Source organism: Archocentrus centrarchus, chromosome 7, assembly GCF_007364275.1.
Source record: "Archocentrus centrarchus isolate MPI-CPG fArcCen1 chromosome 7, fArcCen1, whole genome shotgun sequence".
NCBI lineage: Eukaryota > Metazoa > Chordata > Actinopteri > Cichliformes > Cichlidae > Archocentrus > Archocentrus centrarchus.
In genome coordinates, this window is record NC_044352.1 from 33,672,738 (window position 1) to 33,798,812 (window position 126,075).

General features: G+C 41.9%; 1 protein-coding gene across 8 annotated transcripts; it reads left to right on the plus strand.

The window, feature by feature from the left end:
• Positions 1-28,627: 28,627 nt before the first annotated feature.
• rbbp8l (retinoblastoma binding protein 8-like) lies at positions 28,628-121,042 on the plus strand. Of its 8 annotated transcripts, none has more exons than XM_030732706.1 (14): positions 28,631-28,721; positions 76,233-76,308; positions 76,422-76,464; positions 97,925-98,020; positions 98,661-98,773; positions 98,971-99,046; positions 112,112-112,293; positions 112,378-112,421; positions 114,573-114,643; positions 117,135-117,840; positions 117,939-118,035; positions 118,169-118,236; positions 118,458-118,602; positions 119,503-121,042. In XM_030732706.1, exons 1-14 carry the CDS (start codon positions 28,674-28,676, stop codon positions 119,562-119,564), a joined length of 1,827 nt encoding a protein of 608 aa, XP_030588566.1. In that variant the 5' UTR covers positions 28,631-28,673; the 3' UTR covers positions 119,565-121,042. The 8 variants fall into 8 exon arrangements, with proteins under 8 accessions (XP_030588561.1, XP_030588559.1, XP_030588560.1 ...); XM_030732704.1 differs by having other exon boundaries at positions 28,632-28,721; positions 117,936-118,035; XM_030732703.1 differs by lacking the exons at positions 28,631-28,721; positions 119,503-121,042 and adding exons at positions 65,863-66,022; positions 66,414-66,450 and having other exon boundaries at positions 117,936-118,035; positions 118,458-118,802.
• The last annotated feature ends 5,033 nt before the right edge of the window (positions 121,043-126,075 follow it).

Sequence of the window (126,075 nt, forward strand, 5' to 3'; positions counted from 1 at the left end):
ACAGTTGTTTTGAGACACTAGAAAGAAATACGTTTTTAGTATATTTATTGGTTTCAGTTGCAGATAAATAAATTTCTTTAAATATTAGGGTCATCACAGCACCAAAAGCCACTTTAGAACATCCACCATTTTGATTTCACACATGAAGTGAAGAACAGCAGAGAATTTTGTGCAGAAGCCTTCAGACAGCAGTCACCTGAACCAGCTGCTTTATGCACACATTTTCTGCTGTGAGTTGACTACACTTCCAACATCTATTTATCATTTGGAAATTGGCACCATCAAGGTAGTGTGTCCTACTATACCAGTAAGTACACTTTGTAAATCCCAATAAACATGTACTAACAGAAGAATCTGAACATACTGTCAGAACTGCAAACATAGCTGTAAAGTCTTTTCTTGCTTCATCACTTTTTTCTTTGCTCCAAAATACACAAGGTTGAGGTATTACCTTATGTGTATTCTCTGCTCCTCTTGTGCTTTGAAGATACATCAGTGGAGTTAAGCTGAGCACTGTGTGTTGCCAGCAGCTTCGACAGGCATTGTGTTTGATCTTCTGACGAAGCTCCACTTGGTGAAGTCATCCCCTCTACCGCTGCCCCTGCACCTAAGCACTGCACTAAATAATGATTATTATGACTGTCGTAAAGTGCTCCATGTAGAGTTCTCTCTCATCCTTGTCTATTATATTTCCCTTCCTCTCATCTCTCATCTGCCTGCTGCCAGAATCAAATTCTATTCACCTCAGAGTACAAGGTTCCTTGTAGATCAGTCATGTTGATGGTTTCATCTTCTGATTTTTGTGCTGTGTATCTCATTCCACTCACATCTGTCATGCTCCAGTATTTGTTGATTTCCTTTTGTTTTAATCTTCATTTTTTTCCAATTCTCCACTGGACATTTTGTACTAAGTAAGTCCCTCTTGTCATTTTGACTTGATCCCCTAGACACTTTTTCTCCATTCCTTTAACCTTCATCTGTTTCTCTCTCCCCCACTTTTTGACAGCTGCCTTGTTTCCTCTATCCCTCTCCTCTCCCTCTTGCTCTAACTTCTCACTACCTTCATCAGTCTTTCTGACTCATCTGTTTCTGTCTGAGCTTCTGAATGTGCACTCTGGATAACCCACAGAGCAGCCTCCCCTCCGTTTCCTGCACCGAGATGCACCCTATTTATTTCATTGATTTTCAGGAGGGAAAGAATGTGCAGACCAACGACTGACTGTCTGCAGTGGGTTTAGCCACGTGTAGCCACTGGGTTACTGAAGGAGGGAGAGAGAGGGAGATGCCATTAACTAGCTCTTTAGAGTTGTTATACCACCATTTGTATGTGCTTTTGCTTAAATCTGTTTAATATGAAAGAAAATTAACAGGAGAGTTGGATTTGTAGATCTGACCCAGAATCTTTTCTTTTGTGACATACTGTGTTTTTTGTTTGATTAGATGGAGGGATAGTTTATGCTTTTGTTTTCTGCCTCTACTCCTTTCTCAATGTGCTCATCTTTCATTTGGGATCAAGAGTTCATAGAAATGCTTTAATGGGTGTTCAGTCTTTGGAGTTGTTTCAGGTACAGATGAGTAACACATCAGTGAATCTTAAGGCTCGTCAGACACAGATCAGATTTTTACAACTCTGGGTTACAGTTTTTACCTGCGCCAAGAAGGTTATGCTTTTGGTAACATTTGGGTGCATGCGTGCACCATTCTCTCTGAAAACACAAAGTGTGGTGCATCTTAAAAAGGTGTCATCCCAATATTTTTAGTTACTTCGCTATTTAGTAACTATATTTAAATTAACTGTATTTTGTGTAATTGTTCACATTAGACATTATAATATGTCATTGTCAAGTACTTTCCTTAGCTTTAAGGGTACAGAGCTATTAATAACAAAGTAGAACCCTTGTTGTGGGAGTAGTTGCCAGTCAGGTTGCTCTTTCTGGGGGACTTCCTGTTTACCTCAGTTGCAATCTGCTTGTGAATGGCAGCACTCCATTGTGATCATTCTTTCAGGTTAGTACATGGTTAATTTACTAAAAAGTAACTCTGTGAAGTCATACTTCATTGTTGTATGAGCATATGTAACTGTTATATTTGTATGCACCTACCTAAGTTTATATATTATTAGTCAGTCACAGTGGTGACTGGTGGAAAAGTTGCCCGCGTCTCAGAAATAACGCAAGACCTCATCTTCATTAGAGTCACACTATATTGTTTTATTTTGTTTGCACAGTGACTAATCTGCACTTTTAATCATTTATATAGCTTCCACATGACACTTCAAACCTAGAGTGTTCAATAAGTTTTGGTAAACATAACATTAGTAACTTGTCTTGAAACTGTTTTTAGTTTGATGCAGTTATATTCAAATATTTTTCTTGTGTATTTTTCTAAATATTTCAAAGTTGTTCTGAGTAAAATACTGAAGTACCAGCAGTGTATGGTTAAGGGAAAAACCCCATGAATAATACAGCTGAGTACTGCTGTATGTTTCATTGTGACCTGGTGAAGATGCTAATTGGAGAGTTACTGAGATGAAAGGTGACTTGTGCAGTTGTAAATGTAATGCAAATACCTAAGGCAATAATGCATTGTACATTGCTGCATACATTTGTTTCATGACAATTAAAATCGCAATCTGGACATGAATGCACATGATGCACAAATGTACTTGATACTTGAGGGTGAGAAGCCACAACAACATCCCCCAGAAGCCAGAGGCAATTTTAATTCAATTTTATCACACAACAATCACAACAATCAGTAGCCTGAAGGTATTTTATATTGTAAGATAAAGACCCTACAATAATTACAGAGAAAACCCAAAAATCACCCCTATGCGCAGGCACTTGGCAACAGTGGGAAGGGAAAACTCCCTTTTTAACAAGAAGAATCCTCTGACAGACTCAGGATCAGGGAGAGGCAGTCAAATGCCGTGACCAGCTGGGGGAGACAGGACAAAAAACATGCTGTGGAAGAGTCTCTTAAGGATCCTAGAAACCACAAGTAAGTCAGCAGTCTGAGTGCGAAGTGCTCTTTTGGGATGATATAAGGTCTATAAGGTCTTTAAGATAAGATGAGGCCTAATTATTTAAGATCTTGTGTGTGAGGAGAAGGATTTTAAATTCTATTCTAGATTTAACAGAGAGCCAATGAAGAGAAGCCAATATGGGAATAATATACCCTCTCTAGTCCCTGTCAGTACTCTAGCTGCAGCATTTTGGATCAGCTGAAGGCTTTTTGGGGAGCTTTTAGGGCAGCCTGATAGTAATGAATTACAGTAGAATTACTAGAAGTAATAAATGCATGAATTACCTTAACAGCATCACTCTGAGACATGATGCTTTTAGTCTTAGAGAAATGCAAAAAAGTAGTCCTGCGCATTTGTTTAACTGGCTTACAGCCATGCCAACCTGAACACACCCAATCTCGTGTGGTCTTGGAAGCCTGGTTAGTACTTTGATGGGAGTCCCCCTGGGAATACCAGGTGCTGTAGGGTTGGCTGTGGCTCAGGAGGTAGAGCATGTCATCTACTTATTGGAAGGTTGGTGGTTCAATTACTGGCTGCTCCAGAGTCTCCTTGGGCAAAATACTGAACCAATGATGCAACTGTTGGAGTATGAATCTTCAATAGAAAGCACTTAGCTGTAGAAGGAAGTGCTTGTATGAATGTGTGTGAATGAGTAAATGCAAACATGTAGTATAAAGTGCTTTGAGTGCTCAGCTAGAGTAGAAAAGCATTATATAAGAACTAGTCCATTTATCAATATGTGCAGTGAAGGACATATCCTGATCAGAAATGATTTCAAGATTCCTCACAGTGTTACTAGAGGCCACAGTAATGCCATCCAGAGTAAGTACTTAGCCGTAAGCTTGGTAGGGCAGAGTACAATAACTTGAGTTCATCTGAATTTAGAATCAGGAAATTAGAGGTCATCCAGGCCTTTAAGTCTTTAAAACATTCCTGCAGTTTAACTAATTGATGTGTGTCATCTGGCTTCATGGATAGATAAAACTGGATATCATCTGCATAACAGTGAAAATGTCTGCAGTTCCTTCTAATAATACTACCTAAGGGAAACATGTATAGTGCAAATAGATTTGGTCCTAGCACAGAACCTTGTGGAGCTCTATAATTAACCTTATTGTGTGAAGAGGATTCCACATTTACATGAACAAATTCAAGTCTATTAGATAAATATGATTCAAACCACTGCAGCACAGTACCTTTAATGCCTAAGGCATGCTTTCATCTTTGTAAGAAAATATTATGGTCAGCAGTATTGAATGCTGCACTGTGGTCTAATGGGACAAGCACAGATATCAGTACACTGTCAGAGACCATAAGAAGATCACTTGTAACCTTCATTGTTTTTGTACTGTGATGAATTCTGAAACCTGACTGAAACTCTTCAAATAAACCATTCCTCTGGAGATGATCAGTTAGTTGTTTTACAACTAGTCTTTTAAGAATTTTTGAGATAAAAGGATGGTTGGAGATTGACCTATAATTAGTTAAGACAGCTGGGCTAAGTGATGGCTTTTTAAGAGAGAGAGTTTGAGGTTTGACAGTATTCAAGTATTTTAAATGATAAAAATATGTAAGGAACTCAGAGGATGAATTTAAAGATTACATGAATAACAATAATACCTTTAATACCTATGGCATGCTCTAATCTCTGTAAAATATTATGGTTAACAGTGTCGAAAGCTGCACTGAGGTCTAGCAGGACAAGCACAGAGATGAGTCCACTGTCAGATGCCATAACAAAAAAGCCTGCATTGTAGAGGGTGACTCTGCCTCCACATCTAAACACAAATATTTGTATAATCAGGGGTTAAAGTGGGATTCAGCAGGTGTGGGAACCCTAAGATTAGTTATACTGGCTCAGCATGGGGAAAAGAATCACAACTTTTTATTCTGAGCTCCAGTAGATTTTCTTAGTGTGCAGGCTGTGATCAGCTGACCTGTGCTGCTGCTCTGAGGGTTACTGCTCTTGGTGGATAAATTCAACAAAATGTAAGCATAAGTTTCACAAGCTTCTGTCAGACTGCCCCAGAGCAGCTGTGGCTACATTACTAGCTTACCACCACTAAGTATGATTGAGGTGTGAATGAATAGTGCATGAAATTGTAAAGCATCTTTGAGTACCTTGAAAAGCACTATATAAGTCTAATGCATTATTAGTATTATTATTATTATTATTATTACTATCTTGGCTGATTTCCATTTCCTACACTGACTGTATGCTGTTTATACTGTCTTTATACTAAACAATATACAATTGTATAAAGGTTAAATTCATTGAATGAATCTAAGCATCAGTAGTTTAAATTCAAATTCCTCTCTGCTACTGTTGATGTAACCTTACACCACAGCCACTGTGCACCAGTCCAACATAGAGCTTTACTGTCACTTCACCACTGTACGGAAGCTAACTTGTTTATATTGCACTAAACTTATTTTCATGCAACATTTGAATAACAGAGTGTACTTCAGTTTGTTTTGCAGGACTTTTCACAATATGAAAAAATAAAACACAACTTAAGATCATATACAGATCCAAAGTACAGCAGCTGTACAGTTTACCAGCAAACACACTGTGTGACAAACTGCACACTGACAGTTTGTGTGTTTGATTATATTTGTTGTGCTGTTAGAAACATTGCATTTGAAATTACCTGCCACAACACATTACTCCCTTTATGCTCTCTCCTTTTCAGTAGCCCTAGCTAGATGCTGAAGTACCACAACGACAGCAAACAGACATGTACACTCGGTCTGGGTTACTTTAACCTCTGAGTACAGCACTATAAATGATAAACTATATGGTTTTGCCTTGTTCATCTATTGTATGCGATAAGCCCCGGTGATGTACAGCAATAAGACTGGCTTTTCTGTTCTACTGATCACTCCATTTAGGCTCAAACCTGTTTGATATTTGAAGACGTGCAGCGATGTGAAATATTAACTCCTCTCAAATGTCTTAAACCTAAAGTAACGAGCTAGTTTTGTAAGGAGTAAAAAGTACATATATTTGTATTAAAATGTTGGGAGTAAAAGTAAAAAGTTGTTAGAAAAATAAATACTCAAGTAAAGTATAGATAACTGGAAATTCTATTAAAGTACAATAATGAAATATTTGTGCTTCATTACTCCCCACCCCTGCCCCAATGGAGCGGCTCAGCAACCATGCCAAAACACCCGGCCATGTCGGAACCACCAAACTATGATTCTAGAAGTGTGGTGTGAAGTGTGGTGTGTATTGTCAACCTATAGAAAAGTACCATTTAAAGATTTAAAAGATCATGTCACATCCTCAAGTTCAATAGATTGATAATAAAGCTGTATAGAGCTATTTAAAACTATGTTTCTATGTTGACAACATATAGGCATTTAGGTAATGGTATATAGGGATTCTAAATATGTTACTTTGGATTTCTGATCTCTTCTTTGAGGTCAAACTTCAGTAAAATTTTATCTTATGAGTTGCCTTGGTGGAGGTTTGTGATCCTGACAGTTGCAAGATAAATAACTGCATTCATGCTACAAAGTAATCTATAGTGTAAGTATAACTGAATTTATGTGACTGGCCAATCTTTACTTTTATTGATGCTGTCATTGCTGACGCTTGAACTGCAACCAAATAAGAGAGAGCAGTAATTCTTTTTGTATATAAAACCAGAGAATTTACACTTACATATCATGCATTCAACATGTCCCCAGAGCGCTATATCCTTCCTCCAACAGGTTTGCAGAAATCGTGTGAAATTGCATATAAAGCTCAAACAACAAAACATTATAATCCTTGCAGTCATTGTTTTCATTAGCTGCTAACAGCACTTCCTACATTGGACTGTCCGTCATCACGTTGTCACACAAACTATCACATGATTTCATGCAAGCCACTACCTGCAGCAACAGGAAGTGACGTCATTTCCCGCAAATCGCTCATATTCTCGCTGGGAAATGTAGTTTTATTCTCCTGGGCCTGGCACAGCAGAAACCACTGCATGTTTGACTTTATACATTCCTATATACATTCCACAAACACTTAGAACTTTGATTACACTATTGCAAGTAGTTTATTTGATGCACATGTGTTTATAAAATGAGTATCTTACAAATGAAGTTATGAACAGACTCAAAATTTATTTTCTGTGGTTTGAAAGGCCTCTGTGCATCTTTTTCTCATTTACAATTTTGAAGAATACAGCTATGGCTTTTCTGTATCTAGAAAAATATGTAAAAATAAAAAACGATTTTCAATTTTTTTGTGGGTTATTGGACTTTTTAGCTAATTTCTGTAGGTACTATAGATTTCTTTCATACATATTTTGAAAATTTTGGATATAAAGATTCTATTGATTTATAGAAAATTGAAATATTCCAAAAAATGGGACTACAGCATGTAAAAATGTAAAGATATGGCCTGGCGGACCTGTTGTAGGTCATAGAGGGTTTTAAAATGAAAGACTCCTACTCAGTGTCACAATTACTTAAATGCTTAGGTGACAGTAAGGCATGGCTGTCTCTAAATTTACTAAGATTCAATGAAAAAAAACAAAAACCGAGAGGTGATGTTTTTTGGTAACAACTCTGTGACCCCTCTGTTAGATCTGGGCTCTTTGGCACCGTATCACGAGCCAACAATAACAAACGTAGGAGTTAAAATAGATCCTAACATGATGCTTGATAGCAACATAAATGCTGTAGTCAAGTCAAGCTTTTTTCACCTGATGCAACTGGCCAAAATAAAGCCAATTCTCCAAAGACGAGACTTTGAAACAGTATTGTTGTCACTCAGCTGGGTTACTGTAATGCACTTTATATGGGGCTCAGAGGGTCCACTATTGCTCACCTTCAACTGGTGCAGAATGCTGCTGGGCGGCTTTTAAAAAACTCACCTTTTTTTTGGCTTTTAACACTAAGTAAACACTGAATCTGTGAGCTGTGTTATTTTTTTATTTTTGTATTTTTATGTAATTCTCAGGTATTTTAATGCGGTTTATTGAGGTGTTTTATGTATACTATTGTGATATTGTACAGCACTTTGGACCCTGTGGGTGATTTTAAAGCGCTCTATAAATAAAGCTGGATTGGATTGGATTGGACTGGAAAAATTCTGAAAAGGTTGTGAGCCACTTTTTTTTTCCTGATTTGCTACTTTTCTAAATATACATGATTTTTAATAAATACCCCAAAATGCTGATAACTTCTAAACATGAGAAGAAATTTTGTTGAAACACATCTGAGCTGCATGCTGTTGACTCACCATGGATAATATAACTAATGAGAAAAGATGAGAATCATTGTTTCAAAGGAAGTTTATGTTGAATCGTTACCATGTACCTAATACAAATTATAAATTGATGCAGAAAATCAAGTAAATTGGTGCATAAAAAATGAACAGAATGCAGGAGATGAAGTGTGATGTTCAAAATTTCCTCTCAGTCTTTAACCCACAATCACCATGACCATAATTAGTCACATGATTTTTTGTGTTGCTATCAATAGAAGTAACAAAGTTCCAGGATTTATGACAGGATTCAAACTATTTCCTGCTTTTTTATGTTCACTTAGCACTTGTTGCAACAGTTGAGTGTTTTCTCTCAAGTGAACCCATACAATATATAGTGTTGTAGTGAACAAGCAAGTTAATTCATCTTCAGTGTTTTGTTAAACTAAGAGGCGTCAAGGGTGTTCATATTGTATGAACTTATCCTGTAGAAAAGGAACACTGTGAGGAAGGAGTTATACTGAAGGACTCATGGTGCCTGGTAAAAAGGTAGAAATTTGATAAATAGTCAAAGATGTGCTCTGTGCCCTGTCTGTGAAAAGAAAGTGTAATCATGACCCATGGTTTGTATAATTTATATCCAATAAATAGAAATCTATATTGTAAGATTTAGTATGTGGCAGTTGAGTAGAATGAACCTAAATCATGTTATAATATTAACCATTACCTCACATAAAATTAATGAGTATGCGGGTATATAACCACAACAGGCCAGGATGGAGACAACTCTGTATAATCTCTCTCTCTGTGTGTGTGTGTGTGTGTGTGTGTGTGTGTGTGTGTGTGTGTGTGTGTGTGTGTGTGTGTGTGTGTGTGTGTGTTCATGCTGGGATTCCTTGTGCCTGGCTTCTTGTCCTGAGCCCTGTAAGACAAAGGGTTAAGTAAATGTTTGGGGAAGATAAGGCCACTCACCGTGACAGGCAGCAGGCCCCTCAGCCCAGACCTGAATAATCACACAAACACATTCATGCAGACTGACTCTCTGTATGCAGTTTCACACAAAGACACACATTCTGTTACAATTATCCATCCCTTCCTTTTCTCTCTTTGACACCTACACATTTATATTGGATGCCTGAAATTACCATTTTTATTTCATTCACTAACTCACCCAGTAAGTGTTTGACATTTGACGTGCAGCACTGTTACAAGCCAGGAGCTCCACGTTTGAACTTGGTGCTTATCTGGCAAATACAAAATGCTAATTTCTGCTTTACTTGTCACACTGTGAGGGTTTTAATGCATGCAGCCCTTAAATCTGTGCTATAGGCATAGTGTAGTAACCATACAGTACTGTGCCAAATGGACTGGTTCTTATATAGCACTTTTCTACTTTCTAAATGCTTTCTATCTAACTCATGCAGTTGCATCAGATAGCAACTTGGGATTCAGTATCCAAGGATACTTTGGAGTAGTCAGGAATTGAACTACCAACCTTTCCGATTAGTAGGTGACCTGCTCTACCTCCTGGATGGAAAGTTTTTGGGTACTCTTCAGGAATAGTTCTCCAGGTTTCTTGGAAGACATTGCAAAGCTCTTCTTTGGATGTTGGCTGCCGTTTGTTCCATTCCTTGTCAAGATGATCCCACACTGCTTTGATAATATTAAGGTGCAGGCTCTGGGGAGGCAAACTAAAGAAATGGGAACAAATTTTGTTTTGTGACAGGAGACCAGTAACAAAATGCCTGGATCTTTTTTATGTTCTATGTCCTTTTTACACACAACACTGGTCCATCCTTTGATTTTGGAGATTTTTTTCATGCTTGAATGATTCATAGGTCATTAAGTGGCTTAACAAACAAAAAAAGAAAAAAAAAAGAAAAACATTCCCCTGGAAATAGTCAGGTACAGGGACTGGACTAAAAATAAGTGAAAAAACAGCAAAGGTCCAAAGAAAAACTTTGAAAGACCTTCAAAAAGCCTGGAGAACCATTGCTCAAGACCAAGACAATCTGTCTCCTGGGAAGCAAAATATAAAGAAATGAGGGATGGCTCAAGACTCTTCCAGAGTGCTATATACTCTGGTGTCATCTTATATGCAAATTCCAATAAATGTAACCACCAAATGGCAACCTCTGGGGCTGAAAAACAAAGTGCCAAAAACTGCATTTCATCTGCAGTCCGGTTGAGGCTGGCTCCAAAGGTGAGCCAGTCTTTTCACAAGGGCCTTTACATGCACTCCTTCGTGCCACAGTCAAAGTATATCACAGTTGAACTTTGACTACATCACGGCATGCTACTTTCTACATGAAAAGACCAAGAGAATCCAGTGCTAACATGTCCAACTTTTCAGCATTAAAAAGCATGTTTACAAAAACTGGTTTTGCACTCTATAGATACTTCCCACCTTCAGAACAACTGTACAGTGGATAATTACCAATTTGGATTTTTTTTTTTTTTTTTTTTTTTTTTTTTTTGTACATTGTAGTTGTCTGCTAAGCCTCTCCTGCAGTAACTGAACTGGACCTCTTGACTGTGTTTGTTGTGTTGGCACCTTTTAACTCATTTTAAATGCAAAAGAGTTTAAAGAATCCCATTCAGTTCCTATGACTATTCTATGGTTTTTGTTTTTTGTTTGTTTTGGTAAATACTAAAGTAAATACTGGTTTTCCAATAAGCAATCAAGAGCTTTTATTTTGAAAATCTGACCCACACCTGGTGCCTCCTGTTAGTTACTTTCCCTGGCTTAGGACTGTTGCCTGATCAGAACTTCTGCCAGAAAGACAAAAATGTTTTCATGAACACATGACCAGTATCAACCAATCACAGAGAGAGAGAGGACTTAAATCAACCAGTAAGATGGTAGTATTCAAATGAATCAGCTCCTTAGCTGTCACTTGCTTATAGCTATGTCAGTGAAGCAGCAATTAAAGTTACCATGGTTATGGCACTCTTTTATTTGTTTATGTTTTTGGAGTTTCTAGTGTTAAAAGGTGGTCAAAAGAGCAAGACAGAAAAATATGTTGTTTCTACTGATCTCCAAAAATCCTTTATACTGGGTTTCGTCAGGCATTTAGATAGTGCTCCTCTCTCAGTTACTACAGATTAAAGGGTTTGGGTTTATTGGCTTTGAGAAAGACAGCCATTTAAAAGAAAATAAATTTTCAATTTAATTTGCTGGTGAAATGATGCCTGCAGAGTGAAAATTCTGGGCTCAGGAGCAGACTGGAGAGAGATTTTTCAGAACTGTTTTGCTTCTTCCCCTACTGTCAGCTAATTAGTCCACCCCAGCCTTCCCATTCACTTGAATAGAGAGAAATTTGGTGGGAGTTTTTTGCAACAAATTCAAAAACTATAAAGTGTAATCCTGAAAAAATGGACTGGAGCCCATCCCAGCTGTCATAGTCTGAGAAGCCAGTGTCAGGCAGTGATCAAGGGTGGGGGCCCTGGTGATCTGATCGCAAGCTACTCAGACTGATCTCTCTGGTGGGGAAGTACATGGCACTGATAAATATCTGCTAGATAAAGTCAGGCTCAACTCAATGGACAGTTTAGGGTCTGGAATCAGTCTCCTGGGGAGTTGGGTGCCTTCAGGTTTGGAAATGGGTCCCAACTGTTGTTTGCACTTACACACCAAATTTAGAGTTCCGAGTACCCAGCCTTCTTGGAGTCATTGGGTGCAGTACTGGAGGATGCCCCACCTGGCAACTCCACTGTCCAACTGGAAGACTTCAACACTCACATGGCCAACAACAGTGAGACCTGGAGGGCGTGACTGGGAAGAACAGCTTGCCTGAGCTGAACCCGAGTTGTGTTCTTTTACTGGACTTCTGTGCACAGTTTGTCCACAACCTAGACTATATTCATAAATAAAGGGTGTTCATAAGTAGACGTGGCACCAGGACACCATAGGTCACAGGTCAGTGATCAATTTTGTAATCGTATCATCAGATCTGCAGAAAGGACCTGAACTGTAAGCTGGCCACCACCTCTTTGTGATGTAATCCCCAAACCAGATGCTGGACACCAGAGGTAGAGGCAGCCATTAAACTGAAGAAGGAATCCTGTCGGGCTTGGCTAGCCATTGGGACCCCAGAGGAACCTGACAGATACCAGCAGGCCAACCGGAGTACAGCTCTCAGTAGCTGAATCAAAAACTCAGGTGTGGGAGTTCAGTCAGGCCATGGTACAAGAATTTCAGTCAGCCTCAAAATAATTCTGGCAAACTGTCAGGCAATTCAAGGGCAGAGGGGTGCTCACACAGCATATAGTGCAGGTGGGGTGCTGCTGACTTCAACTGAGGATTTTGAGACTGAGACTTTGAGGATTTCCTCAATCCCACTGGCAGAGCTTCCATAGAGACAGCAGAGTCTGGGGACAAGTGGGACCACTTGCCCATCACCAGAGGCAAGGTCACTGAGGTAAACTCTTTGTGGCAGGGCTGTCTTGGTTGATACACCTCTGCAGCATTGTATGGCAATCTAGGGTGGTGCCTCTGGATTGGCAGACTGGAGTGGTTCCTATCTTCAAGAAGGGCGACCAGAGGGTGTGCTCTTACTACAGAGGAATTACACTACTCAGCCTCCTTCGGAAGGTCTATGCCAGGGTACTGGAAAAGTGAGTGCATTCAACCGTGTCCCAAGGTGCTTTGGGAGTATGGAATATCTGGTTCATTGTTACAAGTCATTCAGTCCCTGTATGAGGGTCCGCATTGCCAGTGTTATGATCCATGTGTTGTGTTTTCTGCTTAGGCCCTCCCACTGGAGTGTGAGTGGGTGTGTCTGGTTTCTCTTTTCCTGTGTGTGTGTGTGGGGTGCTATACAGATGGAGCCGGCGGATTGGCCAGGCTGACGACGTGCCAGTCACTTGGATAATTGGATGGAAAGCTACCTTAAATGCCCCAGCTGACAGCCACCTCGTCCCTCTCCTTTGTCTCCTCCAGGCCCAACCAGAGTCAGCAGTTTTGCCTTTTTGCCTGTGATCTGAGTGTGCTAATTGGTGTGATAGTTCATAAAGGTTTGTACATAGTTTTGTAACTAGTAACTTGTGAAAGACAACCACTGTAAATATTGAGCACTGCAGCAGGTATGTAGGAGGCAGAAGCCATTTTTGTTTATACCAGTTTTCTCTTGTTTATGGGTAGGAGCACAGGTAAGATGCTTGTCTTTTGTTTGCTTTTTTTTGTTGGTAGGTTAAATTAGGGCCATTCAGCACTGTTTTGTTTGTTATTTTGGCATTGCTCACCTCTGAAGCAAAGAAATAAACTGCTGCATATTATTCAATTAGTGTTGCTGACTTTTCTTGAGCGTGGTTGGAGTGGGGGAGTAGCACAACATGTTATGCCCCGTTTTCCCCTAGACTTGGGACGTAACACCAGCAATAAGTCGGACTTGCTCTGAGGGCTGCTCTTTATCATTGTTTGCTCATAATTTTTATGGGCAAACTTTCTAGGTGGAGCCAAGTGGCTTAAGCCTTACATATTGGTTGCCTCAGAATCTTATTTCTGCTTTTTGCGGATGAGGTGACTCAGTTGACATTATCACCTACAGCTCACAGCTGAGTGTAAAGTGCAGGAATAGGATTTAGCAACTCCAAGTCTGAGGCCATGGTTCTCACCTAGAAAAGGGTGGAGTGCCACTCTGGGTCAAGGACCAGTTGTTGCCCTAGGTGGTGGAGTTCAACTTTCTCAGGGTCTTGTTCACAAGTGAAGGGAGAGGGAAGCTGGAGATTCACACAAGGATTGGGGCCACGTCCATAGTGATGCAGATACTGTGCCAATCTGTTGTGGTTAAGAGAGCTGAGCAGAAAAGTGAAGCTGTCAGTTTGTTTTTTATTATGTTTTAAAATGTAACATAAAATAGTCATTATCGGTACTTTAATATGTTTAATTATACAGTAAGTGAACAATATTATAAGTATTGTTGCTTGCAATGCCTCTTTTCACAACACCTAAGGTTACCCAGCCTAATTTTAGGAATAAAAATATTAAAACTTGTTGACATCACTATATTTATTTTATCTACTCAGTCAATAAATACATAAATGCTTACATATAGAATTGGGAACTCTTTTTAGCACACCCAAATTGTGCTAACAATGTGCAAATATCTAAATACATTTGTAATAAAGAGTCACACATGTCTGATACACTGTAAACATGCTGGGCACCATTTTTAAGTGGTTACTGGGGACTTTTAAATGGAGTGCAAACGTTACCAAGCAGTCTATTTCTATAGTCATTTTTTGAGGAAAGTGGCTTCCAAAAATTGGAAAACCAAAACTATGACATCACTGCCTGTGAGTTCCAAGGCCTTTGAATGATGACCTTTCCATTTATTATTATCACACTTTGCTTGGCTTTTAGTGGCTGTCTCACTAATGATACAGACCCTCTGCAACCACGGAGGGCATTTTGGTATACAGAGAGACATTCCGTTTTTGTAACAAATTAGCCACTTGAGTAAACAGTTCATTTAAGCCCCACGGCAAAAATATGGAGACGTCAAACAGTTTATGGATGTCCGTTTTTTTTAACTGTGCTCACAAGAGTGAGAGAACAGAAGTCAAGAGGCTAACTCTTAATGGAGAACACTGAAAAAGGAGCTGTTTATCAGTCTGATGAGTGGCTGAATGGAACTGAGTCAAACAAAAATGGCAAATAATTCTTAAGTAATTCTTTGTTTAAACTTACTTCAATTATCAGATAATTTAGCCAGAATTAAACACGCAGTTGATCACCAAATATTGTACAAAGTTGACGTTAAATTTTTGTTCTGAGATTGTATATTCTTTATGACTGGTATTATATCATCTGATGTGAGCTTTGGAGATGGCAAAATAGATACCTGAACAATACCAAGTTGCTTTGACACTGGTGACACAAGAAATCATAGAATCCAAAATTTAGAAAACCTGTCTGCTTTGATCATGGACTTCTACATATGAGAAGAATCATTTGCTGATAGTTCTGAGCAAGACACTGGTGTTTAGAACTCTGGAAACTTGTTACAGTGTCAGTTATTTTACATAGCAAACAGGCAATTTATATTTGGAGTCGAGAACTTGCTCCAAGGAGTGCATGCTGTTGGATTTCACAACCTGGAAACACATCTGCTGCTACCAAAGCAGTCATTAATTTACAGCAACAACTGACTGTAGCTGTCTACATTTGTTCTAATGTAAGCAATTTGATAAACAGGATAGATTTCAAAATAAAATCCACTGATGGCTTTGCTAATGTAACTACACAGACACACTAGAAAGTCACTGCTTAAATAGAAGTGACAAATACTAGTTATAAGAATGTCCAAATTTAGTGATATATAGCAAAAGATGGCCTTTTATTAACAATTAGGTGGTTGCTGTGGGCCGCAACCACGCCAAAAACAACAGCAAAATAACAGGACTCGGCTCTCGCTCTCCCTGTGCACCCCCTTGCATGCATATGCACATTCAGGTAACAACAGAACACTGGGAAATCACAGAACATCTGCACAGAACAGCATCTAACTTTAACCAACAGAATCGCTACACTACCCCCCCCTTACTAAATCCCTCGCCTCAAGGGATCGCATAAAAAGTCACATAGGGGTGTGTCTGCAGTCCTGCAACACCCTGTTGCTGATCCAGGATAGGGTGCAAGGGCAGAGGGGGCTGTGGTGAGATAGAAGGGGCAACAGTCGGTGAGTCTGGGGGTGTGGCTGTTTTGTTTCTCCAGGGAGTTGACTGGAGCCCAACGCGCTGAACTGGGCATATATCATGTAGGAATATTCATGATATATGCCACATATATGCCACTTATGTACGTTTACTTCCCTGAGAAATTTGTCTGGAAAATAACATAACTGATTAAAAATACAGAAGCTTATAATGTTTCATGTCATCATGAACTTTGTATTCTGACTGTACACTGATGGAGACTAAACAATGATAGAAATGGAGACTTCGAGGTCACCCTGTTGTTGAAATTCTCTGCTTTCCACATTCTGTTTTGTAAAAGATGTAATCAAGACTGATATGCTGTGACTATATGAAACTGTAAGTTGAATTAGAAAGTGCCAGTACTTCATGTCATCTCACGGCATGCAGTCTGGTCCAGATATCTGTAAACTGTTTGAAGTGGCAGTCCAACTTAGGGTACCAGCCTTTCTTCCTCCTTGGGCTGTACACCCACACAAGGTCACTGGCCCTGAATCTTTCTCTGTGATCCTCATGTCATAATTCCCTTTCTGTCTCATTCCTGCTTTCTCCAGCTGCGCCCGTGACTGGTCTGGAGGACCTATGTGCACTGTACAGAGGTCAAAGTGGTGGCAAAAGTCCTCAGTATCTCTCCTGAGTTGCCCCCAGTAGAAACCTTGCTGGAGCCAAGGAAGGGTTTTGGAAACTCCAAAATGCCCTGCCCCAGTTTTTCCGTGACAGGCCTTTAGGACTGACTCTCTCAAGGCCCTGGGAACCACCACCTGCCGCCTCTTCTCCCCTGTTGCTGGCTCTTTCCAGGCTCTCTGAAGCACTCCATCCTTCATTCAGAGAACTGTAAACTTTTCAAACAGTCCTTTAGTAGCAGGTGAGTATACAGCAACCTTGCTCCAATGTGGCCTTTGTCCAGACTCCACCCACTGCAGCACTGGCTGGAGGTCGGCATCCTAGTCCTGTTGCACTCTCCATTCGGGTGGGTCAAGAACCTGTGCTGCTCTGCAGGCCGGCCCGCCTCTGCTGCACATGGGATCGTTCTCCTCCTGTTGTGTAGGATCCAAGTTGTGGCAGCTGTGTCTTTCAGCCTATCCCCACCTCCAGCGATAGTTTAGTTTGCCAGCTAAAGGCAGAAGAACTCACAACAGTAGTGGAAGGGGGGGGTGAGGGACTGGGGTGCGGGGTGGAAGATTTGGGGTGGGGGGTAATGGACTAGTTCTTATATAGTGCTACTCAGTCTGAGCACTCAAAGCACTTATACAACATGCAGCCTGGAGTAGCCAGGAATCAAACCGCTGACCTTCCGATCAGTAGGTGACCTGCTCTACCTCCTGAGCTACAGCCACCTACTCATGGCTCATGATGCACCCCCGCTGCTCTTGACTTTGGGGGCCTGTGAGGGCTGCACCAGTTCAACTGTGGGCCCGCCCGGAAAGGCCAGTGTGTTATTTCCCAGGTCTAAAACACTCCGTGTAGTACGCAGAAAGTCCAGGCCTAATATGTAGATATGTAATATCTAGAGGTCCTGCACTGCTGCCACCCACACCTAGTCCCCCCACCTGTATAGGAACTAGTCCTCTTCCCAGCATGGGGGCTAACTCACCAGGCTGTGCATGGAGCCCCCGCCAGGGTGATGGGGATGTGGCAGAAGTCCTGCATGAGTCCAGTCCACCACCCTCACAGACTCTGGGGGAAGTGGAGCCCCGCTCCCCCAGCTATACAGCTGGGCTCCGTCTACTGAAGCCCGGGCCGGTTGGGACACAGAGGAGGGGGCCTGCACCTTCCCATCTATGCAAGCCCTGAGGTGTTTCCCCTTCACACCAGCATGCTTTGAGCATCGCGCACTGATGTGGCCCGGCTGGCCACACGTCCAGCATACAGGAGGGTCTCGGCGAGGACAGGCACTGCAGCGTGGTTTCAGAAACACAGCTCGGATCAGTTCAGTCGATTCAGCAGCCCAGATTGGCATTTCCTGGCACGGGGCCTCCTGAACCGCAGCCCTCACAACCGGCTCACTCCAAGTATGGTCACGCCCCGCAGAAACTACCACAGCCTCTCTCTCCAGGGCCAGCTCCAGTGCCTTTTGAAGACTATGGGGGTGGACAAGCTGTGTCTGTATGCGCAGCTCACCAGGGGTTATGGCTCAGATGAACTGGTCTCTGGCCAGCCCGTTCTGCACATCGTTGAGCAAGTGGGCATATGATTTCTTTGCCAAGGTGTGAATGTCGTTAGCCAGTGTGCAGAGTAGCTCATCCGGTTGTCTCTGTCTATTCATCAGCTCTGAATGCAGAACAGCAGGCTGACCACGCTGACCAAACCACCACTGCAGGGCACCAACCAAAGCCCTGTAGTTATCCCTCTCGGTCAAGCTAAGAAATTTGCCAACATTTTCGGCCATGAGTGTATATACTAGCAGGCAGGGCATACATGGAATGCCATAACCAAGTGGCCTGCATAGTATACAAGAACCTCTGTGCCAACTATGGCTGGGAATTCCAGAGGTCAAAATGGAATACACCCCGAAGGGTAGTTGAGAATGACCGAGCTAAGATTCTGTGGGACTTCCAGACAGACAAACTTGTGATGGCTAACCAACCAGACATAGTAATGGTGGACAAACAGAAGAAGAAAGCTGTAGTGATAGAGGTTGCAATACCAAGTGATGGCAACATCAGGAAGAAGCTCGACAAATACCAAGGGCTCAGAGAAGAGCTAGAAAGGATGTGGAAGGTGAAGGTAACAGTGGTCCCCCTTAATAATTGGAACACTCGAGGCAGTGACCCCCAAACTGGGAGAATGGCTCCAGCAGATTCCAGGAACAACATCTGAGATCTCTGTGCAAAAGAGCATAGTCCTGGGAACAGCTAAGATACTGCGCAGGTCCCTTTTCCAGAGGCCTCTACCAGGCCTCTGTAAGAGGATCCAAGCTTGGATAACAAAGACCACATACATACATACATACATATATATATATATATATATATATATATATATATATATATATATATATATATATATATATACATTTATATATGGATGGACAACTGCCATAACCTTCTTTGGCAAATCTGGCTCAGTTGACTAGTTATTTTCTGATCAATGAAAAACTATTTTATCAAGAGCTGAGTCTGTTCTGAAAGCAGTATTAACCCCCAAACATTTACCAGGACCATAGAGAATCATTAATGGGTAGGGGAAAGGTTAGGTTGCATTTATTATTGTAGAGTCTCTACCTCACAATGTAAAGCACCTTGAGGCAACTGTTGATGTGATTTGACACTATATAAAAAAAAAAAAAACTGAATTGAATTTAGTCATATGCTAAACAAACAGTAGATTTAGAAAGTTGATTTATTACATTTGAAATTAAGTTTCTTCTCCTCTGTGAATCGCCACCTTATCGTGGTGCAGGGGTTTGTGTGTCCCAGTGATCCCAGGAGCTATGTTGCCCAGGGGCTTGTCCCCTGGTAGGGTCTCCCATGGTAAACTGGTCCTGGGTGAGGGTCCAGACAAAGAGTGGTTCAGAAGACCCTTATGTCTGCAACAACAAGGGAACAGTTTACCTTGCCCAGGATAGGGTTACCGGGGCCCCACCCTGGAGCCAGGCCTGGGAAGGGAGCTTGAGGGAGAGCATCTGGTGGCCGGGCATTAGCCTGTGGTGCCCGGCCGGGCGCAGCCTGAAGAGGTTACATGGGCCCGCCCTCCTGTAGGCCCACCACCTGCAGGAGGTGTCGTAGGGGTCGGGTGCAGTGTGTGTCGGGCAGTGGCCAAGGGCAGAGGCCCTGGCGGACCGATCACCTGCTATCAAGACTGGCTATTGGGAGATGGTGGGGAAGGAGCCTGAGCTAGTGCATGAGGTTGAGAGATACCAGCTAGATATAGTTGGGCTCACCTCAATGCATGGCCTGGGCTCTGAAACCAGTCTCCTGGAGAGGGGCTGGACTCTGTTCCTGTCACGGCCAGCGATGTGACGGGCAGGGATGGACCCAAATGCAGGAAGAAACTGACTTAACTAAAAAGGTGTTTATTTGAAGAGACGAGAAGCAAAACACAAAATCCTTCTGGGGTGAGACGAGGGGCAGAACATAAGGAAGACGGTAACATACTGGCACAGCAACATCAACAACGCGACAAAGAACAAATGGAAACTGAGGGCTTAAATACACAATGGGTAATCAGGGTAAGAGGAAACAGCAGGGCACAGCAGGTGAGGCAAATGAAACTAATAACACAGGAGGAAGCAAAACTAAACACAAAGCACAGGGAAAACCAGACTGTCAAAATAAAACAGGAAGTGACTAACCAAAGTACATGCAGACTCAACGTGGGGAACTGGCACACAGACTCAGGACAGAGACACAGACTAGTCACAACACTAGGAATAAAACACCCAAAGAAACACCGGGGGTCAGAGGACAGACAAGCTGACACAGGGGGAGACAGGGACAAAGGGAACAAAAATCAAAACATACTGGGGACAAAAACTCAAAAAATATTAAACTAAACACAAAACGCTGGGCAAACGGCCCAAGACATGACAGTTCCAGTCTGGAGTTGCCCTTGGTGAGAGGCAGAGAGCTGGGGTGGGTATTCTTGTATCCCCCCAGCTTGCTGCCTGCATGTCGGAGTTTTCACCGGTGGACAAGAGGATTGTTTCCCTGTGCCTTTGGGCCGGAGAATGGGTCCGGAGTGTTGTTTGCACTTATGCGCCAAATGAAAACCAAACAGTCAAAACAACCCCCTATGAGCAAGCACTTGGCGACAGTGGAAAGGAAAAACTCCCTTTTAACAGGAAGAAACCTCCAGCAGAACCAGGCTCAGGGAGGGGCAGTCATCTGCCGCGACCAGTTGGGCTGAGGGGAGAGAAAAGACATGCTGTGGAAGAGAGCCAGAGATTAATATCAATTAATTATTAAATGCAGAGTGGAGTATAAGCAAAGTAAATAAGGTGAATGAGAAGAAACTGTGCATTATGTTAACCCCCCAGCAGACTAGGCCTATAGCAGCATAACTAAGGGATGGTTCAGGGTCACCTGATCCAGCCCTAACTATAAGCTTTATCATAAAGGAAAGTTTTAAGCCTAATCTTAAAAATGGAGAGGGTGTCTGTCTCCCGAATCCAAGCTGGGAGATGGTTCCACAGAAGAGGCGTCTGAAAGCTGAAGGCTCTGCCTCCCATTCTACTCTTAAGTATCCGAGGAACCACAAGTAAGCCAGCAGTCTGAGAGCGAAGTGCTCTGTTGGGGTGATATGGTACTATGAGGTCTTTGAGATACGATGGTGCCTGATTACTCAAGACCTTGTATGTGAGGAGAAGAATTTTAAATTCTATTCTAGATTTAACAGGGAGCCAATGAAGAGAAGCCAGTATGGGAGAAATCTGCTCTCTCTTTCTAGTCCCTGTCAGTACTCTAGCTGCAGCATTTTGGATCAGCTGAAGGCTTTTCAGGGAGATTTTAGGACAGCCTGATAATAATGAATTACAATAGTCCACCCTAGAAGTAATAAATGCATGAATTAGCTTTTCAGCATCACTCTGAGAAAGGATGCTTCTAATTTTAGAAATATTGCGCAAATGCAAAAAAGTGGTCCTACATATTTGTTTAATATGTGCATTGAAGGACATATCCTGGTCAAAAATGACTCCAAGATTTCTCACAGTGTTACTGGAGGCCAAAGTAATGCCATCCAGAGTAAGTATCTGGAGTTCCTGAAGGCTCTGGATTTTGTAGGGCTGTCTTGGTTGACATGCCTCTGCAACATCGTGCGGAGATCTGGTGCCTATGCCAGAGTGCTGGAAAGGAGGGTCCGCCCGTTAGTCGAACCTCGGATCCAGGAGGAACAATGCGGTTTTCGTTCTGGTCATAGAACACTGGACCAGCTCATTATCCTCTCAAGGATATTCGAGTGTGCGTGGAAGTTAGCCCAACCAGTCTACATGTGCTTTGTGGACTTGGAGAAGGCATTCGACCATGTCCCTCGGAGTATCCTTTGGGAGGTGCTGTGGGAGTATGGGGTGTCTGCCCTGTTGTTCTGGGCCATTCAGTCTCTGTACAACCGCAGTGAGAGCTTGGTCCGTATAGCCGGTAATAAGACGGATTTGTTTCCTGTGGGTGTTGGACTCCGTCAGGGCTGCCCTTAGTCACCAATTCTGTTCATAATTTTTATGGACAGAATTTCTAGACCTAGCCAGGTGGCAGAAGGCTTCTTCCTTGGTGGCCTCAGAGTCTCATCTCTGCTCTTTGCAGATGATGTGGTCCTGTTGGCTTCATCAGGTGGTGGCCTCCAACTCGCAGTGGATCCGTTCGCAGCCGAGTGTGAAGCGGCTGGCATGAGAATCAGCACCTCTAAAACTGAGGCCATGGTCCTCAGCCAGAAAAGGGTGGAGTGCTCTCTCCGGCTCAGGGACGAGTTCCTGCCCCAAGTGGAGGAGTTCAAGTATCTCAGGGTCTTGTTCACGAGTGACAGGAGAAGGGAACGGGAGATTGACAGATGGATCGGGGCTGTTTCTGCAGTGATGCGGACACTGCACCGGTCTGTCGTGGTGAAGAGGGAGCTTAGTGTAAAAGTGAAGCTGTCGATTTACCGGTTGATGTACGTTCCTACCCTCACCTATGGTCACGAGCTTTGGGTAGTGACCGAAAGAATAAGATCGCGAATACAGTACAAGCAGCAGAAATGAGTTTCCTTCGAAGGGTGGCTGGCCTCTCCCTTAGAGATAAGGTGAAGAGTGCAGCCATCTGGGAGGGGCTCAGGGTAGAGCCGCTGCTCCTCCACATTGAAAAGAAGCCAGTTGAGGTGGCTCGGGCATCTGATTAGGATGCCTCCTAGCCGCCTCTTGGGTGAGGTGTTCCAGGCATGTCCCACCGGGAGGAGGCCCTGTGGCAGACCCAGGACACGCTGGGAAGATTATATCACTTGGCTGGCCTGGGAACGCCTTGGGGTCCCTCTGGATGAGCTAAAGGAGGTGGCCGGGGAGAGGGAAGCCTGGGCTTCTCTGCTTAGGCGCCTGTCCCCGCGACCCGGCCCCGGATAAGCGGAATAGAATGGATGGATGGATGAAATTAAGTTCTTACATGGATTTGGATAAAGTAATGCATTAATGGTAAAGTACGTATTTATTTAGGTTATTTAATAGAAGAAAATAATGTTTTACTTATAAATATACATTAACTAATATGTAATTACATCTTCTAACAAATTGATGCATTGTCATACTAGGGCACAGTTAGAATTAATCCATTAAAAACACACTGGTGTGGGCAGCAGTTTGTGGAGGCCACCATGCTGCTCTTAAACTCGCCACTAGCCAAGAAGGCTTGGTTGTCCATCCCAAATACACAAAGGATCTGGATCAATTGACATCAAACTCAAAAGACTATCAATTCACCTAACAGACAGTATTTTTTGTTGAATTTAAGCTCATGGAATTTTCCAACTCATCACAACAACAAAACCACGCTCCTTGTTACAAGAGAAGACAGTAGCAGCCCACAGCTGTAAACAATGCCACTCACTCACTGTAGAACTTTTACAGACTCACTCTTTAGTGGTCACTGTTTGCTGGAGATTGAGAGTGTGTAGAGGTAATAATAGCCTGAAAGGGCCTCCTCTTCTTCTCCTCCTCTGCTTTTTACTTTGCGCTCTCTGTATGTCTGTCTTTCCCTCTCTCTCCCTCCCTGCTGGGTTTTATCAGTGGTTCTGGTCAATGTCCTACTGTCATGTCTTGATGTGATTTATGTCACAGGCCATGAAGTCAACTTATCTCTCTAGCTCACCCTTGTTCTCCTCCCCTCCCCTCCTCCACCCTACGCATTTCCACCACCCTACGGAGACTTGGCTCCCTCCGTCTCAGCCAGCCTGGCTCCTCCAGCAGAGACTGGGAGAAGACGGTTTTTTTTGTTTTTGGGTGAAGGGGATGCAGTGGAGGTGTGAAAGAAAGTTTCCCTCCCAAGCAACCACTTGTCATCTAAATTAGAATCTATATGGGCATTCAGTGCAAGCACATTGTTTTCTGTGTCAAATAAAGGTCAAGCCTGTAGATGAGGTTCACTAGGAGAGCAGAAGAAAACCATGTTGAAATATTTGCATATAAATTATATGAATGGTTGGGTGGGTGATCCTTAAAGTTTCACACTTGACTATATAAGTTATAGGTGTTGGTAAATGGATTGGTAACACTGTTTTTACTCAATTTGAGCAGTCAAAGCACTTTCTACCACAAGACTTATTCATCCACTCACACACACTCATACAGTGCTCTTATCTACAGTGTATCACAAAAGTGAGTACACCCCTCACATGTCTGCATATATTTAAGTATACCTTTTCATGGGACAACACTGACAAAATGACACTTTGACACAATGAAAAGTAGTCTGTGTGCAGCTTATATAACAGTCTTCATGTAGCGTAACAATTCGTCTTTTAAGATCCTCACAGAGTTCTTTGCCATGTTGGAACTTTTAGTGACCAGTATGAGAAAGTGTGAGAGCTGTACTACAAAACTGAACACACCTGCTCCCTGTGCACACCTGAGACCTAGTAACACTAACGAGTCACATGACATTTTGGAGGGGAAATGACAAGCAGTGCTCAATTTGGACATTTACGGGTGTAGTCTCTTAGGGGTGTACTCACTTTTGTTGCCGCTGGTTTAGACATTAATGGCTGTATATTGAGTTATTTTGAGGGAAGAATAAATTTACATTATTATGTAAGCCCCACACAGACTACTTTTCACTGTGTCAAAGTGTCATTTTGTCAAATATCTGCAGAAATGTGAGGGGAGTACTCACTTTCGTGATACAGTGTATACCAAAGCACTTTTATCTAACATTCACTCACACACACACACACACACACACACACACACACACACTGATGGATGCATCCAGTCCAACTTGGGGTTCACTATCTTGTCCAAAGATACTGCGACACATGGACAGGAGGAGCCGGAGATCAAGTCATGGTCTTCCGACTGGTAGTCAACCCGCTCTACCACCTGAGCCACAGCCACAGCACATGATGCCCCTATGTTCCTGTAGAACGGAACTATGTTCTCAATTACGTTACACAGGAAACATATTTTCTCCATAAAAGGCAGCTGCAGGATGACTTTGTCTCTCACTAAGTATGTTGTATGCATACTGGCACATTGGAAGGCAACCATGTGTTAGAAACTTCTCCATCCATATTCTTGGCTGATGAGTTCTTGCCTGAAAAGAAGCAGCATGGACAAACATGGTTAAAAACCATTACTATCTGGGAAAATATACATTTCCAAAATATTCTTCCAAATGCATCTTTTTTGCATAGTTTATACTTGAAGTGGGAAACTATCCATTGAAACCATAAACATTTTTTTTGCACAAGGCTGTAAAACATAATGTTGACATTTTGATATGGGAGTCTGTGGGGACTGACTCAGTTTTTCACCCAGCCTCAAGTGACCAACTGCAATTTTTGGCATTAAGATGTGGACCTCATTTGCGTGTTGCTGCTTAGTTAGACTGTCTTATTTCAGTGTCATCACAGTGTCTAAATTACTCAGTCCTTCATGTTACTCATTATAAAGCAGAATTCATGGCACTATGTGTCTGTTTGCATAGGTACATGATGCTGTGTGAAGGTCAGATTCTGGCCTGTTGAAAAGTAGGCTTGAACAGCAGGGAGCAACACTTGAAAAGTACAGACAGGCTGCTGTGAACTGCAAAAGGTCTTTGTTTATTATGACTTAAGCCCTCTCCACTGCAGGACCTAAGCTAAAAGACCAACAACAATACAGACAAGAACAAGAGTAGCCCACAAAACGCTTGGTTGTGACACTGCCCCCTGGTGACAATGATCAGCTACACCATGTTAGAAGCTTCTCCATTTTCTTGATTCTGCCTCATGTCTGTAAAGCTATTTGTAGGCTCTGTATTGGCCAAACACACAACCATGCCAGTCCCATAACTCAGTAGACTGTTGAATTGCTTTTCAGTGTTACATAGAATTACACACATTCAATAGTATTCAGTAATTTAGTGTTTGATATTTCAGTAGAATATATCATGTCAGTTACCTCCTCAGTACACAGTGCACATGCCTGCCAGTCCTTCTCTATTTCATGTTTATAAGAAATGAATTTCTTCTTCACTGCTATGATGAGTTTATAGTAACTTGTTACCTCAAAACCTTTTGCACTGTCCTCTTTTTAAAATGTGGTTATCATGCTAACTGCAGGTGCAGTTGAGTACCGTAGCAGAAACTCACTGAGAAGTTCCTTTGTTAGAAACACAGAAGAACAGCCAATGCTCCCACATGGTTTAATAAAATATCAAAAGAACTATTCAGTTTTTCCATTGCTCTCTTTGCAAAGTATCTCAGTGAGCATTGACTTTGGTTACAAATACAGTATATTACTCTTGCTGTTTCACAATAAAAGCCTTCTTGCATTTCATCAGATTAATGATTTTAATGTGAAGCAATGGCAGTAGTAAATATTCCATTAGCAGTAATGAATATAGCTGATATGAGTGTAGAGTGTGAACAATAAACACCAAGGCTGATATCAGTAAGATTAAACTCACTTATGCTTAGAGAGCCAATCTGAATCCAACACTCCTCTACCAATAAAATCAACTCTATAGCGAGATAATGATTAACACAAATACAGTGGAAAAATGCTGACTATCTTTTATGCATTTCATGTGCTTGTGATCTTCGGTCCATATCTGCACATGTATGTGTGTCCTCAACCATCCACCTTTTCCATCCTTATGCCTCTCCTTTCTCTGGCCTTTGATGTGCTTTTAAAGTGCTCGCTCTGCTTTCCCTCTCACTTGACAATTGTTTATTAGAATTAAAATAGTCTTTGAGGGCCATATGTGTCTCTCAATGGCATACTTAAAGAGAAAATAACTGGCTTTGAAACAAAGTGAGTCAAAAGGTAGGGAGTGATGGGGAGGCAAAAAAAAAAATGGAGAAAACTGTTTATGACTTTTATCTTGGTTTGTATGTTGAGGTTTGCTAGCTGGAGAGGCATGCTGTTCAAAGATATAGCGAAATGTGCGGCATGGTGAGTGGGAGAATAGAGAATGAAGAGAAAGCAGTGGAAGAGTCTGAAAGAGAGAAGCAGTGATGAACAGCAGAGGAGGGAAAGAAAGACATACAAGGAGAGAATGAGTGAGAGAGATGCCTGCAGACCACCCAGGTGTTCTGCTCCTCACTGCAGTTAGATGAATGATTTCTGGTTCACTGCCAGCTTCAGTTTTGATCCTGTGAGTCAGCATATGTAGAACCACAATTTTGCATATCTAAACTCTATACTGCATGAAAACAGAGGAGTATGTATTTGTTCCTTCACAAAGCTGCATGTTTTCCATTCATTTTCTTACATTGCAATATGCAGTTTTTACATTTACCTTCAATTAAAAGTTGCAGAAATCAGTATAAGGAGCCCTGCCTCAGTTCCTTCTTTTCAGCTGTCTGAATGAAACTTTGCAGTTTTAACTTTTTTCCTCTCTTCATCAGTAAACATGGAAGAAAATTTAGGAAATGGAAAATTTTATTTTAATTTCATTTTACAAGTGTTGAAATACATGAATGTGAAATACAAATTTGTGTTTTTGTTCTTTTGTGGGTTTTTTTGTGTTTTTTGGGAGGGGGTGGGGTTGCATGGAAAGCAATAATACTGACAGTCAACCCCAATAATGTAACTCAAGTATTTATAGGAACTAAGAATTGTTTACACCTGGGAGTGTGGTAGAAAGCTTGCCATAGAGCCACTTCTCCTTTGTATCAAAAGGAGATTTGACTTGACTTGGCTAGGGAACCTCATCAGGATGCATTCTGTCCCTTGGAGCCCTGTGGCGACTGTTTTGATTTAGTGCTGTATAAATAAAATAAAACTGAACTGAATTGAATTGAACTGTAAGGTGCCTGAGATGAAGGGTTTTGTTTGTTTTTTAATAAGTTTTGTCCACAGAAAGACTTTACATCTGGCCTTAATGTCCTGGGATCCAGCTGGAGGAGCAAGAAAATACTGCTGGGGAGAGAGGAATCTGGATTACCTTGACCACCACAATCCAGCTTACATAAGAAAATAGATGTACAGTAAATATGCATTTACTGCACATATTTACAGTAAATATGTACAGTAAATCTTTATTATCATCTGGCATTATGGATAGGTTGATGTTAGCCAGCTGAGCCAGTTCAAACTATGCAGTTAGGGTTAAAAGGGAAACAGTTCAATTAATGCTCTTGGCATGAAGAAAGCAAATCTCCGTCAGGCCTTGAGTATTTAACCTCTCATTCTTTCTATCCTTCTTTGGTGCCTTTACCCTGTCATTCCTTCTCTGAAATCTATCCTTCACTTTCCTTTCTTCTTAATACTTCTTCCCTCTCTTTTCCCCTTTGTCCTTTTCATTCTCTTATCCCTCTCCATCATGCAGCCTTTTCCCATTCTTCTTCCCTTCTCATTCTTCTTCTCTGTCATCCTCCATGCTGTGGCGGTGGCTGTCCCTTATCGGCCCACAAGAGGCTAAGAAAACAGTGTGATGTGGGATCCTTTTAGGACTAGATGGTGTAATTGCCTAATTACTTTTTTTTCCTCCCTTCAAGGGGTTCTGCTTTCTGTCAGGCAGGCAGGAGCCCATAAACACAGTCCAGCTATCCCCAGCATCTCCTTCAATGTCACCACTTTGTACTGTGTGATTGGCTTAACTCCGATCCAGAGCCTATTGCTCATTGGCTTCTCCCAGGATGAATGGCCCTGCTGACAGCCAATGGGGCCAGAGCAGGGTGAGAAGGGTGAGTAAGAGAGTAAACAGCATATTTCTGGAGTCAGGGACATGCAGAGCCCTCTTTGTTGGGAATTCCACGTAATGTTTCCAGTTTGGGTTCCCAGGAGACCTGAAGGTGTTTGGAATTGTAGCTGAGTGACAAAATAGTTAACCATTAATCCAAACATCTGCAAGATTTGTACTGTTTGTACACAAAAGTTGATCAAAAAGAGACACAAGAGTAATATGTTTTAAGGCACTTTAAGTAAAAATTACTTTTTAAACTTTACAGAAGCCAGGGGGATTAGAAGTTGTGTGGTGGTAGATGAAGGCTGTGGCCTAGAAACAGAACATAAATCTGGGTAAAAGTCTTTGCTTCTCTCCTCTGCTCCGCTCCCTCTTTTCAAACACACTCACTCAATCCAAGTCCAAGCAATCTGTCTGCTGGGCAGAGGGGGCTGAGTGAGAGAGGTGCCTGCTGTATCAAGTGGAAGAAAAATTTGACAAAAGCATGCCTAATATTCTTAAAACCATCCTTTATGCCCCTGCTTCTGTTATATAGATGTTCTATATCTCCCTCAGACCCTCTGTCCTCTGTCCATCTCTATCAGCTTCAATGAAGATAGATGTGGACATTGCATATGTTCTCATAGCCATCAATTTCAAACCATTTTATTGGCATCGGTGTTCTAGTGGTAAGCCCTAAAAATAGCATGACAAGAACATGTAAAGCAAAAATAGACTTAAAGAATGAGAAAAACAGTACCAAAGTGCTTTTATCAGCAGAGCCACACACTAATCCAGGGGAGGAAGCATGTAGGCGTCCTGTCATAGAGGCATACAGGAAGCAGGCTGGTACAGAGAGGAAGTCAGGAGCAACATAACAACAAGGTTCACACAGTTCTGCAACAACTGTAAACTAAACAAGTACAAACTACCGATACACAAACAGCATTATGTGATACTATGATATAGATCATATAGGTAACACTGAACAACAATCTTGCTTCATATTAATGTTTACATATAGTGTGCGAGCATGCAAGTGTGTATGATTGCAGTAGTGTATTATCCAAAAATTGGTCCATGCCAATCAAGAATCTTTTTAATGCTGAAAAATTAAGCCAGCATGGAAGTGCTAAAAACTGCAGGCCCTCCATTCAGAAAATCAGTCCCCAGGTACTCTCATGTTGGGTTAAAATGTCCAACTACACCCAAAAAAACCCCCAGAAAATATCAATAAAATACTTGTGGTCTCTATAGCTCATTGCTATCTTGATAATAACCATTATAAGGCTTAAATGTGGCACCTTTTTAATGGAATTTCCTGCCAAATAATGTGGCTTGCTGTGTGGTATAGATGGTCTGTACCACAGTGCTTCTGTTTTTGAGAGTGTATTAGTATTTTATTTGTGCAGTTATTCACACTAATTATCAGGTATCTGTGTCTGTACTTTCTAGCACAAACACAGCTTACTAGCATTAGCTTAACAGAGTAATCCATTCTCTGGCCTATATTCTGTCACTTATGGCTCCAAAAAAAAAACAAAAAAAAAAAAACTGCATAGCCATGGGCAAAATGCTAAAACTGAGGCTTCAAAATACAAAGTCCAGGAAATAATTGGCAATATAGATCTTTTATATTTTGTCAGTTTATGGGCCTTACCCAAGCAAAATGTATTGTTGATTTGTTAGAAAAGTGCATGCTTCCTCTCTCCAGGTTGTTCATTAATCCTTCACTAGGCGACCACATAGGTGAAGAACACAAAAAGCCATCAACTAGGAATCATAAATCAGCCTTCAAACTGCTAGCAGAATTGTGCATGGGTGTTTGTGTGTGTGTTCAACAGACTTACATGAAAAGAGACCTTGAAACATTTTCAGACTCTTTGGTTCTTTCCTGTATTTCTACTGTATACATAGAACCTGATAGCTAGATATAATAAAAACAAATATCACCCCCAGACACACATAAACAAATATGCGCACCTACATAATAAATGGTATGTAGACACCTGTGGTATTGTGCCATAAACTTCTGGAGACACCCTCTAAAATACACACACACACACACACACACACACACACACACACGCACACACACACACACACAGACAAACCTGTTTATACAATGGTTCACTACACAGAAACTTACACTTTCTCTTCTCTTTCACTTTTTTTATTCTTCGTTCTTGTTATCACACACTGTCCTTCTCACCATAGCCTGTTCGGTCTCTCTTCTTCCTTTTGACTTGGCTTTGGCATATTTATTCTACCTTGCTGCTTGTTTGACATCCTAGGTTTATTCATCGCACTGGGTGGCCTGGACCATGCTGCCAACTCCTGATCCTTACTGGCTCAGTTATAGAGAGAACAACATTATTCACATTCACAGTAATATGTACACCTACACCAGTACTTTTATATCTCAGCAAGCAATACAAGGGTATTGAAACCACTTTTAACATTTATATTTTTCATGTGCTCTGAAATGAGGGCGGCCATCGTGGGGTAGTTGGGGTGGACGGGGCACCGTGTTTCCAACTCAGGCCAGTTTGTCTCTTGTTTGTGTCTATTGTCGAGTGAATGGGTGTCTGGTGTTGAACAGGCTACCCTCTGCAGTGGTGGCGGTGGTGCCGATCTCAGTGCTGTCACCGCGGGTCCTGGGTCCTCCTCTCTCTGCCCTTTGCTAAGGTGTGGGAAATCGGGGTGCCTACTGAGCCAGTGGATAGGTGGCTCTCTTCTTCCAGGTTTTTCCTTCCCAGTCCTACACACACACACACACACACACACACACACGGATGATTCATCCTTCATCCTTCATCCTTTCCTTCTTCAGGCGGTATCCTGGGGTCACTGTTCCACAGACATTAGGAGAAGGGGCTTCCCCCATAGCAACATGACAGCAGTGAAGTACGATATTCAGTTATGACATAATAGAGCTAACAAAATACATTTTGGTTACACCCATAAAAAGTTATTCTAATTGTTGCGTGGTAGAAAGGAGTTAAGGAATGGTTGACAGCAGACCAAACAATTGTGAGGAATATGGAGGGAAGTTCATTTTTGAAAACATTTATTGTTTTGTATCTAGAATTAGTACAAGATCTTTTAGTATACATTATTATACATTATGTGCTCATGGCACAACTGTCCCCTCAATTTTAACAGAATGCCACACACCTAACGCATTCACAAACATAAAGACATACACTGAAGTTTGGGGATAGGCCGCGTCCCCTGGGTCCTTCCCTGTTCGCCTCTGGATCACGGGGGGCGTGTTTTCTTGCCCCCATTGGTGAGTACGTTCCATGACAGAGGCACATACACACATTTTTTCAAGCAACAGCAGGATTGTGTGTGTGTGTGTGTGTGTGTGTGTGTGTGTGTGTGTGTGTGTGTGTGTGTGTGTGCATGTGTGTAGATATGTGGATGTGTGTATGTATGTATGTGTGTATATCATTCTTTGATTATTCTTTTCTCCCCTTTGTTTTGTTTTTTTTTGTTTGTTTTGTCCTCTTTTTTTTTTCTTCGTTTCTCTTTCTCACTCTTTTTTCCTATGCTTTCCTTTCTACCTGTGTAAATAAATAAAATAAAATTAAAATACAAACATTAATAAGAGTAGCCTATTGGAAAACTTACAGAGCTATTCTTGGAAAAGCAAATATGTTTGGTACACCAGAGCATTCGGATCCTATTCCGATTGCGAAAACTGCCAGACATGACAGGCTTTAAAAAAAAAAAAAAAAAAAGCTGCATCTGCTGAGAAGGAAAAACCACACAAACTGGCAATGGTTAGATGCAAGGATGGCTGCACCTTCGTACAGTACAGAGGGGACATGTAGAACCACAAGACACAATAACACAGCTGATCAAGTTGTTTCTACCCAAGGCATTTTGTAGAGAGTATAGCAGCTGTGGCCGTTATTTGACTTGAAATGACGACTTCGACGATTTTGACTTTATTCTCAAAATGCACGAAATGCTCAAAATGATTTTTTTTCCTCACTGTGGCCCTCACATTCCTTCATATACTAGCAAGCTAAATATTTCAGTAGCACAAAAATAATTTAGTAAGTGCCTCCTCTGAAAAAGAAAAGCTTCCAATCAGAAGTGCTTGACCCCATGGTATAATTCACAAACACACAGCTTAAAGCAGATGGCGTCTCATTAAATTAGAAGATGCTCATTTAGCCTGGAAAAAGAGTTTGTTGCTCTATAAAAAAGCCCTCCGTAAAGCTAGGACATCTTACTATTCATCATTAATTGAAGAAAATAAGAACAACCCCAGGTTTGTTTTCAGCACTGTAGCCAGGCTGACAAAGAGTCAGAGCTCTGTAGAGCCGAGTATTCATTTCACTTTAACTAGTAGTGAGTTCATGGATGTCTTTACAAATAAAATTTTAGACATTAAAGAAAAAATTATTCATAACCATCTCAAAGATTTATCTTCATGTTCGGCTGCTTTCAGTACTGCTGGTATTTGTTTAGACTCTTTCGCTCCAGTTGGTCTTTCTGAGTTAACTTAAATAGTTACTTCCTCCAAACCAGCAACAGGTTTATTAGATCCCATTCCTACTAGACTGTTCAAAGAAGTCTTTCCAATTATTGATGCTTCAATCTTAAAAATGATCAATCTGTCTTTATTAGGTGGCTATATACCACAGGCCTTCAAGGTGGCTGTAATTAAACCTCTGCTTAAAAAGCCATCACTTGACCCAGCTGTCTTAGCTAATTATAGACCAATTTCCAACCTTCCTTTTCTCTCAAAGATTCTTGAAAGAGTAGTTGTAAAACAGCTAACTGATCATCTGCAGAGGAACGGTTTATTTGAAGAGTTTCAGTCAGGTTTCAGAATTCCTCACAGTACAGAAACAGCATTAGTGAAGGTTACAAATGATCTTCTTACAGCCTCTGACAGTGAACTGCGCTGCAGTAGTTTGAATCATATTTAATAGACTACAATTTGTTCATGTAAATGGGGAGTCTTCTTTACACACTAGGGTTAATTATGGAGTTCCACCGGGTTCTGTGCTAGCACCGATTTTATTTATATTATACTGTACATGCTTCCCTTAGGCAGTATTATTAGAAAGCATTGCATCAATTTTCATTGTTATGCAGATGATACTCAGCTTTACCTATCAATGAAGCCAGATGACACACATCAATTAGTTAAACTGCAGGAATGTCTTAAAGACATTAAGGCCTGGATGACCTCTAATTTCCTGCTTCTAAATTCAGATAAAACTGAAGTTCTTGTACCCGGCCCCACACATCTTAGATACATGGTGTCTAACCAGATACTTACTCTGGATGGCATTACTTTGGCCTCCAGTAACACTGTGAGAAATCTTGGAGTCATTTTTGACCAGGATATGTCCTTCAATGCACATATTAAACAAATATGTAGGACCACTTTTTTGCATTTGCGCAATATTTCTAAAATTGGAAACATCCTTTCTCAGAGTGATGCTGAAAAGCTAATTCATGCATTTATTACTTCTTGGCTGGACTATTGCAATTCATTATTATCAGGCTGTCCTAAAAGCTCCCTGAAAAGCCTTCAGCTGATCCAAAATGCTGCAGCTAGAGTACTGACAGGGACTAGAAAGAGAGAGCAGATTTCTCCCATATTGGCTTCTCTTCATTGGCTCCCTGTTAAATCTAGAATAAAATTTAAATTCCTTCTCCTCACCATATCACCCCAATAGAGCACTTCGCTGTCAGACTGCTGGCTTGCTTGTGGTTCCTGGGATACTTAAGAGTAGAATGGGAGGCAGAGCCTTCAGCTTTCAGGCCCCTCTTCTGTGGAACCAGCTCCCAGCTTGGATTCAGGAGACAGACACCCTCTCCATTTTTAAGATTAGGCTTAAAACTTTCCTTTTTGATTAAGCCTATAGTTAGGGCTGGATCAGGTGACCCTGAACCACCCCTTAGTTATGCTGCTATAGGCCTAGGCTGCTGGGGGGGTTCCCATAGTGCACAGTTTCTTTTCATTCACCTTATTTACTTTGTTTATACTCCACTCAGCATTTAATCATTAATTGTTATTGATCTCTGGCTCTCTTCCACAGCATGTCTTTCTCTCCCCTCAGCCCAACCGGTCGCAGCAGATGACTGCCCCTCCCTGAGCCTGGTTCTGCTGGAGGTTTCTTCCTGTTAAAAGGGAGTTTTTCCTTCCAACTGTCGCCAAATGCTTGCTCATAGGGGGGGCGTTTTGACTGTTTGGTTTTCACTGTATTATTGTAGTGTCTTTACCCACAATACAAAGTGCCTTGAGGCAACAGTTTGTTGTGATTTGGCGCTATATAAATAAAATTGAACTGAATTGAATTAACGCTCAGAAGTGCAAAGTTTGATATGTTTTATTGGTCGAAAACATTTAATAATTGTCAAAAATGCATTTTTTAAAGGCTGACTGGCAACAGAACTGGTTCTTTAATTAAACTTGCATTTTAAATTTCGTTGTGCAACTTCTGTCTACAATGACAATAAAGATTCTGATTCTGATTCTGATTCTAAACAGCGTTCTGACATGAAAGAATCCTCACAGATAATGTAATGAACAAATTATTCACTTTTTAATATCAGCCTTAAGTTAAAAAAAAAACAGCTATTAAAATATGCTTATTCAGTTTGAAACTCTAATCTAATAAATCAAAATTAGGGATGCGCCGATCCGATATTCAGTATCGGTATCGGTCCGATCCTGGCCTAAATTACTAGATCAGATATCGGAAAGAAATAAAAAATGGAATCCGATTCGACCCACATTAGCTGCATTACAGTTTTCAGTTGTCGTCTTCTTCTTGTGGGTCTGCGGTTGACCAAACCAGCTTAGAGCTGCATTACCACCACCTACTGGAATGGAGTAGGGGATCAGGAGTTAGAAAAAAATCCTCCTCAGATTCTATAAAAGTTCTCCGTCACTGCGACAGATTTCCTTTGACACTGAGTGGATCATCGCTGACATGTTTTTCCACGCCTCCCCCGCTCTCTGTCGTGTTTGTGTGTTGTGCTCGCTGTGCTGAGAATTTCAGCTGTTATTTCTTTCTCTACTTCAGCTCCTGGACATACTGCTATCGTGCGCCGCTATTAGCTCTAGTGACCGTCCGGTACTGGAAGGACCCCTTCCCCGTCATAATATTTTTGATACTTTAATCCCTGATTAGTGACTAAATAAAGACCTGCAGTAGAAACGTATTTAGGGGAATGCTTGTGAATATACCAGATTACGCTCACACAGCCCCCAGTTTTACAACATAAACACTGATAACACAACAGCAGCAGTCAGCTGATTTACGTGCAGTCTGTCTGCACAAGTGCATAGAGGCAGAGCCGGTGAGCTCAGATGGAGTGTACGAAATGTTTTTCTAGCGTCCAGATGAAGCTTTTCCCTCTGTAACCTCCATTAAACCTTTACTGGGAAACAGCTGGAGGTCCTTCATCAATCAACTGATCAGTAAGTGAAGAAAAGAGATTTTTGTAGCTGCTCCATCCACCCTGTTTGTTTCACACAGGGAAAAACTGCAGTACAGAAGTTAAAATATGCAGATGAACTGTTAATACGAAAAAAGTATTTCTTATCCAGTTACTCAGGTAATCGATGGAATAATCGATCGAATACTCAATTGCTAAAATAATCAATAGTTGTAGCCCTAATGAAATTTGCAACATGCCATAAGCCAATGCATCACCTTCTCACATAGGATCAACAGGTGATTGTTGTAAGTAAGTAAAGTTTATTCATATAGTGCTTTACATACACAAAAAGTGCTGTACAATAATTAAAACAAAATATAAAAAAAACCCAAAAAACAGATAAAACATAACATTACCATATTAAAAGAATAAAAATAAAGTCAACAGAAAGCCTGGTTAAACAGAAAGGTTTTCAAGTGTTTTTTAAAAGACGCCACAGAGTCAGCTAAATGGAGTTGGAGTGGTAAACAGTTCCAGAGCTTTGGTGCCACTGCCTAAAAACTAAAAGATTTCAATTTTGTTGTGTGAGAGACTCTTGACTTACGTAAAATTGATCCAGGCATTTAAAAACAATTTTTAAAAATAATAATACAAAAAAGACCTGAATTGTATCGGTATTGGCAATATTCAAATGTAAAATATCGGTATCGGACATAAAAAAGTGGTATCATGCAATCCCTAAAAAATAAATATCAATAAAAATAATAATAACCAAAAGAAATAAATAAAAGTGATACCTCTCACATTTAATAGACAAGCTGTGTGCCTCTTTACAGCCCTGCATAAAAGTTTAAAAACATTGGCCTAAGCAGAGAAGCCAAAATGATTTTTCCGCCTGTCATTTGAAATTCATTGCAAATTGACTTCTTGTCCAGTAAGTAAACTTTATCCTATGTATGAAAGTAAACTGACAAACAAGCCATATTCATGGTAACATTCCTGACAAACCGTTTTACCTCATTCAGAGTTTCTGACTCCTGCGCTGTCAACGGCTTCCAAACACCCGGAGCCGTTCAGAGGGGGGCGGGGGAGCGCAGTGGCATGACGCTATGTTGCGCCTTCAAAATAAATGCACGAGAGTTAAAAGTTTTTCTCCTCCGCAGTGTAATTTTTGGCTGGGACAAATGTGCCTGTCTCCAATATTAGAGGGGCCAGCCCCCCCCCCATCTCCCCCGTTCCTACACCTATAAATTATACTCATTTACATGCTAATACAACATTGGTAGTGGGGTTGATTTGAAGGGGCCAGGTGTCATTGTGAAATCAGATGCTGCTTATTAACACACATTTCCTTCAGAAATGAGCAAAAACAATGGATAATGCGGTCGTTTCTTTTTCTTTTTTTGTTTTTCCAATGTGCACATGTCACATTGGCAGAACAAAAGTCTATATCTAAACACAGACATGGATCCAGCAAACATATTGTTGTAGTGGCCCCTCCCTCTTATCAAAGCTCTGTTTTAGCTTCCTACACCCACTGTCACCCTGGCATGGGCACTGGTGCCTGCTTGACAGAGGAACTCTTGGCATCCGTGTTTGATGAGGTCTTTTATTATAGTTAGGTTGGATATTATTTGGCCATCTATGTTCATTTATATTCTGATATACTGCAATATTGCAGTAATAGGCTCAATGCACATGTTATTACGTTCTTGATTGAGCCAAGATGGCGGCGCGCACAGACGCAGCGGCTCACGGCTCTTCCTTTCAGTGCTCTTTTTTGTACTTTTTGTATTTCATATTTGTTAGTTTTGGTGCATTTGTCTCTGCAAACAACTGCTACACACGCCAGGATCTTGTGGACATTGGCTACCGGCACAAGATATCAGTATCGAATGATTTTCACTACACTCATAACATCCCAGATGACATGGCGAGACTGCCGGGTGCTCCGTGGATTGTTATCGGGTCTGGAAGGCGCCGCCGACGGCGGAGGGAGAGGAAGCAGAAGCGGGGCTGCAGGTCCGGCTTTATGCTGAAGCTGAAATGCCAACCACACAGGCCTCCTCTGCCGAGCCTGTATCTCTCCAACGCCAGGTCCATGGTAAATAAAACGGACAACCTAGAGTTAGAGCTGGCTGTAAATCGCTATGTTCGTGACTGCTGTGTAATGATTATCACCGAGACCTGGCTAAACCCCCACATTCCCGATGCTAGCGTGCAGCTAGCAGGCTGCACTCTGCTACGCGGAGATCAGACCAAGGACTCCGGTAAGAGCAGGGGAGGGGGTCTCTGTATTTACGTGCATGAGGACTGGTGTAACAACGGAACAATCATAGACAAACATTGTTCCCCAGACCTCGAGTACATGCCTGTAAGATGTCGGCCTTTTTTTCTACCCAGAGAGCTAACAGTAGTGATCGTCACAGCTGTGTATAAGCTCCCGATGCTAACGTTAGCATGGCACTCTCTCTCCTGCTGAACGCCATTAACGAACAGCAGCGGGTCCACCCCGACGGTGTTCTTATTATCGCGGGAGACTTTAACAAGGCCAACTTAAAGACTGTACTCCCGAAATTCCACCAACATGTCAAATGTTCTACAAGAGGGGAGAACACTCTTGACCATGTTTACTCCAACATTAAGCACGCTTACAGAGCCAAACCCCTCCCCCACCTCGGCCAGTCCGACCATCTTTCCCTGCTGCTTACCCCAGCATACACCCCCCTCAGACGGAGAGCCAGGCCTACTGTAAAAACCATTACAACCTGGCCTGAAAATGCACTCTCCGACCTACAGGACTGCTTTGCATACACAGACTGGGACTTATTCGAACACGAGGACCTAGAAACATTCACAGGGACGGTACTGGACTACATTAAGTTCTGTATCGGAAATGTGACTGTTAGCAAAAACATCCGGGTTTTCCCTAACCAGAAACCCTGGATGAACAGCCAGGTCCGTTCACTCCTCAAAACCCATGATGCTGCCTTCAGGTCAGGCGACAGAGCTCTGTACAGCGCTGCTCGAGCTGACCTGAAAAGAGGAATTAAAAAAGCCAAGACGGACTACAGGAGGAGAATAGAGTCCCATCTGTCCAGCAATAACACACGGGAGGTGTGGCAGGGCATTCAGAACATCACAAACTTCAGAGGCTGTGATGTGACTGCAGGAGACCTGAGTGTGTCACTAGCAGAGGAACTTAATTGTTTCTTTGCTCGCTTTGAGATGCCTCAGGACCACCCATCTGCTCCAGTCCTGCCCCCCCCCACCAGGCTGCACCCCACTCACTGTCCAGGAGCATGAGGTACGGCGCGTGCTCCTGGCAGTGAACCCCAGGAAGGCTGCCGAACCAGACGGAGTACCTGGCAAGGTGATCAGAGCGTGTGCCCACCAGCTCACCCTGATTCTCACCAGGATTTTCAACCTCTCCCTGGCCCAAGCAGTCATCCACCCCTGCCTAAAAACAGCCACAATCATCCCCATGCCCAAAAGGTCATCTGTCACCAGCCTAAATGATTACCGCCCTGTGGCCCTCACACCGGTAATCATGAAGTGCTTTGAGAGGCTGGTTCTCCAGCACATCAAAGACCATCTGCCCCCCACTTTCGACACCCATCAGTTTGCATATCGTGCAAACAGATCCACAGAGGACGCCATTGCTGTAGCTCTCCACTCTGTGTTGAGCCACTTGGAGCAGCAGCAGAGCTACGCTCGCATGCTCTTTGTGGATTACAGGTCAGCGTTCAACACAATCATCCCGGACATTCTCACCACCAAACTGCACACCCTGGGCCTCCCCCCTCTCACATGTTCCTGGATCAAGGACTTCTTAACCAACCGGCCCCAGACTGTGAGACTTGGCCCCCATCTCTCCTCCACGCGCACAGAGCACTGGCTCCCCACAGGGCTGTGTGCTGAGCCCCCTCCTGTACTGCCTCTACACCCATGACTGCAGTCCGGCCCACAATAACAACCTCATCGTCAAATTTGCTGACGACACCACAGTGGTCGGACTCATCTCAAAGAGAGATGAGGCAGCTTACAGAGAGGAGGTCTTGAAGTTGACAGCCTGGTGTTCAGAGAACAACCTGGTACTGAGCACCATGAAAACCAAAGAGATCATCATCGACTTCAGGAAGCACAGGAGTGACCCAGCTCCCCTCTACATCAACGGCGAGCATGTGGAGAGGGTCCACACCTTCAGGTTTCTTGGTGTCCTCATCTCTGCTGATCTCTCTTGGTCAGATAACATCACAGCTGTTATCAAGAAGGCTCAGCAGCGACTTCACTTCCTGAGGGTCCTCAGGAAGAACAACTTGGACTCAAACCTGCTGCTGACCTTCTACCGCTCATCCATTGAGAGCCTGCTGACGTATCACAGTATGGTACGGCAGCTGCACTGAGGCAGACAGGGTCAGGCTTCAGAGGGTAGTCAAGACAGCACAAAGAATCGTTGGCTGCCCTTTCCCCTCCCTGATGGACATCTACACCTCCCGCTGCATCAGCAGAGCCAGGAACATCATCAAGGACAGCTCACACCCTGGCTTTGACCTGTTTGACCTGCTGCCTCTGGCAGGCGCTACAGGTGCATCAAAGCCAGAACAAACAGACTCAAGAACAGTTTCTTTGCCAGAGCAATCACCACCCTGAACTCACACACTCACCCACCGTAACTGTGCAACACCCACATCTCTGTGCAATATTATATTATTCATACTGAACAATATCTAACATTCCTATATTGTGTAATATCCAGTATTCATTCACTAGTGCAATATTCATTCACCAAGTGCAATATTCATCATCTTCATTATTATATGTATACACATATTTACTTTTCTTACAATGTACAGATGCACCAATGTATGTATATATTTTTATACATTCTATTTTTTGTATATTTTACACATTGTTTATTTCTGTATATCTCTTGATTATATTGATTATACTAGATTATAATATTTTTATTTTAGAGAGTTTGATTTTCTGTTACATGGCACTGAACAGGAGTGGCCCTCCAATCTCATTGTACATCCTGTATAATGACAATAAAGGCATTCTATTCTATTCTGAAAACACCTATAGATAGATAGATAGATATATAGATAGATAGTGTGGGCCTTAGGGATAGCATTTGTAAGTAAAATGGGTATATTCAAGAATAACCTTAAGAGAGTGTGTAAGAGAGTATCCAAGCGTGTAAGCACTGCAGACACACGCACCTAAAGATACATAATATTAGTAAAATCCCGCACAGACATCAAAGTAGTAGCACTTTTATGCCTGTGCATCAAGGGAAAAACAGGACTTGATGTCTAAATGGCAGTCAGGATTATAGGATTACACCATATATTTTAACATCAAATCTATGTAGCATTGACTAAAACAAGGGAACTTAGTGGGAGCAGTACATTTGTGGGCTCACATGTATTCGTTCATTCACTGCCACCTCTGTATTGAACAATTTCCACAGTGCACCTGTCAGCTGGGGCCTCACTAAGGAGGACAGATTTACACCATCAACCATTTAAAGCCATTACAGTTCCTCCCTCAGAAAAAGGCAAACGCTCAATCAGATTCATGGGCAGCTGTTAATTTCCACAGTGTCTGGTCCTGCACTGCTCGGCCATGCTCTCCTCCTGCTAGTGCCTGACATGGAGAGAGCTGCATAAACATTTATGCAGCAGTATTTTTTAAAGGGCCTTTGCAGTGTCTTGTAAATCTATCCACTGCTTTGATGTCTTATCTGCAGGATATGTGTGTGTGTGTGTGTGTGTGTGTGTGTGTGTGTGTGTGTGTGTGTGTGTGTGTGTGTGTGTGTGTGTGTGAGAGAGAGAGAACTATGGTTGAGGTATGCATTACCACTTTCCATTAATATTTCTTGACAATCACATCTGTATCACTTTAGAATTTTACAAAATATATAGATTGATACTTAAAAAAAATCTGAGCATAAAATCTTAATGTAAACAATGGTACTTGTAAAAAGGATGAATAAAATCACATTTGCATACAATACCAATAACATCATCTCTTGAGGTAGCCCCTTAACTGGCAAGGGCCCGGTGACGGGCGTTTGTAGTCCCTTTTATATGGCAGGCTAGACCCTCCCATTTTTATTGACACGTCATTCGGCCAATCATGTAACTGGCTGCACCAAATCACCTGACAAAGCTACGTGACGCCCTCTGAGTATTATTGGCTCTGGGAAACCCATTTCTTAACATTATTGGCCGAATGAGGTGTCAGTCAAAATGGGCGGGTCTAGCCTGCCATATAAATGCACTTCATTCGGCCCGCGGACCAGACGCAGCCGATTAATAGGCTATGAAATGGGTTGTTCAGAGCCAATAATAACCAGAGGGTGTTATGTAGTTGTTTCAGGTGATTTTATTTGCTGCCAGTTAAGGGGTTAAAACACTCATTTATTTATTTTATTATGTAATTTTCAAACAGATTCCTTTATTTTAGTCCTTTAGGGCGATCTGACAGCCAGTTCAAGTACACTGCTCAAAAAAATTAAAAGGGCTTTTTTTAAAAAAATCAGAGTATGGCATCAAGGTGATTAAACTTCTGGGATGTTGATCTGGTCAGTTAGGTAGCTGAGAGGGTTGTTAATCAGCTTCAGCTGCTTTGCTGTTAATGACATTAACAACAGGTGCACTAGAGGGACAACAATGAGATAACCCCCAAAACAGCAATGGCTTTATAGGTGGAGGCCAATGACATGTTTCCCTCCTCAACTTTGTCACTAGTTTTGCATTTGGCTAGGGTCAGTGTCACTACTGGTAACAGGAGGTGATACCTGGACCCTACCGATTATGCACAGGTAGTCCAACTCCACCAGGGTGGCACAGCAGTACTTGCCATTGCCAGAGGGTTTGCTTTGTTTCCAAGCACAGTCTCAAGAGCATGGAGGCAATTCTAGGAGACAGGCAGTTACTCTAGGAGGGCTGGACAAGGCCTTTGGAGATCTTTAACCCATCAGCAGGACCGATATCTGCTCCTTTGTACAAGGAGGAATAGGATGAGCACTGCCAGAGCTACAAAATGACCTCCAGCAGCTACTGGTGTGTACGTCTCTGACCAAACAATGAGAAACAGACTTCATGAGGGTGGCTTGAGGGCCCAACATCCTCTAGTGGGCCCTGCATTCACTGCCCAGCAGTGTAGAGCCCAATTGGCATTTGCCACAGAATACCAGAATTGGGAGGTTCACCAATGGCGCCTTTCACAGATGACAGCAGGTTCACCCTGAGTGCATGTGACAAATGTTCAAGGGTCTGGAGAAACCAGGGAGAATGTTGTGCTGCCTGTAACATCATTCAGCATGACTGGTTTGGTGGTGGGTCAGTGATGGTCTGGCAATTACACCCTGACTGCCATTAGGTATTGGGATGAAATCCCTGGACCCACTGTCAGACCCTACGCTGGTGCAGTGGCTCCTGAGTTCTTCCTGGTGCACGACAATATTCATGCAGTTCCTGGAGGATAAAGAATTTGGTACTATTGACTGGTCCCCATGCTTGCCTGACTGAAATCCAATAGAACACCTCTGGGACATTATGTTTCGGTCTATCCGACACTGCCAAATTGCCCTAGTCCAGGAGATCCACAGGTGGTCTCATTAGGAGCATGCCCCAACATTGTCAGGCATGAATGAAAGCATGTGGGGGGCCATAGAAACTAATGAGTACCATTTTTTGAGTTGGTGCAGTGAAATTTTGGCAAAATGGACTACCTTGCAGAAATTACCAAACCACTTGAAAATTGGTTGAAATCGATTTTAATTTAATCCACAGACATCAGGAGAAGGGCTGCCCCCATAGCAACATGACAGTAGTGAAGTACAATATTCAGTTATGACATAATAGAGCTAACAAAATACATTTTGGTTACACCCATAAAAAGTTTTATTCTAATTGTTGCATGGTAGAAGCAAAGAATATTCATTAAGTTCACCCCAAAGTAAAGGAGTTAAGGAATGGTTGACAGCAGACCAAACAATTGTGAGGAATATGGAGGGAAGTTCATTTTTGAAAACATTTATTGTTTTGCATCTAGAATAGTGTACATTAGTGTATATTATTGTCCATTAAAAAGTTGTACACTCTATTCTTACTTAAATTACGTTTGTGTGCTTTACTTAAGACTCACTATACTGTTGATTTAACTCAAGCAATGTGAGTAATGTACATGTTTAGCCTGAGAGAGGTACAAGACTAAGTTCTAGTGTGTAAACTGGACTTGAATATTTTTGTTACTGGAGTGAATGCTGGAGTGAGTTCAGCAGTGCACATGCGCAGTACAGAAGTGCGGGAAGCTTCCAGAAACCCTGTGGACTTACACATTGGAAGAAGCTGATCTTCTATAAAAGTGAGCTGTTCATCTTCATTATATTTTCATGTGTCATGTATGAATTTATTATTCAATGTATTGTTACAGGCTAGTTTTGCATGATGATGCATAAACGTATTTGTAGACTAATGCTAATGTTAATGTTAGCATGGGCGTATGGGGCCAATATTAGCTAAAACTGCCATGTACTGTATTTTACTTGAGAGCCTTTAATGTTTTCTCCATGATAAGAGCTCTTAACATTAATTACCTGTATTTCAAATGCAGCACGTTAGCATGTTTGTAAGCGTAAACCAGGCCTGCTAACATTCGTGTAGCCTTAATTTCACTCGGTCATGGAGGGTAATATGACGTTCAGGAACAAGCCCCACGTGGAAAAACTGCTGAACGGTTCAAATACTGGCACCAGAACCCCGTCGGTGGAAAAGCGGCCAGTGAGAGCCGTTCTTTATTTTTTTACGACTTTGCCTGCTTATAATGCTCTGCACATGTAGCATGGAAGAAAAAAAATGCAATGCATTCCACTAAATAAGTTCTCTCAACGAGCTGAACAATTATTTTGTATCACTTATTGTGAAAAATGTGATTCATTTTCTTCAGAAGATGCTTTTGCTTACTTTTATTGTTTTTCCCTTCTTGTAGACCAGTGATGTTGTTGCCATTAGGACTGCTGTCCTGCGATGTCTCTCGGTTTTCCTCGGGGATGATCAAAGAGACTTCTACAATGCCTCTTTTGTACGTATTGCAATTTGGTCTGTTAGAGGTTCTGCACTTGGAAATCAAGATTTTCACCCCATTCTTCTTTTCTCTTTTTTTTTTCTTAATAGCCACAGGATTCAGATACCATGGCAGACTTCACCCAGGTTCCTGTGGGATTATTGCCCGTTATTCCTGAAGTCAGTCAGCAACCAGGTCCGAATGCTCTTCACTTTGAAGGTACAATTGTCATGGTTGACACTGAATGCCATGATCAAGCTGTTTTCCTCATATTTGGGCTGATCTATGCCCTTCATCCTGACTGTCCAAAATGCCTAAAAAACACCTTTGACTTAATTCAGAGGCTGATGCTCAGTCTAGTTTCTTTTTTATGCTAATACTTGTATTTCTATGTTTTTTCATATTGTGTATTTATTTAATATGATTTTTTTTAACTTACTGTCATATTTTAATTTGATTTTTTTTTTTTGCACTGTTGCACCGTATTATCAAATAAGTTGGTAAAGTTCTTATTTTTTATTTGCTGGATGCAATGTTTGGCACATGGATTACTTCATCAAGCTGTTTATTTATTTCTGTGTTTATTGCCAAGTATGTCAGAATCTGTCCTCCATATATAACTACTTAAATCACTTTTTTTCAGGTAAATATTACAGTGCTAGAGTGCCTACTTGTTACAGTTCAAAATAAACTGTTTCAGTTGCTGCTCATTCAGCCTGTAAGCTGACTTAAGCATCTTTCTGGTATTACTGTTATTGAGCCCTGTGGAAGGGTAAAAACGTGATTAGATTTGTATTTGTTCATGTGTGGCCACATTGGCCTTTTGTTAACAAGCTAAGGATAGATAGGGCGGGAGTTACCCCTCCCTACCGCTCCACGCTGCTCCCCACTGGTCGTCACTGCCGCCCCTGGGTGTGGGTGCCCGTGGGTCCCGGGGTGTGTGGCCAGATGTCTCGGCGTGGTTTTTGACCTGCTCCCTTGGCGGCTGTGGCCTGGGGGTGGCTTGGGCCTCTTTGGCGTGTGGCGGGGCTCTGCCGGGTGTCGGGCTGCTCTCGGGCGCTTGGGGCCTCAGGGACTCCATGCTCGGCTCGTGCTGGGGGTGCCAGCCTGCCGGGGGGCTCGTCGCCTCTGGCTCTCTGGACTCTAGCCCTTTGACTGTGGGGGCTCCGTCTGTGGTGTCCCTTCCTCCTCTGGGGAGTGCACACGGTTACCATTGGGAGGTGTGGCCCCAGGTCTTCTGAGCTCCTGGGCTGTGGATGGCCTGGGTCCCCTGGGTCATTCCCTATTTGCCTCTGGATCACGGGGGGCATGGTTGCAGTTTCTTGCCCTCATTATTGAGTACATTGCATGACAGAGGCGCATACACACACATTACTATAAACAATAAAATTGTATGTGTGTGTGTGTATATGTATGTGCATGTGGGTGTATGTATGGATGTGTGAGTGTGTGTGAGTATATTTACTTTTCTTCGATTTCTTTTTTTTTTGTTCCTTTCTTCCTTTTGTCCCCCCCCCCCCCCCCCCCCCCCCCTTCTTGTCCCCCCCACCTCTTGTTCTTGCCGCTTCCTTGTTGCCTGTCAGACTTGGCATAAATAACTAAATAAAAAGATAAATAAATAAAAATACAAACATTAACAAGAATAGCCTATAGAAAACATATAGAACTGTTCTTGTTAAAGCAAATATGTTTGGTACATCAGTGCATTCGGATCATCATTCCGATTGTGAAAAATGCCAGACATGACAGGCTAAAAAAAAAAAAAAAAAAAAAGAAAAAGAAGCTAAGGATAGTATTTTGTTAAAAATAAAAAATTGAACCGTGTGAACTCATGTTTTGTTGTAGTTACTTCATTCATTTATTCATTTTCCTAGAGTCTGCTAAGTAAACTGTACTGTTCATGTAAGTTGGACTAACTTGATGTAGCTAAGTTAAGAACAGGTTAATTTACTTGCTATTTCTGAGTTGAAACAACTTCACTAAACTAAGTTAGTTTAACTTAACATGATTAAATTGACACAACAAGGTCTTAAGTACACTGAACAAGTATATGTTAAGTAAACAAACATACTTACTTACATTTTTCAGGGCAATTGGTTTTCTAGATTTTTTTAAGTAAGGTCAACTTGTCAAATTTTAGAGTGTACTTGTCATATATGCATTGAGGAAAAACACAATACTTTTCCCAGAAAAACTCAACAGTTAGTCTAATAATATATTTTTTAAAGAGTTAAACAATTTCTTCTTTATGTTCCATGTTCATCAGCAGTAATGCATCTTGTTGGAGTGCCCTTGAGCAATATACTGACTCTCCTAGCTGCAAACAGCAAATAAGTGTTTGAGTATGATTTATCCATTTCACTGTGGAACAGCTTAACTGTGATTTAAGCTTCAGAGTAAGAACAAGCAAGCAACTGTGCCAAGGCCCTGAGTCAATACATTAACTGAAGATTTTAGTGAGACACACTGTCCCTCTGGGAGTGTTTCCACTGAAACCACAGATAATTCAAGTACTGCTCTTATAGTCTCTTTTCCTCTTGAATAGGAAATAGATAAATTGGTTCAATAAATTCAAACAGTGAAAACAAACTAAAATATCCAAACATTTTGTTATTATTCCCAGAGAGACAATGGCATTGTCTTTCTGATTACTGCCCCTCAAGGACAATCATCTCCTCAACAGAGAGCGAAAGCAAGCAAGCGACTCCAATGATTTACAAGCCTGTGAGTGTTTTAGTGATGGCCTGCGCAGGTCAAGGTAATGATCATAAATATGAGGCACGGGAGAGCAGAGGGGGGAAGAGAAGAAGAAGGAGGGTGGGGGCCACAAGTGAGAGAGGATGGAAGAACATCATAATAAGTCTACGGACAGGTTAAAAGTCCTGCAGCATGTACATGTCGTAACTTGCAGTAACGTGTTGACCCAAAAAGAGAGCTGTGAAAGCTGATGGGCTGGTGGGCTTATTAGCAACAAGTTCTTTACACTATGTTGGAAGCACATGCAAATATATACACTATAGTGCCCTCTCCTAGTGTCTTCTTTGTGGAATAGTTTATAGCAAATGCAAAAATTAAGCAAGAATTTGCAAAAATAAAAAGTAAAAATTAGGCCAAATAATAAAAATCACATATGGTTGAGGTAGAATGGTTGGCCTTATAAACTAAAATATCATATTCCCATTATGATTTTGATATCGTGGTTTGACTAGTTTTACAGTGCCTTCCAAACAGAGATCAGGTGCCACCACTAAGTTCCAACTTTTAATATTTAACCATAACCAAACTAAATGGCAATAATTCATATTTACTATTTCACATTTAGAGATATTGTTATTATTTGTGCTACATTTGGATGGAGATCTAGCTAATTGCTAGTTCAAACTATAAATTCAAATGTAGCCTACTGGTAATGTATCTGTTTACTAAATCACAATTTATCAAGATCAAGAAGACTTTATTGTCATATATATGTAAACATATAATGAAAACATATAATGAAATTTGCGTTCCAGAACACCCATCCAAGAGAAATATAAAAACAGGTGTCTGAGGTCGTGCAGCCGTTGCCGTTTATGCACTAATTCAAAACAAGCTGCAATACACCAACTAGCTGTTAGAATGAGATTGGTTATTTTATTATTTTTATATTCACACCCAGTAAATTCCAGATGTTATAGTACTTGAACTAGCTAGGTGACAGAACTAAAATCACCTTGATAATTTGACCCCTTTACAGTGAAGAATATATGAGGATGGTTAGGTCTGACTTGACTGTAATTTTTAATAATTCAATATATGTTATGGTGGAATTGATTAAATATCATGGCATCTTGGGTACTTTGTGTGTTTGATGTTTACGTATTTTATTACCATTACAATTAGTCCTACAGCGCTGATGCCCATATACCCAAATCTATATATAGTTTATACAGTGCATTTTAAGAAATAAATAAATGAAGTACAGTGAACCCTCGTTTATCGCGGGGGTTACGTTCTAAAAATAACCCGCGATAGGCAAAATCCGCGAAGTAGTCAGCTTTATTTTTTACAATTATTATACAGTACTATAGAACGAAACCAAAGATCAAAACCTGTTTTCAAGCCGAACACATTCTGTGCTGGACAGAGACGAGGGACGGAGGAGATTGATTGACAGCCAATCAGGACGCAGAACACGATGCACGCTCATACACTGTTAAAAAAAAAAAAAAAAAAGCATAAAAAAACTGCACTAAAAAAGTCCGTGAAGCAGCGAGGCTGCGAGAGGTGAAGCGCGTTATGACGAGGGTTCACTGTACATAAATATAGAAGGGCAGTCAGTAGAGAACATCCAAAATTTTACATGTGCCAATACGACGCTGCTAGACAAATCATCCAATGTTACCATACTCCATCCTAAATTACTAGATCATAAAGAATCGAAATTTATTTTACTGGCTTTTAACGATTTTTTTTATCCATATGAACAAATAATGGCACATATAATCTGGATTAATTTTATGCTTATGTACCCTAATAGCAGCCTCTAAAAAAACCAAACATTTGCAGAGATATGAATTATATATGTGTCTGTTATTTTTTTTTAGGGTTTGTAGTTCACTTTGCATTATTATGAGATTTTAATTTAAAAAAGAAAAAGACAATGAATTATCAATAGTAGCTGTTTATACCCAAGTACTATATTTCACTGCAAGAGATGAAAAATTCACTTAGATATTCTTGAAATGGTAGAAAATTGTTGCTGACTTTGACTTTTGTCAATTGACCTTGAAAATGAAATCATATGTTCTTTGGCCCTTATAGAATATTTCCACAAAGTTTACATGTAAGCAACATGTTTATGTGGCATGTATCTCTACATATAAATTCTCTGTCATTCATTGCATGGTGAACTTATCTGTGCTGTACATCAGCTCAGACAGACAAACACAGCCTCACACCCACATCCATGCACTCACTGGGCCTGCTGAGGTATGTGTTATTGTACCAGAAAGCCCTTGAGGCAAACTGACCCTGTTAAATCCACACAGGTTGTGATAGGATTGTGTAGTTGCAACTTTCTATTTGTTCATGTTACTCACTGGATTGGATTGGCTGTGCTGAACCAAGGTGCAGTCATACTGCACTGGACTTCTCCCCTATCAGTTTATGACTGCACAGCCTAAACCTGAACGGAAAATAAATATTGTTTTTTTTTTTATCTACTTGGAAGCTGAAGTGTACACAGTTTTTTTTTTTTTTGGGGGGGGGGGGGGGGGGGGATTCTTGTGGGAATTCTTTCTGAAAATTTTTTTCAGTTAGAATTCTGCTGAAAACTGCTCAAAAAAAAAAGAAAAATTAAGTAACGTGAATAATTTTAATTTTGCTTTTTGATGTGATTTTAAATTTAGTGCTCAAAAGGTTGATGATTTTGATTTCCAGTGACTTGTCATTTTGATTTCAACAAAATACACAATTTATAGTAGTAAAAATTTTCAACTTGAATATTTCATTAAACAAAATTCAAGTGTGATTTAAGTATTCCCTGATTTTTAAACAGTAAGTAGGTTCTGCTTGTCTTTTCAGGGTAACGTAGGCAGAAGAGAGAACAGCGATTAAACAGCTGTCTTAACTGTTCACCCTCTGATTGTCCTACACACACTTCATTAGCAAAGCTCTGTGTGATCAGTAAGACTAGAAAAGTGTTAGTTCAAATACATTACATTACTTCACACTTTCTACTGAACCACCCAAAATGTGTTACCCTTCTGCAAAAAACTTTACTTTAGATTTATTCTTAAGGATCTCTGCTTCTATTGCTGAAAGGTCAGCAGTATGCTGCTCTTGTAAAATCCAGATTGAGCCTCTCCATTTTATGGCTCAACCAGGACCTCTTGTGGAGGAAAATAAACATCACAATGCCCAGGCATTCAAATCAACTTTAACACCAGCACAGTTTCAGAATGCTGCCATGATGATTTTGACCAAAACTAGTCAATGTGACCCTATTACATTAATCAAATTAAAGGGTCCTCAAAATTACATTTATATATACATCTTACATATATATACATCTGGCCTGTAGTGCCATTGAGCTGTCTAGAGCCATCAGCTCAGGCCCAGAGGCTCAGGCTCTGATACAGACAAAGGCTTCTCAGCAAGATCTGCTGTCTTCTCTGACAACTGGGACTGCTCAGCAGGACCCACAGGCAGAGATCTGGGCTGTGCAGGATCCCTCAAAAGTCTTGAGATGGCCAAGGTATGAGCAGTTGTGGGCATAAAAGCAGTCTTTGTCTAGCCCCAACCTGCACAGGACACTCAGGTTGCACAGGTTGGGGCTGTGCAGGGCTCACAGCCAACTCCCCCTGATGACTGGGGCACTTGCAACTTCAGCTCAGACTCAGGATTCTTGGGACACTTAAAATTCTCAGAATGCTCAGGCTGGGGCTGTTCAGCTGGGCAAACAGCCATCTCCTCTGATGACTGGGGCGGTGGCCAGTTTAGATCAGGTGTTTGAGATTTTGTTGCTCAGAAACAAGTGAATAATTTTTATTGTCCAACAAAGTCTTAGAAACTCTGAACAAGAGAGATGGGGCAAGTGCATTTGTGAGTGTGTGCATGCTATTAGAGAGATAAGATAAGAGAAATAAAGCTAGACTATGGACTAATATATAAAAAATAAATCACAAAAAAAATCAGCTTTGAAAGTTGAAGTGAAATTTTCAGCACATTCCTCTTCTGACTCACTCTATATGTGTGCAGAGTTTCATCACAAAGTGCTGTAGGGTTGCACAGAAATTAAAGGCCAAGTATGGTCAAATTCAGTAAGGACCATGGTATATGATATCCTATCCAAAATAAAAAATAAAAAATCATCCTTCACAGTTGACATGAAATTCTCAATGCATTCTTCTTCCTCCTTGTCTGCTTTAAATATGTGCAAGATTTCAATGCAAAGCATTATAGAAATTAAAGGACAATTATGCTCTAATCTAGAAAGGTCTGTGGTATGTGATAATAGTGTGTCTACAAATGATTAATTCTTGATAGTTGACATGAAATTCTCAACACATTCCTGTTTAGGCCCTCCTGCTCTACATGTGACAGTTTCATTTTAAAAGGCTGCAGGATTCCTTAGAAAATTAAATGACAGTTATGCTCAAGTTCAAATAGGTTAATGGACTATGATAATATCATATAATATGATATGTCAGATACCCATTAAATATTGTAATGGGTATCTGACATAAAATTCTGCAAAAAAAAAAAAAACATCTGTGGACCTGCCCACTTTGAGGTACTCACGTCGCTGTACCCCCAAGTGAGTACCTCAAAGTATCGCTTTGTATTATGCCATTTTCTTATTTGAAATTCACTTCAAATAATCATATTACAAGGATGCCATTTTTCATTTGCATTGCTCTCTGCTCATAGTTATAAATGCAATATAAATACTCTAATGTCATATTTTAATTTTTACTTACATACTGTAGGCCAGGAAGCAAAGTCAGTTTAAAAAGACACATTTATTGCTTATGGAAAAATAGTACAGTTGAATCCTATAAAAAGATTTAGTCCAGTGCATTTAGTTCACGTTGCATTTCCAAAAGATTTTGAGAGGTTTCTCTGAAACAGTGCGTTACACAAGTTTAACCCAACAAGCGCAATTAAGGTTCAAAGCAGGGCATGTAATAAAAATAATTTTATCAGTAAGTAACCATTAATTCCAAAATTAAAAGTAATAATAACAAATTATTGAATTCTTGTTAAATTATTTTTCAGTGTGTCATAATAAATTTGAAATTATACACAAATATTCAGTTATATCAGGGCCAGAAAAAAAAAATTCAGCCTGGAAGCTAGTGCTAATTAGTTTGTTAATGCTAATTAGCTTGCTAATTTGGGGACGGATGGTGGGGGGTCGTTGTGAGGCAAGGTGCTGGCGATGCCAAAGCGTACGAAGCAATGCAGTATGAGTGCTGTGTGTACACAAAAAAAACAGCGTCTTTTCTGCCCTCGCTCTGGTTGCTAGACATATAGATAATTCTTCCTGATAATAAAGCATTAATAGTTGTCATTACTGAGCTTTATTCAACACACCACTGGTCGACTGTGCCCCGCCTAAATGAAGCTGCTAATGAAGCACATTACTGAACAGGAAGTGCTGATTCCGTGACTTACAGTTTCACAATTTTCAGAATTAGACTGAATAAACAATATAAAATACACCAAAGCAAACAGTGTCACATTGAACAAACAACAATGGCTCGTAAGGACCCACAAAACTCCCTGCCTGACATTAGCAAAATGTCACACCCTCAGCAACCTAACCCTTGCAACTTATTGCATGACATCAGATAAAAGAAGAACATTTGTAACTGGTCTTAAATACACCCGACTATTGCCATCCTTTATCACCATATGCGTGCACTTTTTTGCTTACGTTTTTAGTGACCTGGGGTTAATCTGTACCCCATGGATTTAATCAAAGAAAGCATAGATATAACCATAAAATGAACTTTATTTCAACCAATAAATGAACACTGCATGCATCTGACCACCAAAGAAACACTGCATCCATTTAACCACCAAGCAAACACTGCATGCATTTAACCACCAAACAAACACTGAATGCACTTAAACTGAATTGAAATATTCTGCAAAACATTTATCATTAGCAACCTCATTCTGGATGAACATACCTAAAATGAAGTTACACAATATCAGGTAGCTGATAAGATTTGGGAGCAAAAATATCCAGATATATGTATAAGAAAGACTAGCTAATTTCATCTAAATTTGTCTGATATGAAACCTTTTCAAAATATTTTTTATTACGACAAATCACTTTTTTCTGTGTTCACTGTACAATAACCTCCTCAAGTCCAAGGTCAATGTCCTGTATTTCTAGCCATGCCAGATGTGCTGACACGTTTTGTATGTCTTACCCCTACTTATTCTCCCAGATCTTTTACAGTTGCAGCTGGATGTATATTGGATTTGATTCAAGTATTCTAGTCCTATCTATATACCTATCTATGTATATATATCTATATATATATCTATATATCTTACCTATATAGAGATACCACAAGGTAGCAGTGCTGCATCAAAAAGAGACACCTTTTGGCAATGATGGAAACCCTGGGGTACAGAATTACCCCAGGTCCATAAAACTGTAACTTTTGCAATTGAAATGAAAAAGTTAATAAGTGGCTATTGATTGATGAGGGCAATGCATAAAAAAAGGACCAGTAAGGACCAAGGAACAAACTCCTAAAAGGATTGCTCGATAACATTTACTCCAATAATATTATTTTTAAAAATTGGGACTTGGGGTACAGAATTACCCCAGGAACGCATAATAGGGTTTTAACTTCGATCTTTCTAACATGTCCATCACTACTGGGGTGAGCTTTCACTATGACCCCCATAGGCCATTGGTTCTTCTTTACCAATGGGTTCTTCAGGAGAAGAACATCCCCCAGCCGAAGGTTGGGTCTAGGCTCCTTACATTTATGTCGGCACTGCAATGTGGAAAGGAATTCCTTCTGCCAACGATGCCAGAAGGAGTTAGTCAGACTCTGAACTTGTCTCCACTACCGTTTGTAAAGATCTTTTTCTCCAAAGTCGCCTTGAAGTACAGGAACAGCTCTGACCTTCTGAGTGAGGAGAGTGGCTGAGTGAGGATGAGAGGGGAGTCTGGGTCGCTTGACACTGAAACCAAAGGTCGTGTATTCATGATTGCAACCACCTCTGCCAAAAAGTTGATCAGAACATCACAAGTGAGATCTTGAGATCCAAGTTGAGCGAGCTGGGAGTCCAAGATCTTACGTGCAATTCCAATCATCCGCTCCCAACTACCCCCATATGTGAAGAGTGCAGAGGATTAAAATCCAGGTGTAGCCACTATCGTTGAGAAATACGTTAAAGTTTGGGTCAGAAGAGATTTTGATGTCAAACTGCAACTCCTTACATGCCCCTGTGAAGTTAGTCCCACAATCTGATCTCAGTTGTTTTGCAGGCTCCTTTATAGAAAAGAACCTGTGAAGAGCACTGATAAAATTGGAAGTGTCCATAGACTCTATGGCCTCCATACGCAGCATGATGTACAGGTTTTTCTCAACACTGTTGAGGTCTGACTGGAGAAGGCGTCCGTCGACCCTGAGGAAGCCAGCCTTGTCTATGCCTTGGACAAGTTCCTTCCTTCTCTGATTGCCTTGAGCTCCTCTGGGAATCTATCTTTTTGAACTGCCCTTATTATTGTCTCTGTAACTTTCTGAGAATCTGAAATGCTGAGTTCGTTGCACATGTCCCATCCATTACATTTCTCACTGTGCCTCTTCACTGAGGAGGTATGTGCTATGTGCACCAACCTGGCAATGGCTCTGCTGAGTGAGCACAAGCTGGAGAATGAGGTCAGGTTTTTAGTATTCAAAACAGTGTGACATCCGTCGCACAAGTGAACAAAGGACGAACGTCTATGTCTTTGTCAGGATTCTGAAGGTCAAATGTTTCTGCATCACGTGAACTACTCTGTTGGTTTGAGGACAAAGTCTGGTCCCACCAACAATGTGCTGGCTGACAGTTTGGTCACTGGGAGGGATCAAGAACCATGGTCTGCTGGGTTACGCTCGGATGATACATAGCTCCATTGAGTTGGTTGTCACACGTCAAATGCGCTGCACATGGTTGTTGACAAAAACATGAAACCTCCAAGACTCATTGTAAACATAGCCAAGGACGACCCTGCTGTCTGAAAAGAAACGCATAGAACTGATATGGATGTCCATTTCATCTCTAATTATTTCTACGACTTCCACTGCTAACACTGCGGCACACAGCTCAAGCCTCGGAATGGTTAGCCTTGGAATGTCACACTGTTTTGGTGCAAGCTTGGCTTTTCCAAATACGAATGCGATCTTGTTGTCACTGTTAATTGCTTTCAAGAAAGCTACAGCTGATATTGCTTGGGTTGAAGTGTCACATGGGGTGGCTGTAGCTCAGGCAGTAGAGCAGGTCACCTACTGATGGGAAGGTCAGCGGTTCGATTCCTGGCTACTCCAGGCTGCATGCCAATGTATCCCTGGGCAAGATACTTAACCCCAAGTTGCTCTCTGTAGCGTTAGAGTGTGAATTTTAGATAATAAAAGCACTTAGCTTAGTTAATCATGGAAGTGCTTGTGTGAATGGGGTAAATGTGTTGTATAAGCACTTTGAATGCTCAAACAGAGTAGAAAAGCACTATATAAGATATAAATTGCTGATAGAAAAGGTGCGGTATGGCCTCGGGATGTGCATTTGTTCGAGTTGGTTAAGAGCATCTTTCTAGTCTAGCTATTCCTGTAACATGGTTTCTGGGAGTGGATCATCCCACCCACTAGTATTTTTGGTAAGCTGTCATAACAGTGCCCTCCCTTTGACACTCACAGGCACTTCAAACCTCAATGGATCAAACAGACTATTAATAATTGTGGATAGGATGCCCCTTTCTGTGTAGGGTTTCTCAGCTTTAGAAACTCTAAAGGTGAATATGTCTTTCTCGATATCCCAACCTACCCTCAAGCTCCTCTGCATAGGTGGAAATTCTGTGCTAAAGTCTAGATCTTTCAGCCCACTTGCAAGATCAACACAGGGAAACGCCCTCATGACCTCAGGGCTGTTGGAGGCTATTTTAATTGGAAATGCGAGCAGGTGCGTCTCTAAGGATTTTGACTGCTTCAGACTCTGTGGGCACAAATGTCTTTCAATGTCCATCATCGACATAGAAATGTCTTTCAATAAACTGTTTTGCCGTGGGGCTGTAACGTGTCTGGCTGGTGTGCCACATTTCTGAGTCCAAATGTGGCAACAGCTGGTGAAGGGATATTACCAAATACGTGCACCTTCATCTTATATTCCACGATTTCATCCTTGGGTTGCTGTTACAGTACCAGAGGAACCATAGAAGTTCCTGTGGCTCTCTTGCCCAAGAAAGCAGTGGGACATTTGTTGTATGTCTGCTGTAAGTGCCACTGCCTCTTCTCTGAAGCAGACTATTACCCCAACAAGACTGTTGTTCATGTTTGAGCTTGTTAACAGCACATCATTCAAAGACACTCCCTGGCACTTAGCACTAGAGTCAAATACCACCCTAATGTTCCCCGGTTTCTGTAGGTGGTAAACCCTGAAAAATGGCAGATACCAGCAATCCTACATCCTTCCCAGGGACAGAGCTGGCTCTGCATGGACTTTATCAAACAACCCCTGCATAAAGTGCATAAAGTGTCTTCTCCAGGCTGCGGAGAAGTTACTCTAAGCGACTGGAGGCTAAGCCCTTATTGTTAGGAAGACGGGGTCTTGGTGAACGTAAAGAAAGTGTGGCTGTCCAGCTATTTGTGCTGTCTTGGTGAATGATACACATTTACTTCTCTAGCAACATCAAAGGTGGCACTTGTAATGACTTCCATGAAATGTTGTTTGAGTGATGTAGTACCACCTGGATTAACAATGTAAATTTCATTAAAGTGCAAGTTTTTAGTCAACAAATAATGTAGTTATGGATCTTTATGTATTGTTGAGTTCCAAAACCACGTAAAATTAATACAGAGACTCTGTTATTGGTGTTGCACAATGTGATGAACACAGTTCAGTAATATTGAAATCACTGACAATGACAAAAAAAAAAAATCATAATTACCTTATTGTCCTCTGCCATGATACTTGTGTCATCCACATTCCCTGTGTTGGATGAATGAACTCCTGGTCCACTGCGTGGGGTTCCGAACAGGACTGCTGCACTTATAATGATGTCCATTTCTGTAAAACTGGAGGAACACACCAGCAGTCCAAAGATGAGAATGCTTTGGGCATTCTACAAAACAGAGAAAAAAAATTATCTATCCATCCATTTTCTTTTGCTTATCTGGGGCTGGGTCACAAAGGTAGCAGCCTAAGCAGAGAGGCCCAGACCTCCCTCTCCCCAGCCATGTCCTCCTGCTCATCCAGGGTGACTGCAAGGCATTCCCAGGCCAGTGTGTCTTGGGTCTGCCCCAGGGCTTCTTCCCGGTAGGACATGCCTGGAACTATAAGACACAGACTATAACTCCAGAGATGGACAGTGTCCTAGGGGCTGCTCTCTGCCTGACACACTCAACAAGTTCTACACCCGCTTTGAGGAGGATGAGGATTACATAGGGGATCAATCCTTGCACATCTGCTGGCCCAGATAACATCTCTGGGCAGGTGCTAAGTGACTGTGCAGACCAACTCTCTGGAGTGTTGGCAGACATTTTCAACTCCTCCCTCACACAAGCAGCTGTCCCCACCTGCTTAAAGACTGCCACCATCATCCCAGTCCCCAAGAGCTCCACAGTGACAGTCCTGAATGACTATTGGCCAGTGGTTCTCACCCCGATAGTCATGAAGTGCTTTGAGAGACTGGTTATGGTCTGCTTCAAGGAAACCATCGATGTCATTGTGGACCCACACCAATATGCATACCAGAAGAACCAGTCCACTGAGGATGCTATGTCCTCTGTGGTTCACACTGCCCTCACCCACTTGGAGTGTAAGAACTCCTATATCTGTATCCGTAATTTGTTTTCAAGTTTTTCTGTTATCAGCTTTCTGGACTCTGCACACACCGGTCTTGTTTTCAGTTCTTTAGTGTTATGATACTTCCCCTACTTTTTCTTTTCCTGTTTGTCTGTTTGTTTGTTTGTTTGTTTGTTTGTTTGTTTTGTTCCTTTGGGCATCCTGTGGGAGGTGCTTTGGGAGTATCGGGTGTCTGGCCCATTGCTAGGAGCCATTCAGTCCCTGTACAGTTGTCGCAAGAGCTTAGTCCACATTGTCAGCAATAAGTCGGGCTCATTCCCAGTAGGTGTTGTTGTAGGGCTGTACTTTGTCATCGATTCTGTTCATAATTTTATGGACAGAATTTCTAGGTGGTGCTAAGTGGTGGAAAGCTTCCACTTTGTTGGCCTAAGAATCTCATTTCTGCTTCTTGTGAATGATGCAGTCCATTTGGCTTCATTAGGTGGTCGCCTCCAGCTCACACTGGAGCAGCCAAGTGTGATGTGGCAGAACGGAGTATTAGCATCTGCAAATCTAAAGCCATGGTTCTCAGCCAGAAAAGGGTAAAGTGGCCACACCAGGTCAAGAGCAAATTGCTGCCCCAAGTGGAGAAGTTTAAGTATATCAGGGTCTTGTTCATGAGTGAGGAGTGATTGTGCAGGGTTCTTGCAAGCGATTGAACACTCGGTGCTGCACAATGCTTAGGTCGTCTTGTGTCAAGCTGAAAATATTACTGGTTCGCTGCTCTGTTATTGCAATTAGCAAGTGGGTGCGCACCCCGTACCACTCAGATTAGAGCAGCGTAACACAGACCAGAGGGATTCAGGTGCCTTCAATGATCCTTAAGACCAAGGGCATAGGAATGATTTGGAATTGGAGGGGACACATATCGTAAACCTGACAGATCGGTAAATACTCTGAGCAAAGCATTAAAAAAAAATGCTATATTGATCACATGTCTATCGCAATACATATTGCTATTGATTTATTGCCCAGCCCTAAGACGTATACATTACATCTCATATGCTGTCAACTCTGTTAACAGCACCACCTAACCCTTACAGTAAAAGTTTTAATTTATTTTAAAACATCACCCCACCCTCTTTTTATCCTGTCTCCTTTGTGCTGCGTTGCTGCTCCTAAACATACAAAATGGTTTCAGAGATGAGGTACAGCTCCTGAACCTAAAGGTGGCTTATTTTATAATAAACAAGAAAAAAAACCCTTTATTGGTCACTATGGAGAAGCATTTCACTAATTCTAGTGAGATGTTGTACTTTACCTGGCAACCTAAACATAACCTAACCCATACTCTTATAAGTACTGTGGAAATAATGAAAACATTATTGAAAATTTATCTTGGAAAAAAAAATCAACCTGACATCAGTCCTCACCTGTTCTTTCTGGATTTATTATAATTTATATGGTTTTTAAACCTGACCTCACACCCTGAAGCTCCACCTGGCTCTCCTCTCTCCTTCCTGAACCAGTTCTTCTAATGATCAAATTGTTTAGTTTTATATTTAAAATTAATAAGAGGCTTATACATATTTCAATAAACTAATTTAAGACCTTGTCTGAGCTTCTTCAGCCTCTCCACCTTTCATTGCTTCATCTGAGTCATTACTCTATGTACTACGATTCTCCTGGTAAGATCAATACACATATGAGATAATGAAATGAAACATTTTGGCTCATGTAGCTAACCTCTAGAGAAAGTTAGCAGTTAAATATTGGATGAGTGACCATCCCAGGATTAGGATGACTGAACCAAAAAAGATTTGGTTTCTATATATGAAAGTAAACTGACAACAAGACGTTATAAACAAGCCATACAGTACAGACCCTTTTACAGCCTGCGTCATCAAAAGATGCGTGCATTTTGGCAACGGAAGTGAACTGCTACTCCATTCAAATCAATAAGAACAATGAGTCTTCACAGTGTTTAAATGTGATTTAAAAGTGATGTCAGCATCAAAATGTCTGGCTGTTGCATGTTTGGCTGTCAGAATTTCTACTCTACCAAAAGTGGACTGCAGTTGTACCGAATCCCACGGGATCACTGCTGTTTAAGAGAAAATGGAGGCATCTGTGGTTGCAAGCTATCAAATGTACTGATAAAAATTGGACTGAGGACGCGATCAGGACTAAGGACAGGAAAATGCTCACGTTTGAAGCGCCCATTTTATATCAGGTAAAGTTATTTATCTACTCTGGTTATACCAGGATGTCAGGTATTTAAAGTAAACAGCAGTAGCTGGTAGGCTGGACTCAGAGTCCTGATTTTTAAATTAATATTAAATTGCACTATAGATTATAATATGCAGTGCCAGTCAAAAGTCTGAGCAGACTCACATACGAATGGTTGAGCATGTAGCTCAGTAGGTAGAGCAGGTCACCTACTGATTGGAAGGTCAGCGGTTCGATTCCTGGCTACTCCAGGCTACGTGCCAATGTATCCTTGGGCAAGATACTTAACCCCAAGTTGCTCTCTGACTGTTCCGTTGGAGTATGAATGTGTGTGAATATTAGTTAATTAAAAGCACTTAGCTTATTAAAAACATGGAAGTGCTTGTATGAATGGGAGTGCATGGGTAAATGTAAAAAACATGTTGTATAAGCACTTTGAGTGCTCTGACTGAGTAGAAAAGCGCTATATAAGAACTAGTCCATTTACTATTTTCACAGTGTGACTGGAACCGTATATACACTGCTTAAAAAAAATAAAGGGAACACTCAAATAACACATCCTAGATCTGAAAGAAATGTTCTGTACAAAGTTAAATGTGCTGACAACAAAATCACACAAAAATTATCAATGGAAATCAAATTTATTAACCAATGGAGGCCTGGATTTGGAGTCACACACAAAATTAAACTGGAAAAACAAACTACAGGCTGATCCAACTTTGATGTAATGTCCTTAAAGCAAGTCAAAATGAGTTTCAGTATTGTGTGTGGCCTCCACGTGCCTGTATGAACTCCCTACAACGCCTGGGCATGCTCCTGATGAGGTGGTGGATGGTCTCCTGAGGGTTCTCCTCCCAGACCTGGACTAAAGCATCCGCTAACTCCTGGACAGTCTGTGGTGCAATGTGACGTTGGTGGATGGAGCGAGACATGATATCCCAGATGTGCTCAGTGGGATTCAGGTCTGGGGAACAGGCGGGCCAGTCCATAGCTTCAATGCCTTCATCTTGCAGGAACTGCTGACACACTCCAGCCACATGAGCTCTAGCATTGTCCTGCATTAGGAGGAACCCAGGGCCAACCGCACCAGCATATGGTCTCACAAGGGGTCTGAGGATCTCATCTCGGTACCTAATGGTAGTCATGCTAGCTCTGGCGAGCACATGGAGGGCTGTGCGGCCCTCCAAAGAAATGCCACCCCACACCATTACTAACCCACTGCCAAACCGGTCATGCTGAAGGATGTTGCAGACAGCAGATCGCTCTCCACAATGTCTCCAGACTCTGTCACGTCTGTCACATGTGCTCAGTCTGAACCTGCTTTCATCTGTGAAGAGCACAGGGTGCCAATGGCGAATTTGCCACTGCTGGTGTTCTCTGGCAAATGCCAAGCATCCTGCACGGTGTTGGGCTGTGAGCACAACCCCCATCTGTGGACGTCGGGCCCTCATACAATCCTCATGGAGTCAGTTTCTAACTGTTTGTGCAGACACGTGCACATTTGTGGCCTGCTGGAGGTCATTTTGGAGGGCTCTGGCAGTGCTCCTCCTGTTCCGCCTTGCACAAAGGCGGAGGTAGCGGTCCTGCTGCTGGGTTGTTGCCCTCCTATGGCCTCCTCCATGTCTCCTGGTGTACTGGCCTGTCTCCTGGTAGCACCTACAGGCTCTGGACACTACGCTGACAGACGCAGCAAACCTTCTTGCCACAGCTCGCATTGATGTGCCATCCTGGATGAGCTGCACAACCTGAGCCATTTGTGTGGGTTGTAGAGTCCGTCTCATGCTACCACGAGTGTGAAAGCACCACCAACACTCAAAAGTGACCAAAACATCAGCCAGAAAGCATAGGTACTGAGAAGTGGTCTGTGGTCCCCACCTGCAGAACCACTCCTTTATTGAGTGTGTCTTGCTGATTGCCAATAATTTCCACCTGTTCGCTAGTCCATTTGCACAACAGCATGTGAAATTGATGGTCAATCAGTGTTGCTTCCTAAGTGGACAGTTTGATTTCACATAAGTTTGATTTACTTGGAGTTATATTGTGTTGTTTAGTGTTCCCTTTATTTTTTGAGCAGTGTATTTTTTTCATTGTAAATCAATATCTGCAGCCGGAAAACTCTTAACAAGCTGGAAAAGCAGTTTGACGAAGTACTCACGCTGCCCTGCAGGTACAATCCGCTGTGAGGACGTAGTTCTCTGACTTGGTTACAATGGCCCAAGCCTCATATACAGCAGTCCTGTTTCCTTGTCTTTGACTTGGAAGAATTTCTGCCTTCAAGACACAAAACTCAGAGTCTATGCCCTGATTTTTGATGTTTGGTACATGGCTGCAAACAACATAACTGTAAGCATCCAGTGCCTTGTATGTGCTGCAACCTCTCTCTGGTGTATTTGCTGGGTTTTTCCACCAAATACACGTATATACCCATCCACGGATACTGGGCCACTAGCTACGGTACCACAGGGATTGGAGTCGGTGGTCAAAATTAATTTTTCCAGGTAGTTTTCACGATCTTTCGTTGATAATCCCTTCTCGTAGATTGAGACGCTATTGAACTCCGCTGTATTTCCGTTTCCAAAATGCGTGCCCATCACTACCTACATCATCATTGTTTACAAACAGTAAAAGGGTCTATTCACGGCAACATTCCCAACAGACCGTTTTACCTCATTCAAAAGAGTTTCTGACTCCTGCCTGTCTCCGCCTCCCAAACTCACTGTTCAGAGGGGGGCGGGGGAGCACAGTGACATGACGCTATGTCGCGCCTTCAAAATAAAGGCACGCGAGTTACAGATTTAGTTTTTTTTTTTTTTCTCTGAGGTGTAATTTTTGGGTACGACAAATGCACTTCAATATCGGTTCCTACGCCTATGCTTAAGACCAACCATTATCCTCACAGAATATTACATACATAGCTGGCATGGCATTTAGGGTTTAACATTAGTTTGCTCCAGAGATTAGTTTGCTAATGCTAATTAGCTCCCCCACCCCCAACGCACCAGGGTGATTTTTTTTTCTGGCTAGAACCCTGTTGTGTGGTCTCACTTCATAAAGGGAGGCACTTACATGGCTCAGGTCCAGCCTTCATGTCAGCACCTCGGGGTTGCAGGAAGAATATCCTGGAATTATATTTTTCATTCATTGTTTTTGATCAGTGATTTGCAGGGGTGAAAGTAGTTTTCAATTATTGGCGGTACTATGACACACACACACACACACACACACACATATATATATATATATATATATATATATATATATATATATAGAGAGAGAGAGAGAGAGAGAGCGAGAGAGAGAGACAGAGAGACAGAGAGAGAGAGAGAGCTATTGCCTGCCTGGATAAGGCAGAAATTAGAATCAGTTGACAATGTGGAATATATTTTTGTTATTAAGGAACTGAAATGTTTACACACAATGCACACTTAACACAACTGATGACCACCTCCATGCATTCTGGCTCTGTCCACTTGTCAAATAACCACCAAATTTTCGCAAAGCTCAATCCTCTTGGCATCCATTGTGTTTTGGAGCTCAATGTGCTCTGGAGCTCAATGCGCTCTCATGTAGCGTAAATGAAATCTTCGGTCATAAGCAGTGTTTTTGAATGATAAATGGACTAGTTCTTATATAGCGCTTTTCTACTCAGTATGAGCACTCAAAGCACTTATACAACACATTTTACATTTACCCATGCACTCCCATTCATACGAGCACTTCCATGTTTTTACTAAGCTAAGTGCTTTTTAATTATCTAACATTCACACACATTCATACTCCGACGGAACGGTCGGAGAGCAACTTGGGGTTAAGCATCTTGCCCAAGGATACATTGGCACGTAGCCTGGAGTAGCCAGGAATCGAACCGCTGACCTTCCGATCAGTGGGTGACCTGCTCTACCTACTGAGCTACAGCCACCCCTACAGCCACATCAGTCCTCTAATACTGTCAAAATGTTTCTGTCACCTACCAAGCATTCAAACACTGCTCTGCATACTGTGTGAATATGGATAAACTCAGTGTCAGTATTGGTCATTCATTCATTGGCCTTTCATTTGAGGGGGAAAAAAAAAAAAAAGTATTTCCTTTGTGCAATGCTTGATTGAAGCTTAGGTTTCTCAAGTGCCCTTTCAGTGAAATTATTAAAAATCAAGGGGTTTAGGGGCTGTATCAGATGTGGTTACCGTGTGCAAAAGACGCACGTCAATACAATCAGTCTTCCCTTAAGTGTTGATATTTATGGTCCCTGTGGTACCAGGAGTGGCAACTTGTAGGACGGAAGATGATGATGACGATGACGGTGATGATAGTCATCTCAACCCAGTCATGCCAGTCATAAGGAATCTGGCTTAGGAATCAGGAAGTGGCATTGCATCTAGTTTCTGAGACAACAAATGTGCTTTTGCTATTGTCTGTTGTTGCCATCAAATTTACATACCAGTACCACTGTCGATGAGTCTACCACACCCTGCTGCTCACTTCACACACACGGCTGCCCATATTTCATATACAAAGACATCATTCAAGATCAAAGAAGTTAGAGCAATGGACCGAGGAGATGGAGCCAACATCCATACAGCTTTTAAGTAGATCAGTTGCAACTTTTGCCATATTAAGGTTTTTTTGTTAGGGTTATGAACCATGTCATTTTTTTTCCCTTTAATCATAGAAAAATTATATAAAGACTCTAAACTCTTCTAATTTAGATGTGCAACTGCAGCCGTCTGCATTGGACATTTCTGTTCTCTAGTCAGTTTCGTCCCTCTATTGCTACAGGGCTTTAGGGGACCGGTTTAGCCAGTTATGTGGGATTTCAGCAGAACAGGAATATCAAGGGAGAACTTGCCCAGGCCTCTCTGTTTCTGCTCCTCAAGGGGACGACTGCCCTGACCGGTTTTCTGGGGTGGAGAGATGAGATAGTGACAGAGTGCGAGGAGGAGGCTGTATGTGGGGCGTTCTCCCTTAACTCATTTTCCACTCTCTCTTTTATCACACTTGGTCTCACACCGTTTGTGTATCATTACATCCATCTGTGGAAAAGTAGCAACGGCTAGGATAGGAGCGGAAGAGAGCGAGAGAGAGAGAGTCCCTGGCTGTTTGTGGTGAGTTGGAACTGATTTGGCTCCGAATTGTTGCCTGAGGACGAGGATAGACTAGCTGACATGTGAGTGGTGTATGTGCAGGCAAGGATTCAGCCAGCACACAGGCCAGGAAGCAATTGTGGCCTTATCAGGCTGTTCATGCACAGGAGTGAGAGGTGGTGTTTTGGTAAGAGCTTAGGGGCAATTACAAAATTGCGTCACAGTGTTATAAATGTACTTATTTACGATGCATATGTAGTAATGAAGTCGATATAAATAAATACACAGTACAGATTTCTTTAATGAGGCCACTTCTGGGGTTTATTTTGAGGATTTCAAAGATATGTATTTAGAAGCCTGTAGCTCTTAATTTAAATGTCTCAGTAAACATTCATCATTATTTCCAATCCAGGTATACGACCTCACTACACGTCTTCCACAGTTAAAAGGTAGTATAGCAAGCAGCAACCCTGTCTGCTCCTATTTGTTTCAAACAGCATCAGCTCACATTGTGCGAAAGCAGTGTCTGAGGTCTGAACCACAAAACTTCCTCTCTGTCTCTCTCTCTCTCACACACACACACACACACACACACACACACACACACACACACACACAAAACTAAGCTCTCGTTTCAGACAGAAAATGTCCCATGCCGATGGGAGGTGTTTTTAATGTTTGTGTTAAAGCTGCAGTAGTGAAATATGCCATCAGTGTTTTCCCTCTCTCTTAAGGTGTGCGCCATCCAGGACTACATGTCTGCTAACATGCTAATGTTTATGTCAACAATCAAAGAACTGTGATACAGATAACTGAGCTACAGTCCTGGAAATGGATTCATAAATAATAATTTGTGTGTGTGCATGTGTGTGTGTGTGGGTGTGTGTGTAAGAGTGAATAATGATCTGGAGATAGCAGAGCGGGCACATAAAAGCAGACAGGTCTTTTCTTGCTCTGCTGTGGTGATGTGAACAGTCACTTGTCTGACATATCCTGACATGTTGAGAGAGACAAATCCAGGCTGATCAAATGCTAAAATCAGAGCATTTTTGCTCTACGATTATGTTTCTGTATCTGCATAAATATGCAAACTTTTATTACTCATGTTTTTGGGACATAAATTTGTTTACACACATTGTGACAGCAAAATGCAGTAAGGCAAATTTTAGTATGAAGGTTTGATTTGACCTTAGCGACCTGGGTGTAGTTAATGGATGGGTAGAAGGAGAGGTGAACATAGACCACAAAGCCCTTCAACGTGTTGACTTAGGCCCCGTTTGCACAACATACACTGCTCAAAAAAATAAAGGGAACACTTAAACAACACAATATAACTCCAAGTAAATCAAACTTATGTGAAATCAAACTGTCCACTTAGGAAGCAACACTGACTGACAATCAATTTCACATGCTGTTGTGCAAATGGACTAGCGAACAGGTGGAAATTATTGGCAATCAGCAAGACACACTCAATAAAGGAGTGGTTCTGCAGGTGGGGACCACAGACCACTTCTCAGTACCTATGCTTTCTGGCTGATGTTTTGGTCACTTTTGAGTGTTGGTGGTGCTTTCACACTCGTGGTAGCATGAGACGGACTCTACAACCCACACAAGTGGCTCAGGTAGTGCAGCTCATCCAGGATGGCACATCAATGTGAGCTGTGGCAGGAAGGTTTGCTGTGTCTGTCAGCGTAGTGTCCAGAGCCTGTAGGTGCTACCAGGAGACAGGTCAGTACACCAGGAGACATGGAGGAGGCCATAGGAGGGCAACAACCCAGCAGCAGGACCGCTACCTCCGCCTTTGTGCAAGGCGGAACAGGAGGAGCACTGCCAGAGCCCTCCAAAATGACCTCCAACAGGCCACAAATGTGCATGTGTCTGCACAAATGGTTAGAAACCAACTCCATGAGGATGTATGAGGGCCCGACATCCACAGATGGGGGTTGTGCTCACAGCCCAACACTGTGCAGGACACTTGGCATTTGCCAGAGAACACCAGCATTGGCAAATTCGCCACTGGTGCCCTGTGCTCTTCACAGATGAAAGCAGGTTCCACTTTAATTTTGTGTGTGACTCCAAATCCAGGCCTCCATTGGTTGATAAATTTGATTTCCATTGATGATTTTTGTGTGATTTTGTTGTCAGCACATTCAACTTCGTACAGAACAAAGTATTCAATGAGAATATTTCATTCATTCAGATCTAGGATGTGTTATTTGAGTGTTCCCTTTATTTTTTTGAGCAGTGTAGTTTCCACTGGAAACAGTGTCGTTTTGATGCGTTTCGGTGTCCCGTTTACATGGAGAAGTTTCAGAAATGCTCTGCATTTACAGAAAGACACTTGAAACGGTGAAAACAATATAGTTCCCATTGCCAGGCCTCAAGGTTGCGGTGTTTTGTTTTTTTTGCAAAGCTTGTTTACACAACACATGCATGCGTGGAGGGACTCAGTAGGATGCTCCACAAAGAGTTGTTCATGATTTACAAAATGGCCAATGTGAGAGGCTTTGTGGACTGACGACGACGTTGGATTGCTGCTGCACACAACACTCAGTAATAAAACAGCAAAAACACAAGAAAAGATCAACTGTGGATCGCTCCCTTTCATACAAGCACTTCCATATGAAGCTTAAGCTAAGTGCTTTTTTACTGTCTAACATTCGCACACTTTCATACTCCAATGCTTGCCCTGGAGAGCAACTTAGGGTTCAGTATCTTGCCCAAGGATGCTTTGGCATGCAGCGTGGCGCAGTCAGAAATCGAACTGCCAACCTTCTGATTAGTAGTTGATTTTCTCTATCTCCTGAGCCACAGCCACCCCTATTACTTTATGTTGAGAAGGAGCACTACAGCTGTAAGGTTTTCTTTAAGAGTTGACGGAAAAGTATAGAGAAGGTCAGAAGCAGTTCCATTGTGTTTTTGTGGTTCTAGAGAAATTATAAGATGGGATGCCAAGAGAGGAACTGTGGCACTGCATGAGGAAGTCAAAAATGGCAGAGAAGTGTACTATATTGCCAAAAGCATTCGCTCATCAGCCTTCACATGCAAATGAACTTGAGTGACATCCCACTCTTAAACCATAGAGTTTAATATGATGTCGGCCCACCTGTTGCAGCTGTGACTCTTCTGGGAAGGCTGTCCACAAGGTTTAGGAGAATTTATGGGAATTTTGATCATTCTTCCAGAAACACATTTGTGAGGTGAGACACTTATGTTGGATAATCAGGCCTGGCTCACAGTCTCAACTCTAATTCATCCCAAAGGTGTTCTATTGTGTTGAGGTCAGGACTCTGTGCAGGCCAGTCAAGTCAACTCGCTCATCCATGTCTTTATGAACCTGCTTTGTGCATGTTGGAACAGAAAGGGGCCATCCCCAAACTATTCCCCAAAGTTGGGAGCATGAAATTGTCCAAAATGTCTTGGTTTGCTGAAGCATTAAGAGTGCCTTTCACTGGAACTACGGGGCCAAGACCAATTCCTGAAAAATATCCCCACACCATAATCCCCGCTCCACCAAAGTTCACACTTGGCACAGTGCAGTCAGACAAATACCGTTCCCCTGGCAACCACTAAACCCAGACTAGTCTATCGGATTGCATACGAAGAAGCATGATTCGTTATTCCAGAGAACACGTCTCCACTGCTCTAGTCCAGTGGCAGTGTGCTTTAGCAGGCCATATGAAGTTTGTAGGTAGGAACTGTCTACCTCTGTGCACTATGTACTGCAGCATCTGCTGACCCCACTCTGTCATTTAACATGGCCTACCACTTCGTGGCTGATTTGTTGTCATTCCCAGTTGCTTCTATGTTGGTATAATACCACTAACAGTCCCTGTGGAATATTTAGTAGCAAGGAAATTTCATCACTGGACTTATTGTACAGGTGGCATCCCATCATGCTGGAATTCACTGAGCTCGTGAGAGTGAGCCATTTATAGCTGGGGATCAGTCCGCCAAGGGCCCCTGCCCTTGGCCACCACCCAACACACACTGCACCTGACCCCTACGACACCTCCTGCGGGTGGTGGGCCTACAGGAGGGTGGGCCCATGTCATCTCTTTGGGCTTTGCCCAGCTAGGCACCAAACAGAGGCCAGGCCAAACAGAGGCTCCCCCTCGAGCTCCCTCCCCAGGCCTGGCTCCAGGTTGGGGCCCTGGGAACCCTATCCCAGGCAGGGTAAACAGTTCCCTTGTTCGTCTTTCCATGGGGGTCTTCTGAACTGCTGTTTGTCTGGCCCCTCACCAGAAGCTGTCAATTTACGTCCCTACCCTCACCTATGATCAAGAGCTTTGGGTAGTGACCAAAAAGTCCGCGAATACAGGCAGCAGAAATGAGTTTCCTCCAAAGGCTGGCTGGTCTCTCTCTCTCAGAGATAGGGTGAGGAGTGTGGCCATTCGGGAGGGGTTCAGAGTCGAGCTACTTTTCCTCCACATCGAGAAGAGCCAGTTGAGCCAGCATCTACAGGGGTTGGACAATGAAACTGAAACACCTGTCATTTTAGTGTGGGAGGTTTCATGGCTAAATTGGACCAGCCTGGTGGCCAATCTTCATTAATTGCACATTGCACCAGTAAGAGCAGAGTGTGAAGGTTCAATTAGCAGGGTAAGAACACAGTTTTGCTCAAAATATTGCAATGCACACAACATTATGGGTAACATACCAGAGTTCAAAAGAGGACAAATTGTTGGTGCACGTCTTGCTGGCGCTTCTGTGACCAAGACAGCAAGTCTTTGTGATGTATCAAGAGACACGGTATCCAGGGTAATGTCAGCATACCACCAAGAAGGACGAACCACATCCAACAGGATTAACTGTGGAAGCTGTCTGAAAGGGATGTTCGGGTGCTAACCCGGATTGTATCCAAAAAACATAAAACCACGGCTGCCCAAATCACGGCAGAATTAAATGTGCACCTCAGCTCTCCTGTTTCCACCAAAACTGTCCGTCAGGAGCTCCACAGGGTCAATATACATGGCCGGGCTGCTATAGCCAAACCTTTGGTCACTCGTGCCAATGCCAAACGTCGGTTTCAATGGTGCAAAGAGTGCAAATCTTGGGTTCTGGACAATGTGAAACATGTATTGTTCTCTGATGAGTCCACCTTTACTGTTTTCCCCACATCCGGGAGAGTTATGGTGTGGAGAAGCCCCAAAGAAGCATACCACCCAGACTGTTGCATGCCCAGAGTGAAGCATGGGGGTGGATCAGTGATGGTTTGGGCTGCCATATCATGGCATTCCCTTGGCCCAATACTTGTGCTAGATGGGTGAGTCACTGCCAAGGACTACCGAACCATTCTGGAGGACCATGTGCATCCAATGGTTCAAACATTGTATCCTGAAGGAGGTGCCGTGTATCAGGATGACAATGCACCAATACACACAGCAAGACTGGTGAAAGATTGGTTTGATGAACATGAAAGTGAAGTTGAACATCTCCCATGGCCTGCACAGTCACCAGATCTAAATATTATTGAGCCACTTTGGGGTATTTTGGAGGAGCGAGTCAGGGAACGTTTTCCTCCACCAGCATCACGTCGTGACCTGGCCACTATTCTGCAAGAAGAATGGCTTAAAATCCCTCTGACCACTGTGCAGGACTTGTATATGTCATTCCCAAGACAAATTGACGCTGTATTGGCCGCAAAAGGAGGCCCTACACCATAATAATAAATTGTTGTGGTCTAAAACCAGGTGTTTCAGTTTCATTGTCCAACCCCTGTAACTAGGATGCCTCCTGGGCGCCTCTTGGGTGAGGTGATCCAGGCATGTCCCAATGGGAGGAGGCCCCGGGGTAGACCCAGAACACGCTGGAGAGATTATATCTCTCGGTTAGCCTGGGAACACCTTGGGGTCCTTCCAAATGAGCTGGTGGAGGTGGCTGGGGAGTGGGAAGCCTGGGCATCTCTGCTTAGGCTGCTGCCCCCGCGACCCAGTCCTGGATAAGCGGAAGAGAATGGATGGATGGATATATGTGTGTGTGTATAGTGTAAATGCAGTTTTCAAAAATTCCCTGCTCAAAAGTTTTTGTCTCTTGCTCCGATTTCTTCTTTTAGCATTGTGAAGCTCCACTTAGAACCTTCTTAAGATACAATAGTGCAAAATGCAAATTCTTGCAATTTTTTTGAGTGTACTTATTATATATATATATATATATATATATATATATATATATATATATTTATATATTTATATATATATAAGTGAGGGATTGCTGTAAATATATATATTTACAGTAATCCCTCACTTATCGCGGGTGTTACTTTCCAGGACCACCCGTGATAAGTGAAAATCCGCGAAGTAGGGACACTATATTTATTTTAATACTTATACATTATTTTAGTAGTTATACACTATTTTAAGTTTTTATAAACCCTCCCCACACACTTATACACCAAATATTTACATTACTGTACAACACATACTGCGCATGTGAAAAACGAGTACCACAAAAACCCGCAAAACAGCGAAAATACCGCAATGAATATTTTACACTAATATTGATTGAAAACCCGCGAAACAGCAAGTCCGTGAAAAGCGAACCATGAAGTAGCAAGGGATTACTGTGTATATATATATATATATATATATATATATATATATATATATATACAGTGGCTTTCAAAAGTATTCATACTCCTTGAACTTTTCCATATTTTGTCACATTACAACCACAAACATAAATATATTTCACTGGAATTTAATGTGAAAGACCAACACAAAGTGGTATACAATTGTGAAGTGGAATGAAAATTATACATGATTCAAAACATTTTTTACAATTAAAAAACTGAAAAGTGCGGTGTGCAAAAGTATTCAGCCCCCCTGAGTCAATACTTTATGGAACCTCCTTTTGCTCCATTTACAGCTGCAAGTCTTTTAGGGTATGTCTCCACCAGCTTTGCACATCTAGTGAATGAAATTTTTGCCCATTCTACTTTGCAAAACAGCGCAAGCTCAGTCAGATTAGATGGAGAGCGTTTGTGAACAGAAGTTTTCAGATCTTGCCACAAATTCTCGATTGGGTTTGGGTCTGGACTTTGACTGGGCCATTCTAACACATGAATATGTTTTGTTTTAAACCATTCCATTGTAGCCCTGGCTCTATGTTTAGGGTCGTTGTCCTGCTGGAAGGTGAACCTCCACCCCAGTCTCAAGTCTTTTGCAGACTCCAACAGGTTTTCTTCCAAGATTGCCCTGTATTTGGCTCCATCCATCTTCCTATCAACTCTGACCAACTTCCCTGTCCCTGCTGAAGAGAAGCAGCCCCAGAGCATGATGCTGCCACCACCATATTTGACAGTGGGGATGGAGTGCTCACAGTGATGTGCAGTGTTAATTCTCCGCTACACATAGCGTTTTGCATTTTGGCCCAAAAGTTCAATTTTGTACTCATCTGACCAAAGCACCTTGTTCCACATGTTTGCTGTATCCCCAACATGCTATCTGGCAAACTGCAAATGGGACGTTTTATGGTTTTCTTTTAACAATGGCTTTCTTCTTGCCACTCTTCCATAAAGACCACATTTGTGCAGTGCACGACTAATAGTTGTCCTGTGGATAGATTCCCCCACCTGAGCTGTGGATCTCTGCATTTCATCCAGAGTCACCATGGGCCTCTTGGCTGCATCTCTGATCAGTGCTGTCCTTGTTTGGCCTGTAAGTTTAGGTGGACGGCCTTGTCTTGGTAGGTTTTAAGTTGTGCCATACTCTTTCCATTTCCAGATAATGGATTGAACAGTGCTCCGTGAGATGTTCAAAGCTTGGGACATCTTTTTATAGCCTAAGCCTGCTTTAAACTTCTCCACAACCTTATTCCTGACCAGTCTGGTGTGTTCTTTGGACTTCATGATGCTGTTTACTCCCCAATATTCTCTTAACCAACCTCTGAGGCCATCACAGAGCAGCTGTATTTGTACTGAGATTGGATTACACACAGGTGGACTCTTTTTAGTCATTCGCAGTCATCAGGCAACTTCTGAATGCAACTGGTTGCACTCAGAGAAAAGGGGGCTGAATACATTTGCACACCGCACTTTTCAGTTTTTTATTTGTAAAAAATATTTTGAATCATGTAAAATTTTCTTTCCACTTCACAATTGTATACCACTTTGTGTTGGTCTTTCACATTAAATTCCAGTGAAATATATTTATGTTTGTGGTTGTAATGTGACAAAATATGGAAAAGTTCAAGGGGTATGAATACTTTTGAAAGCCACTGTATATAGATAGACAGACAGACAGACAGACTGACCGACAGACAGAAACCTCCAGCAAAACCAGGCTCAGGGAGGGTCAGTCATCTGCTGCAACTGGTTGGCGGTAGGGGAAAGGAGACAGGACAAAATGCATACTATGGAAGAGAGCTAAATAGTAATTATTGATTAAATGCAGAGTGATGTATAAACATGTTGCCAAAGGTGAAGGAGAAAAGAACTCGTAGGCGTTCATGTGTCATTGAGGCAAATTTTAATTCATGTCTGCACCTTCAGACTCAAGATATAGTATGGCAGATCACCCCTTTTGTCATCTGAGAATGGGTCCCCTTCATCAAAGAAGTAAAAATGTGAAGGAAAGAATAACATGACCTGCTTTTCGGTATAAAATGTTATCCTCTTCCTACTCACCTCAAGCCTCTCCTCCTGAGCTAAAATCAGGGTCTAACATACAAAAAAAAAAAAAAAATACATAAACAAAATTATTTATTCCTGATATTGTCGGAATTGCTCACTGTCAGCAGATCAGACATACAATTTTCTCATCACCGTCCAGCTGACAATGAACTGGCTACAACAACAGCTTGTTATAATTTAACATTATGCCAGCCAATGTTGGCCTCAATTGTCACAAAAAAAATCACACAGCAGCTAACAGTGGCAAAAACAGCAGCACTTACTGAGAGGGGGGAAAAAAGTTCATGATATCATCAACAACTCACCTCAATATCTCTGTCAGACAGAAGTGAGCTTTACTGACTCACAAAGTTTTTCAGACTCCTCCTGAGTACATGATGGACACATACTGACAGCTGAGGCAAACAGTGGACTGACAACCTACCCTCACGAAAGATGAACAGCAGCTAGAGTTATCTGTCCTACAGCAGCCATCATAACGAGGATCATGCACTTGAATTGGGAGGGTAATAAAGCAGAACTCAACTGACTGAAATCTGCAATCTATTGACATCTAGTGGTGAGATTTTACACACTGTAACTTTAAAGACTTATTTTGGATCTGTTTCCATGATAACATTTTCATTGTGTAAACAATGAGAATTTGGAGATGCATTACTCAAAATGTGAGTGTTTCTTCATGCTAGTCATGATAAAAGACAAGGAGTTGCTCTGATTAAAGGGAGGGTCAAATTCACCACCCACAAATTAAAAAAAGAAGATCCATAAATATTTGAACTACATTAATAACTATCCTAATATTAAGCTACTACTTTTATTACAGGTAGTTCACTACTGGGTTCTTGTTTCTGTATCACAGAAAATCTTTCCTGAATCCTCGTGTATAGAATGACGTCAGAAATTAGCATGTTAGTAATACCAGTCTGTGTGCTTGACAGACAGAATAGCATGGTAGACTAGGGAGGTCTTTGAAGGGCTTTATTCAAACTTTACAGTGGCTACTGTAGCTAGGCTTATGCCTTTTTATCATATAATTAATATACTTTTAAAATATATTAGTTCTGGGAAGACCTTATTATGCTATTTTTCATGTAGTCACTGTGGCTCCTTTCCAACTATGGAATATGTTCTGGTTTCAAACATTGAGGTGAAAGTGTGCTTTGTGGTAAAATGAAAGGCAGTCTAAACAATTAACTGTTTTTCAATAGCTGTAAGTTATTGCGAGTATATGAGCATTCAAAGTGTCAAAGCTGTTTTTCATGTACTTGAAACACAAAGTGCAGCACTAAATCCCACACCTGGCAGGACTGGTCTAACTAGTTTCAATCAACCTAATATATAACAAGAATTTGCTCCCACATGTGAATAAGCGTCCTGTGCGTGAAGTTCTCACATACACAAAAAAGTCCTCGGGCTATAACGCCTGTACACTTTATAGCTGACTTATTTGCTGTGTTCCCAAGTTTGAATTGAAAGCATTGGATTTAGGTTTTCATGTCAGCTGCATTTTTTTGAAATTCCACTGATAATAAATACAATTTACTTTTATCCATCGAAACTAATGGAAAATCTCATATCTTCTGTTGTACAAACTCAAAGGTGACCGCTGGAGCAATGGAGTGTTTCAATGACCTCCTCCATAAACTGAAGGAGATCCACGAGCGAGAAATAGAGGGTGAGTGGGAATGATGGGGGAAAAAAAAGAATGTAAGGAGTATCTAAGAGAATTTCATGGCATGATTCCAACACATCCTCCCTAAAAAGTGTTTTGTGTTTTTTGTCTTCAAGGATGGCAGGTGAAAGTCCAAGAACTGTCCAACAAGAAGGGCTGGTGAGTCAGTTTCTGGACAATCACTTTTAGACAAGACATTCAAGTTTAGTAATAAAAAAATAGTTCATCCAAAATAGGCCTGAAGTCTTTGTGGACCCGACAGGTAGGCAGTCAGAAAAGCAGGTATGCTGGTCCTGCACCTGCCCCCCCCTTTTGTGTCACATTTAACTTGGAAGGAAACTCATGTTGTAACAAGTCATTCCGTGTGATAATGACTCACAAAATGTTTGTTAAAGTTCTCTTTAGAAGTAAAGAAAACTTTGATAGTCTGAGTTTTGCAAAATCAGTTTTTCACAAAATATTGGCTTAATGATACTGAGTAATTGAATTAAACAGACCTTCCAGGATTTCCTTTTCTTTTCTTTTTTGTTTGGGGGGGGGGGGGGTCATGAATGTGACTATTTTTGTGGTAGTATTTTTTAAAAGTTTACAAGGAATTTTGCTTTCTATATAAACAAATAATCAAAATTTGCAGATATCAGCGCACAGTTGGCTCTACACGTGTTTCAGCAACACCTTTCAAATAAAAAAGATTTCATTAATCTCATTAAAAAGCTTAAATTAAAAAAGTGAGCCACAAATGACTGAATCAAATTGATTTAAAGAAAACATATACATTTAGTTTTTCACAGTGCATCTGAATATCAACTTTTCAATGTATAGCCAAAATAAACATGTATTATCTGAAGATATTTTTGTTATCAGAAAAGTACATGTGATTTACATCTCCATTTCACCAAGTTACTGGTCATCTACTTCTTCTACTTCATCTACGTATCCTAGATTGCACAAGTAGCTGTTCATCTCAGGATGTACTAAAAAGAAACCAGTGATCTCAGTATAGCTGCTGGGGCTATTTGCCATGAATGGAATGTATCAGGTTAAAAAACTCACTTGCTTGTGTTTTTGGGGACCTAGGGTGTTTGGGGACTTTGAAATATGACTATTGAGACTGACATTGAAAGAGATATTACTAGTCATGCATTAAATACACTGCTAAACAATAAAGGAGCACTTTTTGATCAGTAGATGTTAGATGTTAGATTCAACTTACTGTCATTGTGTGGACAAGGCACACAATGAATATAGCATCAAGTCAGTTAAACTTCAGGGACATTAATCTGGTCAGTAAATCAGTTTCAGCTTTTTTTTGGTTAATAAAATTAACAACAGCAACACTAAAGGGGCAACAGTGAGACAACCCCCAAAACAGGAATGGTTTTACAGGTGGAGACCACTGCCATTTTTTTTTCCTACTCTCCATTGTTTTCTCACTAGTTTTGCATTTGGCTAGGGTCAGTGTCACTACCGGTAGCATGAGGATCTCATGATACCGGTAGTGACCTGGACCCCTACAGAGGTTGCACATCTTCGACCCGTGGAGCGCGTCAACCCGTGGCGTGCTCCAGCCAAGCCACACTTGGAGGTTGTCGCAGACAAGAGAGTAGCGGGCTCACCCATTTGCTGAAAGCTCAGCAGGCTACCGTACTTTGCATTGTTCGGCCGCCAAACGTCTCCCACTTCCACTAGGTGGCGTCGGTCATCCATCCATTCGCTTCCGCACATCCTGTTCAGGGTCGCGGGGGGGCTGGAGCCTATCCCAGCTGTCATAGGGCGAGAGGCAGGGTACACCCTGAACAGGTCGCCAGCCTGTTGCAGAGCCAACACAGAATGACAGACAACCTTTCACACTCACATTCACGCACTCAGTCACACCTATGGGCAATTTAGATTAGCCAATTAACCTAACCCCAGTAAGTGCACTAGGTGGCGTCGGTCAGTGTCCACTAATTAAAGTGTCACTATGCTCTATGTAATGCATGCAGCCATCAATGAAATTGTAATGATCATAGGATGATGATTATGAAATGCTCTAGTAGAAGATAATTCAAATAGCAGGCCTGAAAAAGTTGAAAAATGCTGCAAAAATGACACCTTAATTTGAATATGCCTGGCTTTCTGTAGGGTTTTGGGTATGGGTCGAAGAGACTTTTTTGTACGTCTTAGGATCAGGGTTATAATAGTTTTGGATTTTACATTATCATTTAGTTTTAGTTAGTTTTAACTTTTTTTTCTCTAATTCAGTTAGTTTTAATTAGTTTTCAGAGTGGTTTTGCTCATTTTTATTAGTTTTTATTTTTGGTTTAATGCTTAGTTTTAGTTTAGTTTTGTTAGTTACTGTGAATGCTGTTAAGCATTCAATAATCTTCAACTCTATTCCTACTTTTAAATCTAATAACTTCAGCATACTTTGAGCTAAACACACCATTTAAGCTTTAAATTAAAGCCAAGACTTTCACTTGTTTAACTATTCAGGTATTAATGTTTTTTTCTTCTTTAATAACTTCAGCACCGTTTATGCTACAGAAACCGTTCTGGTATCAAATCGTTCAGCTTCTTCTGCAGATTTATGCTATTACTTTTTGTTGCTTGCAACTTTTATGGGTTTTGAAATATTCAGCTCTTTATGATTTTTTGTCCCATTCAAATGAATGAGGAAAGCTTCAAATACTCTTCAAATTCATTCAGCAAATAGTTTCAGCTCTTTGAAGCCTTTCTTGGCATTTTAGCTGCATTCTTTCAGCTTTCAGCATTCACAGTGCATTTTCTGCTGGAAATGCTTTTTCTAGTTTCAGTATTAGTTTTAGTATTTTCATATTTTGTCATGTGCAAGATTCACTGCGCAAAAGTGACTATTGTGTAATAAAAACTCAACAAAGGATACCATAAAGAAATATATTCAACAACCAACAGTTCACAAGACAGCAGCACTACATACTAAATGTGTAATAATTAGGACACACATGAACATCAACAGAGAGAAACATAGAAAAACATGAACTCCCAAACTCAATAAATTCAATACAATAAACTCCCAATAAACTCCAGTGTCAGTGCAGTAGATTAACAACACCTACATGTGGTGTTTGACAAAAACAAACTCTTTGAAGGAGTCAAAGGTCAAATCTGGCTGCATCCTGATGTTCTCCACCATCCGAAGCTGCTTCTGTTTTGGAGCTAGCTTGGTTAAATGCTCGCTGATTAGACTTGCAGGGTCTTTGCGGCCTCTGTACACAACCTACAGAAGTGTCCGACCTCATGTCCGCATTTTATGCTTGTGTAGCTGTGTGTGTTGTGTGTGTTAATTACCTTGTGGTCGTGTGCTGCAGTGCCAGCTGGGACGTTTTTTGGTCCTCGCTCTTTGTGCTCAGTTTTTTGGCTGCAAACATATTTGTCCCTGTTTTTCCACTTCCTTCATTTCCTCACGTCCATTCCATCAGTTTTAGCAGTCTCCCTCCAGGAATTTGCTGACATTAGTGAGTCCTTATACTGATGCTTATTATTATTCCTGATTGTTATTCTCTCACTGATAAAGAAGACGGAAACGCACAAGAACTGAACAGGTTAATCACAGCGTTGCGGCAGCGTGGACCCGCTCTGAACCGAGTTCAGAGCGACTCTGCCGCTTTCTTGTGCACACGCACGCACACAGCTGCCTGACGGCGCTCCCAGCTTAAACTCGGAGAGCGGAAAAAATGATCAATCCACAATAATTTCAGTTAGTTTTAGTTAGTTTTTTAAACTCACAATACAGTTTTAGTTAGTTATCGTTTTTTCCTTTTGATTGTAGTTTTTATTTATTTCAGTTAACGACAATGTTTTTTCAATTTCAGTTTTCGTTATTTCGTTCATTTTCGTTAACTATAATAACCCTGCTTAGGATGTTACATCAGCCTCCACAATTTCAGATACACAGAGCAAGCACAGCCCTGGGGCTGATATTTAGTCTTTCTGGGATTGAAATTGAAAAAAGTCCAATTTCAGAGGGTTTCCACAGCAACACCATTCAATATTCTACAAAACCATGAATAAATTTTGATGGGCTACTTGTGTAGATGATCTGGAGCCAATTTGGTGTCAATGGGTGAAATGGCCTAGGAGGAGTTGATTGAAATAGCAGGCATGAAAATCGCAAAAATTGACACCTTCAATTCAAGATGGCCGTCCTCCTGTTGGCTTTCGGGTATGGGTCCAAGGGACTTTTTTGTATGTCTTAGGATGTTACATGAGCCTGCGAAATTTCATTTTAAGCAAAGGCAAGACAGTCCAACAATATTAACAAGTTACACAACAGAGCAACCAGACTGGATTCTAGCCCCAGCCAGAGCAACCACCCCCACACAATTGTACAAAGTAACATACCCAAAGCAAAAATGCAAAACCCACAAACTAAATGGGATCATCTTAGCCAAGTTACTATCCAAACAGCAGCCAAATATAGCAACAAATAATCCTCACCACAAGCAACGGTGACAAACAGTAAGTTAAAATGTTCAGCAATCTGTACCAACTTCACTAGACTCCTTCCTCCAGCAAAACAGCAGAAAATTTACCATCTGACCAAACCAAATTTTTACAATTCCATCCTTGCTTGTTACAGCTCATATTGTATTTGCTCAATTGCCCTTTAAGAGCCTCCAGTTTTTGCTTTTACATTTCATATTAAATTTGCTACAAAATTAACTGTGCTGCTCAAAAGTCATACAACTGTCTTTTATTCAGCCACCAACGCTCCCTTTTCAGCCAACTGCAGCTTAATCTCAGATCTTATGCTTTCCTGTATGACACTTATCGCCAAGCACACTCAAAACAAGATAGTGCCGTAAACACAACCTCACACAGGTAAGTCAGTGGCTGTTTCCCTCCAATAACCTCGTGCCGATTGGCAACATACAGAATTTACAGTGAGTCGTCAAAACTCAAACAGTTACAAGGACTAAAATCTCTTATCTACAAAAGTAAACTCCTGGTGAGATCAGTTACCATACAGCGTAGCTGCCTATTCTTTTGTGTCATGTTATGTATCAGTCTGTTGACTGGTCTCACTAGCCTCCCTGCCTTTGTCATGGCCGGGGAGGAAACAGGCGAGGAAGGGCAAACACGAGGGACTCCAGAGAAAGGCATAACTTAAAGGTATTTATTTATGTAAGGGAGACGAAGGGAAGACACGGGGAACACAGGAACACGCAGGCACAATAACGTCAACGACGCGACAACAGGCAGAGAAAACACAGGACTTAAATACACAGAAGGGCTGATGAGGGAAGAGGAAACAGGTGGGAACACAGGTAACACTGATAACTAAGACGAGACCAGAGGGAAGCAAAACTGAATACAACAGACAGGGGCTGGACGAACATCAAAATAAAACAGGAAGTATGACAAGGAAACAGAGACGCAAACCTGACACAGAATACAGAGAGACACAAGGAACTACAAATAACTGAGGGCAAATACAAAAGATAACAAAACAACCTGAGAAAACGGAAACCATACCAAGAAAACATAAAACACTGGGCCACCGGCCCAGGACATGACAGCCCTAGTCCTGACAACACTTGCTGTGTGAGGTGGCAGCTCATCAGGCCCCGTGGCTGCTGCCACATCATCAATTATGGGCTGGTCACGAAAACGACTGAGACTTGGGGTTGGGCCTTTGACAGTGTCTCTGTCGTTCTTCACGAGACTCCCAACACTGCCTATTCCTACTCTGTGACCCTCTTCACAGCCCTCAACCTCATTAGAAGCTTCAAGGTCAGAATCAGAATGGGATTCAATGGCTGGGTCACAGGTCACCTGACAGGACGGAGGATGGGAAATGGGTTCTCCTGAAGACACTGTACTAGCTACCCACTCAGCTGTACGATCCACCCCATCATGTTCTGGATCTGCAACAGAAAGGTCCTGCTCAACACCGGGTACACTACTCGGATCAGTGCTGGTATCAAAAGAGGACACAGACCCTTGTTCTCGATCCAACTTGAGCGGCAGGAAGTTCGCTGGCAGGAGCAGGTTTCGGTGGACAACTCTCTCCTGTCCATTGGTCGTGTTTCTGATGCAGTAAGTATGACATTTAGGGTCTTTGGATACAACCATGTAGATGGTGGAGCACCATTTGTCTGCAAGTTTCCTGCGTCCACGTTCGCCCTTATTTGCCAAGAGAACCTGGTCGCCTTCATCAATATCCGTGCCTTTGGTCTTCAAATTGTACAAGCGGGCCTGACGCTGTTGGCTGGCGTTGGCATTGGCCTGAGCAGCAGCAAGGACCTCCTTGAGGTTATCCCTCACCTTTCTGACATAATCATTGTAGTCAGTGATTTCATTATCTCTCTCTACATTGTGAAACAAGACATCTACCGGAAGCCTAGGAATTCTACCGAACATCAGGTAGAAGGGTGCATAGCCGGTTGATTCATGGACCGTGCAGTTGTAAGCAAAGGTCAGTGTCTGTAGCATTTGGGCCCACTTACTCTTATCACGGGTGGTAAGGCTCTGATCATGTTTCTTAAGGTTCTGTTAAACCTTTCAGTTTGGCCGTTGCCCATGGGGTGGTAGGGCGTAGTCCTTGACTTTTTTACACCTGACACTTGTAGTAATTGTTGAAGCAACTCACTCTCAAAGTTTGCGCTTGGTCTGCGTGAATTCTTTGTGGGAAGTCATAGACACAAAAATACCTGTCCCACAACTGGCGGGCTACTTGTTTAGCTGATTGATCTGGGCACTGGAAAGCATGGGCCATTTTGGTGAAATGATCAGTCACTACTAGTACATCTATGCTTCGACCCTTAGAGTCTTCTGCGGTCCAGAAGTCAAGACACACTAGCTCCAGGGGACTTGTGGGCTTAATACTCTCAAGGGGAGCCCTACCCTCTGGCTCGGGGGTTTTACTCACAACACAGCGTTTTCAGCATTTGACATATTCACGGACACTGTGCTCCATATTGAGCCAGAAAAATCGCTGTCGTGCGAGATGTAGTGTCCGACTCTGACCTTGATGCCCAGCATCATCATGTACTCCACGGAGTACTTGACCAACAAGGGACAGGGGTGTTACATACTGGTATCGTTTCTTGCCAGTGGTGAGGTCTCTACACACCCTGTACAGGATGCCATCAAGCATTTTCAGTTTCTCCCACTGCTTCAGGAGTTTCAAGACTCTTGGGGGCAAGTTGGATTTCTCCCTCCTTGATGGTCGCCTACCACATGTGATAAATGGAATGGCTTGAGATATTGTGGCGTCATTTTGCTGTGCCTCCTGAAGCTCTTGGATGGAAAACGCAGGTAGGGTGACTTGGCCAGCCTGTACCAGCCCCTCCAGGTCATGAGCCAACCATGCCATTACTCTCTGTTCGGAACTATACTCCCACTCGATATGTCCTGATAGAACTGCAGACACTTCCTCACCACTGAATGACTGGTGTTCTAAGCCCTGTGCGGCTTGGAGCTGTTCAACTGTCTGATGATTGGCACTGACTCTAAAGACTTCTTGGACTGTATCTTCCCTTAGTTGTTGTGATTCTTTTAGCAAGCTTTCATAGGGCTCTGTTACCAGCCTTTGGGAGACACGGCTCTTAATGAATGGCTGTCGGCTGAGGGCGTCAGCAACTACATTCTTACTGCCAGGTATGTATTTAATGTCAAAATTGTATGCGGACAACTTTGCCACCCACCTTTGCTCACATGTGTCGAGTTTGGGTTTCGTGAGGATGTAGGTCAGGGGATTGTTATCCGTCCATACAGTGAATGCGTGTCCCTTTAGCCAATGGCTGAACTTGTCACAAACTGACCATTTAAGTGCCAAAAACTCTAAACGATGGGCTGGATATTTGCTCTGTGTCAGGACCCGGGGAGGAAGAGGACACACAAGCGGTGGCTGATGAAAGCAAGGTGCAAGTTTATTTACAGTGATCGAGAAATGTGCAAAGACAAGGGGGTCCAGGGAGGCGAGGGTGGAGGCGGCTGAAGCGGGTCGAGAGGCTGAAGGAATTCCCAGGTGGTGAGGGGAGGTCAGGCAGGTGAGTGAGTCAGGGAAAGGAGCCAGCTATGGTACAGCGTGGAACGGCGGGATGACGAGAAGCCGGGGTTCCAAAAGGACGAGCAGGAACTGACACGGGGATCTGAAAAGGAGCGAACACGAAGAGCAGGTAAGTAATATAAATACACGAGAGCGAGAGTCACACGAGAGAGCCGGTACTAACTGAGAAGTAGTCAATGATCCAGCGAAGAGTGATGGTCTGCTGGCAGCTTAAAGAGACCCTGCCTGATGACTTGATCCGTAGCAGGTGTGGTGATCTCCGCCCTAGGGAGGCGGAGACACCGGAACCTCCGCTGTGGCCCGCAGGACAAACACACATGTATACAGACACACACACACACACACACACACACAGACCCTCTCCCTAGGTTATGACAGTACCCCCTCCTCAACGGGAGCCTCCTGGCGACCGAAACTTCTCGGGATGGCGCCGCCGGAACTCCCGCACCATGGCCGCATCCAGAATGTTAGCTCGGGACACCCAGGATCGCTCTTCGGGACTGTAGCCCTCCCAGTCCACCAAGAACTGATAACCCCGCCCCCGACGGCGGGCGTCCATAATGCGACGGACGGTGTAGATCCGCTGGCCATCGAGAAAACGGGCAGGAGGAGGTGAGGCAGCTGGAGGGCACAAAGGACTGGTGGCAACAGGCTTAAGTTGGGAGACATGGAAGACGTTATGGATGCGCATGGCAAGAGGGAGTTTGAGGCGGACAGACACAGGGTTAACGATGGAGTCGATCTCGAAGGGCCCCAGGAAGGTGGGGGCCAGTTTCCTAGCCTCGGCACGGACTGGAACATTTTTCGTGGAGAGCCATACCTTATGGCCTGGTTGGTAGTCCGGCGCAGGGGTCCGATGGCGATCAGCGATGCATTTGTTTTGCTCCTTCGTCCGAAGCAGAGCTGCGCGGGTGGACCTCCATAGCCGGCGACAGCGGCGAAGGTGGTGCTGGACGGAGGGAATGGTGAGATCCTCCTCGATGGCAGGGAGGAGTGGCGGTTGGAAACCCAAGGAGGCCTCGAAGGGGGACACCCCTGTGGCAGAGGAGGAGAGAGAGTTATGTGCATACTCAACCCACGCCAAGTGGGAACTCCAGGTGGCCTGATTGGTGGATGCCACGCATCGTAATGCTGCCTCCAACTCCTGGTTGGCCCGTTCCGTCTGCCCATTGGTCTGAGGATGATAACCAGAGGAGAGGCTCACCTTGGCTCCGAGAGATGTACAGAACTCCTTCCAGACCTGAGATGTGAACTGGGGCCCCCGATCCGACACGATGTCTTCAGGAATCCCATGGAGTCGAAAAACGTGGGTGGTGAGAAGCCGGGCCGTCTCCAAGGCGGAGGGGAGCTTGGGTAGCGCAACGAAGTGGGTGGCCTTGGAAAACCGGTCGATAATGGTCAGGACCACGGTGTTTCCTTCAGAGGGAGGAAGGCCTGTGACGAAGTCCAGAGCTATGTGAGACCACGGTCGCTTAGGGGTGGGTAAGGGCTGGAGGAGACCTGATGGAGGTGACAGAGAAGGTTTATTTTGTGCACAAATGCTGCATGCTGCCACGTACTCACGGGTATCCTTAATCAATGTAGGCCACCAGAAATAACGCTGGAGGAAGGCCACAGTGCGATTGGCCCCGGGATGGCACGTGAATTTGGCTGTGTGTCCCCATTGCAGTACGCGGCTTCGCACTTGAGAGGGAACATAAAGGCGGTTGGGGGGTCCCGTCCCAGGATCTGGTTCAGTCTGTAGAGCTGCCTGAATGGCGGATTCGATCTTCCAGGTGATGGCTCCAATGACGCAAGAGGGAGGCAAGACAAACTCTGGCTGCGAGGAGGAGTCCGTGGAGCTGAACTGTCGGGACAGAGCGTCGGGCTTGACATTCTGTGATCCAGGTCTGTAAGAGATAGTAAAGTTAAATCGGGTAAAAAACAAGGCCCACCTGGCCTGCCGGGGTTTCAAACGTCTGGCGGTTCGCAGATAGGCCAGGTTCTTGTGATCAGTCCAGACCAAGAAGGGATGCGTCGCGCCCTCCAGCCAGTGCCGCCATTCCTCCAAGGCTAGTTTGATGGCCAGCAGCTCCCGGTCCCCTACGTCGTAATTCCGTTCTGCCGGGGAGAGGCGGCGAGAGAAGAAGGCGCAGGGTCGGAGGCTACCCATGGACTGTTGGGACAACACTGCCCCTACCCCCACGTCGGACGCGTCCACCTCCACGACGAATGATTTGGATAGGTCAGGTTGGATGAGGATGGGTGCGGAGGCAAACCGACCCTTCAGGAGCGCGAAAGCCTCTGCAGCGGCAGGAGTCCATCTGAAAGGAATCTTGGGAGAGTTGAGAGAGGTCAGAGCATGGGTGATGGAGCTGTAATCTTTAATGAAGCGGCGGTAGAAATTGGCGAAGCCCAGAAAACGCTGCAGCTGTTTCCGATCCGCTGGCTCGGGCCAATCCAGGACCGCTTGTACCTTAACTGGGTCCGCCTTGATCTGCCCTTTACCAATAATGTATCCCAAGAACGCAGTGGACTCCACATGAAACTCGCACTTCTCCCCCTTCACGAACAGACGATTTTCCAGTAACCGCTGCAACACCTGCCGCACATGTCCCTGATGCTCCTGTAATGAGGATGAGAAGATCAAAATATCATCGAGATAGACAAACACAAAATGATTGATGAAGTCCCGGAGTATGTCGTTTACGAGGGCCTGGAACACAGCTGGCGCGTTGGTTACGCCGAAGGGCATGACAAGATACTCGAAGTGGCCGAGGTGGGTGTTGAAGGCAGTCTTCCACTCGTCTCCCTGCCGGATCCGGACGAGATGGTAAGCGTTCCGGAGATCCAGTTTGGTGAAGACGGCTGCCCCCTGCAGGAGCTCAAACGCAGAGGTGAGAAGTGGCAAAGGATATTTGTTGCGCACAGTGATTTCGTTCAGACCGCGGTAGTCAATACAGGGCCGGAGGGTCTTGTCCTTCTTGGCCACGAAGAAAAACCCCGCGCCCATGGGAGAGGTGGAGGGTCGAATCAGACCGGACGCCCGAGCTTCGGTGATATATTTTTCCATGGCATCCCGTTCCTGCGGAGAGATGCTGTAGAGGCGGCTGGACGGGTAGGGCGCCCCCGGGATGAGGTCGATGGCGCAGTCGTAAGGCCGGTGGGGAGGCAGGGAAACAGCCCGGTCCTTATTGAATACTTCAGCGAGGTCGTGATAGATCGAGGGGACGCCGGGCAGGTCAGGTGGGGTCCCCTCCCCCAAATCGGTGGACCGAGGGAGAGAGGGAGTTGTGGATCTGAGGCAGCGCTGGTGGCACCGCTCACTCCAACCCGAGATGCTGCGATTCGCCCAGTTGATCTGTGGATTGTGCAGTTGCAACCAGGGAAAGCCGAGGACGATGGGCGTCTGTGCAGAGTCAAACAGGTAAAAGGAGAGCCGTTCAGAGTGATTACCCGACAGAGTCACAGAAAGCGGTTGGGTCTTATGAGTGATTTCAGAAAGCTTGGCGCCGTCCAGAGCGGAGACCAGGAGAGGCGTGGGTAGCGCTGTGGATGGAACACCCCACTGCTGGGCGAGGGCACGGTCCATGAGATTTTTCTCAGCTCTGGAATCGAGGAGTGCCAAGACTGTGTGACTGCCTGATGGAAAATTTATCCTTGCCTGAAGCGTGAATCTGGGCAGGGAGGAGCATGCGTTAGCTTGAACCGCCAGTATCCCCACCATTACTGACGGGCGCGGTCTTTTGGGCAAACAGGGCAGGAAGCGATGTAGTGGCCCTTTTTGCCACAGTAGATGCATTCCCCCGCCTCCCATCTCCGTTGTCGCTCAGAGAGAGACAGCCGTGCGCGGCCGAGTTGCATGGGTTGCTCCTCCGCGCTGCAAGGGGGCGCCATAGCTGCGCTGTCGTCCGCTAGGAGGCTCCTCCGGTCCCTGGAAACCGCGCGGCGAGGGGCATGCTGGGAGTTGTAGTTCCTCGGAGTCCGTCGTGCTCTCAGGCGGTCATCTACATGGATACACAATGAAATCACGGCCTCCAAGGACTGAGGCAAATCCCTAGTGGCAAGTTCGTACTTGAGATCATCATTAATATTGTTCAGGAATACTCCCCTGAGCGCCTTTTCCTCCCAGCCGGCCTCCTCCGCGAGGATCCGGAAATCCACGGAGAAATCCGCCATGCTCCGTTGTCCCTGCCGCAGGCTGAGCAACTTCTGGGATGCGGATTTGGGGCTGGTTCCTTTATCAAACACCTCCTTAAATCGAGACAAGAATGCATGGAAAGACAGATCGGGGTTTCCCCGTAACACAGCGTGCCCCCACTCTAATGCTCTTCCGCGGAACAGATTGACCATAAAACCAATCTTTGCACAATCAGAAGCGTAGGCATTTCTTTGTTGCCGGAAAACGAGGGAACATTGGGTGAGGAAACCTCCACATTTCCCTAACTCACCGCGGAACACCTCCGGGATGGGCAGGGCTTTCTCCAACGCTACGGCGGGCTCGGTCGCGGAAGCCAAACCAGCCGGCGGATCTGTCGGCGGAGGGGATAAATCCTGGTGACGGGGCGTAGCTGATGACATGGTGGATTCCAACATACCTCGGAGATCGGCGAGCTGTTGGGTGGCTGCGCCCAGCTGACTGGAAACCAGACGGAGCATATGGTCGTGACGCTGGAGGGTTTCCTCTTGAATAGCCAGGGCCCGATGAACCGGATCAGCGTCCGCGGTGTCCGGTTTTGGCTGGATCATTCTGTCAGGACCCGGGGAGGAAGAGGACACACAAGCGGTGGCTGATGAAAGCAAGGTGCAAGTTTATTTACAGTGATCGAGAAATGTGCAAAGACAAGGGGGTCCAGGGAGGCGAGGGTGGAGGCGGCTGAAGCGGGTCGAGAGGCTGAAGGAATTCCCAGGTGGTGAGGGGAGGTCAGGCAGGTGAGTGAGTCAGGGAAAGGAGCCAGCTGTGGTACGGCGTGGAACGGCGGGATGACGAAAAGCCGGGGTTCCGAAAGGACGAGCAGGAACTGACACGGGGATCTGAAAAGGAGCGAACACGAAGAGCAGGTAAGTAATATAAATACACGAGAGCGAGAGTCACACGAGAGAGCCGGTACTAACTGAGAAGTAGTCAATGATCCAGCGAAGAGTGATGGTCTGCTGGCAGCTTAAAGAGACCCTGCCTGATGACTTGATCCGTAGCAGGTGTGGTGATCTCCGCCCTAGGGAGGCGGAGACACCGGAACCTCCGCTGTGGCCCGCAGGACAAACACACATGTATACAGACACACACACACACACACACACACACACACACAGACCCTCTCCCTAGGTTATGACACTCTGAGCACGAGTGAGTGTCTTACTGGCAAAGGCGACTGGGCGTGCTTTGGTTTCACCTTCCTGGACCTGGGATAACACAGCACCGAGTCCATCTGTCGAAGCATCTGTTGAGAGGACAAACGGGCGACTGATTTCTGGGTGCGCCAGGACAACAGACTCCAAAAGGGCAAGTTTCAGCTGTTTGAATGAGTCACGGTGTTCTTGTTTCCAGTCACTTGGATGTAATTTTTTGAATGCGGCAACGCCACGGATATTACCCTTTCTCCCCTTAGGGGCAGCTGTGAGTGCAAAGAGGGGTTTGGCTATTCTGGAGCAATCTTGGATGAACTGCTGATAGTACATGACCATGCCTAAGAATGACTTGATTTTCTTTTGAGAAGGAGTCATGGCATCCTCCATCATAAGATCTGTCTCAGTCATTGATGCAATGGCTTTGATCTTGTCAGGGTCAGTTGAAACTCCGCTACTGTCCACAACATGTCCTAGAAACTTTACGCTCCTCCTGAGTAGCTGACATTTTTTAGGGGATAATTTCAATCCATGGACTCTCAGCCTGCTGAAAACCATTTCTAGTCTTTTCAGAGCTTCAGCCTCATCAGGTGCATAGACCAGAACGTCATCCAAGTAGCAGAGGAGAGTTAAGAAGTTCTGGTCGCCGAATATGCTCATCATGAGTCACATGAAACTGGCTGGGCTATTACACAGCCCCTGCGGAAGTCGATTGAACTCGTAGAGTCCCATAGGTGTTGTAAAGGCTGTCAACCTCTTGTCCTCTTCTGCCACAGCAACATTGTAAAAGCCAGAAGTGAGATCCATTGCGCTGAATATGGCACTTTTTCCCAGAGCTGCGAGGCAATCTGCTTGGTGTGGCAGCGGATGAGCATCTTTGATTGTGCGAGCATTTAACCAGCGGTAATCCACGCAGATTCTCAAGTCTCCATTCTTTTTCCACACCAGAACTAGTGGTGACGCCCACTCACTATTTGACTTGCGGATGATCTCAAGTTCTTCCATTTCTGAAAGTACTTGTCTGAGTTTGTGGTACTGGCCTGGTATGGGAGTCTGAAGGGCCGCGTGTCAGACAGATGGATCCGATGAATAAAATCTTTCGCTGACCCGCAATCGAGCTTCGTCTTTGAAAAGACATCCTCGTACTTTTGGATAAGCTGCAGAAGCTGGCCCTTCCAATAATGTGATACTTCGCAAGCATCAATGTCTAGACTTTCAAGTCCAAGTTTGGCTAAAGTGTCTTTGTGATTGGGCTCGAGAGGGTTTTGAGACTGGTTGGCTGGTTCACTGCACATTGTCTGGTTGGTTATTTCAACCGAGTCAATTACTCCTAACTCAGGGACCTCATCCAGGTCCTCAACAGCAATGCAAGCTGACACTTCTGCAATTTTTGTGTTTGTTGGAAGTGTTTAGCACTCTAACTGGGATCCACCTATCACCATTCATGTTTGCCACAGATCTGCAAACAATTACGTCCTTTTTGTGGGCAAGGACCGTTGCTGGCTCAACTAGGACAGCACTGCCTTCTGAAAGAGCTGAGGCTGCAGGCAACTTGCACCACACAAAGTGCTCCTGTTCTGGCAAGAGGGTCACAGCCTGGGTCAACTTAGCCACCCCAATGACATCAGGGATGCTGTCACCCCTCCACCTGTTAATGCCGGACAACATATTGAGAAACTGCACTATCTCAGGTGCGTCAGTCAATTCAGGTTTACTCAGAACTTGCCAAAACTGTGTGGACTGTTTGAACTGTTTAAGGAGGTGTTTGATGACGTTAGTCCCTAGGATCATCTGGTCTCTCTGCCCAGGAACTACTAAAGCAGGGACCCTGAATGTGTGACCATAGACTTCCATTTTCAAGTCATAGATACACTTGGGCCTAACTTTGACTCCCCCACAGCCAACAAGTACAATGTCAGGACAAGTATCATGGGGCATAGGTACCGAGTGCATGTTGGTTAACATCTGCTCAGCTTCTTCACTGATTGTACATGCCATTGAGCCAGAATCAAGTAAAGCTTGTAACGAGACCTGATCCTCCACTTGTGCATTAGTATAGAATAGGCTGTCAGCTTTATCAAGCCTAGCAATGTTCTGGAACAGTACAACAACATTAGGTGGAGAGGATTAAATGTATTCTGTGTATACAGACTGTGCATCATCATCGGCTTTGAGGGTTTCGTCTCTATCACTCACACGGCCCCCTCCCACTTGTGAGTACATTAGTTTCCCTAACGCAGTGGAGTGCTGTCTGACTGAGTAGTGGGAGGCTTAGGACAGTCCTTTCGTTGGTGCCCAATCTCCAAACAGTCCAAACATCTTTTCTCTCTCATACAGTGTGTTTGTGTTGAGTGTGAACTATGTCCACAGACTCGGCACAGTGACTGACGACTGAATGATGAGGGTTGTGGTCTATTGGTAGCAAATGTAGGCTGGTTTGTATGCTCTAGCACTCTCTCCAACATGCTAAGCACTCTCTCCAGTGCATTAGATTCAGCAGCTGCTGCCTCACCTGGCTTAGCAGGATTAGTTAGCTTGGCTGTGTTAACATTTGTGTACTCTGCATCACACTGTTGGGGTTCGCTAACTGCTGCAGCAGTGGCAACACGGAGGGGATGTGCTTTGGTCATGTTGGCAGCTGACTTTTTAGCTTGGTGCTCCCTCTGGTGCTCATCAATAACTTCCTGCACGTCAGCTAGTGACCATTTGCTGATGGGTTTACATTTAAAAACACAGCTAAGGTTGGGATCTGAACAGTTCCTAATGAACATCATGGCAATCTCTGAGTCCATATTGTCCATTTTACCACCTTGGCGCTTTAAATGTCTGTCAGCTACTTCAGCAGCTGTGTTTAGTCTGACCCAGTAGTCTACTGATGTTTCCCCAACTACTGGCTGTGTGGCATAGAAATCGGCCAATGGCAAGCAAGAGCTAGGTGTCTCACTAAAGTAGCGTCTCAAGATGCGGTAAATTGTCTCTGGGGTTACAGCAGTGTTGGTTGAAGAGCTACTCTTAAGTCCCACTCTGACAATATTTTTTGCTCTGCCAAGCAGATGACTCAGGATTTCCTCCACTTGATCAGTAATCGACAGCCCTCTTTTGTTCAAATACACGTCCATAATGTCAATCCACTCCTGAATGGAGTACTTGTCTGCTCCATCACCACGGTACATGGGTGGATCTTTGATGTCAGGTCTGACTATCAAACTCACCTTGGACAGGTCAGCAACTGTGTTTAATGTCTCAGCTGCAGTTGGGTTAGCAAGAGAGGGTTGTGCAGTGAGAAATGGTTGGGAGGCCAAAAGGCGGCCAGCTATGGACTCACCAATTTGGCTTCCTAATTCGCCAATAAGTTCCTGTAACTGCCCTGTGCTGTTCTCATTGGTATTTGCAGGTGTAGAACAGAGTGGGTTGTGCTCACGATTGTGATTAACATCATCTAATCCAAACAGTTTTCCAGGGATAGGCCCTGGGGTGTCACTCACAAATGTAAATAAGCCCCTCCCTCTACCAGTAGGAGAAAACACATTAAACGTTTTGTCTGCCATGGTTTTAGGAAATTAAATCAATAAAGAAATATATGAACAAAAAAAACAGATCACAAATTGAAAGTTATATACACAGTCCTATGCTCATTAATGACAATTTGCAGCCAACTCAGAGGCTAACAGGATCCATTTGTCCACCAACTTGAACTCCGGGTGTCACAAGCACACAGCAGAACCTCGGCGATCGGCGGCGGCTGATCTGGATCACGGCACCAGTTTTATGTAGCAGCTCTGAATCGGTCGCTAATGAGACGAGGACACTTGCTCTGGTCACCACAGCTTTTATTTGAATCCCCCCTTTAAAATGGGGAACGAGGGGCATTAGTTTGGTGTATACAGCCAGGCTACACTCTCATCACAAGCTGCTTGTCTCCTCTGAGCGAGAAACGCAGCAGCCAACAGTGTACATAGAAAAACAAAACATGGGTAGTCAAATAAAAATATATACATTCAAAGAGAATTGACAACACAAAATTACTGAGTGACCAAATATGTTACAAAAATAAAATGAATAAAACAGATAATCAAAACGCACCTTTAAAATGGGGAACAAGGGGCATTAGTTTGGTGTACACAGCCAGGCTACACTCTCTGTAAGACGTGGATAAAAGAAACACAGATGATTTAAAATCTATTATTTCACAGGCTGGAAACAGATACAACCCTATTAACATCATCTTTATAATGCTTATTGCAGTAATTACATATTTTCAAAGTCTATTAACACAGTCTTTTCAGCTGCTAGCTTAGTTTACCAGCAGTGAGTGGAGGAACACATCTTACCATCACAAGCTGCTTGTCTCCTCTGAGCGAGAGACAGGGCAGCTGTGACACATGTAGCTGGGGTGTGTCATGCCATTTAATGTCCCTAAGCAACAGGTGGCGATAAGGAACCACAATAAGGAACCATAGTAAAAAGCCAAGATAACATTAACGGCTTGATACAAAGAAATATATTTACTTAAAAAAGAAAAAACATATATATATATATATATATATATATATATATATATATATATAAACATGAACTGACTTTCACTGTGGAGTTTTGAGAACGTTCGTCTAAATTAACTTGCTACACAAAGGATGATGGGAGTTCTCATTTCGGTGTTTATGTGTTTAGTTACAATGTTATCAGTTATGTTTTGCTGCTCTCTCATCGATATTATTAGTTTGAGATGTGAATTACGCACGTTGCCAGGTACGGAGGCTAGCTAGTAATGGAACACCGTGACCGAGATGGTTGTAGCCGCTAATGGCCTACAGTCACCGTGACTGATTCAGAATATGCCTGTGCTATGTGTGAATAAAAGCTGCAGTACCTACATATGATCAGAAGGATGAGGTCGCAAGTTCCAGTCGGTTATAAGCTTGTTCCTGCAGCATTTGCACAGTGTGAGGATTTCACAATGTCACAGAAGTATGATCTGGTGAAGTCCGTAATTTCCCTGTGGAGACGTGTCAGATACACGCGGCCGTGCTAGACTTTGTGAAACTTACTGTCAAATCCGTTCTAAACATGCTTATTCAAAAACACAGAAGAGAGATTTGTGCAGGTTGTGAAACCTCACACCCCTCACAAAGAAGGCACACCTGTGTGTCTCCTTTAGAGAGGCACTACTTTTTCAAGTATTATGATTACCTATCGAAAAGATTTTGGAATGGACATTTCATCCCTATATTGATGCAAATTCTCCGTTTGGAAGGTTTCACCCCAGACACACAGGCTTATGGGTGCAACGGAGGCTTACCTCCACGAGTTAAGAGAGGTCAATGATATTGAACGTGCACTTTTTGAAATGGAGGACAGTGTTATCGGTGTCAAATGATCATCTGTTGACCAGGTGTTAAACCAGAAGTATCATCTGTGGAATTAACTTCATTGTATGCATTTAAATCGAAACTGCATACTTTCTGGCTGATTCCATCGTTTGTACTTGATTTACTTAATTTATGTTATAAATTTTTTATTATTTTATGCCTATGAACAGGTATTTTAACTATGTGACGTTTGTATTTCTGTTTTACATGCTTATATTCTACTGCTGATTATCTTAGTCTGAACACCCATGAAAAAATAAGAGATTTTTAATCTCAAGGGATCCTTTCCATGCTAAAATATCACCTTAGTTTGATTTCACTATAGTGGACTTAAGTAATTTTTCATAGTATCATATCACTGTTTGTTGATGTGCAAAGTCTGCAACAAGATGTTTTTAAAATAAAAGTTTGTAATGCAGTACTGGTTGCGTACAGTTGCGTTTTTATACACAAATCTGCACACTATCTCCTGTCAAAGTATTGATCAGACACTCGATGGGTCGTATAGTTATGATCCATGCTACAAAGACCAAAACATAATGTATTTATATATCTTTGTGTTTCAAGCGTGTGTTACAGACGGGTCATTGAGGTTAAAAGGAAAAAAAAGTCCACGCAACTCTGCTCATAAACCCTAAAGGTGTTAAAGCATCTTTGTATTTCAGCACAGCTTTTATCAACATTATTCTTAAAGATAATTACCCACCTATTCATCTGCTGTTTGATCCATAAAGATTTTATATGTTCATATATCACACACCAAACATTTCACAAACTCCATGTTGGACACGCAGGACTAGTGAACGTGTAGACACACAAAGTATTTTGTTTATCTCCACAGTTTGTATATCACTCCTATTGTGGTTTTAGTTTAAAGCAGCTGTATAAGAGAGAGAAAAGCATTAACTGTATTCTAACACCACACTTGAAAGAATGCTCAAAGTTTTACTCAAATCAGCGCTGCACCTCGCACATCTACTATGAAATGGGTGAATATCAGTTAGGATTAGCTACTAGGCTTTGTTTTGTGAGTAAAATCATTGTACTGAATTATATTACTTAAAACTATTAGGTGAAATTAACACCATCACACAAGGTTATGATGTTTATGTATCCAAAAAATAAAACATTCAGCGCTCTGAAAGCATTATTGCATTATTGTATATAGGTTCCTTTATACACACTTTACAAGCTTTGTCCCAATAAAGTTCACAGATTAAGCAAAATGGACTCTAAGCAATGCAAAATCCCACAGACTGAGGGAGATAACTCAGAGAACCTGATCCACACAGATCAACAACTGCTCCCACAGCTGCAAATTCTACCAACACCAACAGTAGTCCACTGTAACATCCCCCCTCCTATCACACCCATACCAGACCAACAACACCGCTTCTCCCACATCAGGTCAGTACTACCCCCATATCACACCCATACCAACAGTCCTGCGCTTGATTTAAACCTACAGCCTGATGTTTAATTTTGTATCGGCTAAACTATGTTTTTAACTCACACAGTAACCGCAAGGGTTTTTATTTTGCTCATGAATGGATCTATACCAACTATTCATCAGTACAGACTACTGTATACCCAAAGAAATATGTTTCTCTCCACTAAACCCCAAAAGCTTTATAGGAATGAAAGGCCTATGAATTTACAGCTGTTTTAATTCCTTTCACGCCAAACCATAAGGAGCTATGATTGAGTAAATTAGCCATGTATTTTCAGAGCCTACATCAGTGGTAAGTGGAATCTGAAACTAAGTTAAATAAAAATAATGCAGTTGCATGCGGGTTGTAGGGTTCATACTTATTTCATACCTGATAGAGGAATATCAGGCTCATGTAGATAAAGAAACAATTTTAAAACATTTATTTAACAAGATACATTCACACGTATTTTGTTATAATCAAACGGGTCTCGTGCACTTAGTTTGTAACCGCAAATTTATTCTGTAGTAAACATCATGAATTTTTTACCTGTGTAACGGTTTTTTATTGATCATATACACATGAACAGATGTGTTTAATGTCTCTCTGACAAGAAAAGGTGAAAAGAATCGTTAGTTTGGACATTTTGTAGGTGGGGAACAAAAGATAAGTAAGCACAGAAAAGTCCTTTTCTTTTTGGAACACAAAACTATAGCTTTTAACCTGTACACAAACGTTGTATCACTCCAGCTTTATGAACGTTTATTCCATCACATATCACAAAAAACAAGGTGAGACATGTTTTTCTTATAAAATGTTTGTTACAGTAATGTTACAAGTTGTCTCAAACTGCGGCGGTGTCTGAGGGGGTCCACCATTCAGGTACATAGGGCATGTCCTCATCCTGAATCCAAAGCGGATCAGGATCAGATGCTTTCTCCTCACCCCGGATACGGTTACGTGAGATATCTAACACGTCAGCTACACCGAAATCCCATCCCTTGGTCTTGTTGGTGTGGATACGGTAGCGACGTGTGTGGAAGTTTGGGTCACACCACGAACATGGGCATTTTGCCATCTGTGGACCGCTCCACCAGGTCGGATCACATGGCGAGTCCTTAAGCGGTTCGGGGTGCGACCCAAACTTGTCAAGTGCAGAAAATCAAACCAAAAGGTATCTCAGGAAAGAGAGCCACCCAGCAACTGAGCCCTGAGAGCTTTTAAAGGGCATCTGCACATTGAGCCTAGGTGCTGCCACTGTACGAGCCATATCAGCCCTCTAATGCTCGTAAATGAGACCTGCTACACAAGCAGGCCAAAAAGAAAGCCAGGGTGGAGTGGATTGTCACGCTGAAATACCAGCTGGTACCAGCATTTAAACTACGAGAAAATGAAATCTTTCTGAAGCCCTTTTTTGTAGTATTGGAACCTAACTGTGTTGCATACTTTCTTGTCAACAGTGATACGAAAAGAATGGAAGAACTGTTTACCAGAAACCAACAGATGAAAGAACAACACAGATTACTCACCGAAAATATTAAGGTTCTGGAAAACAGGTACCAATGTTATATATATTTTTTCCTTATTATAAAAACCACCAGAAATATTAGGACATTTGCCCTAATTTGCAATTTTATAAGAAGTAACTCAAAATCCACACCAAAATTTAACGGATACCTCCATGTCTTTGCCCAGTCTATGAAATTTTTCTTGGTAGCTTTTGTGTAAACTTGTTGACAGACATGCAGAAAAATGACACTTAGATGCGGTATGTTACTTCCTGTTGCTTCCTGCAGCAAAATAATGTTCAACAAGTGAGAAGTTGTTTCATGATATTTTACTGTCATGAATTACATCTAATATTTTATTATTAAAAAAATATATATATATTATTAAAAATAAATAAATAAATAAATATATATATATATATATATATATATATATATATATATATATATATATATATATATATATATATGCTATTGCTGTTATTATTATTATTATTATATTATTTTTTTTATTGTTATTGTTATTATTGTTATTGTTATTATTATCTTTCATTGTCCTGCTTTAATTGTTTAATGTGAGGTACTTCAAGTACCTTTCATGCCTTGAGGAGACTGTTGTGGTTTGGCGCTATATAAGTAAAATTGAATTGAATCAATCTAGTTAATGCTATGACTGCTGCCTGTGCAGGCTGCGGGCTGGGCTGTGTGACAGATGTACAGTCACCCAGGATGTAGCCAAGAGAAGACAGCAGGAATTTGAAGCCTCACAGATACAGAGCCTCCAGCACATCTCTCTTCTTGGTATTTTTCTGCATTACTGAACGATGCAACACATTTCTTAATAGACTTGCATCCCTACTAGAACCCCTTTTCAATGAATTTCTTATCTCTTCTTTGCCCCTTTCCACATTTCTTCAGTTTACTTTGTGCTAAAAATGCTTTTTAAAGACAGTTCTTTTGACATGTACTCTGATCATGACATTTGGTTTATGTTGCAGCTGGAGAAATGAACAACCTGAAAAAAGAGAACAAGAAACTTAAAGATGAAATCAGGAACCTAAGAGCAGCACTTGAGTGAGTAGATGCAATTTAACTGTATAGTTTTAGGAAGTTGTTCTAATATATTTTTAATAATTCATGTACTTATATTTTACATACAGTGGCTTGTGCAAAAGTATTCAGCCCCCTTTTCTCTGAGTGCAACCAATTGCATTCAGAAGTTGCCTGATGACTGCTAATGATTAAAAAGAGTCCACCTGTGTGTAATCTAATCTCAGTACAAATACAGCTGCTCTGTGACGGCCTCAGAGGGTGGTTCAGAGAATATTGGGGAGTAAACAGCATCATGAAGTCCAAAGAACACACCAGACAGGTCAGGAATAAGGTTGTGGAGAAGTTTAAAGCAGGCTTAGGCTATAAAAAGATGTCCCAAGCTTTGAACATCTCACGGAACACTGTTCAATCCATTATCCGGAAATGGAAAGAGTATGGCACAACTGTAAACCTACCAAGACAAGGCCGTCCACCTAAACTTACAGGCCAAACAAGGACAGCACTGATCAGAGATGCAGCCAAGACGCCCATGGTGACTCTGGATGAAATGCAGAGATCCACAGCTCAGGTGGGGGAATCTATCCACAGGACAACTATTAGTCGTGCACTGCACAAATGTGGTCTTTATGGAAGAGTGGCAAGAAGAAAGCCATCGTTAAAAGAAAACCATAGAAAGTCCTGTTTGTAGTTTGCCAGAAGCCATGTTGGGGACACAGCAAACATGTGGAACAAGGTGCTTTGGTCAGATGAGACCAAAATTTAATTTTTTGGCCAAAATGCAAAACACTATGTGTGGCAGAGAATTAACACTGCACATCACTCTGAACACACCATCCCCACTGTCAAATATGGTGGTGGCAGCATCGTGCTCTGGGGCTGCTTCTCTTCAGCAGGGACAGGGAAGTTGGTCAGAGTTGATGGGAAGATGGATGGAGCCAAATATAGGGCAATCTTGGAAGAAAACCTGTTGGAGTCTGCAAAAGACTTGAGACTGGGGCGGAGGTTCACCTTCCGGCAGGACAACGACCCTAAACATAAAGCAGGGCTACAATGGAATGATTTAAAACAAAACATAGTCATGTGTTAGAATGGCCCAGTCAAAGTCCAGACCTAAACCCAATCCAGAATTTGTGGCAAGATCTGAAAACTGCTGTTCACAAACGCTCTCCACCTAATCTGACTGAGCTTGAGCTGTTTTGCAAAGAAGAATGGGCAAAAATTTTAGTCACTAGATGTGCAAAGCTGGTGGAGACATACCCTAAAAGACTTGCAGCTGTAATTGCAGCAAAAGGTGGTTCCACAAAGTATTGACTCACGGGGGCTGAATACTTTTAAGTTTTGTATTTGTAAAAAATGTTTTGAATCATGTATAATTTTCATTCCACTTCACAATTGTATACCACTTTGTGTTGGTCTTTTAAATTAAATTCCAGTGAAATATATCTTTGTTTGTGGTTGTAATGTGACAAAATATGGAAAAGTTCAAGGGGTATGAATACTTTTTCAAGCCACTGTATAAGAAGTATAAAACATATATTGTAATTCCCCTGAAGCACATCCAGACACAAGTGGTTTCTTTCAACTGACGAATTTATTAAATTCAGCACGTGAAAACTCGTTGGCTGTGTGCTTACAAAAAGGAATTAGGGTTAATTTCTTCCATTTGGCCTCCTTTCTCTCCTCTGCCCAGCTAATGATAATCTTGTAGCGTTGCTGCTACTTGTCTTCTTCTTACCATTTTTACACCCTCCCTACAATGCCCTCCGGTGGTGACAGGCAGCATTACACATAATAAACCCAAAGGAAACACTAACAAAGATTAAATATAAAATAAAATGTGGCAGTTACACTCTCACCAAATCTCACAAATTTTATGTGGGATTTTCATAAACCAAACTGACACTTAAGTCTGAATATAAACCAAACAGAAAGTCATTCTGCTTCAAGTAAAACAATAATCTTATGTACAGGTCTGTCAAGTGAAACTGTTTTAGTCATACCCTTTCCGTGTTTGTCAAATACAGTCTCGCTAACCAGGAGTTTAACCTTCCTAACTTTATTGTCTGCCCCTGGGTAGACTTCTGTAACTCTCCCTATTCTCCATTGATTGTGAGAAGCAAGCTCCTCCTGAAGAAGAACAATATCATTAACTTTTATGTCTCTTTTAGATGCATGCCATTTCTGTCTTGTTTGCAAGTTGAGTAAGTACTCATTTCTCCAACAGATCCAAAATTTGTTGGCTAAGTACTGCACTCTTCGCCACCTTTTTTGAAGATACAGATCTTCTTTCAAGAACTGGCCTGGTGGAGGTTGGATGATAGTAGACTTCATAGTAAGAATATGATTAGGTGTTAATGGTTCAGGCCCAGTGGGATCATTTAGATGTTCTGTAGAGAGTGGCCTGCTCTTAATGATTGCCGTAACCTCATACAAGAATGTTCTTAGCGACCTAGTGTCTAGTCTTTTTGCTGATTGTTTAAGGATAGCAGAAAGAACACTCCTTATTGATCTTATCTGTCTTTCCCAAACTCCTCCCATATGACTCACTGAGGGGGAATTCATCAGGAATTCACAGCCGAATTCCTTAATCCTTTCTTGATCCAAGTCTTTCATCAGGTTTGCGAACTCTCTTTGGGCACCAACAAAATTGGTTCCTTGGTCGCACTGCAGTTGACGAACGTTTCCTCTGATGGCAATAAACGATCGTAGAGCATTCATAAATGTGTCTGTACTTAGGTCATCTACTACCTCTATGTGGATAGCTCAGGAACATAGACAGGTTAATATCAGGCCATATTTCTTAAGCTCTTTATGTCCACCTTTAACATACATCAGCCCGAAACAATCCATTCCAACATAAGTGAACAGTGGGGTCGGTTCCATCCTGTCTGAAGGTAAGTCTCCCATTTTCTGCACTTCTGTACTCCTCCTATACTTTCTGCATTTGACACATTTGAAAATGTGAGATGAAACTGCACTGCTACATCCAAGGATCCACCATCCATTAGCCTGCAGCTCGTTGATTGTCATCCCACGTCCTTGATGCTGAATTTTCTCATGAAAATGTCTGATAAGTAAAGTGGCTATATGACTGGTTCTCGGTAGAATTGCTGGATGCTTCACGTAAGGATGGAGTACAGCTTGACTCAAACATCCTCCAACTCTGAGTATTCCTTCTTCATCCAAAAACGGACTCAGCTTCCATAGCTTACTGTCTTTAGTCTTTGGAACAACTCCCTTTTTTTCCAAACTCTTAATCTCTTTTGAGAATGCCTTTGCTTGAACAAGCTTGACAACTACTTGTTCAGCTTCTCTTCTTTCTTCCAAACTTGTTCCTTCCTTATTGTTTTGTGTCATGCATTTATAGTCTTTGATCTTTTTTCTCAGCATTGCAACAGCTCTGATCAATCTGAACCAATCTGGGAACTTCTCAAAGCGATCTAGCATGGTTCTCTCTTCCTTTGCTTTTATGTTACATACAAATGCTTTGTGTAATTCGGGATAATCTTCCTTGATTTCTCCCACCTTGATGTCTCTTTCAGGTACTCTCTTGCCAGAGAAACTTCGGTCCTGTAAACCAGTTAGATGACTTCAGCTGTTCTACAGTTAACCCATGAGAAACGTGATTGGCTGGATTATCTTCTGAAATGATGTGAGCCCATTGTTCTGGTGTTGTACTGGACTTGATTCTTTGTACGAGATTTGCTACAAACACCTGAAATCTTCTGGCATCATTATTTATGTAGCCGAGGACAACTGTGGAATCTGTCCAGAAGAACTCTCGTAGGTCTTGGAAGTCACTGACCCTAACTGCGACGATTGCTGCTGAAAGCTCAAGTCTTGGTATAGTCAGGATGTGGTTGGGTGTGACTCTTGACTTGCCCATTAAAAGACAACAATGAACTTGGTCTTGTTGGTTAATGGCTCGCAGGTAGGTACATTCACCATATCCTGACACGCTAGCATCTGAGAAATGGTGAAGCTCGTAGTTTTTGACTTGTCCAAAATCTGGGGGAACAAAACATCTCTTAATCTGTACATCAGCTAATCCCGGGATCCATAACTCCCATCTAGGTTTCAGATGCTCTGGAAGATCTTCGTCCCAGTCCACCTTGTCTCTGCACATTTCCTGGAGAATCTGCTTGCCTAGGAGAACAAATGGTGCAATGAGACCTAGGGGATCATAGATTGAGGCAACGGTGGAAAGCACGCCTCTTCTGGTTTGCGGGTTAGCTTCGACTTGGATTCTGAACTTAAACGTATCAGATGTAATGTACCATTCAACACCAAGAGCTCTTTCAATGTGTGGTAAACTTAAAGACATGTCTTGGATTTTAGTTGTCGCACGCTCTTCTTTCGATACGGATGTCATCACTCTTTTACTGTTGGACACAAACTTGTGAAGTCTCAACTTTCCTGTAGCACATAGCTCTCGTGAGTCTCTCACAAGCTGAATAGCTTCACTCTCTGTTGAAACGCTTGCTAAGCCATCGTCAATGTAGAAATTTCTTTGAATGAAGTGAATGACATTCGCCTTGAACTTACCCTGGCCTTGTGCTGCTAGATGTTTCAAGCCAAAGTTGGCACAACCGGGAGAAGAAGCTGCTCCAAACAAGTGGACCCTCATCCAGTAAACTGATGGTGTTGCATCTAAGTTTCCTCCCTCCCACCATAAAAAGCAGAGGTAGTCCTGATCTTCTCTTTTCACGTTGACTTGGTGAAACATTCGTTCAATATCGCACATGAATGCAACCAAGCCTTTTCGGAAGCGACAGAGAACGCCCACCAGTGTGTTTGTTAAGTCAGGACCTATTAACAGATGATCATTGAGGGATGTGTCTTCGTACTTAGCAGAACAGTCAAATACCACTCTGATTTTTTCTGGCTTGTGTGGGTGGTAGACCCCATGGTGTGGTATATACCACGCAGGACTGTTGCCTAACTCTTCTTCAGAAATCTTCTCAGCATCACCTCGAGAGATTATGTCATCCATTAACTTAATGTAGTCACTGCAGTATAGTTTGTCCTTTCTTAATCTTTTCTCCAGACATTTTAAGCGGTGCACCGCACATATTTTGTTGTCAGGCAGCTTAGGTCGTTGATCACGAAATGGTAGTGGCATTTCATAGTGACTGCTCTCATTGTGCTTAATGCCTTCTCTGAGTTTTGAGAGAAACTTAAGATCCTCTTGTGACACATGACTGTCATCAGTGACCTTTTCTGAGAAATCTGACTCTAGTGTTTTAATGATCTCTGACGGAGTGACATCCTTTACCTTAGTTCTGTTTATGTAGTGAACTTCGCTCTGAAGATCAACAGAAGGATTGATATCTGGGATAACTTTTCTCACAATGATGCAATGACTGACACCGATAGCATCTCCATAATTCAGACATGGATTGCTTCGTCCAACTATGCTCCAGCCAAGATCCGTGCGCCGTGGTATCCGTGGTAAGGAGGTTCGTCCTCCTTACCTGATACAATCTCTCTTGGGAGCAGTGCCTGTGAGCAGTTGTACCCGATTAAGATGCCCACTTCACATTCTTGTAAGGGAGCAATTTCTGATTGGAGATGTTCGAGATGTGGCCACGACTTCACTGCATCCTTTGTTGGAATATGATCTTTGTTAGCTGGAATAAACTCTCGTGTAAAAGTTGGTGGTAACTTGATCCTTTTGTTTGAATAAAAGCCACGAAAACATGGAGATCTTTCAATTTTTTGGACTCAACGACTGTGGTCTTTGATGTCATGGTGGACAACTCTAGCTTAACTGGTTCTGTAGTGATGTCTAGAGATTCTACAGCTTCATCAAGAACAAAGGTTGTATCACTTTGAGAGTCCAACAAGGCGTAGATAAGGACTTCTCAAGTAGGTTCCTTTGAAGAGGACAGCCAAACAGGAATTATGGCTGATGTTAGCTTGTTACCTTCTTGATGTATCACTCTGTTTGTTGTAGCTGTGGTTGTTGCATCTTGAGTTTGAGCATGGTTGTCGTGGTTTGGTCTTTCATTATTTACATTTGTCTTGTCCTGTGATGGGTTTTGTTCTTCTTTGCTGCGTTCTTCATGCAGGCAGGTTGGATGTCCCCTTTTGTACCTTTCACAGACAATCCTGCTGTTACAGCCCTTTGAGTAATGACCTGGCTTAAGACAACCAAAGCATAGCTTTTCTGTCTGAACAAACTTAACTCTGTCTTTTACAGGCTTTTCCAGAAAACTTCTACACTTCTGAAGAGTATGTTTTGGCTTTTTACAGAACATACATATGAAAGCTGTCTTCTCATGAGAAGTTGTACTCAGTGTTTTAGCTTGTATGTTTTTTCTTGTTGTAGGTTTCAGCCTTTCTGGATTCTTAGATTCAGCTTGCTTCAGTGATTGGAGTGATGTAACAGGGTTACAAGCAATCTTCGCTTCTCTGGTCAGAAATGAAACAAACTGGCTGAATGTAGGAAAGCTGTTTGTCTCTTCTTCTATTTCAATAACCTTACAATTCCAGCTAGCTATGAGCCGATCTGGTAACTTGGAAAGGATCTTTCTGTTCTCGTTGCAGTCATTTAATATCTCTAATGACTTGATATGGGCCACGGCTGCTTCACAACTACAGAGGAAATCTGCAAAATTTCTGAGCTCCTTGCTGTCTTTTGATGTGATTTTGGGCCAAGCTTGAAGCTTATCTCTGTAGGCTTTTGCAATTGAGAATGGGTTCCCATATCTTTCATCCAGCAACTTCAATGCAGCAGCATAGGCAGATTCAGTCCCAAGAAGAAAGTATCCATCCAGTGCACTTCTTGCTTGTCCACTCACATATCGGCGAAGATAGAAGATTTTCTCATCTTCTGGAATGTTCTTTTGATCAATGAGTGTTTGGAAAGAGAGCTTCCAATCACTGTATCTTAATGGATCTCCACTAAAGGTTGATGGTTCAGGAACAGGTATCCTACTAGCATTTAATGCACTTGCTAGTGCCTTGACAAGATCCGTCATACTCTCATTCAAAGAGGTGGTTGCAGCTTGTGGGACTGTGTGCTCAAGCACTGGGGGAACACTTGAATGTTCAATGGGTTTATTTTCTGTTGCTGACTTTGTTATGCCCTCTTTTACACTCACTTGGTCATAAACTTGCATTCTTGCTTGAGCTGCACGTAGATATTTCACCCTTTCTAAATGCTGCAATCTTCTTTTCCTTTCCTTAAGTGAACTTTGCAGAGCTGCATATTCTTCCTCTTGTTTAGCTTTAAATTTTGCTTCTCTGTATTCTAAGCTTAAGTTCCTCTGCTTCTCTTTCTAAACAGTCTTTTGGTTAAGGCCTCTTGTTCTGCTGCTTTTCTTCTAACTTCAGCTTCTAGTTTTTCAATTTCTATCTGTTCAATTTCTTGTTCTTCTAATACCTTTAGAACTGCTTGGTTTGCAGCTGCTTCTGCCGTGGCTTCTTGGTGCTTTACAGAGGACTTACTAGAATGTCTAGAAGTATGACTTACAGACAGTTGACTTAAAGAGAGAGCCTACCTCTGGCCAATCTTGTGCCCCTTCTGCAGCATTTCCATCTATGTAACTTGTTGCTTTGGATACAATGAATTTAGAAATCTGCACACAAACATCTACCTTGCGGCGTGTTTCTTGATCGGGCGGTGTGAGTTGACGTAGTTCATTATACACGTTGAACATCTGCAGAAAGACCTGTAACATCACCAACAATATCCTGTAAAAGGTCCTCAGTTAAGGGTTCTGACTGGGAAAGTGGCTGCTTTGATGATTTGGCCCGTGTTCTCCATTTTTCAAAAATGTAGTTAAATCTCTGTTGAAGCCCTTTAATTTTTTCATCCTGCATTACTTTTCCCTTCTCTGTAGGAGTTTTGACTCTTGTGCTTCTTCTTAGCTGGGACTCAGGTTCTTGTGAGAATTTAGGGTGAGAAACTTCTTGTTCTTCCTCAGCATTGCTCTGAGAGTCTGTCTCAGGCTGACCTGGGGTCTCAAGAGGCTCAGTCATTTTAAGTCAATAAAGTAGATGAATTAGTAAATAAAGCAGTAGACTAAATGTCTCTTTACAACTTCTAACGTTCACCAAAATATGTATAACTTGTGATATCAACATGACTTATAACCGTAATAACGTTCAGTTCAGTTCAAGTTCAGTTCAAGTTCAGTTCAATTTCAGTTTATTCACTCAGTTAAACCATTACATCAAACATTCTATTACAACAATTGCTATACATGAGTGAAAAGGGAGCAGGAAGAAGAAAAATTCTTGTGAAGACCTGCCCCTTTCTCAATAATTCCAAAAAATGTTTTTTTACATGGCTGTATACTTTAAATCAATAATATAAGTTGCAAACAATTGTCATTCTCTTCATTACTCACTTAGAATTGCATAAGATTTAATAGATTTAATTTTTTCCTTATAAAGTCTTTTGAATTGATTTATTGTAGAACATTTTTTTAGTTCATCATCCAAACTGTTCCATAATTTTACTCCATAAACAGAAATGCACATTTGTTTTAAAGTAGTGCGCACAGATTTACTTATAAAATCATGCCTCCTTCTATTGTTTCTATCACTTGAATTTAAAACAAAAACTTTTGTAAATTAATTGATTGAATAAACAATTTATTAGTATGTTCGCTAGCATTCACATTGTGTAAGACTCTTATAACAAACAGCGGCTTGATGTTAGTTTTATATGTGTTTATGATCCAAAACAACTCCTAAAAATTTAACTTCATTTACTCGTTCCACTAGATTGTCATCTATAGTCATTGGATTAAAATCAACTATTGTTTTGGTACTAAAAATCATAAATGTTGTTTTTTCCCAGTTTATCAATAATTTATTGTAATTAAACCACTCATTATGTTTAGACATCTCACAAACCATATGGTCCATGATGTTTTTTAATTCATTCCCAGAACAAAATAAATGTAACATTTTAGACACCTCACAAATGTCATTAATATACAATATAAAAAGCTTTGGTCCTAACACTGAACCTGATATCAATGTGACTTAAACACTCACAAATGTGCACAAAATATAATGCTTAGAACTTTCAACAAGTAAAACTTTGAATTTTTAAACAAAATGTACCAATATGAATAAAATATATGTTTGCCTTTTACTATGAATGTCTTAACTTAAACTTATGGGGTAAACTATCATTAATAAGAACAGATAATCCAAATTTCGCCACAAAAATATTACTCTGTATCACAGTTTGCTTAATCAACTTTCAAATTCGCCCTTTTTACTTAGACTCCTTTTTACTTATGAGATTCTAAGCTTCTCATGGCCTTATCTTGAACGTTGCTCTTCAAACCGCTCTCTTTACATCTCTGCATGCGTCCTCACGGCTTTAATGTCCGTCATCTACAGCTCCACCTCCTTGTGTCTGCGCTGTATATGCCCAGACATGTCTGCTGCCTCGTCCTGTGCTGCCCACTCGCGCTCACGAACAGTCCGAGTTTTCACTGCAATTCCCCTGAAGCACATCCAGACACAAGTGGTTTCCTCCGACGAATTTATTAAATTCGGCACTTAAAAACTCATTGGCTGTGTGCTTACAAAAAGGAATTAGGGTTAATTTCTTCCATTTGGCCTCCATTCTCTTCTCTGCCCAGCTAATGATAATCTTGTAGCATTACTGCTACCTGTCTTCTTCTAACCTTTTTTACACCCAACTCCCTACAATGTAGTGTTGTAGTCAAGACCACCTAACCCGAGACCGAGACAAGACCAAGACCAGAGTGTATCGAGACCGAGACTTTTAGGGTCCAAGACCAGTCGAGACCAAGACCGAGGGAGGGCGAGACTGAGACAAGACCAAGACCAGTGCCTGACGCTACATGACCCAATAAAATGTGAAACATGATCAAAATCACTTCTCAAATTGATCTGAAAGATCCACATTCCCATAAAATCATCCTGATATTAAACACTCACAGCTCAAATATATATAACCATCTTTATTTAATACTCCTGGGTGACTTCCATCATTTATCACAGAATGTAAAACAATTATTCATAGTTCATCACAATAGTCTTAACTTTTCTCTGCCTTTCATAAACAATGCAAAAAGTTGTGTTGTTTTTAAACCAACAATCTTTGTAAAAATGTGTGCTTTTTCAAAACCACATAGCTAAATGTGTAAAACTGAAAAAATGGCAAACACTCATCGGCAGTAAGAACTAAAGCCTTTAATCTTATACAAAAAACAATCAGAGCCAGGAGGAGGGTCTTAGCACGGTCAATTACTCCTCATGTATGCTGCTCAACGTAGTTGTGTGCGATACTTCAAGATTTGGTATCAATCCTATGCCAAGTAAACACAGGGCCATTATCACCAATACTGATACCAATACTTTTTAATAATTGTGAAGAATTTTCATGAAGTTTAACTGGTTTGAGATTTTTTTCCTTTGGATCATTAATTAGTTAAAACCCAGGATAGAATTGGGCAAAGTTTATATGTAAGTAGAAAATACTTTATCAAAATAAAAGTTATTGTTCTGAAACAATAGAACATTAAAAAAAAAACAATTTTCCCCATACACTGATGTCTGGATTTTTTTTTTTTTTCATAAATGAAGTGTACCAAATCATCACTCAAGAACAAATGCAAACTTTTTTTCCAGGTAGATTGTTCAGAAAGTATAATAAAAAAATTTAATAAAAAATTTCCCTTCATTCACTAATTTTCTACAAATTTAAATTTAAATTTGATTCAAATGTTTCATAGCAAATTCCTTTTTTTCCCAAATAAAATGTGTTATGTGTCACATGCCAGTATAACAAAACACTGTGGGGAGGGGAGGAGCAAAGTGTGCCTGCTCTGTGCTGTGACAGGAGTGACACTTAGACAGTCAGCCTGCATCTTTGATGAAACCGCAGCACTGCATACAGGAGAGAAACTGAAGCCAACGTATCGATATTGATCCCTGATATTGATCAATACCAATACCAACGTTGGCATCCATATTATCGATATTAGGATCGATCTGCCCACCACTAGCTCAATGTACTAATGGCGGAGAAACAACTTACTTCTCTGCTGTTACCATTGGTGGTGGCCATGGTAACTTCAGGGTTCTAGCAAGAAATATTTCTCACCCCAGCGCTAACGCTAATGCTAATTAGTAAGCTAATGCTAACCGCTAAATGCCACTCCCACTTGTTAATTGAGTAATGGGGCCTAAGATGTAAATGGAAAGCAGTAATCAGTTTTTTCAGACATGTAGTTAATTTCTCGAGGTGCATGTCAGGTTTGGTTCCGAGAGGATTTTCAGTTATACACAAAGGATCAATGCAGAACTTTAAATCAGGCCTTCTTAGATCGATAGAATGATCATTTTTGCATATAATCCAGAAAAGTTATTTATATATCAAGCATTTCATGTGTCCCAGAGTGCCGTTTCCTTCCACTGTTTTTGCAGAAATCACATAAAAAAACATACACAACAAAAACATAATCCAGATTTTTTAACGATCAGCTGCTATAAGCATTTTCTACATTTGAATATCAGCCACCATGTTGTGAGCATAAACTATCACGTTTTTAATGCAACAATAGGAAATCGCATCATCTTAGTGGGAACTGTAGTTATTTTATTCTTGAAGGCGTCTCATAGCTCTACTGGTGCTGAAAACTAATGTTTGACTATGGCTTTCTGAATACAAGTAGGGCTGCAACTATCAATTATTTTAGTAATCATGTATTCAGTTGATTACTCCGTTAATTAATCAAGTAATTGGATAAGAAATAATTTTTCATTTTAACAGTTCATCAGCATATTTTAACTTCCGTACTGCAGATGTTTCTCTGTGTGAAACAAACAGGGTGGATGGAGCAGCTACAAAGTTCTCTGTTCTTCATGTTGCTGATCAGGTGGTTGATAAAAAACATTTTGACGGATCCCCTCTGTACTGAAGGGGGGGGCTGCTAATGGCAGCCCCCCTTTCCTTAGTACACTATGGTTATAGGTCTGTTCTGGTGGCTACAGCTGACGTAAAGAAAAAATAACAGCTGACATCCTCTGCACAACACGCACGCACATTCAAACATGCGCACTCACAGCACAGAAGTGGGGGCGTGGAAAAACACCTCAGCGATCCACTCGTTTTAAAGGGTCGTTTTTTTTTTTCCCCCAAATGACGGAAATCTGTTAAAGCGATGGAGAGGTAATGTGGAGGAAATGCTTACACGGAGACACCTGCTGCAGACTTGAAACCAAACATCAAAGCAACAAATTTGTGTCGAGGATTTTTAATAATTGAATTGCGTTACTCCAAGAATCGTTGCAGCCCTAAAACTTGCATTAAATTCTTAGTTTGTGTATCAAAATACATGAATGTTGGTATTTACCATTCATGCTGGGATTTTTTTGTTGAATCGGAAGCCTGAAATTTTCCTTTGATCTTCATTTTCCCTCTTTTCTTCGTGTTCATGCCGGTTGTTGTTTCGATTTATGCAGCACACGCATGACCATAGTGAGATCAAACGTGCACATTGTGAATGAAACTGTCCGTGCTCTGTGGTAGATTGCAAACTGCCATGAAATGATACAGGCGTAAGCAGCGATAATAGCGGTGACCTAGCCGGGGCGGAGTCTGCGAGGTGCGCTCCTTTGAGAGGCAGAGGAGCGCAATCTTTGTTGGATTTGAATCAGTACGTTTTGCATCCAATAAAAGCAAAGATGTTAACAAATAAATTGGACAGTATTCTGGCAACTTAGTGATATTTCCACAGCTGTGGTCTTGACTGGTCTTGAAATAAAATCCCGAGTCCGCAAGGTCCGAGTCCCTGACAAGACCGAGAGCAAATGTGGTCGAGTCAATGACAAGACCGAGACCATCAAAAAGCGGTCTCGAGACCAAGACCAATCTCAAGTACTACAACACTACTACAATGCCCTCCGGTGGTGACAGGCAGCATTACACATAATAAACCCAAAGGAAACACTAACAAAGATTAAATATAAAATCAAATGTGGCAGTTACATATATGTTTTATACATAATTGTGTATGAAGACATTTTGATGTATGACCAATACTAAAACAGTTGTCATTCTGTTTGTGTGTTTGTGTATTTGTGTAGCAAAGGTCACGGTGACCAGTCTTCCAACAGCAGCATTACCACAGAGGTCAAGCCAAACTCTTCCCCTGCCCTTTCACCCTCATCTGGAATTCTGTCCCTCATCTCTTCAACAACCAGCAGGGCAAGCCACAAGCCAGCAGATGGCAGCATTTCAGTAAAACCTGAGGTCAACCGAACTGAAGGTTAGGAAGCAGTGCTGATTTGTTGACTATCATTCTCTCATCTTACATAATACATTCATGCATTTTCTGGCTTTGACCAAACAGAAACTGAAAGCAGGCAGTTAAGAGGAGCCAACCGAAACAATTTTGTAAGTTTTGTTTTTAATCAGTCCCATTATATTTACATTTATTAGTATTTTTTTTTAAACATTTTCTCTGCTGCAAAGATAAAGTCCATTATTTTGAATTATTGTCGATGTCAGTATTCCATTAACTGTTTGGGTTTAGTGTAGAGCCTTAGATGACAACTTGGAGCAATACATCCAAAGTAGATATAAAAGAATCAGATCCAAGATCTAAAAGAATATTGAACTAATCCTGTAATTAAAGAGGAAAAGAGGGAAAAAATTATCACCAAAAAGGGGTATGCTTGTTTTCTAGCATCTTGAGGGACAGTGATGCCATTTAAATTGGATTACATGAGATAAGGGGAGACACATTTTGGTTTCTTTTACACAATTTAATAAATATTTGCTCTCAACAGAAGCAAAAATACATTTGTTACAAATAAACACAAACGTTTATGTCTGGAACCCAGTTTTTATACAATTACACTGTACAATATACAACAATAAGCAGTGACAGAAGGTTAGGTGTAAGACTTTAATAGAATCCTATTCATATATGATAGGTGAATAGAATATGTAGAACTACCAAATATAAATAGGTACTGTATATCAATCATGCATGGATTGTAAAGACTGTAAGATTGTAAAGATGATGCAACATCCATTTTAATGAAACCTTTTTTCATTGCTAATTTTATTATTATTATTATTTATATAGCAGTAGTTCACAACAACATTCAACTCAAGGCATTTTATATTGTAAATAAATAACCCTACAATATTAAAAGCACTTGGAAATGATGGGGAGGAAGAACTCCTTTTTAACAGGAAGAGATCTTCAGTAGACACAGGCTCGGGGAGCCATCTGCTAGGACTGAGTGAGGGGAAAGATAACACGTCTCTATTCATCCCTTCATATTTTTTTCAGTGAATATTTAAATTGATGGGTGTGGCCACATATAAAAAAAGGTTTTATGGCTTTATCATTGTACAGTATGGGGGAACTTAAACTGTTTTACAACTCACACCTCTGTGTGGAGTTTTTTCAAGCTTAGCTAACCTTAGCTTTGTGTTACTTACATGTTCCAAATGACTTTTTTTCTGCCAATGAATTTTGATAGTAACAGGGTTATTAAGATAAAATAAGGTCACACTTAGTGAGTTACACAGATAGCTCACTAATCCAAAAACAAATACAGATAAGTTCATAAATATTTTTAATGACAGTGACACATTTTTTCCATCAAAAAAAACAGATGTGAATGAAGTGCAGACTTTCAACTTTATTTCTAACAAAAGCACTGTTAACTGGAATTATACATAGTCCCTCATTTTCAAATATCAAAATTAATATGTCAATTGACTGACAAGCAGTTTCCATTAAAGCTGAAAGTCCATTCTTCAATCACATGATGATGGTTTGATTTAACCTTGTGTTAAATATGGAGCTGCCAGGCAGGAGGAAAAGAGGAAGTTTCATAGATGTAGTGAAGGAGGACAGAGAGTTTGTGTGGCAAAGGAGGATGCTATGGACAGGATAAGATGGAAGCAGATGATCTGCTGTGGTGACCCCTAAAGGGACCAACTGGAAGAAGGAGACAGAGACAAATGTCCAAAACCTTACTGACCTAACCATATGATGCTTTACTCTGGCTTATATCGCATTGAAAAAAAAAAACCCAAAAACTAGAAGCATACGTTGATGATGGTGATGTTACATTTAACCCAATAGGACATTCTTTTGCACACCTAATACTTTTAGATAGTAATTTCAAAGCTGTCATCAAATATACCCAAATTTTTAAGGTTGGTAGAATTTTGCTGTTCTCTTCATCAATTTTGGGTTAAAATTTGGGCCAGTATTTTGCTTTAGGTACTGCACATGGTACACTAAAACTGAAAACAGTGAAATCCTAGCTCTTCAGATAAACTAAATTCAAACCATTCTATGTTTTTTTAATCTTTGATGGGTATAAAGACAATGGAGCTAGCTTAGTATTTCTTTTATTTTTCTTCTTTATACTTCTTTATACTAAACAAACTAGCTTTAGATTTAGCCTTTACAAATGAGATAAACCAAACTTTTTAATTCTCCAAACTGTCAAAACATTACTTAATGTAATATGAAATATGATCAGTTCTTTTGCTTTATGGCCTTCTCCACACAAACAGGAGACTCTTCCAGTATCAGCTCTTACATTGCCAACATGGAAAAAAGAACATATTGTAACTGGAGAGAAGAGGTAAGACATAGCAAATCACAAAATGGACTAATCTCCCAATGTACGAGAGCATGTACTGTGAGTAACAGCAGATGAAACAAATTACTGATTGTGTGCTCCAAAAAATACAGGTGCTGGTCATAAAATTAGAATATCATGAAAAACTTGATTTATTTCAGTAATTCTATTCAAAAAGTGAAACCTGTATATTATATTCATTCATTACACACAGACTGATATATTTCAAATGTTTGTTTCTTTTAATTTTGATGATTATAACTGACAACTAATGAAAACCCCAAATTCAGTATCTCAGAAAATTAGAATATTACTTAAGACCAATACAAAAAAAAAAAGATTTTTAGTAATGTTGGCCAACTGAAAAGTATGAATATAGAAAGTATGAGCATGTACAGTACTCAATACCTAGTTAGGGCTCCTTTTGTCTGGATTACTGCAGCAATGCGGCGTGGCATGGAGTCGATCAGTCTGTGGCACTGCTCAGGTGTTATGAGAGCCCAGGTTGCTCTGATAGTGGCCTTCAGCTCTTTTGAATTGCTGGGTCTGGTGTATCACATCTTCCTCTTCACACTACCCCATAGATTTTCTTTGGGGTTAAGGTCAGGCGAGTTTGCTGGCCAATGAAGAACAGGGATACCATGGTCCTTAAAGCAGGTACTGGTAGCTTTGGCACTGTGTGCAGGTGTCAAGTCCTGTTGGAAAATGAAATCTGCATCTCCATAAAGTTGGTCAGCAGCAGGAAGCATGAAGTGCTCTAAAACTTCCTGGTAGATGGCTGCGTTGACCTTGGACCTCAGAAAACACAGTGGACCAACACCAGTAGATGACATGGCACCCCAAACCATCACTGACTGTGGAAACTTTACACTGGAAGTCACGCAACGTGGATTCTGTGCCTCTCCTCTCTTCATCCAGACTCTGGGACCTTGATTTCCAAAGGAAATACAAAATTTACTTTCATCAGAGGACAACTTTGGACCACTCAGCAGCAGTCCAGTCATTTTTGTCTTTAGCCCAAATGAGACGCTTCTGATGCTGTCTCTTGTTTGAGAGTGGCTTGGCTCAAGGAATGTGACAGCTGAAACCCATGTCTTGCATTCGTCTGTGTGTGGTGGTCCTTGAAGCACTGACTCCAGCTGCAGTCCACTCTTTGTGAATCTCCACCACATTTTTGAATGGGTTTTGTTTCACAATCCTCTCCAGGGTGCAGTTATCCCTATTGCTTGTACTGTTTTTTTCTACCACATCTTTTCCTTCCCTTCGCCTCTCTATTAATGTGCTTGGACACAGAGCTCCAGCCTCTTTAGCAATGATCTTTTGTGTCTTGCCCTGTTTGTGCAAGGTGTCAGTGGTCATCTTTTGGACAACTGTCAGGTCAGCAGTCTTCCCCATGATTGTGTAGCCTACAGAACTAGAGTGAGAGACTATTTAAAGGCCTTTGCAGGTGTTTGTAGTTAACCCTTTAACGCGGGGTGAAGCACCCGTTACTTGCCCTCAATACCAGCGAACAGCTGATTGAGACGTGGCGTATCAGCAAGGAGTCGGCTGATCAACGTTCCTTTGATCAGCTGGCTTATTGCCGTAACTCTATTGAAAAAATGCAAATGGTTCCAGAAAGCCCAGAAATTGCAAGTCACAGCCATATAGGGGTATTATGGTATTTGTTGCCAGAAGTCTGTGAACGGTGGCACTTTTGAAGTATGTTGTGCCACGGCCGATGCATTCGGAGTAAAAGGATATAATAGTTAGCTGATTGGAGTGTGGCACCAGATGTCTTTAGTATTGAACCTTTTCACAATATTCTAATTTTCTGAGATACTGAATTTGGGGTTTTCATTAGTTGTCATATATAATCATCAAAATTAAAAGAAACAACATTTAAAATATATCAGTCTGTGTGTAATGAATGAATATAATACACAAGTTTCACTTTTTGAATGGAATTACCGAAATAAAAGAACTTTTTCAAGATATTCTAATTTTATGACCAGCACCTGTATGTTTTTGGACTCAGCCAGTCCAACATTTTCCCCATTGTTTTGAGTCATTATGCCATTCAATGTATGGTATACTTGAAGCTAAGTTTCTCTTGACTTTAGCTTTTTTTCCCCCATCCTTTTGTTTCCAAAAGAACACAAAAGGATAAGCCAGAATTTTAACTTTTATTTATGGAAAATAGATTCTGTGATATCCATCATGTCATACAATCTGTTTATGCCAATTTGATTGTATTGTCAAACTACAGCACTTAATAGTAATAGTAATAAAACTTCAGTGGTACTTGTACTTGACAATTGCACTCAATCTGCACTCTTTTGAAGTAGGCCAGGCTTTGCTCCATTTTCCTCTTCAGCTTTTTTGGCCTAGTGATAGCCTGAGCAAACATCTAATTATTGGAAAATAAGTCAAAGTACCATATTACGTTACTAAGTAAACAACAACAGATTTTCCTACTGACATGTTCCCCTTGACTTTGTTTCTCATATCTTAGAATTCAAAGTGTTGAAGGACTCGACCAGCATTCCTCCATCCCTATTCAAGCTCTGTTCAAAAACTCTCTCTTAACTACTGGAGAGATGCGACCCAGCAGACACATGATCCATGCTCCTGTCCCACGACATCCTCAGACAATCAACAGCAGTCCTGCTTCTCGTCCCTGGCCCCTATCTGAATCTTCTGAATGGGTTAGTGCAGGCACCAGCCCAGTGGTACAAACATCTCCCAGCCTACATTTGCAACGTTTTCATTATTTGAACCCAACTAGCCAACAGGCCAGCCCTAGGAGACAGGGTTTTGGCCCTCCCGTTCCTAAGCAGAGCATCGTTCAGCCCCTTACCAGAGAGCCAACTGTGGTTTTCCGGTTGACAAATCTGACAGAATTCGTGGACAGTCAAACTAAGCCCACGGAGAAAAAGGAAAACCTACCGCCCAAGGTTGAGAGGGCCTCTGGAGAAGGGCTTAGAGAGCCAGTGGATGGCCCTCTGGACTTATCTGATCGGGGGAAGTCCATATCCAGTCATGTGTCAAAAAGTGATTCATCCTCAGCCTTACAAGGTGGACAACTAGAAGTGAACACAAATCCTTCTGCAAACATCGCAGAATCATCATCTTCACCGGTTGTCATTCCTTCATCTTCTTGTACGACGCCAGTTAAACAGACAGAAGAACAAGAGCCTGCCAAGGATCCTAACCACAAGGTAATTTAAGGTCTCCATCTTTTAACAACAAAATTAGAAGAAGCTCAGGTAAAGAGGGGACAAATAGAATTCATGGTGTGATGGTGTTCTCATAGCAGGTAGTCAAAGAGCAGGATCACCAAGAGGAGGTGAATGGAATGACAGATGACAACAAGGGGAAGAAGGTGCCTATCCTCACTTTATCATTACGACCAGGTAAAGTGTGACGTGTCTGTGATTTTCCTGAAATTCAGTCAAAAACTGCTTGGAAACCTGACCTGTGAGCTTTGTCAACTGAAAATTTACAGAGCACAAGTGAATAGTGTTTGTTTCTGTCATGATTTCGTAGCAGTAGTCGTGTTGGAGACTCTGAACCCAGCACTCCAAAAGCCAGATTCCTTATCATCAAATAGCAAGGTAATTCAAGCCAACAAAGCAAATAAAGTGGAGGTTTTGTTGGCATATTAACTCATTCTGTATCATCATTTTGAGATGAAAACATTGGCTGCTTCTAGTTTATATATATATATATATATATATATATATATATATATATATATATATATATATATATATATATATATATATATATATATAATATATATCTTATGTGAAACAAGTGTGCTTCTTTGTCACAGATATCATCGGTAACAGATGAGCCAGAAAGCAGCTTGGATGAGCAGGATGAGGAGGAGAGTGGGTCAGGACAAGAAAGCAGTCAGGGCTGCAAGAGGAAGAGGGCATCTGTGGAGACAGAAACTGACAGAGACTTCAACACAGACAGTAATCAAATGTTTATTTTCAGTCCTCCCTTCCTGTCTTCAGTTTTGGTTTTTCCCCTCTTAGGTGTGTCATTCATCTATTTATTTATCTCATGTGGTTCACATTTATTATGGGCTTGTTATTATGGTCACCTACTAAAGTTAGGCTACTTAGGTTGGTGGTTTGATCCCTAGCTGCTCCACTCTGCATGTCCAAGTATCCTTAGGCAAGATACTGACCCCCAAGTTACTCTCCGATGCATCCATCAAAGTACAAATGTGTGTGATGTTAGATAGAAAGCACTAAGGCATAGAATAAAGTGCTTGTATGAATGGGTGTGAATTGGGGAATGAGACATGTTGTACTTGAGGTGAGTAGAAAAGCACCATATAAGAACTACTCTATTTATTTTAGCTTCTGCACCTGTGGATAAAGTTATTGTTAATTTAAAATCTAGAGAAACAGAAAACCAGTCACATTCACACCTATGGGCAATTTAGAATCACCGTTAACCTAATCACACTAACTGCATGTCTTTGGACTGTGAGAGGAAGCTGGAGTACCCGGTGAGAATCCACACTGACATGGGGAGAACATGCAAACTTCACACAGAAAGGCCCTGGACAGATGGTGGATTTGGACCCAGAATCTTCTTGTTGTGAGGCAACAGTGTTAACCACCACTGCCCTAAGCACAGTCATAAATAAAAATATAGATGTATGAGGGAATAGTTAATTCATCTGATCTTAAGTACAATCAGCAACCAAGTCAAAAACCTATATATTCCTAATTATTAATTAACTACTTCCTTCTGTTGAGTTCTAATTTTTATACTTAACAGCTAAATGTGACTTTACCTGGGCACTAATTGTCACTCACCAAAAAAAGCAATTTGAAAGGATTTCTTTTTTTTCTTTGCAGACAACCATCGGGAAAGGAAGATCAAGATCACAATGAGATCAGAGGAGAAGAGCCCTAGATAAAGAGGCTATCACACTGACTTGGTGATTTTACAAAAACTCTTCAACTGTTCAAACTGACTGTTTCTGAGCAAATGGGGGAAGCACAACAAGCTGATACAACTAAAATTTACACAGTGGCGGACAAAGTGCAACCTTAGCAGTTTTTTTTTTGAGTCAAGCCAATTAGCTCTCTTTTTAGTGGTGGTTCTCCACCCATTGCTAAGGGAAATATCTGACTCTTGAGCTGCTAAATGCTCTGTTATGTTCACTGACTAGGTGTCTCAATGACTGTTTGCTGTATGGTAGGAAGTACAGTGTGGGTATAGATCTTCATTTGCTTAAAACAGCTGCAGTGGCTAAAAATTAAGCTAATAAGAATGATAAGCCAAAACAGAGCAGCCAAAACCAATAACTACAGTAAAAGAAGCTGGATGGTCAGGTTATTATTATTATTGGTTCATCACTATAAACAGCTGTTTTAACACAAGTAGTCATATGATCTATCCATCAAATAAGCTTTCATTTTTTTAAGTAAACTATTTGGGAAGTCAGCATTGAGCTGTAAAGGCTTCCCCTGATTAAATTGCATTTTTCAGCCAAAATCCTGTCTTTTTTTTTTTTTCACTAGTCCTAAAATTGAGTCCAACATAGCTGCAGTTTAGAAAGCTCCAGTGTAGAAAATCTAGCATTTACAAATTTTTGACCACTTGTGAGCAGCATCTGCCCCCAAGGAACATCTGCCTTGTGCACATCCAGCAGACAAAGAAAAAACTTCTGTCAAAGTGAATCCTATCTATTAGTTTTCGGATGGTGGAATTTATGAAACCATGACACAAAGACCCTCATTAACAGTATCCTCACCACAAGCATGTCATCTGTCATAGGAAGTTAAAGAGGCTAAAGTGGCACCTGGTACCAAAGATCCTTTCTGACAGAAACTGTTTTTCAAAATAGAGCTGGATCTGATCCAGACTTTTTTTTTCATGTTAAGTTGTACACTAGTGGAGCTTAGTTAGAGGATAAACAAATGTTTCCCTTGATGTTACATCAGATTACGGCATCTATTTTGTATATACAGGTGGGCCTTGAAACTTCTTGGTTTTTGTATGTATTAAGTGCAAGATGTTTGAAAACCTGTCTTAAGATATCCTGTGCTATAGGAGATGTGACAGGGAGCATAAAACAACAATGGGCATGTACAAACTGACAAACGCTGCCATCAATGGATGACCATGTCCGTACTAAAACATATGAATGAATTTATACAAATCTGCACTGTTCAAAGCATTACATACAGGACCTAAAAAAATCTATATTAGTGTGAACAAAGCTTAACAACAGAGGTAGATGCCACAAATGAAATCAAATTATTTTAAGCTGAATGAATGCTACATACTGTAACAATTTTTTGTAGGTAAAACTTTCTCACCCAAGCTCCACTATTTTCTACCTTGTTATATTTTTGATGTCCCTGCTGTAATCACTAGTTCAGCTTTTTGTGGTATGTTTCCTTCTGGGGGGGGGGGGGGGGGGGGGGGGCAACAACTTCCCTTTTTCACCAACGGCCTTTACATGAACAGTTTAATGTTTAGCAGAGCCTTATATGTAAACATCACAATCTCTGTTGAGAGTTTCATTTTTGTCAAGTCACTAAATTTAAACAACAATGATAAAATATGTAAAATTATAAATACACTCTCTTCATCTGAGCAACATTTTTCCACACACACTTACAAAGCTATTAACTGAATCTTGGTCTGAGTAAAAGGGATATAAGGATCAGGATATAGCAGCTTTTAGCCACTGGGTGGAGAAATGAGAGACAGCCAGGCTTAGAAAGTCACCCATTTTGTAACACAGGCCAACCCATTTTCACAAGGTGCCAACCCATCTTCAGCATGAGCAGCTGAAGACAAGTGTTCTCGCACAAGATTATAAAATAATTACTCGTGTTTGTACTTTGAGCTCCTCTCAGCTGTCATTTGGTTACAATTGATCAAAACTTGTGAGTGCTGTACAACCATTCACTCTGCAGTAAACAGTTGTTTTCTCTATTGGTTCAGATTTGCAGAATTCAGTTTTGTTCCTTATCTTATAAGCAAACCAAACACTGTCTGACCTGCTAATGCCTAAAGGATTTCAGTCAGCTTCCTGGCATTGTTGTCAGTGCTTGGCTAAAAAAAAAAAAAAGGCAAATCATCTTACGTGGGTAAGAAAGCCCGAAGAGGAAAACAAGTTCCTCTTCCTCTTTTCTCATTTTCAGACAGCACATATTTTGCAAGTATGAACTTTCCACTAACAGCTGTGACAACTTGTGCTGACCCGGGTAGATGGCGAGTGATAAAAGCAGAGATGGTTAAAGAAACTCTTGTGATAAAGCACTGTGAAGCCGCTGTTTCCATTTTGTATTGATTATATGATTGATTATATGTATTGGTTGACAGAGTTGGCCAATCTCAAAAAATATAGTATTTTTTCCTTCATTTTTTTAAATGCCTGCACTTTTTCCCCCCTGTGTGTGCAAACCCCCATCTGCAGTTTTAACATTGTATTTTGATTTCTCCTGTTTCTGTTATGTATGTCTGATGCCATTATAGTCCATTAAGTTTAGTACTTTATCAATGGCCAGTGGACAAAATAACCTTTTCCCTGCCATTCCCATTTCTTTGTTAATTAAAATGTGATTGACTGTTCTACTGTAAGGTTACTACTGTGTGCTGCTCTATCAAACTTTTATAGAATAACACACTGTTGGAAACTGTTGAATGAATGCACTGTTTCTTATGCTGAAATAAATTTCCATTTTTAAACATTGTTTCTGGTGGATTAGTCATAGTTTACTATAATAAGTTTACTACATACCTCTTACACACACACAGGATGGACAATCCCCTATGAATAACAATGGGAGTTCTGAGAAACAGAAGTCAAACAGAACACCAACTCTAATGTTTTATTTCAGAACATTATGCAAAAGAGCTGCGATTGGTTGATCAACCGAAGTTGAACCTTCACATGCTGCATTTGTGATGTAGCAGTGTGGTATCACGTGAACTAATCTAAATGAGAAATAGGTGCAATATAGATGGTCATTTCAAATCTGCTCAAGAAATTGTATATTTGGTCTGGTTGCTCAGATGAAACTGGTTTAATGGTTACATTTCCCCAGCAGGAAGTGACGGATGGAAATTTAAGCTATTTCAGTGTGAGATTATTTTATGCTTCCCTTTTCTTTTTTGCAACAATCTTTATTTTAATGTGAACCGAGACTGTGTTTCCTTATAAGGACTAAAACTAAAAACATCTTCCCCAGTAATCACATTTGGAACGGGGCAAACATTGATTGCTGAAATTTTAGTTTCACTGCTAAGATTAAGCCTGGTTTCAACATAGAAACATCACAAATTCTGAGGCTGGTGTCTCGCTGCACCAGCTGATATCTGCTATAGATAAAGTAGGACTCTAATTCAGCCAAGAAGAAGAGAGCCCACTAGAAACTACAGGAACTAAAAAATAACTAATAATTAAGAAAAGCAAGTCCAAGTAACACATTACTTTTTTTGAGGCATAACCCCAACACTGAGTCTGATAGAGTAATATCAGAGATTAGCTGTTCTTTAGCCAGCGACCTCCCTAGTTCAAAGTCCTTCTCATTTGCTCCATTGCTGAAACCACACAAAGTATTTCCAGTATTGTGAACGGATCTGAAGCAGACTATTTCCTGCTTTGCGCTACTTGTAAGAAAGGAGAAGTTTAAAAAAAAAAAAAACTAAACCTGCATTCATGAGCATGTTAACAAAGCTGAGGAAGGCACTAGCTACAAGAGCTAGTGGATAAAGAACCCTGTCAGATTTAGACTTCTGCGTTGGATCTATTATATTAAAAATATTGATGTCATTTTTCTGTTGGGATGCCCAAACTTATGCACCTGCCTAATTTTGTTTAAATAATTATTGCACACTTTCTGTAAATCCTATAAACTTCATTTCACTTCTCAAATATCACTATGTTCGTCTGCTATATGATATATTTAACTGAAATTGCTGATCCAAACAACCAATGATTTATAAAGGAAAATCATGAACATTACCAGGGGTGCCTAAACTTTTTCATACCACTGTATGTGTGGGTAGAGTCTTTCCGAGCTGTCTTTCCAGGCAACGGGCAGAGACACGTTTGGACAGGTCACAAAGTCTGTCTATAATATTGCCGCATCTTTATCTTAAAATGTAATACACTTTGAGAGAACTTTTGTCGTGATGAACTCATGCTAGGTTACAATAATATCAAGAAGGCACCTGGACAAACAACCAGAGATAAGTCAATGGTTTTGCAAAGATATGAAGTTGTGTCTTGAAATTTTGACCTTTTTTTTTTTTGGTTTTGGTGTGTGACGTGACCTTGTCACTTGTGTGTAAGTGTTTCTCATGCTCAGTATAGGGAACTGAAGGTGTGTGATCTTTGTGTTATTCGATAATGCTTACTCTGGCTTGTTTTGTGTTTGTTTGCATATGAAAAGATATTGCAACCCCACAACACTACAAAAAAAACACCTGTCAGTGTCTGTTGTGTAATAATTTGATAGTGGCTTTTCATGCTGCTAAATGAGGAACAAAGTGAAGCCTATACATCAGAGTTAAAGGCTCATTATGACTGCAGTCAGGTCATCTGCAGCTGCCTCTTCAGTACTTTTTGTTTTTAAACCTTGTATCATCTTTATTCACCTTTCTCTGCTTATTTTCTGTTTATCCTAATCCCCTCCCTTCCACCTCCCCTCTCTGTCCATCACTGCAGAGACAGAGGGAACTTCGTTTCTAATCCTGACTCTTGATTAAGGATTATAGCTGGGAGCTTTCTCATGTGTTAATGCCGCTGTTGTTATCCCCGGGGATGAACCGCCCACTCCTCCTGCCACTGCTGCGTGTCTCCAGCCCCAGAGCAAGGCGCTGAGTGCGATAGCTGTCAAACCGCTATTTGAATACCTGTTGGAGGCATCCTGAACACCATGCAAATGTGTATCTCGCAGTTGTGCGTCACTGTTTATCCACTCTTCCCTCTGTGCAGCCACCCCTCTCCATCTGACCTGGATCAGGCTTCTAATCCAAATATGCCATGCAGGAGACGATATTATAGGATCAAGTAAAGTGAGCAGTAAAATTCATTTGAAATGAACAGAAATCAAAACAGCCAGTAACTAAAAAACTTTAAATAACTTTCTGCGTTTTGATGCACGTGGCAGCTCTCTCCTCTCCAAAGCGCTAGCGGCTGTTTCAGCCAGTGAAACCAAGAGTACGATTGGCATGCGCCAATTGCCCCCCACCCCCGCACACCCCACCCCTCCTCCCCTCAGATGCGCACGGCTCAAACTTCCTCCTACAGTCCAGTGAGCTGCGCTCCACCGCTCTGTCAACATCTTCAGGTTGGCCCAGACGGTTTAGGAAGGGATGGAAGCCACAGAAAAGAAATGAGGAATATTCGATACCCACTCATCCGAATTTAGAAGACAACCAAAGAGATACTGTACTAGTGTAAGCTACTGACTGAAGCGTGGTAAGTGTCCTCTTAGTGTTCGCTTGCGTGGTGAGGGCGAATGTAAGAAAGATGACGGTAAGAAATAAAACAGTTACAGTAAAATCTGGTAAAGACTTGGAAAACAAATGTTTGATGATCGACAAATTAAAGTTTTAAGTTTAACAAAGACGATGCTCAGTTCCAAAAAGAGGAAGTTCACGGTGTTTGGCAGCCACCGCCTGCAGAAGTCACGGTGCGTATATGATGTGTTAAGGTCGGTGTGTAAAAAGGGTGTACAGAAAAGCAATAATACACTTTCATCAGAGAGCTGAACATCACTTTCTAAACCTGAAAATAGAGAGGAGTCTAAATTATTTTCTTGTGTTCGTGTCAGTGCGTGTGAGTGACTATATGCAAATTATTTTTAGACTGTCCATCTAGACTAAACCAGAAACAAGACTAGTTTCACTTCTGTTCTCTATTAATACACCAGCTTTCAATTTACACTTTGAATGGGCTTCAGATCAGAACCCCTAAAGGAACAGAGCGCACAGGACTGCAGTATGTGAAGGCATGTGTGTGCTTTTAAGGACTTTAATCCCAGAGAGTCGCACTAAAGAAAGTTTGAGTATTACACACACTGCAGAAATCCTGGTGTTACATCACAGTGATCACAGTGCTGAATAGCCCATCTTGTCTTGCCTTAATGTGCCTGCAATCACCTCTGCGTCATTTTCCCAAAATGCTATAAGCAGAAAATTAAAGGGTTATTAGGATTTCTCAATTTTTTCTTTGAATTGAGAAATCGCGATGTCATTTGTATTATGTTTCCTACGGTGATTTTTTTTTTTGTCAATTATTGAAATGTAAATGTATATATTAAATAGTCTATTTTGTTTAAGTAGAATTAACTAATATGTTCTCATTACTGTGACATAGTTTATCCTTAACAGCCACTCCAGAACACGTAAACGTCCTCCCGACATGAAGCCTCTCGATTTGAAACGATGCTTATGTGACC

Bases quoted from the DNA above. Each gene is read 5' to 3' on its own strand.
- rbbp8l (XM_030732699.1), top strand. From the start codon at position 28,674: ATGAATGGCCCTGCTGACAGCCAATGGGGCCAGAGCAGGGTGAGAAGG. The intron at 28,722-76,232 runs GTGAGTAAGAGA...ACAAACTCAAAG, and splicing joins GCCAGAGCAGGGTGAGAAGG to GTGACCGCTGGAGCAATGGA. The intron at 118,036-118,168 runs GTAAAGTGTGAC...ATGATTTCGTAG, and splicing joins CACTTTATCATTACGACCAG to CAGTAGTCGTGTTGGAGACT.